Here is a 142,656-nt window from a genome sequence, read left to right on the forward strand (position 1 = left end):
ATGGATATTGGGACTCTGATCCAGGTCTCCATAGATCTGCAACCCTCCTCAGGACCAGTCAATATTCAAGGGGGTATATATCAGGCATTGGTGAATTAGGGTAATAACCAAACCACAATTCACCAGTGTCTGATTCGAGACAATGCATTGGGAAATGCAGAAAATATCTCGTGAGGTGTGTTCCTGGGGTTATACATATGTATCTGTTAGCACCTTTTACTATCAATTTCAGGGGCAAAAGACATAGCATTAAGGTGGAAGTTAATCTCGATTTTTGGAATCAATTGGTTTCTTTCTATGGGATTCATTAAGCAAGTGTTTGGGAATGGGCTGCTCTTGAGCAGAAGGTACAGCTGGGTATGTCCAGGACTGAGCCAGGACAGGGAGAACCAGGGGGGGATGCTGGACCCAAAGGGTAATGCCAAAAGGCAAGAAAAGACTCTTTCCAGCCAAATTTCCAGATGTGTTTTTGCTCTTGCCCAGTAGCATGAACCTCATAGAACATCACATAGAGGCCCCTCCTGGGTGGTTGTGCACAGCTGCCCATTCCAACTGCAAAAAAAGGAATTCAGGAGGAATTATGGTCTATGCTTGAAATGGGACTGATAAAGGAGTCATACAGTGACTGAAGCAGCCCCATTGTTCTGGCATGCAAGCCCCATGGCTATGTTAAGATCTGTGTTCATTATAGAAAAGTCAGCACTATTTTTCAACTTAATGCTTATCTGATGCCTCAAATTGAGAAGTTGCTTTATCCATTATCCAATATGAGTTGCTTTATACAATGCATTCAAGGAAGGGTTACTAGTAGATCCTCTGGTTGTCTCTGTCATCTCTGGCTTTCTCCATTTTTTGAGATTGGATTTGGATTACATAAATGTGTGACACTTCCATTTGGTATCTTCAGGCCCTATCAATGCTCCAGCACTTTCCAAACTTTCCAATGCCTTACTACATTACTGATATGCCATTCTTGGCACTTTGTTTTGTTGTGCAGGCCCAATCTCTCTACCATTAAGGTGCTAAGCAGCAGCTCAACACACACAACCAAACCTCAGCCCAGAGTGAAATGGCACTGAGTGCACTACCACCATCCTTTAACCATAGATAGTCCATTTATGGCCATAATTCACTAAGTGACACTTGGCACAAGCCTGACCCATGCCTCATAGTCTACACACTGCCTTTTTATACATTCTGCACTCACCCACCCTTTGCACTCATCCACATCCTCACATCTGATGTTGGAATGCGCATGAATATTTGTATGTATAGCAGCCCTACTTGTAGCTTCTTCAGTATGAGACATTGCATGTGTAAGAATGTAGCCACAGTGGGTCCTGCAGCCCAGCACAGGCAAGCTCTGTTTGCCCCGTTGGCAAATGTGGTGCTGCAGCAATTAGCTAAATGAGCACAAACAGTGTAAGCTCTGCCTCACATGCTCCAGACAAAACTGTTTATCCAAAGTTTATGCCAGGGATTTCAGCAAGGAGTCATTACAGGAGTCCTATTCTCCCTCTCCCTCTCACCTCCTTCACCTCCCCCTCCCCCTGCTCTCTCTCTCTCCCCTCCTACACAGATTGAACATGGCATAGGTCAGATTTAATCTTATTATGTTTCAGAAGTGATTTCCTACTTCCCACTAATTAAAGGTGTTTGATCAGATGAGACATTTTATTAAAACTGGGCATTGATTAAGAGGCTCTATATTTTGTAGTAAACAGACCACAGTCTACCTGTGAATTATTGGAAGGCTTGCAATATTTGCAACATTTACATATATCCCTGCATTTGGCTGAGATAAGATGACAAAATTGACAAGAGCTGGCATATTTTTACAGCAGAACTGCTTTCTAGAGTGAACTCAATGTTATTTACATTATATTTACAAATCTCTGCCAGAAGCAACTGAAACTGTTATCTAAGGTCTTCTCTTCCTACTGGAAGTCTCCATAGTGGCTGAGCTCACACCTACATTCATCTCTTATGCAGCTACATCAGCCGTATCTGAATATGCATGTCCTTAATCAACACTTGGCAGGTGTCCATGTCAGTGCCTGTACACCGGCTCTTCACATGGCCTCTTGATGACGCTTGAGGCCCATGCTGTTTATTGACGGAGCACTCTACGTAATCCCCATCTGCCATTCTGACGCCAAGGAGTTTGTTTCTCTGGTGTGGAGTCTCCACTCCCATGTGCATGTTTCAACCACAGACCAAGTACTGGTTTATTTTGTACACTGGGGACCAGGGCCACTCAGCTCCACTTGAGCTGCCTCTCTAACTACATAATTGGATTGGCCAGAGTGTTTGATTGGATACAGTTAACCTATTTCCTCTTCCCATCCCCTACAAGAGGACAGGCAGTGTCTGGGAGTGTTGCCCTGCCACCACAGGCCAGGAAAAGCCACCCCTGGAGAAGCAGCTTTTCAGGCCTGTCCCTCAGCTGAAAAGGCAAATGTTAATGAGAATGACATTATTATGTTTGCTTGACCATCAACCTTAACCAAGGCACAGATGACTAATGCCAGGAGAATGACTATAATCACTGAGGCTCCTGACTGAGCCACACTTTACAGTGCCTAATCTACCGACCAGACCTTCATGTGTCAAGGAACACAAGGGCCTTGAATAAGAAGGTTTCCACAGCATCGCAGCCTTGGAATGATTCCTCCCACTATTGCAGAGGGGTTTCTCCATGAAGAAGAGAAAAAATCATTAAACCAGGTTTCTGACAAAAAACAGCTCTAACACTATATATGAAAGTGATTCTTATTTTAAAATATTCACAATTTGATGGCCAAAGCACATGATGGGAACTTTATCTAACATCGGCCTTCATTTTTTATTCAAAAATATACATTAACATTAGGATTTTATTGGGTTTTTAGATTTTTCTGATTGTCCCCTAAGTTGTACATACCGTATTTCTTATGAAAATATTAATAAAAAACATAACAAGGTTGAACTCAGCATGACAGGTTTAAAATGGGGTTGAAGGAACAATCAACATTTTAATATGGTATGGATTCACTTAATGTGAAATTAATTATACAACATTCCATAAAATGGAACTCGAATTTTAATAAATTTGACAAGGGCAACAATCAGATTTTTCAGCTGTCATGAAAAGAACATGAAACAAACAAAACATTTTCTGAAGTATTTGACATCCAGCATAAATTCAAAAATAAATGGAATGAATCTGTCCTTTGGGTCAGTAAAAAAAAAAAATCCTTATAAAATTTACAACATACGTTAGGGAAACCTATATTGTTGGAATCTCATTTTGATTAAAACTAGTATTCAGTACACAATTCTAAAAATGTGACTTCATACATCCATTATTCAGAAAGCTTGGCCCACACTTCTTTCTGAATTTCCATTATGTCATGATGTTACAAGCTTAGTGGGTGGGATGAGCTCGAACACATCCTCATGAGCATGCCAAAAAACCTGTTTGCTCCAATACAGTACATGCACTTAACTTGAATATGGGTTCCAGAGCAAGGATTATTCCTGGATACAAATCTTTGTCATATGTGAGCGCAAACAACTGCCCAAGAACCTCTGGATCTTCCCAGTGAATCTGTGTGTGCTTCTGTGACACAGCAGCTGCCACCTCCTTGACAAAGCCGAAATGCTGCGTGTTCCAACACTCACCGCTTCTGTGTTGATCATATACAGCTGACATCACGAGATATTATCTTTCCTGGAGCAAGAGTTACCACCTGTATCCTCATGGTTGCAGAACTGCTGGTAGGTTTGAAGGCATCTTCTCAAGTGTTTGCTCCACAGTTTCACCATCGACAATAAACAATCTGATAGATTTGTTCGTCTCCAAAAGGGCCTTGGCTTATTAGCATGTCAGCAGTCTTCTTCAAGGCTGCCCCACCACCATCTGGTGCTCCTTTACCATGACTGGCCTGAAAAAATTCAAACTCACTGCCTATATGCTTCCTTTTTCCAACTCAGTGCAAAAAGAAAACTGTGTCCTTCTGCTTGTACTGGGTACAAGGACCATCACCAAAAAAGTATCAGAGAAACCTCTGGGTATGTTGCCTGCACATAATTCAATACCGGGTTCAGATGCTTTCATAAAGCTGCTGGGCTTTTGTGATTTGATGGGGATATTGTAGTGAGGCAGGATGGTTCTTTGCTAACAACTTCATAAAAGAACACTTATATGTAGTATTGCCTGCTGGTGAGATGATCCAAAGTGCCCTGCTTGGATTTCAGAACTGTACTTGCTGGTAAAGTTCTCCAAAAAATCAATATGAATTAAGCATTCATCAGTGGTCATGCTCCTCCTCAGATCACAGTAGTAGGTATACTGCTAGTAGTAGGTATAATGCTTTTTGAACTTGGTCAGATGTACATGGCAAGTTGTTCCAGGGGGGCATCGACAATTTGTTTACCACATACCTTTCCTGATTATTAATTTTTGCCTTCTCTTCTGTCCCCCAAAGACACTTTTTGCACTGTCATGTGTACTGGGATGGGAACTGCTTTGTCTTTGCAGTTTTCACACAACCCATACATATAATACTTGCTAGTGGTATCACTGGACACAATTTGAGTAAGTCTCTCAAGATCTGAGGTCTCAATCAGCTTCAGCTAACTAAACCCTTGGACTAGAAAACTAAGATTCTTGTGCCATTTGCACATGTCTAAAGTTGTGGCCAAAAGTTTCGAGACTGACACAAATTTTGGTTTTCACAAAGTTTACGGCCTCAGTTTTTTTTTTTGGTCCTTTTGTCAGATGTTTATATGGCATAGTAAAGTACAATTATAAGCATTTAAAACTTCTGCAATTTGCCTTGGCATGCAGGATATCAGCTTCTGGGCAAAATCTTGGCTGATGGCAATCCAATCTTGCTGAATCAGTGCTTGGAGCTGATTAGAGTTTCTGTGTTTTTGTTTGTCCACCCTGTTTTTGAGGATTGACAACAGGTTCTCAATAGGATTGAGATCTGGGGAGTTTCCTGGCCATGGACCCCAAAGTTCAATGTTTTTTTCATTGAGCCACTTGGTTATCACTTTTGCCTTTTTACACGGTGCTCTGTCATGCTGGAAAAAGCATTGTTCATCACCAAATTGCTCCTGGATCATTGGGAGAAGTTGCTCTTGGAGCATGTTTTGATACCATTCCTTTATTCATGGAAGTGATCTTAGGCAAACTTTTGAGCAAACCCACTCCCTTGGATGAGAAACAACCCCACACATGAATGGTCTCAGAATGCCTCACTGTTGGTATGACACAGGACTCATGGTAGCGCTCACCTTTTCGTCTTCAGACAATCATTTGTCCAGATGTCCCCAACAGTCTGAAGGGAGCTTCATCAGAGAAAATAACTATACTTCCTGCAAACTATCAGTCTGTCCTTGATGTTGTTCTTGGAGAGAAGTGACTTCTTTGCTGCCCTTCTTTACACCAAGCCATCCTCCAAAAGCCGTCGCCTCACTTTCCGTACAGATGCACTCACACCTGCCATCTGTTATTCCTGAGTAAGCTTTCATCCAAGGTCGTGGGTTTGCTCAAAATTTTGCCTAAGAACTGAAGCAGTAAACTTTGTGAAAACCAAAATTTGTGTGTCTCAAAACTTTTGGCCATGACTGTACAAGGAACCTTTTCTACATCTTTACTTTGTTTTTTGTAAAGGTTTGTTTTCTTCTGCTGACATCATCTCTTCTAAAGAAGGTATTTGTGTTGTTCTCAGTAGATGTATCTGCATACCTGTTGACAGTCTTGCTGTTAAAATTGTTCAGGCTTTTACTCTTCAGTAGGCTCCTAGATTTCTTGGAAGACCCCAATGCCTGTCCAGACCATCTTTCAAGCCTACACGTTTTGGCAATCTGTCCCTCAGTAACATTATTGAAGACTTATCTCTTTCATTTCTGGTATTCTGGTATTTTGTCTTGATGTCAGCAATAAGAGCTTCATGGAGTAAAGTTTTTTTCTGATTCTTCTGTTCACAGGACAATTCTTTACCAATTCATTGACTTTGCATCTTGGAGAGTCATTATGTTTTGCTGATCACTGGAGCCTCTTTTTGCAAGTTTTGGAAACTTTTCTTTAAGTTTCCTCTCCTCTTTGAGTGCATGTTTGAGTTGCGCTATTTCTTTGTACAGTTTGTATCTTGCTTTTCCGTATTGTTTCTTGCCCTCCAAATATTGCCTAAAATGAAACTAGACAATAAATATTTACCAAACGGTAGCCAACATAAAAATCTCAAACGGACACATAGCTATATACACTTTCACATGCTGTATACACTCACCCAATCACTTATAAACACACACACACACACACACACACACACACACACACACACACACACACACACACACACACACAGACAGACACACACATAAAATAGCTTTTTACACTTCTCAACTTCATCTAATCTAAAATAACACCATACAATTGACTTCAGGGACCCAGATCTGGGTTATTCTGCATATTTGTTATTAGGACTTTGTGGAGGGGTGCAGATATTCCTTGATTCTTCTAAATTATTGTCTTTTTTAGCATCTCTCCTCATCTTGCTCTTATGACCTTGGGCTCTATCACTCAGATCACTTTTTTTCATATGATTACATTAGCAGTGAAACTGTAGTAGTACACTCAGTGTACGCTAAAACAACAGAGCAGCATTATTGAAGGCGGAGCGTACAATGAGTTGCCTAAGTCTAGCACAGTTGATAGGAGCAAGTCACCCTTTTTACGTCAATTAACTTTTGCATCTTTAGTATGTAAAACACTACAGAGTGTAATGTTTTACATACTAAAGATATGAGCCTGTCATGTGAGCCTGTATAAAGATATGAGCCTGTCATGTGAGCCTGTATTTCCACATCCCATGTTTGTGGTAATCTTCAGTCATGAAATGAGCGCATACGATAATGGAGTAAGCAGATGGTCCTTTCCAATGTGTCCTTTTAAAATTGACAAATTTTGTCCATTTTGTTCTTTGGGCCATTTGTGCATAAGAGTCCCACTGTACCTTGAATTATTACAGCTGAAGACAACACACCTTTTTGTCATTTTGCATCACCTACAGTTCATCTTGAGTTGTTGTCCACCATCTACGTCACACATATGATGTTTAAGACAGTGTGCAAGGAAAAACAATTGTTTAAGTCATATTCCTTGAGTTTGTAAAAGAAAAATAATAATAAATTTAAAAAAAAAGGTTTCTAACTACAGATAATCAGAAGTTTATGTATTTATGCTTTTGACACTTTCATATTAGCTGGTGCTTAGCCTTTAAGGAACCTATGTTTTGTTGCCTCTTGCAAAAATTTCAAACACTGAGTAGATAGTTGCCATATTAAGTATGACTGCATAGTAGCTATTTAATTATTTTTGACTGCTGAGCCATTTTAGCATCAAAAAAGATTGAAAAGCTTCTAGCATTTCCCACTTGCTCTTTCCATAATGCTCACTTGATAATACCACATCATTAACATTGTTAACAAACCACATCAGTTTTCTAACAGGTTTGCGGAAAGAAGATCTAGACTCCATTGTCTGAAGTCAAGTACAAAACCAGAGGTGCAGGCATGCCTAAAACTGGGGAAAAGGTACCTGCAAAAGTGATAGATCTCAGTTGGGGAAAAATAATTACAGAAAAAACCCTCTTTTACCACTTAATAGCAGATCACCCCAGCAGGTTTTCAGCCAAAGATGTGTAAGTGAGGCCTTGGCTTCACAAAATTTAGTAAGCACTGGTACACTGGCAGGAGATCAATTGTAGTGTCATTCAAGAACTCTACAGTGTTGAAATTTAGGAATGAGTGGTTCATGGTGCTGTTTTAAGATAAGCACTTTCAAGTTTTAGACAGAGTGGCTACATAGCACATTACACTGTCAGTTCAGGAATTTCAGTGCAGTGAAAACAGCAAGTCTTGCACGCACATTGTTAGCACTGAATTGAAGCTCACTTCCAAGTCCAGGGGTAACCTTGAGCTTCATCCAGAACTCTGGAAAGTATTATCAGCTTGGAAAGGATCAAGGTGGCTTTAATAGAATGTGACATTTTAACAAGTTAGTTAACCCAAACCTCTAAAACCCAGTTATTATACTGATGAAGAAATTCTCTCCAACCTTTTGATGGGACTGTGAAATATACAGATTAGGGTATTCATGTCAGTTTTACAAACAATATAACTTTATATGACAGAATCTTATTTGTCCTCCATGGCATTTAACTATTGTGGGAAATGTCACCTATTTATAAATATTTGGGCAATCTATCTTCCTAAATTAATGGCAAAACAATAAAGCACTAAACTGAATTTATCAAATTTTGGACCACTGATATATCTTTTTATTATTTAGGTATGTTTTAGAAAGACTTCTGGTTTAAAATTTGAACCAAATCTTGGTTGTCAGCCAGCAGTGTCACTTATTAAAAAAACTATGACTCTAAATGTTCTTATAAATAAGAGATAACAACAAGATGGTGATTATAAATCACCAATCTTCAAAGTGCCTCATGAAAAGCATTTTATGGCAGAGAGTGTGTCTGTGTGTGTATTTGTGCATCCATACAACATTGTATGGTCTTAATTTTGAATGAGATTGATAAACGTTAATCTTGTAACCAGAATTAGTTAGAAGCTATGGACCACTGATGATCATACACTTTTTGCATAAGTAACTTTAAAAGCACCTACAATGTACCTAAAATGACTGGTCCCTTTATTAGATATACCTGTCTTATAATCACATTTTATAAGTGGTTAGACTGTAGACCATCTGGTAAGATACACACTGTTTATTACTTTTCAATTTGTCACCACAGGTCCACAGCGGATATCATTTGGGTGGCGGACTATTGTGGACATGGCATTAATGCCGACATGGCGGTGGTTTTGTTATGGGTGTTTAGCTGGTACAAATTTATAAGACACAACAGTGTTGTGGGATGTTTTTTACACATGTCAATGTCACTGTTGGTTTGAAAGTGGCCTCTCACCTAAAAATATCCAGCCAGCAACTTCCCTGTGGTCAGAAACTGACCACTGATGAAGGGCTAGAGGGTGGCTAACACAAACTGTGGTTGGCAACAGATGAGCAATAGACTCAAACTTCTAACTGTACACCTACAAGATGTTTCTAATAAAGCATGTAATGACTACTTTTTGTTCAGTATATATGCTTTTGTAGGTGTTTCATATTGAAACTGAAACTAAAGCTTTGTACTCAGTGGGTTTTCCCCCCGATATAAAGTTTTCATCAAAAATTCTGATAGTGATATTATAAAATCAGTTGTAAAACATTTGTTTATTATCAAGACAAACCCAATAACATTAAAGAATAAAATGACAGTGAGGTTTAATTGCAATTTATGCTGTTTTATTGCATGGAGTCTTTGTCTTTGGGTTTTTTGTAGAGACAGAGACAGAGGCAGAGACAGAGATGGGAGATAATGAGTACAACTCCACAATATTGGTTAACACAGAAAAAAAGGCGCACACTTATGTTAATTAGGCTGCGTGCAGAAGCAGGGCTCTAGTAGACAGCAGTTTGATTTCCTCTGTTAAAGGCAAAGGAAACCCTTTACTGCCTCACACTCTCCCCATGAATATCACTGGCGTCGCAGGAGTAGTCATGTTGTCTGTCTTTTAAACAAGTTGATTAAGATGAAGAAACTACTACCCCCCCCCCCCCCCCAAAAAAAAAAAAAAACCTGTTTGGGTTCTACACTGTAAAATGTCAGACCACATTGACTGTGCTACATTAAATTTTTAAGAGACATTTTATATCGTTAGAAAGAACAAAGGTATGGAATGAAAGAGACAAAGTGCTCATACATGAAGTTCTAGGCCATACCAGTATAATGAAAAACACAATGAGACATAACATCCCATTTTCATGACAAAATATGTTATGGAAGTCATGTATATGAAACTGAAGTTGTCACGTGTTAGTCACACATGTGATTCAGATGTTATTGTGCAGAAAACTCCCTGTGAAATTTAAAGTACATGTGATTTGTACTGAACGATCCACATAGTACAGCATACGGCTGTGAGGCTCTTCACGTGTAATTACGATGTAGAGATGTGACAACAATTTTCGTATATAAAAGTGCCATATGGTACTTATGGCTATTTTGTTTGGGTAGCAGCCGCAACCCCCTCTGTTACTGGTCGTGTGTGTGCGTGCATGTGTGAGTACAGGCATGTGTCCACCCATGCATGCGTACATGCGTGTCTGGCCACATGATGAGTGCCGGCAGGTAGGGCTGAAGCTTGCCGACAGCTCCAACAAACTGCATGCGACGCACAGGGTGTGTTGCTTTAGAATCACTGGAGTGACCACAGCAACAGCGGGGGCAGCAGCCTCATGGAAATTAGCTCCTCAGTCAACATGGCGTCAGTGTCATGATCTGTTTTTGGGTGGAGTGGGGTGACTGTCTGTTTCACTATTCCATTATCCCTGTCCCTATTTTCTGGATCCAAGGCCCTTCCCCTCTCTGCTCCACTGGCCCCTGCTGCTGCCTGATGGGGAAAAAAGGGTGTAAATAATTTCAGCAATGGTTATACACACGTAGTATGTTTTGATGACAGCCGAAATAAGGTGAGCAGCCAGCAGAGATAGGATGCAAGGAGGGTGTGTGCACGTGTGTTTGGATGTCTCTATATATGTCTAGGCAGTATGTGGAGGGTAGGCGTCTCTGAGGAAAAGACTTGGTGATCCATCATAGTGCAGTCTCCCTTCTATAAGATTTGAGGGGGCGCTCTCTCTGGTTTCCCACCTCGCTCAGAACCGTAATTGAAGGCAGCTGCCTGAAAGCAGGAGCATCAGCTGCTGTGTGGGGGGGTCCCGTGATGACAGCCCCACTTGACACTTGCCGCCACTCAGAGCGCCACCACTCCTCCCACTGGGTACTTGTGCTGGCTGGGGAATTTAAACCCAGTCTGGATTTAGATAAAAAGACTAGAATTAAATCATTTTGGTCTGTTCAGACACATGCCCATGTGACATCACATGGATTCAAAGAGTCGGTCTTCTAATCTCATATAAACACGCACACATACAAATACAGAGTAATCACTGTAAGGATCACTATAAGGTAATGATGTTATTATCTTGAAGTGACTATTATCACATAATAACAGTAATGGTCACTAAAGAGCTCAAGCCTTAATTCTGAGACTGAAACCAGTAAAGAATCCATGAAGGAATGCACAAGAAGAATTAGAATTGCATCGTTCAAGCCAAGGTGAAGACCAGTGAATGTTCTGTCTGGTGACTGAGGCTCAAATACAAAGCCCCCTCTATGTTACGGTGGAATTTTTACTTACAGGCATCTCTTAATCAGCAAGCAGACAATATTACAGGTAAGTAACATGGATTGTATTGCATGTACTGCATATTGACATAATACACTTCTGAGGCCTGAATATATTGGACCTTAATCTACTGTTACCACCACTGTCAGCTAATACACTGCCACACCACTTCTGGGAGAGGAGTAGGGTGGTGCAGGAGTGGGGCAGCACCACTGAGTCAGATATGACTTTTTCCTTCTTTGGTCTAATAACAAATGAAAACCATTGGTTTCAGACCACCACCACAGACACCAAACCTGCACATAGGCTGGAGAATAAGATTACCCACTTCTGCTCAAAATAATTCACTCTGTCTCATTTTCTCTCTCTTATTCATATACATCCAGTGTTTCCACCACTGATAACCACTGAATTCTGCATTCATTAACACAATAATCTACTTCAGAGTGCTGAAGGACACCTCTACAAGTACAATGAGTGTGTGACAACACAAGCTGATGATTGGACAACTGTCTACCTTCTCCCTGTAAACCTTTGGAAATCTCGTCCTGGGTTGCTGGCCTGGCCGACTTGCTCCTATCTGCATGTGCAGCCAGACATCATCGCTGTCTTTGAAACACCAGGAACGTGTGTGATTTAGCTGCATGCAGAAACCTAGCCTTTGTTGCGTGGCAGGAGCCGAATTTACAGTGCCGTGTTGGGAGCAGTCTGTGAGTTATGCCCTGTGTGTGTTGGCACAGCGGGGGCCATTTGTGGTGATGGCTGAGGTTAAGGGCAATCAAGCTCTGGAGAGTCAGGGAGAGAGAGAGTGCAAGCAAACTGTGGTTGGGGCAGCAGACTGTTGACCCCAGCAATCACAAAGAGCGCACACTCCCTTAAGGTGTCACATCCCTGGTGCCACTTGCCTTCATGCCACTGTAGTGTATGCTAGAGCTGGGTATCACATATGTAGAACAGCACTAAACTAGCAAAAGTGAATATGGTGCAGTTGAACAGTACTGTTGGGGTCCAGCACAGCTATGATGCGTTGAACAGTGTTCAACAGAAATAGATGCCAGGTATGGGGAATTCCCAGGAACACATGAGGCTAAACTTAGCAAGAGATGGTGTAAGAGATGATGGTCCCCCATCCTAACATCCAATTCATCCATACAGACATGACTGAGAAGTTCTGAAGCCAGTTGAAAAGGGGATAATGTTCATCTCTGAGCATTATATCTCTATGCAGCTGCTGTACCACACAATCCACAGCCCTAGAAGGAGTGGAGGAAAACCATTCTTTAGAAAGGGATGAACATAGGTAGAGACAGAGATAAAAGCATGACCAGAAAGTTACATGGAGGAAAAGATTCCAGCAGAATGCTGATGAAGGTTGAAGTGAAAATATTCCCTCTGTGATGTAACTTCTGCTTCTTTTCAACACCGATGACCCTGGACCATTTATGAATATGTGGGGTTACTTTTACTGGTGCAAAGATGTGATTTCCAACAAAACCTAGAAGCCTCATTATGCTCACAAAAAGTATGGAATGCTATAGAGTACCAATATCACTCAGCAACAGCCTCATCAGTTTTATTGTGATGAAAAGCTAATGGAACATGTCAGTAAGAAAATGTATGAGTTTGTCATCATCTCTTGATGATGGCACTTCTGCCTCCCAGAGTCAGAGAGGTGCAGAAGATGATTCCAACCAGTCAGGCCTAAAAAGACTGTGTAGATGGATATGGCTGTGGGTGTGTGAGTATCTATGTTCCTGCTCAGACTGGGGAGGACAGAGATCTGGAGCCATGCTGGTAATTCATCTGAAACTGAGCTCGTCTCAGGGGCTCCAGGCAGCTCCTGCAGCCCAGATGTGATGGATACAAGTTATTGTGAGAAGACTTACCGATAGAGAGGAGTAGAGAGAGAGAGAAAGGAGGCTCAGAGAGAGATGGGTGGCTATGTGAGAGACAGGTGAGGGAGTCGCAATTAATTCCACTGACCAGGTTGCCCTCTTCCTGTGCTTGTCCATTACAACCTGTCTTTAGTGAATCCAAAATAACATTCACTGAACTTTCAACTATAACCTGACACCCTTCCCCAATCAAGTCAGGAGTGTGAGCTATTGAGCCTGTTCAGGCTTCAGTCTCTGTTCACTTTCCTTTCACTGACTGTTCTCTATCAAACAAACGGTGAGTAAGTTGCAGTGCTGTGCTCAGGAGTTAGCAGGTCTGGGTGGTGAAGTAATGGAGAGGACATGTATATCAGACCATCAGTACCAAAGGGGAGCAAGGAGACTGCGTGATTCAAGACAGTCTGTCCATCCTATCTATTTCCCATTCACGTGAACTCTGACTGCTGTTATGATTAACATTTCACCTCTGGCAAAAGAACCAATGACAAAACCATGAGTGCACGCTCAATTCAAAGAGTTCAAAAACATCACTGTATGGGAATAAATTTAAACTTATTTGTAGACTGATTTTAGAAATGAGTGGTTAAAATAGCACGTGACTCATTGTAGCCTGACCCTGGTGTACCAATGATATGAAGGGTTGCGTTCTGTTTCAGTGGGGTTGACATTTGCCATAGCACACTCACCCAGTGGTGGCTCAGGGCAGCAGTGCAGGAGAGTGCCAGAGTAGTGGGTCGGCTTGGCAGCCAGGCCGGGTCGCAGGGAAGAGGCCAGGCTGGGTGAGGGAGTGCGTGCGTCAGGGATGGGGTACGCTGCCCCACCGTGGAAATACACGCCAGTGAAAAACACAGAGAAATGTTCACAGCTGTGAAACATCAACCACAACACACTCACACATGCAAAATACACACAATCACGCACACAAATACACACACAGACACTCACACACAGATAGCGGCTGGTCTGGGCTATGCATTTGTGGTGTTCTTTTGGCCTCATGGAGAGTTTACTCTGTCATTATGGTATTATCCAATACAGCATGTCTAGTCCTCAGGGATTCCCCGCTTTTCACACACACACACACACCACATAAATCTCATCACACAGGCACCAAGAACTTACTCTCCACACACACACACACACACACACACACACACACATACACACACACACACACACACACACAGAAACTCCAACTAAAAACATCTAAGAGCCTCACACATACTACTTTCCAAACCCTTACCACTGTCTGCACGCCCCCATCTATACTGTCCACATAAACATCACCACCAGCCGCCCACATCACTCTGAGACACAGCTATCAATGCATATGAGGCAGGGAGCGTGGCAGTGTTATGTTGCATAGCAACATAACGTTGATAGTCTCAAATGATCATTTCCACATTTCTTGAATAGTGTGATTGTACTGATAGTATTTATTCAAGTTCAAGTTCAAGTATGGTTTGAGAGTGCTCTGTCCAAACTGAGGGAAAAAACAGGGGTACATAAGGAAATATCTATCTATCTATCTATCTATCTATCTATCTATCTATCTATCTATCTATCTATCTATCTATCTATCTATCTATACATACAATAAATATATGTATAATATGTATATATACACAATGTACAATGTATATATGGATATGTGGATATAAGTTCAAGTATTATACAAAGATCATATCAAACCTTTAATGATTTAACTTATGAGTAGTTAATTATTTATTACATCAAACCGTATTTTAGGACATTCACAGTTATGTACATTTATTTACATTTTGTGTACAAGTATAGACCTAAGTACAGCAGTTTTAGTAAACAAAAACTTATTAGAAAATAAATAACTTGTCAGTTTATGCATTCATTTGATGTTACTGTAGAAATGAATCATAATTATATTTTGTTCTCACTCTCACATACATACACATATACTCCCATGTTGTTTTCTGTTTAAAAGTGGAGAGCAAAGAGGCACTTATGACGGACACGAAAGCACCTCCACCCTGAGTCCCTCCACATATCCCTCCACACGTTCCTCCACACGTCCTGCCACCTTGAGTCCCTACACATGTCCCTCCACCCTGGGTACATTCACATGTCCCTCCACCCTGAGTCCCTCCACCGAGTCACTCCACCCTGAGTGCCTCCACACCGATTCCTTCCACTGAGTCCTTCTGCACATCCTCCCACCCTGGGTACCTCCACACATCCCTCTGCAATCAGGTGCGTGGGTTTGAAGCAGACCCAGGCATCTCCCTCTCCTATGTCCCATGCTCTGCATAAGCTCCTGTTTTTTTCTCACGTTGGTTTCCAGCAGTTTCCATGCATGGAGGTGTCCGGAGATTTTAGGCTCCTGCACCATTCCGTAATTCCAGCCCCTTTGTTCTAAGCAGGAGCAGGGCCACAGAGGAAGGCGCCAGGCAGTCACGGAGTTTTCCAGTCAGGAACTGGGACTAAAGAGGCTGCCGAGGACGCTCTCCTGCTGCCCGGTACTGAGAGCAAGCAGGGAGGGTGGCGCTGTGCAGAGTGTGAGCCAAGCAACGCACCCGCACTGAGGGAGAAAGCACTTCAACCGAACACACAAGCCTCGGCCATGAGATGGGAACAGCAGAGCAGACAGGCAGAAAAAGAGAAGGACCCTGGTAATTAAATAAGGATATTACTGATGTTGCCTTATTAATAAACATCATCTAACCTAGCTGTCATTGTTGTTTGTCATTTCAGAGATTGTTTATTTAAACATCATTTTGTTACTTTTGCTGTGCCAGTAAGACAGTTTTGATTTTTCAGAGAGAGCGAAAGAGAAAGACAGAACAAATCCAGTGAAATGTATAATTCTACACTCCTGGAACTGTGTGCCTGGCCCAACATGAAACGCTTCTCTTGGGTTCGTATTCCAAAGCTGAATTCTTGCCACACAAAGCAAATCAGACACATCATATGGCTATTAATAGTAGGGGTGAACACCTTAAATTAATTACAGATTCTCTTCTCTCAGTCTTTATCAATTTTTTTTTGTGTGTGTGTGTGAGAGAGAGAGAGAGAGAGAGAGACTATAGTGAGACCATTTTGTTATTTTTCATGCAAAGTAAAATCTAGAAGGAGAATTTGGCACTGAGGACACACACCAAAAGTTGTTTCCATATTCAGTTCAACACAAATTCAAATGTGCACTAAATATGGAGAAGACAGTCCACACCATGAATAAATTTACAAATTCTTCAAAAAGTGCTCTAAGACCTGACAGAGAGGATCAGCTGTAAGCTTTCTCTCAAACCCACTGACTCAGAAGATATATAGGATGCTGGGAATCAGCTGTAAACTATGAAAATAAAAAAAATGTGTGTGTGGGATTATTGCCCTGTTATAGCCATTAAATGTCAGACAGGAGCATGCAGAATTTCTGGCAAAACGTACCAAAGTACAGAAACCTACAATCATTAAAGAAAATCAACAGCTTTTTCTCATTAAAGGTTGTTTATTTAAGACACAATCAGCAATTGTAACAATTGGCAAGCAGTTTTTCTATTCTACTGCAGAAAGACTCCGTATTTACCATTCTCTATAACAACAGCTCAAAGCAATTCTGCAAATATGTACCAGCTTCTCAGTGATTAGAGCTTTACCTTTTAAGATTCCCCCCGAAAAGCTCTAATGAAACAATTAATGTATACATGATGCTTGTTATTCATTTGTATATACTTTATAATAACCAATCAACATAACAACCTGTACACAGTGCTTCTTTCAATGTGAAAAACTAGCTTTGTGTTGTTTAGCAGCTGATCTTATCAGGATACATTAATTAAATTAAATGTGCATTTTAATTGTTTTATTTGTTTGTTTGTTTTCCCAAAGAAAGGAATTGCAAGCAAAAATGTACTTCCATGATGATCTAAGACCACCATGGACGAGTCATCAAACATCTTGTTAGGTGTTAGACCATTTATTTTGAATTGTGAGGAAACATCTCTCTGCTCATTACATACATATAAATTAATTTTTATGTATTTATCAAAATAGGCATTTATATGAAATAATTATATGAATAATTATATGAATAAACCAAACTTTAAACTTGAAATAATTATATGAATAACTATTTAAGGATAGACCTTAAACAATATGAACACTGAACTAAATGAGGAATTAAGTGTTTAAGAGACACTGCGTGGTGTCACACACCTCTGTCTGAACCATCAACAAATATTCCATTTAAAGATGCATTTCCAGTAGTTTTTTTCTCCCCCCACTGTAATTTGTGTTTCACAAGGATTTAAACACATTTGCAGTGACAACTTCCTCTTTGAAGTGGGCATGAAATAATCATATCAGCACAAACTGGTGCTAATTCTGAGCTTCAAACAGTCTCCATAAACAGCCTTATTGTATATTCACTCAAATGCATTCCATATCTGTCCAGTTCATCTCTGTCTCCACAACAAACTATGCACACATGTGGAAGCAGTTTTGCAGTACAATTCTGCTCTTATGAACTCGTAATAAAGGCAGGGCCCTTTAAATAAAAAACAGATTTCATCTTCATTCAGCCGTTTGCACTACTTTGATGACTAATTCCTAATCTAACTAATGAGCTTCTCTTGTGCTTCATGTTCCTTGATACATTATCTTGTCGGCATGTATGTTTGGATGAGGGTGCTGAGCATCCTTCATCTCAGGTCCTTTCCTGTGTTTATTCCATTACTTTGAGCGGGGGTGCAATCAGACATCCGATGGATATTTCATTAAAATCCGGAGCATGAAAATAATTACTGGCCACTAATCTGTAACAAATCTCTGGTTCTTAGGGGGAAAAGCTTGATAGAGCCATTCATGGAAAGATATAGTCATATAAACACAACAAAATCACACTGACTCTACTGCAAGCTTGCACACTTAGCGTGTGGGAAGAGACTAGGAGTCTGGACACAATCCAGGTGAGATCCAATAGGTATTTTTGAACTTCTTTTCCAAACCTGAGCTGATATGTGTTATTATTGTCAATGTACGTTCTCCCTGTATCACACTCATAGATTGGCAGAAGGAGTGGACCCACCCAGTGCCTCAGCGAAGCTTGAACAAGAGAAGCTCAGTAACAGTGAGCCTCACATTAATCTGGAGAAAAGGAAACTGGAACGACACTCCACTCCTGGCTAGCACAGGGAAGACCACATCCAATCGGCCCGCACCAGGTGGTCTGAACGACCCCACCCTGCCATTTCAGACACACACCCACACCCACCCAGCCCCTACACAGACACACAGCCTTACAGTCCCTCCATCATTATACACTCATAGATCACAGCACTGTGCTACACTACCCTGTGTTTCTCTTTTGTTTTTAAAAATCTTGTCACTTGCAAACATCCAAGAGTGGCAAAAAATAAATAAATAAAATTAAAAAAAACTGAGCAATGCCTATGATCTTCACCAAATAACATTTGTTTAATCTGTTCTGTCATTAATTCAGTCTTAGAAAAGATTATGTAATCATGTAAAAATGAGCACAATCTGCTTTCTTTATGTCTAAAAGGGCCCCATGAACACACCAGCTCCAAGGCAGGGTCCTGTTCATCCCTATGGGAACAGCCCTCACACATTTGGCATGTTGCAAGTGACCGCAGTTAATTCATTCACACTACACAGCTCAAGAGGGTTTGGACAACAAGAGATAATCTGAAAGAAAATTTGAGCTGGGTTCCATATGTTGCCAGTCAAAGTGAAAAAAACTCCCTCATGCACTTTCCCTGGAAGTGCGTGCTTACTAGGAGCATGCCCCTAGTGTCCAGCGTTTCTGTTGGACACGGAGAAGGGGAGACTGTGAGGCCAGGCACTGAACTGACCTCATGCCATCCATCTTCTTTTTTCTCCATCTTCAAAGAGAAACACTGCATGTTTGAGGCAGGATGACTGGTATGAGTAGAAAAATACCTGCACACTGGTGAAACCACAGTCATTTACCTCCACGTAGGAAAAAATGGGTCAGGAATTCAAATGACCTCCAGGTCAAAATCATGCTCGTGTCTTCATCTAAAAAGCAAATAGAAGAGCAGAGAGCACTATATATATGTATTGGCTGCAAAGTCCATGCAGTCTGCCAGGCAAACTAATTTTCAGCAAAACAGCAGAATCCATGATGAAGGGCATCCGGGGGTGGGGGTGACGGGTTTGTAAAAGGCGTCAGAAAGTGAAAGATGTCGTCAAAGCTTCAGATCAAAGCAGGAAGTCTGAGAGATGGGCAACGCAGATGTGGGGGCTGATGGGTTAGTGGAGGCGGAGAACAGCTGGCACTTGCAGGAGGACCACACAACGACGAGTGGCAGCGGCATGCTCCAGCAGCACTCACACCAGGGCAGACACTGGCTCATGGGCACCAGAAACAAACCTGAGACATCTCCTTCACCAGATCTGTCTAATATCCATGCCAGCTTCTTCAAATAACATGCTTCCATAATGTGCCCTCTTGATGTAAAGGTAGCTTAATGAATGCACTTGACTGTAATGCTCCTTGTATTAAAACAAAACTCCTTAAACTCCTTAAACATGTTTTTCTGAATACAAAATCACAGGTTCTGGAAACAATTTTCAAATAATATGGCCATGACTTTCAATTAAACCAGTTTTACACTGGTTTGAGCTCACAAGTTCTACTGTATTAGTGATTGGTAGGCAATCACCAAGCTTCAAGCTCGAACCCTTCAAGTCCACTCAATGGCCTGGTTCAGGACTAGAGAGCACAGATGTCTGAATGGTTATCTATCTCTTAATGAGAGCAGGGCTCAATATAGAGCTTCAAAACAGCCTATTGACTAGGAGCTCATTTGCCTAAAGCACTGTGGTAACATCAGAACTGGAAGGAAGTGTCTAAGATGAAACTTACTCATCTGTCTTATAAGGAAGTTTGCAATGGTGATGTAATCACCCTAAGTCCAAGTCGAATCTTAGTCATCTTCCCTCATTTTCCTTCCAAGTCTGCTGCTATTCACACTAAGTGTAAGTTTAATTCAGGGTGGGCAACATAAACATGAATATTTTACACTAAGAAAAACACCTAAAATTATATTGTATAATTTGCAATGGCTATAGTAACATAGTAATTTTAATATTGACTAGTTATGCACAATTATTTACAGGACACAAAATGACTCCTCATCAGCAGTGATAATGTCAGAGAGGACCATTTAAGTCATCCACTCCTCTGTGTGTCTAACCAAAGTTCAGCATTACATCAAGCCATTTAATATGTTTTTATATTTTTATGGGACTTCCGAGTGTACAGCAAAAAATCTGCATTTAAGTCAGAGCCCACGAACAGCCTTTCAGGCAAGCGGTGGCTTAACCGCCTACAGACCCCCAGAACTGACATTCACTATGCTATTTTTAGCCTTCCATGTTTTCGTCAGCTCCCGGTGACCAACGGTTATTCTGAGCCACGCGCGCAAGTGGGACGACGAGGGTCGTGGCGGAGGACTGGGCTCTGTGCCGGGCTGAGGAGCGCGAACGCGAGCAAACTGAGAGCGCAGGCATACCCAGGCCATGGCTGCGCACAGGGCCCAAACCACCGGCACTGTCCGCAACTAAACTTAGAACGCAGCCCAGTGCCCAGACGGCACTGTTAGGAACCGAAGCGCGCCTCAGCTCTGCGGCTGACCGCTGCACTGGCTCTGGGGCACATACTCATATCTTACGGCCGCACACCGGGGAGGAAAACACCACTAACCCCCACGTGCTCGACTTTTAATTACCACCATTGCTGCACACCATTTCTCCTCTCAGAGAGACAAAACAGAAACAGGCTGGTCGGCACTGTCTCCCCATGATGTTTTCGTATTTGGCTTTTAAATGATAATATTAATGTGTCCCAGACACAGTTTATGTAGTATTTAAGCCTCTGTAATAACAGTCATTTGTCGTGTGGAATATCAGGTCTAGGCGGAGGGGCTGATACTAGGGCACCCCAGTGATGCAGTGGAACAGGCTTCAGGGAAAAAGACTATGTGTGCATGGGTGGTGTGAAACACATAAAACAACACACCAATGTGATTGTCTGTTTCAAAAAGGGAATAACACGCTACAGGTTCTTTTGGCATTCCATTACAAGCCACAGTGTAAGTGTATATTTCAGTGTTTACATATGTGTGTGTGTGTGTGGGGGGGGGGGGGGGGTTAGGGGGAGTGTGTGAGTAAGTGCATCCTTTAATTGTATATGCAGAATGTCTTGTATTACTGTGAGCCAGTGATGATGACTTTTTAGTGATGTCAGCAGTGGGGCTTAACCTCGTATATATATTTTGAAAATTCAGCTTGTTTTACAAGTAGGAACAGAAGTCCTCCGTGAGTCAGTACAGGCTTCAAACACGCTTACGGCTGTGGCAACATCTTCCTGGCTGTAAGTTAACAAAGGGACATGTCTGAAAGACTACTATGAAACCAGGACAATACTAGCAACCAACCAATTTAATTTTTCTTCAAAACTCAGAACCAGTCCTGGTGGATTGCTATAACGTTCTGGGAGGAAACCTCTGCTATTCAGTACAACAGTAAGTATAAATGGATTTTGCCATCCACCATATATTTGTGTGTGTGTGTGTGTGTGTTATTTTAATTTTATATTTTGATGTGACAGATGATCTGCATTTGTGAAATTCTATCTGCTTTGCCTTGCTACCAACAAGTACTTAAGTTAAACTGGTTATTTCTAAACACAGGGTCTTGATCGGTCACTTAGGAAAGGTAGCCTTTCTGCCAGTAACAATACTACCTTCACATCATCGCTATCTTCAGTTATCTTCAGCACTGCACCTTAGCAGTGGCCATTCTTCTTAACAGGCATATCATGCACACAATCTTCTTCAGTGAGAGAAAATCACTGTTTCTCTTGCACTTATGCCTGTTTTCTAGAACATGTTCTGTGTTTGAACATAATTGTGATAGCCATGGCACATTTTCACTCTATTGTCTGTCAGTGACATGGGCAAGCGGACCTTCAGCATGTCCCCTCACACACGGCAGGGTTTTCAGATTCCCACTGCTCACATGTCCGTGGGTAGCAAGATGCCATTCTTCACCTTCCCAGTTGAAGTAAACTCCCTTCTCTCTAGTGTGTAATGAAAGGCAACTGCAAGCTTCTCTGAGTATTGTGTAGAGGAATAGGCTGGATCCTTAGGTGTGGTGCTAGTCTATTGCTCAGCACACACCCAATAAGCATAACGACTCCCAGAGAAGCTCATCAAACACGAGACAGGAACTGCACATGGAGAGCTCCCCTACACTCTCCCTTTCCCTCTGTCTGTCTCTGTGACGGTCCATCTGGTTTTGGCTCCAAATGATTTGTGCTGTATAATAGGATGAAGCATGTGATAATATAATGATAGTCAGCAAATGTTAGCTTGACATGAATACCTAGTCTGTTTATGGTTATAGTTATGGTTTATGATCAGGCTGGCTGTTTTCAAATTACAACATTCTTTAGTAGTAAAGAGGACTGAATTGAACTGAGAGCAGAAGAGAAATGATGCGAAGTAATTTTTATGTGTACTGAATAAACATCTGACAAACGTGCACCCATGAAAAGACATAGCAAAAGACAATGTTAACAGAGAAAGTGCCAAATGTGGCCTTGGAGGAAGTGTATTTCCTCAGCTGTGACACAGAATAAATGTGGAATATTTTCTGTGTCTCAGAGCAGGCTCATGCAATACAGATGTGGAGATCCTTCTGTGTTCTTCTCTTCATTAGGGAAGAATAGAAGCAGTGCAGGAAGAAAGAGAGAAAGAGAGAGAGAGAGAGAGAGAGAGAGAGAGAGAGAGAGAGAGAGAGAGAGAGAGAGATGGATGAATGAGGAAAAAACTTGTTAGATTAAAAGTGGACATTTGTTTTGTGTATACTGCACCCTGCCAAAAGGCAGCAATTTTCGATGAAGCTAAAGCAGCTTTCCTGGCCTGGTCCCCACTGCCTGCTGCCTGCCAGGAAAGACTTTTTTCACCTGTTTATATGCAGGTAAAGTAGACTTTTTAGTGGCCTCGAATGAGGTCTCTTTTTCCTAGCACACGTGAAAAGCTTTATATAAGTGGGGCGAGGTTCACATGAGCCATGGACTACAACAGGTAGACAGAAGGGGACAGAGACGCAACTTTAATGTGGATCCTCTGAAGATAAAGTAGAGGGCTCTCTAAGCTATTGCATAGAGAAACAGAGACTGTAAACTGACAGGAACTGTACTAATTTGCGCTCTGCTCCTTTACTTAAGGGCAGACCTTTTATCATCAAACAGAGGCAGTGTAATAAATAGACAGCTGCTTCTGGGTGAGGAGAGCAGCCTGGTTGTTATTAGACACTAATGAGTGAGTGGGGGAGGAAGAGAACAGCAGCATTCAGGTTTATTAAGTCACAAATGCACAACACATGCTGACAGGCAGCCGGTGACCGGTGCCCTCCAAGATAGACTATAATTGACTTGTTTTGTAAATACTAGTATAAAGTCCTAAACACTGTTCTAAGGGGCCCAATGGATGTGAACCATTATCTCAAAAGCAGGAGATTGCAACACCTTTCAGCGCCTAAAGCACTTGAATCCCCTCAAGATAGTTTGTTAGCGAGTTGATGACCATATAGTTAGTACCTGTTCTCCAGATGCAGTAAACAAGAACAGCTAAGCAAACTGTAAGGTTAAGAAGAATTCATAAGACAGAAGGTTTATTTAAAACCTCTATACCTAACAATTCATATTTAAGAGTAACTGTGACTAAGGTCTCTAACGTTTGATTGATCGTGGCTGCTGTGAGTGCTGGCAACTTTGGCATGAAGAAATTCCCAGAATTCCCTTAATGTGTCTGTGTGTGGTATGCTGACATAAAAGACAGGCCTGAAAATCAATGTAATTAATTTAACTATCTGTAGAGCAAAACAAAGGTCTCATTTCTGGGAAAGCAGAAGAGAAATTAATAATAAGATTCTAAATGTGGGGAGATTAACATGGATACTCTTGTTTACATTAAGAGATTATCATTATAACCACAACAGTATTACAACTAAACTATAGTCACAATATTAAATGATGAAGAGTAATTAGCAAATTAGTCACATCAGTGGTATTTTTAATTTTATTATTACACTGAGCATCATCTGCAACAGTTTGAAATAGCACTAGAAGGAGCGCTGGTGCTGGCTAGCGGTCATGAATCCCCCCAGCAAATGTCTCTGCCCAGCAGGCGAGCGAGTTCTCCTGTTGGGAGAATGCTGCATGCCTGTAGAGTGCTAGAGGCCCTCCAGAGTAATAGCCAAACATTTGAAAAAAGGTGATGTTTTGTAATCCCAGAGCAGCAATGAGAACAACCGGATTATTAAGAAGCGTGGATTATTCAATTCTTTTGAACCTCAATGATTAAAGTAGGAGGAAATAAGGGGGGTTGGTTAACAGAGGCCTGAGGAGGGGATGCTCTCCCCTTAACTAACCTCTGAGCAGCCAATAACAGGAAGTGGGTGCAATGTCCACGCCTACACACTCTCTCCATCTGACAGCGACTGAAATATCCAAAAACTCATCCCAAATGCCTTGCTTTCTCACATACGGCTGGAAAGAGAAAACAAACTTTGAAAGGTCCCAGGAAAGAGAAAAAAGGCAGTCCTTGAAGGCATTATGCTGAGTTAGATGGTGAACTCAGGCCAAAGCCTCATCAGAGCACTTAGGTATCTCTCCAGCTGAGTTACAGGGAGAGAGAGGAATGTTTCCTATAACCAGCCTCCAAAGTCAAAGAGGAAAGGCTGCACCTCCCGGCTCCTTGAGGCACTTATGCGTGTGGAGTTCGCAGGGTGTAGTGGCTGTTGTGGGTCCAGCAGAATGCCCCAGTGATTATGGTGCAGTAAGACTAGGCCTCAGAACATGATGCAGCTTGGACTTTGGGAGTGTGGTCCTCCAGGTCGATGACACTGAACATCACAGACCCAGCGGCACCAGACTCAGAGAAAACACAGAGGCTCCCTTTATCTGAAGCCAGATTTGCTGAAACCAAGCTCTACTGAGGCATGTACAGCTCAATATCAGGTGACAGTGAAGCCAGGGGAAGCTTGGTGAGAGAGTAGTGTGCATCGTTTACAAGGAGCTGTGTGTTTAAAATCTGCCACAGAAAGGCCATCCATGGCCTTTAGTCACTAATCCATCACCACACACACAGCACCTGCAAAAGTCGTCAAACAAGACCATGTTGGGGAGTCACAGACAAAGCCAGCTTCCCTCAGAAAATGTCAGCAGACTTAGTTTCAAAGACAGATGCAGGATGGGGATTAATGCTTACAGAACTGACCATCCTAATCCTCAGAGCTCTGCTAATGCTTGCAGAGCAGCGCTGTTATTTTATCATCTAAAGACCTTATCCAATACACTGCTGCCTGCTGACAGAGGGAGACAGACAGACAGACAGATCAGATCAGATCAGATCAGTTAAGACTTTCTATTTTAAAGGTTGTATACTTATCTCCATTCTTAGGATGCTGAATGTTACCCCTATGATCTGAACTATGGCTGTATGTTTACAGTAGTTTGATGTAGTGCACAGTGTAGCAATTTCTCATCCATGCTCGTTATTCATACTTGTTATGAAACAAAACAGAAAAATGTCTCAAGCATGTGGAAAAGAAATAAGTGCACATAATTAATAGCTCTCTGGTCTCTCTTATAAGTCACTAGTGAATATAAAGAAATCCTGTGCCACAACCCCAGCGTGTTTGTTTCTAATGAGCTTTGCCATGTCTCTGAACCTGGTGCTCTGGCCTCCAAATGCAGTTTATCACACGCACTAAATTGGCTATTGTGGGTGTGAAGAATGTTGTGAACTTCCTTCAAGTGTGTTTTTAGGGATGTCTGCATCTATTGTGTGAACATGTGTGAGCAATGAATTAGTATTTTTCCTTTTTTTAGTTCTATTTTTACTTTTTTTTTCTTCACACACCACACTCGCATAAACACGCGCGCGCACACACCAATTCCCTTATCTCTACACACTCTGAAATGTTCCTTGTGCGCCACCTTCTTGCCACATCTGGCCTTTCTCAAAGCACACACACTCCTGCAGTACACAAGGGCTGAGTCTTTGTGAGGACTCCCCAAGCCCGAACCTCCCCCCTCCCACTCTTCCTCTTTCCTTTACCACCTCTCCTCCTGTCCTCCCTCCCACCCTCTCTCACCCCTCCCTCACCCACAACCTGCACAGACAGTTATGCTGAAACTTTCCCATCACCATGCCGGTCCCTCGGCCACCTCTATAACAGTCTGGACCTCAGCTTCAGCCAGCAGAGCAAGAGAGACTGCCTTGCTGAGACCACCTGGAGCACACGCATACAACACACACATACATATACTGACTCTCACTGGGCTAACTTCACATCACGTTGCCTCTGGATTCCTCCGTGGCTTCTGCCGTTCGGCTTGGTTTGGGTGATTCAACTTTAGAAGAGTTTCCTTGGAGATAAGGGAGAAGAAGAAAGGGACTGGTTGGGGTTTTTTTTAGAAAATGACTCCTGCTGGAGAGTGAGTCTGTGCCTAAGTTGGTGAGGTCGTCAGAGGACGTCAGCACCTGGATTCACCTGGAGCGAGCCTGCTTGTTGAGCTGCTTTTGGTTGCCGTTGTTTCCTCTGTTGGGTCCTTGCAGCCTGGACGTTCTGAGAGAGCTTGCTCTGTCTTACAGTACTGTAAGGCAGAAGTAAGTGGAGACTCTAAGAAACAGACATCACTGTGGGGAGAGTAAGTTCTCTTTCTCTTGTCTTTCTCTCTTTTCTCTTTCCCTCTGTCTCTGTGCGTGTGTTGGTCCTCGGAATTGTTGCATTTCCCCAGCTGAGTTGGGTTTTGTTATGTTTTGTTGTGGCTTAGAGGACTTGCTGGAATTCTTTTTTTTAAATTGTATTTATTTATCATTCCTCTTTCTCTGAAGTGGACTGGACTGGTTTGAGTTAAACATGCACTGCAGGCTAGAAGTCTGAACTCCCCGACTCGTATTTTCACAAAGCAGCAGGGGAAAAACAGGACAGTCATTTGTTTAGTGGTTTAAATGAATTGTTCCATTGTCTGTTTTCACTTATGCACCAAAAATAGCATGATGTACACAGGCAAAAGTCACATTTCTCTATACACTACCAGGTCTACCGACCCTCAGTTAGCTACTTTTAAAATCAGTCAGCTGCTATCCACCTTTCTGTGTCCTCTGGTATGTGGGCTGTGAACTTCATCTTACAGTGTGTGTGTTGTGTTGTTGTAGACTGAGCATAAGGATGTTGTATTCATGGAGGGTGCTGCAACATTGGTGCTTGGCCGTGTTCTTGCTGTGTTCTCCAGTGCCACATTATGGGAGGCCCATCGATGCCCTCAGCAACAGAATGTAAGTTTATGCATTTTTTATCATCTAATGCTTTTTTTCTTCTTTGTAAAACACTTCTTTCTTTAATTTCACTAATCAGTAGAAATACATGTATATTTACATAAAAACATAAAAGCAATAATATTAGCAGGGATTTAAATACTAATAATAATAATATTAACTATAATAGACTTTTTTAATTAATGTTATATATAAGAAAGACCATGATGATGATGATGATGATGATGACGACGATAATAATAATAGTTATTAATATATATTTATTATAGTAATATTTATTATAACTATTAACAACAACAATAATAATATATATTTTTTAATTATTATTATTTAGCTCACCCACTGTTCAGTAGGGGAGTGAGTTGGCTGGCTGTAATACGCTGGAAAATGTGCTTATTTGGAGAGTGTGCCAAGAGCTGTTTTGATAGCTAGTGCCCACCTGTTTGTTTACTCAGAGGGTGAGGGAATGCCTGAATAACCATAACCTGACCTGATGGAGCACTGATCCCCCCCACTCACACACCCGTCTCTCAGATCACCCTCAGTTCATCACAATGTGCAAGCTGTCCACTACCCTCCATTTCTACTGACTCCCTTTGGCTTTGTCAGTAGGGCTTCAGTATTAGGGAGCACACAGGAGTGAGGGAACGGCTGCGTTAAAGCGGGGAGTGCTGATCCTGGATTAGGCTGCAGCTCAAGACAAATGGGCTCCCCTGCTGGAGCCTATCCAAACAAGCTTCATGTGCTGCTTGCCAAAGGCAGGGCCCAGGATGCAGAACACCGCCACAGAGAGGTGCTTCCCTGCCTTGGAGAGCTAACCCCCCTGCAGTGTTGGGGAACCCTCGGCCCTGCCTTCCAGTCAGCTTGTATTGAAGTAACGAGGAGGGTGAGCAAGGGTGGGTGAGATGGGAGTAGGGACTCGCGTGTGTGAGAGACAGTGAGAGGAGGCATGATTGCATGTTTAATGACTCGTGTGTGTGTGTGTGTGTGTGTGTGCGTGTGTGTGTGTGTGTGTGAGAGAGAAAGGCAGTGAGAGTGAAAGGGCACCTGTGCACATGAGTGTGTGCCTACCTGTTCCAGAAATACTGGCAATCTGTAACTTTTCAGCATTTCACTTGTACCATCAGCAGTGTCAGCTCACTGTCATGGGTGAAACACAGAGCACAAGCAGGTCGACAGCCAAGACAGATATGGATGTGCCTGTGTAATCAGTGGGCGGATGAGGGTGGATGAGGGCAGCTGTATGGGTGAAGGAACAGGCACTGCCCCAGCCTCTCGCCCTGCTGCCTGGGCTCAGACCACGGTTGCACTCATAGCTTAAGAACTACAGGGGGCGGATCTGAAGGAGCTGCGGTGTTGTTGCAGGACTGATTCGTACGTCTGTGTTTGAATGAGTATGTGAGTGTGTGTGTGTGCGTCTGTGTCTGTGTGTGTGTGTGTGTGTGTGTGTGTGTGTGAGAGTGAGTGCTTGTGTGGTCCCAACTCCTATACAGCCGAGTTCCAAACATGTTTGTTGGGTTTGGAGTCTGATGACTGGTTTGTTGGGGGTGTTTGGATGAGACCATGGGTCTGAACATTCTTTTTGATGTTTAATAATCTGCTTTCCAAAGACTGTGATGCATCAATTGACCATTGGCCTCTGAACGTTAGTAAACATTGAGACTTTTTTTCATTACTATCACTCTTGCAGTGAGCAAACATTTTTGTGGGAATAAACAAACAACAGTGAGCAAACTTACACACCGAGCAAATGTTTTATGTGGTAATACAAGCGCTATAGATACAGTTGTAGGTATTAATCAGTAGAAACCAGAGCCAGGGCGTTGGCCTCAAAAAACAAGAATGAAAATACATAGAATGATTCTACTGTGTCTAAAATAATCTAAAGAGCTGAATGTTTTGTCCTTTTGTCCTGATAATATCTCTAATTTACTCAATTCTTGCTTGCACAGAGGATATTAAAGGATCATATAGAGTCATCTGGGTCCAAACAACACAGGTTCACTCTCAGCAGAATTCACTCAAGATCTTTTATCTCCATACGGGCTCGCAAAAACATCCAGAAGGGCGTTCACCATTTACAACAAGCTAACGCCGACAAGTCCACAGAGTTTGACAATCTGCCACTGGGCACAATATCTCCTATCCAAGTTTAACCTGGCCTGGTGCCAGGTTCGCCTGGAAAGCTCAAACACACATGAGCCACAGAAATCCCTGTAGCCATTCTGAAACCAGCACAGATAAACGATCTTTACACTCTCAGGTATACCAAGCAGCACCAGATGGACAAGTGCCAAATTCTCACCTAGTTATCTGCTCTTCTAACTCTTGGTGTCTCTCATTCTGCCTCTGCCTCATTGTCTCATTTGATCTTGGCTTATTTGAGGTAAAAACAAAGCAAAATTATTTTCATAAGGCACCTTAAGGATATATCTGTAGTGACAATTATAGTTTAGCTTATTAACTGCTATATGCACCATTATTTGAAATAGAATTAAAAAGCCATTATTAATCATTATGTAACTTCACCAACTGCAGCATTAGAAAATAATGAAAGTTTTGAGCAATTCCTTTTTGTGAGCATTCAATGTACACTTTCAGTGTGGTGTCAGAACAGGTTCTTTTTAATAAGCCTATATCTCATGACTACACTCCTGACAAACGCAAGTTTCAATTTCAGAAAAATGTTTATCCCCTTTCTCATGCTACAAATTTGCAAATTCTTCACCTGTGCTGGCAAAAAAAAAATATAATTATATATATATATATATATATATATATATATATATATATATATATATATATATATATAGACACACACACACACACACATATTCAGTGGTGTGAAAACTACAAATTAATTTTGGATTTTTTTATGCAAGGGACTTTCTACTTTTTCTCCTTACAAGTTTGTACACCCCATGTGCCCCAAAATTAACTCCAAATAACCAAAGGGGTACACTGATTAAGTCTGGTTTAGCACCTATCTGGCCACCTAATCCTAGCAGGGGACACTACACTGAGGCTGACTGATGTATTTGACTGGCAACAGTAACTAGAGGGTGGAGAGCAACCCAGTATGAAATCCAACACAGTGACAAAAATGATAATATAGTTCCGCTACTCCTCGCCCTCTCAGTGCTGACTCAGCACCTTTATGCTTTTACACTCTTTCTTTTTTACTCTCTCTCCCTCCTTCACTTCACTCATTATGTATGATGTCCTTCATGTCACTAGTTTCCAGTTTTTATCTTCCTTCAACAAGACCTGTGTTATGTTTAAATTCCACTGAAATATTCAGCAGTACTGTGTTGGACAGTGCACAGAGCCTTAAATCTGGTTTTGTTCTTTGTCCTCTTAAGCACCTGGTGTTGAAATAACGAAGAACCATCTCTCATTCATGTCTCTCTTTACTATACCAAGCAAAATATTCAACAAATATCATATACCAATTCATATGAAAATATTCAACAAATATCACATTTAAATCCACAGCCTATAAAAAGACACACATAAAACTATAGGAACGCAATATAAGGATTATGTATTTTCAGTCTTCTATGTAATATAGTCTTTTGGTGTCCTGTGCCCATGTTGGGGATTATTATAATCTGATATTCAGAACAAGGTTTTTTTGTGTATACTGACAGGCTCCAATGTTCATCTTTTACCTTCATCTTGCAACTTTATTCATATCTGTTAACTGATCTGCGCACGCTGAGCAACAGGCTTTTCTTTCGTGTAAGCGATTTGCACTCCCATGACACTTCTGGCTCATAAATCTCTCAGAATACATGGCTAAAAAACGAGGAGTGACAGAACGGAGCGGCTCTTTTCCCCCGTAGCACACGTGCGCCCGGGCCGCAACGATGTTTAGGAGTCGCGGGAGGGGGATAAACGGGTTTTGCAAAGGAAAACGCATCTGAAACGGCGCGTCGGGAAATATTCACACGGATCAGTTTAACGGAACGGGGAAACTGGCAATATCTGCACCGTTACAAATTCCGTAGTTTGAGATTCTGATTTTTGGATTTGATGGCTCGGATCATACCTGACCAGTACAGACAAATACGACTACCGCGGACCTGTTAGGCTTTGACCAAACTGCGGTAAGTTCAGCGTAAGTTGCTGAAATAAAGTTTCACATAATCAAGCTAGGACTTTATTTTTGGACCGCATATGACCTCATACAGAGACAACAGAATACATCTGGTGTTCACAGACGAAATTAAATGTCTTGAACATCAAAGAACATTATTGTGTATAGTTGGAGTGATGTTAAGCAGAAATACATCGGCTTTAAACGCGTGCTAAGACATGACTGAACATGTCTTGATGTGACCAACCCTTTCATTCATATACTTTACTGCCATCTGCTGGTCGCTGCGATACGTACATCCTAATTTCGACCCAGCAGCTGTAGAAAGTGGGTTTCAGACCCACCACCGCTCTCTCTCCAGAGTAAAACAGTGAATATTTTGAAATAGCACTGAATTATGCTTTACTTTGGCACATTCAAGGCACCAGCTCTGTGATATGTGTAATTGTTTCAAGACATTTGGACCATATGCCCAGTATCCAAAACTGCATACGATAGCAGAGGGCTGTTTGACTGCAGAAGCTGTCAGTTGTCAGAGGTACAGGCATTCAGACTTCTAAATTATTTAAAGTGAGACACAATGGCACTATTAATTAGAATAACTGCAAAAAGAGTTTAGGTTGCCTTTCAACATTTTAATAATCTTTTCCTACAATGAATGGTTCAGTGTGGTTACTGGCTTTTGTAATTGTACAGCAATGTACATCTTAGGACAGTTCTGACATAGTGTATTTAGAGCAGCATATCTCAAAACTGAAAATCTCCTGGACCCCCTGCTAAGTGGTATCATGGCCCAGCACCTTCTTTGAAGGTGCTTCACATCACCATGTTGTGATATGTTTTTGTGAAATGCTGTAATGTTCACAAAGGGGTCACTGCTTTGAAAGGAGGAGTGGACAATTTGCTGCGTGGTTGATCCATGTTGTGGATAAATTGTTAAAATGCACTGTTTTGCACTGTGGGTGTGAGTGGTGTCATTTGTTACAGTTTAGCGCTGTAATTTTGAGAAACCAGGCACACACACAGCCAGTTAGCAAAATATTTTAGTGGGGAAGATGCCATCTACTTAGGCTAAAGGGTCCTGACATGAACCTGGCAACCAGACAAATCAAGGGTTGTGGGCCATGGGTCACTATGAATGACCCCCACATACAGCTTGCATAAATCACTTTCTTTCTAGTCATGAACAAGTGTATATGTGGTCTTTTTGTTTCATATCTCTCTCTCTCTCTTTCTTTCTTTCTCTCTCTCTCTCTCTCTCTCTCTCTCTCTCTCTCTCTCTCTCTCAGTAAACGGTCAGTGACGCACGCCCAACTGATGCACGACAAAGGCCGCACGCTGCAGGAATTCAAGCGGCGCTTGTGGCTGCAGGAACTGCTGCATGAAGTGCACACTGCCGACATCCGTGAGGTGCAGCAAAGGGGCGGGGTCAGTGGTGGTGGGGGTGGCATGGTGGGCATACCTGTGGGCGTAGGCCTCAGCCTTGGTGACAGCATGGGCCCAGGCACCGCCCACCCGAAGCCTGCAGGTGGCACCAAGAACTTACCGCTCAGCTTCGGTCCGGAGGATGAGGAGGGCACAAACCTGCCTCAGGAGACCAACAAGTCACAGACATTCAGGGACAGCGCACTGAAGGCCGGAGGCAAGAAGAAGAAGAAAGGCCGTGCAGGCAAGCGCAGGGAGGGCGAGAAGAGGAAGAGACGAGCCCGTTCGCTGGGCTGGGTGCCAGCGGCGGGCGAGGTGGGCAGTGGCTTTCACCTGGAAGGACGAACGTGGCTGCACTAGGACACTGTCAGGCTCTGACAACGGTAAACAGCCTAGGCCTACTGCTCTTTAAATCTCAGAGTCTCGTCTTTTTTAATCACAGGCAACGCAGACTCAGTGAGGAAGTTTATAGGAAGTAAGTCAACTAATGAGTACGATGCTTTACTTACTGGTAATTTTGGTAGTTTCAGTTCTGCATTCATAGCACAAAAAAATGAACTCAATAAGGAAACAGTAAAGTAAAATGTATCTGTGTGGATTTGGAGTTTCATTGAGGCCACCGTCCCCCATATCCATGTCTGCACACTCACTGCACATGAATGTACACACGCAAAGTCACTTGAAGACACCCACCTACTTCGATAAACACATTTCACCTCTTGCCTTTTGGTGCTTCCGCACAGAGGAACTGTGGTCTGTTTGATGTTGAGTGGAGGGTGAGCAACATGCGGGGGTTCGGGGTAAAGGGGCATGTTTGCTCAGGGAAGGGTGTCTCCTTTGCATAACTGCAAACACATGTAAGAATCCCCCCATTTGCTCACTCTGCCACAGAAAAATAATGAGGCATCACATATCACATACACACACATACACACACACACGCACACACACACACACACACGAACAAAGAAACAAAACATGCAAACCAAAAAAATACTTTGTATTATTACATTTGCAAAAGACATTGTGACCTGTTTTTGTGATACAGCACATATGGTGTATTGTTTAGTATTTAGTGAATTAATTACAATGAAATAAATGGTAGCTTGTTTCTGCTAATTTAGCAGGACTGTGACTCTGGAGGTAATCTAAAGTTAATTTTCTCTTTTTTTTTGTCTTTCAGATCCATGAGGACATTTTAAATGGACATCTAAAATGTTACAGTACTCACTGTAATAGTGATTGTTTGGAAAGTTATAGGGACATATTTATTGTTTGTAAATAATCTCAATGCACCAGACTAGTGACAAACGAATAATAAAAGATGGTAATAAAACATTATTCAGTGCTCTGTGGGTCTACAGATTTTTGTGAATACTTTGCTTTCTTTCTTCTTTTTATTATATATATATATATATATATATATATATATATATATATATATATATATATATATATATAGTTTTGTTTTGTTTTTGTTAGGTCTATGCCAATTATCAATGTCAGATTTGCAGTAATTTATTTTGTTTGAATGGTGTATTTATTTTTTAAATGTATCAAGGTGCTGCTGACCTATATTTTTGTACCATAATGCACTTTAGATATATAAATATAAATCTATATACAAGTAATGTTGTTGATTTATTTTGTGGTTATTTGAAAGAAGAAAACAGCCCTACCCTTATGTTTCTTCCCACTTCTCTGTTTAGTTGTTTGTTTGTTTGCTTTGGCATCCATTTTGTTTATGTTTACTGTTTATATGTTTGTTTTCTGTTTCTTTGCTGCTGACCTGGATGTGCCCTGTGTCATCCACAAATTCAGTCCTAAAAACACTATGTAAATGGTTCTTTCCCAGACTGTCTACCGCCCAGGACAGGATACAGGGTGTTTGTGTCTTGCCTTGTTGGATCACAGCTCAAACTGTACATAAACAGCACATGCTATTGACTGAAATCTTGTCCTATGGCACTTGCACTGAGTGAATGATCCTGTATTGAACGGATTAAACATCTGAGTCACCCTGCATTCTCCTGTGTGTTGTGTTTGTTTGTTTGTTTGTGTGTGTGTGTGTGTAGTAATGAAATAGAGGGCAACATGCAAGAGTGCCTAGTTACTAAAAATATCACAAATTTTTCAATAATGTTGTCCATCACAGAAAATGGGCTCATGCACATGTTAAGTGGTTTAATTTATTTTTAAGTTCAAAGCCCAGCAGTAAAATGATTTTCTTCAGAGCCTACTTACACTCCACCAGAAAGACACATGCATACATGCACACACATTCAGGAGACACTTTACAGACACAACCTGGTTTAAAAAGCACAGATCGTCATATAGTCACGGACAACCCATTTACATGTCTCAAATGGAGCCGACTCCTGAGCAAATTGTGGTGTAATTAGGATTTTCTGCACTTCATCCACAATACCTTCAGGCTGCTTGTCTGACTCCTTCTACCAAGCCACATGAAAGTATGCATGAAAGCATGAGGGGAGCATGGGTGAGAGGCAAGATGGAGAGGAGAATTCAGATAGGATGAGAGGGAGGGATAAGTGGACGTGTTGAGAGTTTGGATAGGATGAGTGTTTGGATGGGATGAGTGGGAGGGATGAGTGGATGTGTTGAGAGTTTAGTGAAGATAATGGCAGCAGCCTAAGTACTGAGAAAAGGAGAAACTGAGTCGCTCACACGCATGGAGAAAGCATCATTATGCTCTCTATTATCTGGAGCCAATCGCTCTATTGCTCTCACACAAAGAATGACAGTGCTCAGCTTTTCCATACAACGTGAAGGCCTTGGCTTTCACGTATGGAACCTCATGCAGCAATTCCACTCAGTTTCTCTGACATTTAATGGACTGCCATGGACTTGTAATAGATGTCAAACAGGCAAACTACAACCATAAACGACGGCTTACATCACTCATGGCATGGCCACCCAGCCACACCTACAGAAGAAGGACAGCGAGGTATGTTTCATGCTTCTAGATCTCCGAAGCTTTTTCCACTTTCCACCTCCTTCAGCTTTTCTGCTCTCCATCACCACATTTGACCTGTAAAGGTCAGATATTTACTATTCAAAACGTAACTGTGTTCAGAAAATAAATTCTTTTACACTCAGTTACTAGCAGATATACCACTTCTCCATATTAACCACTTGTTAGTACATTGTACGTTGATCATGTTGTGGAAAGCAGACTGCTCTCTACTGATTAGGAAACTCAACTTCAGAAAGCACTACCCTGGAGCCTGTCTCTCATAGCTATTATTAAGCAATTTATTGACATCATTATTGACATTAGCCCAGGGATTTGCATATCAATGTATTTTTATAATAGATAACCAGAGCATGCACAACCAGATCTTCTACAACCAGATATATCTATAACCAGAGCAGCTACACAGTCTCTACTACCTCTAAAAGACTGATAAATACAGTGTTCGGTTGATGTTAGTGAAAGGCTAAATAATATAGCAGACCTGACTTCAAAAGAGCAAAGAGACGTGGGCTAACATAGCTAAACTCCCCTGACAATGCTGACAAAGAAACTTCTGTTCTGAAAGACACAATACAGAAAGCACACGAGCATCTCACACAGGCGTGACCTGAATTTCTAAACTGGCAGGATGGCCTCGTGATGCTCCCCTTGGATTATAATCTGAATGAAATACATTTCCACTAGTAAAACATTATTTACACATGAGGTAAGCACACAATAGTGCTTAGAAATAAAAAAAGGCCAAGCCATTGATGCATATGGCTATTTTTGTATATTTGAAGATTGGAAATCCATTTGTCCGACTATTTCCTTAAATGGCAAGAGGTGTTCAGATCTGACCTTGTCAGCACTTTTGGAAGATGAATAAAGAATATAAGTAGCCTATTAAGTGATTACATGTGATTATGAGCGTCTATGTCTTGCATGCAATTAGGCGTTGATGTAACTGAGGCAGTAAAAGGAAAAGGAGCATGGCACCAAGACCGGAGGCTTCCGTTTGCAGTGCCAGAAACTAACCTCATCAGTCAGGGCCCTGGCATCTTGACTGCAGTGGCGTCTTAGGGAGGAAGCAGCCATGACTCTGAATGTTCTAGGGATGTCTTGTGAAGCTGTCCGAAAGAACTGGATTGGACAATTGCCTTCCCCGGCAGGGAAATCGATCGTGCTGTGAGCGTGGGAAACATCTGTGCAATTTAGATGGGCGGCTACACTACGAGCCATGAAAATTACTAGGATTATTGGCTCAGAGGACATCCTGCCAAGACAGCGAGCGTGACGAGCTGTACCTGCCTGGTTCTTTGCCCCCTGATCACTTTAACACTCTGTGAAGTGAGACACGCCTGCTCTGTGGGAAGCACGGTGGTTCGGACAAAAATGAGGTAGTGTGAGCCGATTGCTTTTCAACAAGGACTGTGATGAAAAAGTCTTCCACTTAAATAAACACTAACAAGCTTGTGCCAACAGAGGCAGAAAAAAGGTGCAAGGTCCTGGCTCTCAGGAGCGTGTTTTCAAGCCCTGCTTTAAATCTTCTACAAACAAAGAGGGTCGACTGTGTTTTTCAACTCGGTTTAACATACTCCAATCAGGCAGACACACAGCTGGTTTAGATGATTGCTCTAATTAGATTAAGAAAACACTTTGAATTAAGTGCCTTACATATATATTTTGTGAACTGCTGAAACGTACTATTGTTGTTTCAGTAATTGTGAATCATGAGATAGTGACCTTGTGATGCTTGACTTTAAGATATGTAAGAATTTTAAAGAAGTCATTGTCTTCTTTCTGAAAGTCCCAATGCTAAAGAAGACAATCTTAACCCAGCCCTTTAAGAAAAACACACAGTATCCTGCCAAACATCATCACAAAGTATACCAATTGCAAGTGCTGTAAGTGATACATGCCTCACTGTGTATTCTTTCACATTAGGACCTACAGAACTAGAAGCCATTCTCAGTGCTGCTCCAGAACAAGTTCAGGAAGACCTTTTTTCATGTTGCATGTTTTTTGTTTCTGCCCCTATGCAAAATGTTTTTTACAAGTGTTCCCAGCCATTACCCATCTTGAAATGAATCTATAAAATTTAGCATTGTGTTTTAGTGATAAAGATGATCATTTTGGATGAACATTTTCCTTGTTTAAAGACAATAAACTATTCAAAAAGTGCTCAAAAAAAATTTAGCTAAGGATCACAATAAGGAACTATGCCTTAAACACAAGCATACATACATGAACATACACATAAATCTGTGCAAACACAGTTTACATATTCCTGAAGCTTGATGTTCTGGAGCTTGTAGATTTCTGTGAACTACTGCAGGGTATTAGTGTAGAGCACTTGGAATGTGGAGCTTGGTAGTATGGCTTTGCAGTACAAAATTAGTATGGCCTACTAGCGCATCATATGCAGACTGTTTCTTGCCATACTTTCTAGTGGTACCTACTGTGGAACCTGCAGAGCTATATGGGCCTTGGTCAACTCAGGCAGGGATTTTCACTTCCATAAATGGGTGAATGAGTATATCAGGGGTGTTGTCTATACAAAGTGCTATGATATTGCAAGGATTTCTAATATCTCATCTTTTGCATTCAGAAATTATTTTAATCGATGAATCATGTTGGTATTATAGCTGCATTGGCATTTTCTTTAAATCTTTGTCTCAGTGTTGATATTAAAATGTGTTATACTGATGTACTAAGGCCATGTTTTGGATGAACAAACACATTTCTATCACATTCAGTCTTTTTTAACACTTCATTAAAGTGAAGCTCTCTATACTTAAATTGGGGGCTTTTTCTCCAAGAGACTCATTTACAACATGAGTGTAAATAAGCAAACAAGCAAGCAAACAAATAAACGCAAAGAGGGTGCACAGAGAGTTTTAGTGGTGTAATGGTGCTCTCTTTTGTCTCTAACTCTCTTTTCTATTTTCCTACACAAGCATTCCATTATACATTCATAGGATGTCATACTGCATGATAGAACAGTATTTAAGTAAGAGATCTTTTTGTCAAATATGCCACCTCTTCTTTTTATGAAACAAATATATATGACTCCTTTATAGGGCATATAGTTAGAGTTATAATAATCATTGGTCTTCCACAGCCAATTACAGATAATTGTCATATTTCCACATAGATCACAGCCATAGCTAGAATGTTCTTAGGTAAAGTGGGACAGTTCTTCCAGTTCTTGTTCAGACCATTTGTTTGTCAAGACATGCGCAATTGTGTATTTCAAATTACCAAATTTTGTTTAAAAAATGACATTTTACAAAAACCACCACCTTTAAAATTGATTAAAGTTCATAATTACAAATGTCATAGTGTAGAATGTTTGTTGCTGATATGTTTTTATTTGTTGTGTTTTGTGTTCCCTCGCATATTTTGCTACATTTATTGTGAGTTTCAAGCTCAGGGTTTCAAATGGTTTTTTGCATAATAAATTCATCATAAATTGGACTAAATATGTTTCAGCGTTAGAACATGCTAAAAAAATCCCAAGATCTATGCTTCACGAACTGGTTATTTGCCAAATACATAACTAAAAACGAGTTTTACCTATCGGCCTCTACGCCATCCAACAGAGACCCCTTCTGGTAGCAGTCTCCTACATCACTTCTAACACTACACTTGTGTATCTGAGCCAGAGCATATGGATTAATGGGGCACTGTGATTATAATTAAAGAAATTAGAATTATGTTTGAAGAATGTGTTTACTGTAAATATTATAAAGCGATTTTCATATGACACACTGAATATGAGCAGGATAAATGTTACTCGGTCTAGTGTAAGTGTAGCATTTGGAATGTCAGATCTATGTTTGCAAAAAATGTTATGTAAAGTTTCAAGTAAAGCAGACATTTGTTACATTAATTAGAAACAATTACTTCTTGGTCTGTCAGACGTGACAGGGTCTTGCATCATGTTCCTACCGCTGCTGTCTGAAAATGATGACCGTGTGTCATTCTGACTTCTTCTTAAACCATATGAGGAACTAGCTAATGTAATAGTCAGATTTTCATGTATGCACCTCAGGTTCCAGTTTTGGTGTTATCTGTGGAAATATTTTTAAAAGATTGTGTGGCACAACCACTCGATCATTGTGATCAACTCATAATATGCTATGCTACAAATATAAATAAAAAATCGTAGCTGAAGACAATACCTAAAATGACTGCGTAAAGAAACCTAATACTGAATATATAAGTGAAATCTATCCTGAAAACTGTGAAAACATGTTTTCATAACCACCACCCCCCACCCCCCACCCCCCAGTTTTTAATGGCTCTGTAGTTTCTTGTAACAAAGACAAAATGTCACTTCCCACCGAGGGTGTCAGGATTAAGTAATATTTATTTGTAGGCATAAATAAACTAAACTGATTCGATATTATCAGAATCTATGTAAGTACCACTGAAAAAAAATCCGTTATTCTGGTGGATCACATGAACGGTTGTGAACTTCTTCCTGTTGCCGTGACCCAGATGAAATGTGACTGCCAACGTTTCCGTTCAGTCGACACGCGTAGTCGTACAACTAGCCGACATTGTACTAGTTTATTTGGCAATTCTTGATTACCGGGAATTCCAGACGACAGGCAATGGAGTCCTGAAGTCAACAGTAAGGTACAGGAATTTACTGTGGTCAGTGTATATTGCTGTACTTTAATTTTAGGAGGGAAGGCCGTGGGTAACTTTGCTGCACAGCTTTTGATACAGGCGTGATGATGCGAGGAAATGTGGCCACTGCCCATGTTAGCAGACTAAGCAGCGAACATAACATGGCCAGCCGGCTAAGTTGGGTTAATTCAAGACGCCGCGGATCTGATTATTTAGAATTAACTTGTTTACGTACTGTATTGTTATGAAGACCGTACCTGCAATTTCCCCATATGTTAGCGGACATGCAGCCACAGCCATGCCACGTTATTGAAAATCAAAGCCCATGCGACGTTGCTAGTCAGTAAGCTAGACTAGCTAGGTGAGAAATCATAGCTGTCTCACTGCGGTTATCATCTAGCTAGGCTAGCTAGTTAACTAACTTCGAGGAAGCATTCCTTTGGCTTTAGTTGTTTAGCTAGACATACCAGCAATGGTATTTTAACATGGTAGTGATCACTAAAAAAAAAGATTAGTTGTCATCTTGTCGAGTTTCATTCGTCGTTTCGTGTAGCCAGTAGCTAACCGGAGAGTAACATTGCTCAGTGTGGTCAAAATATAAAATTGTTTCGTCATGCCACAAAGAAACGTGGCCAGTTTAGGCAGACAAATTATCGCAATCTCGTCCGGTGTTTTTATATGCAATTGTCACCGGGAGTGAAAGTGGGGCCACACTGTGCTGTAGTGTTTGTGCTGAGGGAGTCCGTTGCTTAGGTATTCGTGTTTCGCGCCCGCTCTTAATAAGAAAGTGTTTATTAAATATATTTCCATTTCCTATCTCAGTAGACTTGTAATTATTAAAGGGTTTCTTAGTCCTTGTTGTTTTGGTTTCATATGGGTAAGTGGGTTAATTTTAATAAGCATCTGAACATGAAAGTTTTCAGTGACGTAAGTAAAGGCATAGACTTTTTAGAAAATATGTTGATTTTCTTAAATAATTCTCCTATTCTGGCAGAAATCAGGGAAAACCTAATGTACTTAATTCATTGTTTTTCTGTATTAGCTTGTTCATTAAGGTGTGACCTCTCAATCCCTCTCTGTCTTTGGCAGATGTGTGCACCTTGTATTTGTGTAGAAGATTGGAGTGATCCTGTAGTGGAAACAAGCTAACCCACACATGGCCTGCGAGTCTGCTTTACCCGCCATCATGGACGAGCAGGCCCTCTTGGGACTGAACCCCAATGCTGATGCCTGCTACCGTCAGAGAGTAAGAAACACACACAAGCACCAAGATACCTGGGGTAACTCGTTTGACTTTCCCAACACAGAATTGTCACTGTTTTTGTAGTTTAAGCTCTACTGATCCAGGTCCATTCATTGACTGACAACAGCTTAGCCTCAACAAAATGTGAGTTCCCTGTACTTCCTTTTATGTGTAGCTCTTTTTGGACACCTTGGTATTTCTAGCATCTTGCTCTGGCTGCTGTATGCTCTATCAAAGTATCTTAATAACATCCAAATAGTTTATATCCAAATAGAAAATAGTTTACATGTAATAATTGGTAAAACAGCTTAGTAAAAGTTGAAATAGACTAAGCCACCCATTCAAATCTGCAATTAATAATCATGGAATGGGGCGTTTGCAATGCTAGTGTGTGATCAAATGAAAATGTTTATCAGTAACAGGTTCCATTTAGAGTAGTAGCTTATCACACTGGGCTTTGGTGCAAGCGTTATATTAGCTAAAGGTAGTTGAAATCTAAAATTGAATTTATAAACAAACATAAAAATGTGGTACAATGTGAATAGTACCTTTTGAAGTAACAGCAATGATTTGTATAGTTTGAAAGAAAGACGGCAGCACCTGGTGTGTTAAAATGCAGTAACTGGTATTCATGCCCTAATTAAAAGGGAACTGTTCAGATTATTGGTCCGGATTCCAATTGATAAGAATTGGGTTGATGCCTCCACACCAACCCCTTATGGTATGTGGATTTAATATGCCTGTAAATATGAAGCAGTGTTCTCAAATCGTCCTGTTCCCTTCTGTTCACTGTAGTCCTGTCAGCTGAGCCACTTTTAAAACACAAAATGCAGCAGCACAATACCATGTCTTTAACTGTGTTTAGTGTTCAGAATGTCTGCATTTTATTGTCAGTAGAGTAGGACTAATAGGATCAAAGATAACTGTGGGCTGGAATCAGAAATGCACACTTTCCCATTTTTGCTGTTCCAGCGCCATCTTTGTTTAGTTTTCAGATCAGTAATGGCCCCCTTCTAAAAGCCCAATTAATTCCTGTATAATGAATGTGAAAGATGTCCTACCTACTTACAATGTGTATTGACATGCTTCCTGCCAAATTACGTGTAGTGCTAAGTGTTAAAAACATGGGGAACCTTCGCTGTGCTGTGACTCTTTTTGGGCTCCACACCTGATATGCTTTACCCTTTGGTCACCATTACTGCACCATGACAACTAGTTTGGCTTTGTTACTTGCGGAATTAATACTATTTGTTAATAAATGCCATATCTGTCTGGCATTTATCTCTGCATCTCTCTCTCTCTCTCTCTCTCTCTCTCTGTTTCAGGCTTTGGCATATTTTGAGCAGCTGAAGGAATCTCGGGACGGCTGGGAGGTGTGTGCTCAGGCCTTGGCTAAAGGGATTTATGGGTGAGTCCTTCAGTTGATAGCTGTTTAATGTTTATTATGCAACATTTTTGAGTTTTGTGTTGCAAAGAGGGTATAGTCAAAAAATTGGTACCAAATTCTTGGTAAGTTTTTGGTGCTTTGTAATACTGCAATTATTTGGTATTCAGAAAATCAGAGGTTCAAAGCACCGCACTAGTCAGGATGTGGTTGGACAAGCATTGATGTCTCATTTGAATATAAGTACAAAGTTTGGCATTTCACAAATGCTTTTTCAAAATGTCTGCTTATTGGGCCTCTGGTGTTCTGCACTTGTAATGATTTTCTATTGTGATTTTTAAAAAATGTTGTTGCTTTCTCCCCCCCCCCCCCCCCGCATCAGTGATGACCATGTCAAGTTCTTCTGCTTTCAAGTGCTAGAGCATCAGATCAAGTTCAGGTAAGTCGTAAAGGAGACGCTCTCCTCTATTACTGTTTGTGTTTAAGGTGCCATTACTTTGTTAACTGTAATTTGTTGATGGGGATCTAAAGCTAGGTGAGTTATCGGTTCTATTTTTACCCAAAACGGGTTGGGATGGAGTCTGTTAGACTCCTGTTTACAGTTAATGTAGTTAGCAAGTCATCTCAGTGTGTGTGTGTGGGTGTGTATGGGTATGCGTGCGTGTTGGTGGGGGGTGTGCACTGTGTATCTCACAGGCATGGGAGCCTCACTGGGGCCCAACAGCAGCTAATTCGAGAGACCCTAATGAAATGGCTTCAGTTGCAGGTGAGTTTCTTTCTTTCTTTCTTTCTTTCTCTCTCTCTCTCTCTCTCTCTCTCCTCCAACTCTACACCCATCAACTCTCACCTCCATCTCACTGGTGTGCGGGAATGTTTTTAGAGCAGAAGCATTTGCCGTGGGCGAGTTATCTGACTTGTTGTGTTTGTGTGTAGCTGATGGGTGGGCAGCCCGAGAAGCCTTTCATCAAGAACAAGGCAGCCCAGGTGCTTGCCCTCACCTTTGTCAGGGAGTACCTCACAATCTGGCCTAAGTTCTTCTTTGACCTCCTCTCACTGGTGGGCCTGAATCCACATGGCCTGGACATCTACTTGCGTACACTCATGGCCGTCGATGCCGAGGTGGTGGACAGGGACATTCTGCATTCTCCGGAGGTATAGTGGAGCCCCGCTGCTCCTCTCTATGAACAGTTTTTAAAGAAATGTTCTTCACCTAGCTGCTATCTTTGGCTATAACCAGGCACATTCTTTTATCGCAGAGATAAAATTAGCTGGCATCTTGCACTAATGTAATTTAGGTAGATAGGATGAAATGAGACTTATTGCTGTAGCTCCATTATCAAAAACAAATTTAGTTGATTAGAGACCCTCAGATGGTCATTTTTTAATCCTTACCCCCACATCACAAACACTGATGTCACCCACCATGGTTTTCACTGATTTATTTGGTGCTCCTCCATCACCCAGGAGACCCGCAGGAACACCCTGATTAAAGACCACATGCGGGAGAGCTGCATCCCAGCTCTGGTAGAGTCCTGGTACCAGATCCTCCAGACCTACCAGCGCAGCCACAGCGAGCTCACCTGCCAGTGCCTGGAGGTGGTTGGAGCCTATGTCTCCTGGATTGACCTCAACCTCATCGCCAACGACAGGTCAGGATGTGGGGGTGGAGTGGGGTTTAATGCAGAGGCACTGGGGCAGAAGCCTGAAGGGCTGCTTTATCAGAGGGGCTTTTTCCAAATCTTGTTCCGTTTCACCCAGTTTAGTTCCCTGGACAAGGAATTCATCCATTACCCTCTACAGAACAATGTCAATTGCAGAGTTTTAACCTGAAAGCAGTCCTTTTTCCTTTCATTTTAGTTGGGATTATACATTTAAATGCCTAAAAGGATTCAGTCTGAAGGGTATTGTTTCAGAGGTTCTGAAGTAACCACTTGGTACATCTGAGAGCTGAACCACATTTAAAACATATTTTGATAAATTGCTGTTGTTTTGAAGAGAAAGTACAACAAAGGATCATTAGAAGTTTTGCTATCATTAACCTGTGATCCTGTTGTGTTAGTTGTCATTTGGTCATTTCACATCTCAATGAATTATTCCAAGAAATGTTTTTGCCATGTTGCTCTTTTTTGGTCTCACGTAGTATGTGGCCAAGAGAACACACTGTTATGGATTTGGTCATCTCAAATAGTGTCAATATGTCTGATACTGTTAAGGATCTAACTTTATCAGTTAGGTGGGTCTCATTAGAACTCTTGACCAGATGCATTTGTTCTAAGAAGAGGTACAAAAATGTCAGCTCAACTACACTTCTCATGAGCAAAACTTGCACTTCACCATACAACTCAAACTGTTATAGATGTTTTATAGTGTTATTATAGATTATACGTTTTTATAGATGGGATTGCACCAGCTACAATTGTCATGCTTTGATCATGGAGAAATGCTACTGCAGTTCAAATTCAAAGGAGAGAATATAGGAAGGCGGAATTTTTAATGAATTTGCATCCTTTTTTAAGCACTGAAATTCAGTGTCTGACAGGCCAATAAGTCCATGCCCTCAGTCACCACAAAGATATCAATATTAATATTGAAATTGTGACACAGTGAGTTGCCTCAAATCATCCATATGCAGTCTTGACAGTTTACCAACCATCTTTTTTCACTCAGTGTCAGTATACATACTTCAGATAATAAGTATCTCGTTCATTTTGGATATTGTAACACATTAAAAACTCCACTTGTGAAAAATAGAAAAATCTGGAAGCAACTCTGAGTGATTACAGATCCATTGAAAATATTTTTTTAATTGGAAAGTTTGTTGAGAAAATCAGCCTCAAGCAACTTGCTGATTTTGTCCTTAAAAAGCTGTCAAGACAAATTTTAGTCACGATTTCAGCCTGCTCATACAGAGACTATTCTAGTTAAAGTAATAAATGACATTTGTTTAAATACACTGGGAAAATAAGTCACACTACTGTGCAATCTTAGTGCTGCCTTTGATACCATTGACCATATAGATAGACTTGTGCAGTGGATGCGACTCTAAGGAATGGTCCTAAAATGGTTCAGTTCATACCTGCAAAGCAGAAATTCTTGAAGAAATAGCAAATAATGTTTCTGAAAAAGTGCCACAGGTGTCTGTGTCCCACAGGGTTTGATTCTTGGGCTGCTTATTTTTAATTTATACATTATTCCTCTTGGCCAAATCATACAAAACTTTGGGCTGTTTTCTACCGCTTTGCAGATGACACTCTGATTTACTTGGCCCTCTCCCCAAACGACTGAATCCCTCAACTCACATTGCCAGTGCCTTGAGCACATCACTAACTGGATGGGCCAAAATGTTTAGCAGTTGATAAAACAGATATTATTTAATTTGGGAACAGCAATGGAGAGACTAACTGCGTATCTGGTCTTGAGAGCCCTAGCCTGTGACCTTGGTGTACTAATGGACTCTGATCTGTTTTAGCAGTCGTTTCAACGCAGTTGATAAATCAGCATTTTATAATATTAAGAACATCAACAAAATTAGACTAAACCAGACCTAGAGGGGCTTGATTATTGATTGTTGATTACTGTAATTGTCTCCCAACACGACTCCCAAAAAAAGACAAGCGGCTTCAATTGATTGAAAATGCAGCTCCCAGGAGCAAAAGGGAACACATCACTCCCAATCTTAAATCTGTACGCTAGCTACCAGTGTGTGGTGGAATTGGCTTTAATGTACTATTACTGGTCTATAAATTGCTCAGTGGTATAGGACCAGCATATTTATCTGATGTTCTGCATCAGTCTAAGCCAAGGGGAAAGTTGGTTATTTATAAAGCACTTTGAATGACCAGAATTTATAAAATGTGCTATATAAAAAAAAAAATACCTGCCTTTCCTTACCCTGCCTTTTTAGTGGACAAGTATGTAATGGGGAAGGCAACATGATCTGCTAATGGGATTTAAAAAAAAAAGCACAGAATGCAAGTCATGCTATTCTTGGAAAAAGAGGTATTCTAGAACTTGGTCTGGTATTTTGTGTTACAACAGATGATGTTTGCATTACAGATGAAACAGCTGGCAGCACATGTACTTCTCCGTCAATGACTAACTTTGGGGATAAAAGAATGATTGGCTAAATAATACCTCTTAAAACAAGCCTTCATTAGTTAATTGGGCTTCATTTATTGGATGAAATAAATGCAATAGGGAAATAGTTTGCAGTTTACTCTATCCAAATGACAGTGTACAATTTCTAGAACTTTTTTTTTTACTTGACCAGTGATGAAGTCATGGTTAGTCATGGACACCTTTACTATGTGATGTTTGCTCAGTTTGGAAATTGACAGTGTGTGTGATGTTTGTATGCAGGTTTGTCAATCTGCTGTTGAGTCATATGTCGGTGGAGGAGCTAAGAGAAGAGGCCTGTGACTGTCTGTTTGAGATCATAAATAAGGGCATGGACCCAGTGGACAAAACCAAACTGGTGGAGTCTCTCTCTCAAGTTCTGCAGTCAGCCGGGTTCTTTAATGTTGAGCAGGTGGGCACTGTCTTCCCTGCAAGCACATACCTACACCATGATTATGTATCTATAATATCTGTCTCTGAAAAGTGTGTGTGTGTGTGTGTGTGTGTTTGTGTTTCAGGAGGAGGATGTGGACTTCTTGGCAAAGTTCTCACGTCTTGTGAATGGGATGGGCCAGGCTCTTGTGCTAAGCTGGACTAAACTGACTAAGTCAGGAGATGTGAAGGTTGCCACAGAAACACTTCAAGCACTGGAGGCCAAGGTGCCCCTGTTGCTGCAGCTGCTCGTCCACGAGGATGACGACATTTCAGCCAACATTGTGGGCTTCTGTTATGACTACCTACATGTCCTCAAACAGGTAGGTGCGCACGCACACACACACACGCACACGCACAGTGCACTCCTGTTATGACTACCTACGTGTCCTCAAACAGGTACGTACGCACGCACACACACACGTGCACATGCACAGTGCACTCCTGTTATGACTACCTACGTGTCCTCAAACAGGTACGTACGCACGCACGCACACACACACGCACACACACACGTGCACACGCACAGTGCACTCCTGTTATGACTACCTACGTGTCCTCAAACAGGCGCACACACACGTGCGTGCTATCTTTATATATATATATATATATATATATATATATATATAAAAATATAAATATTAGTGGGCTTTCGTTACAACTATCTACATGTTCTCAAGAAGATACACACACACACACACACACACACACACACACACACACACACAACGTGTCAGTCTTCTGTTATGACATGCCACACATCTCTACTCACATACTCTGGGCTCAGACAGCCAGAGGGCTCACTACCTGTATGCATAGGCAGGGTGGAGTTGTTGGTGTGGTTCGAATGCTCAACAGTGTGGGATTTACAAAACTCACATGCAGTGTAGTCAGTACTATTGTTTTGCACAGCAGCTGGGCTACAGTGATGTTTGTAAAAGGTCAAAGCCCCAGACTTCAAAGGAACATGTCTTAGTTTTTTTTATTTGGCTAACAGTTGCCATGGAGAGGAACAGGTTTTTACCAATCAGGATGCATTTTTTTTCCATTTCTGCTCTAAAGCTACAGTCAGTTACCTGCACAAGTGATGGAAGTTTGGTTACATAAAAAACTCCACAATGTCTTCTGTTCAGTTCTGACATAGAAGTCAAAAGCAATGGAACTGCCGTAAATGGATGTTATGACCCTATGCCTATTAATGTTTTTTAAGATGTGGTAAGATTGGTTAATGATCATGCCTTAAATAATGACAAATTCTGAATTCTATAACTTCTTCTGGAAGTGTCTACTACTGTATTGCTCTCAGTTTTTGTTGTTGTTTAGGGTTTTTACAGTCTTTTTTACAGTTAATAGCAGGGGGTTTTTTGGTTTGTTTTGTTTTTGGTTTTTTTTACAGTTACTATTTCATTTTGGTTTTCCACGCCCAACTCATTTACATAGGACAAAACCTTTACAGACACTTTCAAACATACAAATATTAAAGCATGTGTGTATGTGTTTAATCCACAGCTCCCTCTGCTCACTGATCAGCAGAAGAATAATGCTGAGGTATGACATTCTCTCCCTCCCTCCCCCCTGCGCCAAGCACAACTTAACTCCACGTTCCTCTTGTTCATCTGCTCTGTTTGCGTTTCGACAGGCCATCATGCTGGCTGTTATGAAAAAGCTGACATATGATGATGAATACAACTTTGAAAATGAGGTAATCCTCAATGTCATGGACAAGTTTAAGTTGAAAACACAATATCATGAAGATTTATAATCAGTCCTGATTTTACTTTTTATTACCTTGCATTCTCTCGTGCTTTCTCTTGCTCTCTTTCTGCTGCTCTCGCTGTCTCTCTCTGTCGCTGTCTCTCAGGGTGAGGATGAGGCCATGTTTGTGGAGTACAGAAAGCAGTTGAAGATGTTGCTGGATCGCCTGGCTCAGGTGTCCCCAGAGTTGGTGCTGGAGTCGGTGCGCAGAGTGTTCACCAGCACCATGCAGTAAGGCCCGGACACACACACACGGACACACACGGGAGTGTGAACACACTGCAGAATCTGAACCGTGGGTGTATTGTGCTGTGGATGTGTGTGTGTAGGGGCTGGCAAACAGCACGGTTCATGGAGGTGGAAGTGGCCATCAGGTTGTTCTATATGCTGGGGGAGGCCCTGCCTGCATCACATGGTGCTCACTTCACAGGCGACGGCAGCAAAGCCAGTGCACTCCAGGACATGATGAGGACGGTAGGGGCACCCACTATGAGCTGCCGCAGCTGCAGAGACACAGCGCAGTTGCTGCGTAGAGACAAAACATTTTAAAACTGTGCGTATTTGCGTGTGTGTGTGTTTGTAGCTTATATCCAGTGGGGTAAGCGAGTACCGGCACACCTCAGTCACGTTGGAATTCTTTGAGACTGTCGTCCGCTATGACAAGTTTTTCATAGTGGAGCCGCAGCACATTCCGAGCATCCTGGTGAGTGTTTAGCACCAGGGGCCTGTGTAATGCATGCCAACATTGCACATGGACATTCCACAAAAAAGTGTTTTCAGGCACCACCAAAAAAAGTTTGATTTTGGATTGTGTGCGCTCAGATGGCATTTCTGGACCATCGCGGTCTGAGACACAGCAGTCCGAAAGTGCGAAGCAGAGTGGCTTACCTTTTCTCCAGGTTCATCAAAACGCTACAGTGAGTCAGTCTACCACACCCACAAACACTCACACACAGAGACAGATGTGGTGTTGATGTCGGTGTTGGTAGTCTTAGTGAAACTGGCATGTGTAAGAGCTGTATTTGAATTTAAAATCTGCTGTTTTGTTTTAGTTCTGATGTCCCTTTTCACTTTTTAAATAGTAAACACATGAATTCGTATATTGAAGACATCCTAAGCCGAATACAGGACTTGCTGGAACTGGCTCCACCTGTAAGAGAGAGACACACCCACCACACACCACACACCACACACCTCAACCTCACCCTCTAACGCTCGACTTGCCCCTTCCAGGAGAATGGCTTCCAGGCTCTGCTCAGCAGTGATGACCAGCTGTTCATGTTCGAGACAGCCGGCGTGCTCATTGTGAATGGCGAGAGTCCTGCAGACAGGAAGCAGGCACTCATGCGCAGCTTGCTCACACCTCTCCTGGAGGCCTTTCGCCTGCTACTCAACAAGCTGACACAAGAGGGCGATGAGGACAGGCAGACGGCCCTTGCCGACTGCCTCAGTCATGCCGTGGGCTTCGCCAGGTATGTGTAGGGTAATGAGGAGAAAAGAGAGATGATGAGAATGCTGCTTCTGTCCACAACAGGAATAATTATGCATATGTCAGAATAATCTGAGTCATTATATGTCCATTATGTAGATATATTTAGAAAGTGGTGAAGACAAATCCAGCTCTTAAATGAGACACAGCAGTGTAAATAACAGGACTGGGACTATTTGTTGCTTGGACTGTTATTGGATTTAAACTGACAGTGACTTGAGGATTAAAGGGCTTGATATCATCTTTCTTGAGTATTTATATTGGCTGAAATTTCAGCAGACCATAAATATTTGGATTAATCGTGACCATTTTCAACTCCTGATTTAAAATCCAGGAATTCAGAGTCCAGATTCAAAACTCTAGTAACCTTTTGCTAGCTTTGTTGTAGATGTGTAATTGCCAGGCTGAATTTCTCTGTTTAAACACTATTCCAAAACTCATCTAGCTTGGACTCCTATCACACCAGTGTCCTCAGGGGAACCTCCCAGCACCTCGCTTCTCTGAAATACTACCGCCTGTATGATTTATGAAATAAAAAAATGCTTTAACTCGTGCATGTTTGGCCAAAAAAATCAAATTGATTTTGATCAAATTGGGCCCCTGAGCAAGGCCCTTAACCCTCAATTGCTTACGTTTGTACTCAGTCATTAATTGTAAGTCGCTTTGGATAAAGGTGACATATAAATGCCAGACATGAAATGAAATGGAATGCAATGCCAAAACAAAAACAGCCAATGACCAGTCACTTACTCTCACTAAGAGTTACATTGTGTTCATGTCTCTCCCCAGCCGCACCAGTAAGGCGTTCAGTAACAAGCAGACGGTGAAGCTGTGTGGCTGCTCCGAGGTCTACCTGGACTGCCTGCAGACTTTCCTGCCCGCGCTGAGTTGCCCTGTACAGCGGGGGGCACTGCGCAGTGCCGTGCGCTCCTTCCTCCACCGCATGATCATCTGCCTGGAGGAGGAGGTGCTGCCCTTCATCCCGGCCGCGTCCGAGCACATGCTGAAGGACTGTGAGCCCAAAGACCTACAGGAGTTCATCCCTCTCATCAGCCAGATTACGGCCAAGTTTAAGGTGGCTTTCATTGACGGGAGGGTTTTGGGGAAAGAAGTTACATAGAAGTAAATATTGCTGGGTGTTTTTTTGTTTTTGTTTTTGTTTTTTTTTTGGGTTTTACTTTTTTTTTAATGTACACTGAGTATATTACTGAATGTGTTTGACAGTATGTTTTCAATTATAAGTATGTCCTGGGGTGGGGGGGTGGAGTGTCAGGGCAGGGCGACATGGTCAAGTTAACGGCCACAATGGCAGCATCAGGCAAACGGGGACCTTAGACTCTGGTAGGTGTAGGTTTAGGTGCGAAGCCCAGCACCCGAGCCCCGCGCTGCCTACTGGATCAGCTGTCGTCTGCTGACACCTCTCGTCATGTATCTGCACATCTGTCCCACAGAGCCAGGTATCTCCATTCCTGCAGCAGATCTTCATGCCACTGGTACTTGCCATCTTTGAGGTGCTGTCCCAGCCAGCGGAGGACAATGACCAGACGGCTGCCCTCGAGAAGCAGATGCTGAGGAGAAGCTACTTCAGCTTCATCCAGACCATCGCCAGCAGTGGCATGAACGAGGTCATGGCCAACCAGGGTAAGGCCCTCAGCCACCCAACCCCCAACATGTACTGTAGGCCCTGCCTGAAAAGGCTTCCAGTTTTTCTGAAGTTGAATCATGTCTTTTGTCTTCTCTTTTGCTGTCTTTTTTTTTTTTTTTGCTTTTGGGGTTGGGCAACGGTCTCTTTGGTTATCAGGTGCTGAAAATATTGAACGTGTGCTGTTCACCATCATCCAGGGAGCAGTGGACTTCCCTGACCCTATTGCCCAGAAGACCTGTTTCATCATCTTGTCAAGACTAGTGGAGCTCTGGGGTATGGGAGGGTGTTAAAGCTTTAAAAGATCATAACCCTGTCAACCTGGTGTGTTACCGGTGACTTTACCCTCTCTCATTTATTCACTCAGGGGGTAAAGATGGTTTGGTTGGATTTCCAGACTTCATCTACAAACACATCGTCCCAGCATGTTTCCTGGCTCCTCTCAAAACGACCTTTGACCTCTCAGATGCTCAGACTGTCCTGGTGAGTCCCTTAACCTCTCATAAAATCGGATGAGGCTTGAATGTAGAAAAGCAGTCGGTGTGTAATCTATATCACAAACTCTTGATTTATAGGCCTTGTCCGAGTGTACGCTGACCCTGAAAATGATTCATCTCCGGAGGGTGAGTAATGGGCCTATTGGACTTTACCTTTCACCTCAAAAGCACAGTAAGGCCAGTAATGTTTGGTTCTCCATTTAAAAAAGTGCCATATGGTTGGCCGTCATTAGACACAGAAGCCTTTTCGCCATTTACCTTTCCTCAGTTTTAAAAACATTATATATTGCTGTTTCACTGTGAAAGTGTTGTACCTGTAGGTGTGTACATGGGCAGTGGTAGCTCAGGTACTTGTATTCAGAAGGTTGCCGGTTCAAGTCCCACCACTACCTAGTTGACACTGTTGGGGCCATGAGCGAGACCCTTAACACCCAATTGCTCAAATTGTACTTAGTCACAACAGTAAGTCGCTTTGGAGAAAAGCATCAGTTAAATGCCGTAAATGTACTTTAATCAAATATCCTATTCAGCATTGAACTAGAGTGTATTCACAGTGTGTTGTAAAATGTATTCCAATTTTAATGCCACATTTCCAAGCGGGTATCCGCAAACTTGGACAAGAAATTCACGGCTGTAAAATTGAACTCCCATCAGTTAGCATCTTGGTACATCCTTGGACTAACGTATGAAAAAGGGTCTTCACAAAATGCAGTACATGTAATGTCATGGTCATGAAAAATATCAATGAAAACACAGTGCACTGGTACCATCCCAAATGCAGTGAACAGGGGCTTTTTGGTTGTTGGTGTGTTTACACTGATAGATTAGGCTGGTCAGCCTCAGGCTCTCATTTTTCGAGGGGCATTTGCAGAAATGGTATGGTTTTTAGTAATTTCCATTGTGTATGGCTGGGGGGGTGTGAGTGAGATACCAACACCTTCCAAGCCTAAGCTATTACTTAAAAGTTTTTGTGTGTATTCCCAGGGGCTGGAGTTTATTCAGTTCCTTCAACAGGAGTACCTGCCTTCTCTGCATGTGTCACCTGAGATCACACAGGTAGCTCATCAAAGCTGTTTACAACCCCAAAATTCCTTCTCCTTTTTTATTTCTGTGTTACTAGAGATGCTAATAAAAGGAAGCTGTTTATGGTTTATTTAACACACTATCTTTAGATGCAATCATGGCCTTTCTGGTTTTACCTGCACTCTGGTCTCAGGTCTATCTGTTCTCTTCAGGAACTCTGTCAAGTGCTTCAACAGCCTGACACCAAGGTTGTTAAAAACTACATGAAGGTATTTCAGACCAATAAAACATTGTTGAATCTTCACACTCATTACATTTTTTTGTTGTTGTTGTTCCCATTGCTAATTGTGTCTCGGTTTGCTTGTCTCTGTCTTTCAGGCATTCTTTCAACAAGCTAAACTGTAATAACTGGAAGGACTCTGGCTGATGGGGACAGCAGACAGTGTCACCTACAGGATAAAGACAGAGCATAGCTTAGAAGCTGCTTTTTGCACTTAGAGAGAAGCTTAACCATCCCCATCCCCAAGGGGTCTATGGGAAATGGTGCTGAAACAGGACTCCCATGAGGATGAGCTATCAGTCAGCAGTGACCTCAGCCTTCCAGTGACCTAGGCCCAATCAGAGTTGTGCTCTCCATGTGGGTTTGACCTCCTGCTTTGGGGAACAACATTCATCATTGGCCAATTTGACAAGGTGGAAAGCTCATGGTCAGCAGTGGTAGAAGCTTCAATTGGAGAGAAATTTCTTTCCTAAGTTACCCGTACCTACCTAAACGAGGAGGGAAAAGTTTGGCGCTTAAAAATATGAAATGATCTGAGTAATATTTTGTATTTTTTGACAGTGCTTTTTCAGTTTAGTAATCCATAGGGATTGTTTGGTTTTTTTTTAATATGTAGAGCATTTAAAAATGTGATTTTTGTTTGAACTGTGGAAACAAGGTTTCTCTAATGCATTGGAACTAAAGAAGGGCTGGTTTAAGAATTTTATTTAATGATGGGGATTTTTTTTGTCATGGGATGGAAGCATTTTTATTTTGAAGTGATGTAGGAGGGATATGAAAGTGTTTTTGATCCTGACCACCTGGGTCTAAACTTTTTCTCCCATGAAGTTATGTGACCAGGACCTACTTCCCTTTCTGATTTGTAAAATAAACCTTTGTTCATGGTATGTTAAATGAGGTGTAACCCATTGTTCTGTGCAGTACCTCATCACCATGTCTTAAAGTTAGTCATCTTTCCTTAACCATGAAACACTAAACCAATAGCTGACCTTACAGCCAGGGTAATATCATGTGATATTTCCATATAATTCAGTTAATTTTAAAGTCCTCATTCCTATGAGCTGTGCCATCATCACTGCCAGGCTGAGATTTCATCTGGCGTCCACATGGCCAGGTTGTTCTGTGTGCTGGCCCAGCTGTTGGAGCTGTGTGCTGTTTCAGCATTTGCCACAAAGGCAGTTTAGTGTTTTAGAGGAATAGTTTGAAAGTTTGACTATTTCCCCCTTCTGCAAAGTTAATAAACAAACTTTGTTTTTGAATTCATATTTGGTTTATGTATCTTATTTTGCATGATGCACAGTGCAATATGTCCAGTGGTCCAAAAGGATTTAGTGAAGCAATGCTCTTCAGATAATACTGGCATTAGTTGTCCTGTGTTTAAAAAAAAAAAATAATAATAATAATAATAATTCCTGTACTCAATTGGAAAATACTGAGCACAACTTAGTTTTGCAGCATGCTAATTAAGGACTATTGGGGTTAAGTCAAAAGATCTCTGCTCCATTCAGTCTTTGTTATCCAGTCAATTCATGTATTCAGGGAATAAATACAAATTGGGTCTTGGGCCCAGAAGTGTGGAACAAGCTTTCTTCAATGAAAGCCACTCATCACATCATAATGGGACATCAGTGCACCATCTTGCAAAACAAACTGTTCCAATTCCTAAAAGAAATGTCAACTTTAATGCGGTCTGTACCCAAGATGCCAAAGTTGCACCAAACTTTCAAAAAGACGGTGTACACTTTTTTGCACCAAGATATCTTAGCTGATATAAAAAATAATCACATATGCATCAATCTTTTGTCACTACTACTAAAGCATTTCTAATGTTACTTTACTGTTTAATGGATATTTTTTGTGGCATTACTGTCAGATTGCAGTGTGAAGCCACTATGTAGTAAACTAGAAGAACAAGGATTTAACATTGCTGCTTTTATTTTTCACAAACTCCTTTTTAATCTGACAAAGAAGATACTATTTTCACTCACTCAGACTTTATAAGAATAAAGCTAAGTAAAAAAAAAAAAAAAAAAAACAACTTAATCAGCTCTTCCCAGTCTGGTGGGTGTGTTTGTTTTTTATTTATTTCCTCTGTGCAATATGACCTAGATGTAGGGAAAGGCCTATCCCTGTAAACAGCGTGCAGAGGTCTTACAGCAGGAGCAGGAACCTCTCCCTTCTGTTCTTCCTCCACGCAGCAGGTTCTGCTGGTGGCATTTGGAAGTGTTCTCTGGGTTTAACCCTGCGGTGATGGTAGTCAGGCCTCTGCATTTAACCCTTAATGACAGCGATGGGTCTGAGTTTGATGGCCTTTTTGCTGATGCCGGCCTCGTGGCACGTGTTCACCACATCCGTCACGTTTTTGTAAGATTCAGGAGCCTGAAGGGGACACAAGCAACCAGTATAGGCTTTTAACAGTGAGAATCAAAACTTAACACAGTTACAGCAAAGTTTCTTACTATTTGTTTCTTTTAGGTAGACATTACAAAACTTCAATCTTTCCATTAAGCATAAACTTCAAATGCTGTTGAATACACTGGAAGCAAACAAAATCAGGCCTGGTTTTCCTGTTTGTGCAGCAGCTGATTTTAACCCATCCCTTCAAACTTCAGGGTCCCAATAGCCAGAGCTCACCCTGCTATGGATCAAATGTGTTCAATCTTTGAATGTCCTTCTGAGGACAAGAGTCTTTCTGTAAATATCCACTTGTCATCTAAGGCTTTCATTAAATAAAAATCACACTAACCTTGGCCCACTTGGTCATGCTGTAGTGAACCCAAACACTTTAATGTATCCTGGCTAATGTGGTAGAGTAAAGCACATCTGTGTGAGATCAATTCTTTAGTCTGTTGCTCACCTCCTCCATGACCAGTTTGGGTGAAGCCACTCTGATGGCAATGCCCATGTCCGCCAATTTATCCAAAACATCTTGGAAATCCAGATTCCTACGGGACTTGGCTCGGGACAGTGCTCGGCCCTTAAGTTGAAAACGCAAACACATCATGTGCCTTTATGAATTAGGATAATCTGAAGCATTAGCTTTTGTGTACGCCTTATTCAAAATCCCTGTGGCCTGTCCCACTCACAGCACCATGGCAGGTTGTGCCAAACGTCTCGGTCATGCCCTGCTCGGTGCCCGTCAGCACATAGCTGCAGGTGCCCATCGTGCCTCCAATCAGCACAGGTTGACCAGTGAGCTGGGAAGCAGGACAGAAGACAGAGTGAGAGAGAGAGAGAGAGAGAGAGAGAAATACAAACAGGAATCAGGGTAACAACAACATTTAAAAAAAAAAAAGTTTAAGTTATTGATCGCAGCAAAGGATCACAGATTCTGTATCCTTACAAAATGATCTATGTACAGAACAGGGGCCTCTGTAGAGACAGCCTCATAGTTCCAGTGTCTAATAAAGGAAATATCAGACACCCACATGGGGTGATAAACATAATTTTTTAAATACTTCTAAATTTTTTTGTGTGTTTTTTTTTTTACTTTACTCTTGGCCAAACCATTTCTTAATGCCTGCATAACTGAGTGGTGTGGAGTTGTTACCTGGTAGTCTACAGCTATGAGAGGGTGGTGAGGGGGGAAGGCTCTCGTGGAGCCTTTGCGGTGCACCAGCAGTGTTTTCTGTTTCCCATCCACCATGTGCTCCTCCACCTTTGCTATGTTGTGGGACACGTCGTATATCACGTGCATGTCCAGGTCATCCGGTGTGGTGTTGAACACTTTAGAGAAGGCCTGTGGTGGGGAAGGATACCAGCCATTGGGACAAGGATCAAACATTAAACATTTCACTCTAGCTGGGCTAAGCAGAATGAATGGGAGCAGCTCGCATTGGGTATGGAACGCACAAGGGGCAGGGCATGCCTGCAAGTGAAAGGTGTAGGAGTGGAGCTCACCTGGCGTGTAAGGAAAGTCATGGATGATCGGTTGACCCACGCGTAGTTGCCTGCCGCAGCCATGCCCTTCAGGTAGTCCTGGCCTTCAGGAGAGGTGATGTGAGCACAGGCAAGCTGCCGGTCGTTTACTATTATGTTATCTCGCTTCATCGCCTTCTCCATGGCAACCAAAGAATCTACACAAGATACCAGTCCAAAATAAGCTTAGTGGATGCCATCCCACCACTCAGACAAACATGTGGTTATGATTGCAGCTACACTGAAAACTCTTGCCGGCCTTCATATGTAGGCAAATGGAAATGAGAAAACTGGTTGTGCTGTTAGATGGATCCATGGAGGTCAAAAATCTAAATAGTCAGCAAAACTTGTAGGACTCTTTGGACTGGGCAGACTTTAGAGAGGTGGTATTTTTCTTCACTGTATACAGGCCAAAGAAATGTACTCATGGTTTATTTACCGAGTTTGATTTCTTTGACCTGCAATTTACTGTAAATTCACTTTCACACTATAGGATTCCTATGTAACGTGGGCTATTTTTAACCAAGACAATTCAGTCTTGCTCGTAGTACTATGAGAGTAGTAACAAAAACATAAAATGGGATATCTTCAAAAGGAAATTGGTGCCATTGTTCAGCCAGAGCAGCAGCAAAGACAAGCGGTCCTTCTTGCTCCAAGAGCTTTTTAAGAGGGCACGCACCTGTAGCTACCTGGTGTCCCAGGCCACGACTCCCACTGTGGATCATCACACACACCTGGCCCCTGTGGTCGATGCCCATCTTCTTGGCCGCATAGTCATTATATATCTCGTCTACCACCTGGATCTCAGCATAGTGATTCCCTGCTCCCAGTGTCCCTAACTGTTATGAAACATCCAACCAGTTATACACATGGTCATAAAGAGCCCAAACTTGACCGGTTATAATGGCTTTGTGGGTTCCCATTCATCTTCCCTTACCCACAACAGCTAGCCAAGGCAAAGGTTTTTAGGGCAGCCCAGCCAGTGATTGAGGATGGAACAGTGGGTTAAAGTGGGGGGGGGGGGGGGGGGTGCGCGCATGCTTGTGTTTACCTGTGGCAGGCCTCTCTTTTTAGCCTTGGAGGAGACCTTGTTGGGGTCAGCCTGCAGCATGCGGCCGTACTCCTCACAGTGTTCCTTATCCTCCGCCCAGGCGTAGCCCTCCCGCAGGGACCAGTCTACACCCATCTCCAGAGCCTCTTCCAGATCCCTACACACACAAACACACACTGCAGTGCAGAACAGACCCCTTACTGCCTTTCATGTATGGCACACCTGGGGAATCATTTGTCATTTTGTAGTGTCAGCAAGTATAAAGAGTAAAATGTATTTCATAAAAATGCCTTGTTACTCTAATTCTGATCTGAAATGTGCATAGACCAGTTCATGATATGAGTCATGATGAATCAATTTCATGTAGGGCACACTTTCATGATTGGCAGTAATCATATTACATTTTGTTTGAGATGGAAATTTGGTGAAACAGGTTAGATGCTAAGAGATGCACTTTTATAGTAACTCAGATCACAATTTTAATTTTTTTCCCATTTTCAAAATTTTCCCAGACATGTTAACCTGAAAGTTATCAAGCTAACTCTTTAAAAACAGGAGAGACAACAGGGCCTTCGCATGCCACCCATTATTAACTGATAACTTCCACTGGATTCACTACCTTGACCAATAAGCAATAAAACTAGTGCTGCTAGTGTTTACTTGGCATTCATGGGAATGACTCCTTTGGATCCCACTCCTACAGGGATGTGGTCAAACAGCGCCTGTGCCAGCTGCTCCTTCACCGGCTGCACATCTCCCTCATCCAGGTTGGTCCTCAGCAGACGCACACCACAGTTAATGTCAAACCCAACACCACCTACACAAGCAAAGTACAGCATTGTGTTCCATCATATTCTGCTGCTTGTGTAATGATAAAAAGCATTAGAACTCACATTATATAATATAGCCTCACACCCATATTTACTGCTAAATACAAACTGTCTGACTCTACAAATAATGTCCTCCGTTCTTTGCCATATACCTGGAGAGACAACTGCAGAGGGGTCACTCATGTCAAAAGCGGCCATGTTTCCTATGGCAAAGCCATATCCAGAGTGGACATCAGGTAGGCCTATAGATCTCTAGGAAACATATGGTCAAACAAATAACATTGCATGAACAGTTCTGCACACTTAGTCTCAGCCCTAAATAGTACAAACACCTCAATACATCTATTACAAGAGTTGCACTCACGTGCACAATTCCTGGCAGAGCTGCCACATTTCCGATTTGCTTCATAGCAGGCAGAAATCCCCCTATGCCTGTGGGAACAGAAGTTGAGTTGCATATTATCTAAGATCAACTGTCTGATAAAATCCATCTGTTAAATCAAATCTAATGTTATGTATGTAACTGGTGATACCTCCTCCACGGCAGGCATTTCGCAACTCCTCAAACATCAATTTCTCCAGAGCATCATTGACATAGAACACACCCTCAACCTTTGGAATTCAGGACATGTCATTTATAAATCAGAAGCACAATGATAACTTCAGGAACTATCTGGCAGTATAACGAGCAATTCTGTCAGACAGCTCATTTAGATAGCTTCTATCTAACGCTGTTAGGTAGGCTGTACAAAGACAACTGAGCTCCTAATTTAACTCACAAACTAACACAAGCAAACTGACCATAATGTTATATTGTCAATTCTATAAACAGCAACAAAAACTATTCGAGTTTCATAAGTTGATTGCATACAGTTCATTACCGACTTGAATGGACTTTGAGTTTGGCGTAATACGACAGCATCTTATTACACAGCTAACCCTCGTTAGCTAGCTAAATTAGGTGGTTTTTGACGCAAAAACACGCATTTTCTATCCTCGTAATGCATACCTGACTCTTACCTGGACGTGATGGCCAAGACAGCACTAAAGCTGCTCTTGTTAATTAGCTAGTTAGCTGATTTACATTGCGTATGTCTGTCTGATTAATCCATGTCAGACCCACGTCAGTAACTAGTTTGCTAGAAGGCTATGACACGTTTCTGCTGCTAACATTTAGCTAGGCTAATTTACCTTCATGTTTGGGACGAAGCCCTTCTTGATTCGCCAGCAATTCTTGTCGATTTTATCCAAAAACTGCAACTCATCATTGTAAGACCGACTCATTGTGATTTTTAGCGTTTCAAACCAATTAGATAATAAACGATTTCTCCAGTTTGTATAACATAAAGAAGCCACTTCTTCTCTTGTTCAGTGAATAAAACTCTGGGCTTTATACTGCCCCCACGGCCTCTTCGGCCTTTCGCAATGGACTGGCATAGATGTATTATAAATAATTAGCACTTTAGAGTATAGGTAATTTGAATTGGTATATTACATATTATTAAATGTCTTTTAAATTTGTAAATTTTTAATTTAGATAAATCAGTTTAACTTAGCTAATAAATACAACAATAATACATCAATACATTTACATAATTTGACAGATGTTTTGTCAGGAGCAGTGGTAACTCAGTGGTTAAGGTACTTGACTTGTAATCAGAAGATTGACACTTCAGGCCCCACCACTGCTAAATTGCCACTGGTGGGTTCCTGAGCAAGGCCTTAACCCTCAATTGTTCAAGTTGTATTCAGTCATAATTGTCACTTTGGATAAAAGCATCAGGTAAATGTACTTATTCAGCAACAATTTACATGTTTATTTGTTTTAAAGTATGTGGGCTATTTGGGAATTAAACCAATAACCCAAGTGTTAGTTAGCATTGTGCACTATCAGCACAACTAGAGCTACAGGAATATCAGAAAAGATATATCATTAATCGCATCGATGTCTTCACAAGTTTCATGCCACTGGAATCCATGTAGTTTTATTGACATGACCAACTTGCCAGTTTTCTTCGAAGTAGTATATTGTTATCAGAATGACCTACAAAAAACATAAGGCTTTCATTCCCTCAGCCTGCATATCCAGCACAGATGGTGCATGTAGTGTTTGATGTATGCCACATGCTTAAACTGTTGAGGAATTGTGTATCTGAGGGTGATGTTTTTCAGACAAGAGTTGGCAAGAAGATCAAGTGGCAGTGCATTGAGGAACTGAGCAAATTGAAGGTTACTGATGTAGCAAGGCTTGAAAATAAATTATAAGCAGATAAACAGATAAAATTAACAGAAAATCTTGCATCTCATGTTTTCAGCAATGATGTGGCTGATGCTCTTTGATTTCTGCAAAATGGAATTTCATCTGCCCCAATTTGGAGGCTGTAAGGCTGTCGTAGATATTCTAAAACCAAGCAACTCTGTGTTTTATTTTCTCAATAGAAGTCTGCTAGACCATGCTGAAAATGGTCTCTTACAACCCAGAGATGCTGGGAGACAGTTTGTGCACACATGGCCAAAGAAAATTATATGATACAATGCAAAACATTATCATAAACATGAGCCTTTATTGTCAGATTTCCACAACAGCTCCATTACATAAATTTACACACTCCACAAAACACCTTTACGCACACTTACAAACAGCAGCACACTCATACAATTTCCCTATTACCCTTTTCCTACATTGCTACTGTAGTAACATCCTGATCTGGGAGTAGTAACATGACGATGATTATCTTGAGGCAGAGCTTTGATTTCCTCTTAAACAGCGTTTGAGCTTCCCCATGACAACTCTAACTCTCTCTCTCTCTCTCTCTCTCTCTCTCTCTCTCTCTCTCGCTCTTTCTCTCTCGCTCTCTGGCAACCTACTGTACAAGAAGTGTAACAAATTTTAATTACTCATTAATTCAATCCAGCTATCTTTCCCCTCTGCAGATGATGCTCGGCCATCCCACCTCACCCTACAGTAACATGTTAGAAATATAAGTGTATATACACACAGCTAACTAACTTACGTCTCTCATAAAATAAAAAATAATAATTAATGTATAAAATTTAATTTATGTAGAACATTGTATTCACTTTGTAGCACAAGTGATGAAGCAGATGAAACACTAGTGTTTCTATGCTTTTCCTGGGTGCAGTTATAAAATTACTGTCTAGAGACTGACTCACAATCTTGGAACAAATTGACAATAATCTGAACATTCTGAACATTCTCCTTAATTACACCAAAAGACAACTATGACATGTTGTATCACAGTACTTCATGGCACTGTGTATTACAGAAGTGTAAAAGAGAAATAAAAACTGGTAATTTTCCCTGAAAAATCTCAGCCTATGAAGAATGTGAATATGTTTCTGTCAGAAATTGTTTTGAAATGGGATTTGTCAAATTGTCAGATTGTATGAGAAATCTGCTAAACCAATGAAAATGAATGAAACACCATTAGAAGTATAAGAAATTATGAGAATTCTAAGATTCGTTTAAGTAGATGTTCATACCAATTACTGATTGAATATTACTTATAGGCTATCCCTGTTCCTCTGTAAGATCAGTTTTTGCCTGTCTGCTAATACTGTAATTATGTAATGTTCAGAACAGGTAAGATGCTCATGGATAAAGGGAAGAAGTTTATTTATGCAGAGAACATAGCCGGAGCGAGAATCCACAACACCAGTGAAACAGCCTGTCCAAAAATCCAATATCCAGAGAGAGAAATACAACCAGGCAAACAAATCTGAAGGAAGAGACCTGAGGCAGAAATCCAAAACGCACGCGCGCACGCAAACATCCATAATATTAATTTCACTCCACTTTGTTATATCTCAAAATACAATTCTGTGCTTATTTATTCCTGTGAATCCCAAGCAGAAAGACAAGATATTAATTCGGGGCAACGCTGTTTATTCTTCATAATAGTATAGGTCTTCATAAACATCAAACAGATGTGTCATGTGTTTATGTTGTGTAGCTAGTCGTGATGATGAGATCAACAAAGGGTGGAAACCACAAGGATGCCTTGCTAGGTTTCCTTGGTAACTCCCATAACAAATAAAAAATATGCAAATCAGCAGGATGGTGATTCCTGGTGATATCTCACCACACAGAGATCTAAGCATCTCTTTAAAGAAAGCTCTGATTATGCCATCTTAAAATTCAAGAAACCTGGGCATGGTCCTGGACAACCTGCTATCATTTTTTGCCTGTTACTAACATGATTTGGATATTCAGGTTTCTCATATATAACACCTGGAGGTTTCGGCCATTTCTCTTCAGAGAAGCCACTCATTTGCTTGTCCAGTGCCTCATCATCTCAGACTACTAAAGCTCATTCTTGGCAGGCTTCCCGTTCACATGACTGGACTTTTGTAACTGATCTTGAATGCAGCTTCATGACTCAGACTTCCCTACCACTCCACCGCTGCATTCCTTTCACTGGCTTTGTGTAGGCACCTGCATCAGAATGAACGCCCTGACACTTGGCCTACAAAGCCAAAAATGGACCTGCCTCCTCTACCTAATTTCCTGTACATTGAAGCCCATCTCTTCCAGAAGCATTTGAATGCTTGCTAGCTGCTTCAGGGCACTTTATTTAATCACCAATCCTACACTACATTTATATACATAAAACAAATCCCTGCATGTATTGCTTTTGAGTAATGTATTATCTCTGACAGTGTTATTTGTTGGTTTGTAATTTTCTCTGGACAAGAGCATATGCTAAATGCTGTTATTATAAATGTAAATGTAATTCAATGCTATATGTCTGTTTGACTTCACATATACTGACAGTACAGCTATCGTAGAACATGTAAGACTAAATTATTCACTGTCAGTAAATGGGTAAAGTACATATGCAGATAGATCTGACCAGTGGCTCCAACTGCTGTGGCATTCAACTCAAGAGCAAGGTAGACAGCTGTCTTAACAGAAAAAAGCCACTGCAGCACTAATAAAATCACACTAAAAAGTTTATATGACTTTGTATCTCATACCTTATCAGTAGATTTTTTGCAACCTGCTTTATCTCGGTCTCAAAACTGTTGATGTTACTCCAGTTCTTAAAAAGCCAGGTCTGTATCTTTATGATTACAAGCCTCAGGCTACATCTCCAATCTTCTGCTTTTAGATGAACTGCTGTGAATAACTGTTTCACAACTGAGGTTTCACCTGGAAGCAAATAATAAATTAGTTATTTAAACCAGGTTTCCTGGTTATAGTACTGTGTCTGCTCTTTTCAATGTTATCAATGATCTTTGACTTTTCACAGACTGGGGGGCTCTTAGTTTACTGTTGTGTCTAAGGGAGCTTGATGTTATGTTTTTACAGTCCTCAATTATTGGCACCCCTTGCAAAAATGAGAAAATAGATTTTGAGAAAATCCCTCTTTGGTGAATTATCTTAATGTCACACTAAAAAATAAGAAAAAGAAAATTCAACAAGAAATCAATTTATTCTGAGAAACACTAACCTATAAACAGTCTACAATAATTCCTTTGGTACTGACTTAGTATACTACAAATAACCCTTTGGTGCTGACATATTAATAAAAAAACAGTGGCTAATATGATACTTAAAGAGTGCAGAATCCTCCAGGTTGATGCAGAAACCACATCCCTTTTTAAAATTGTAGTGAAGTACTAAAGTAATAAAACAACTGTAGGTTTGGACACTGAATAAGAAACCCTAAGGTAAAGCCTAAGAATTATGGCATAGAATAGATGCCTGTGTGGACCTCTGGGAACAGGTTCAGGTGTCCTCAAGGCCTCTGTAAAGCAGATCATTCTAGATTATTCCCAAAACAGATGAGGTAATGAAAAGAGTGATTAAATGAGAAATATTGCTAACATAACATATAAACATTTAATGAGAAATATTGCTAACATAAAATTTAAAAGATTTAAAAGATTCTGTATAAAATTATCTGTGTGCAGAGCAGCCTTTACAAAGGACTCTGAGTAAGCCTGTGCAGACCTCGGTAAGGCCAGGTACAAGATGGTGCAGAAAAACAACCTTATCTTGCAAATGTAAAATGAATGTTAGTATGTTCGTGTACAGATGTTCATATTAACTTCCAATAGAGATGACTTCTTAATTTTCTTTACTTATCTTAAACAGCTCTAATCTTTTGTTAATATCCTTATCTGCAACAATATCTTTCTTGATTATTCGCTGTTATATCTACCGCCTCTTTCCTAGTACTCTCGGTGGGTCAATCAATAGCAATAAAGCAAGCCAGCAGCAGAGCCTCTGTAAGCCACACTGCTCAAATACGATCATGGTTTTAAGATTTCTTTTAATAACATTCTATCGCTGGTTTGTAACAATACCAAAACTGCTCAGAGGCGGCAGTATTATACATATACAGTTGGGTTTTCTTAATATTTCGTAAATAAAAAATAAGTCGACTGCACTATGTCTGATTGAGGTAACGTTAAATTTAAGTTTATAAGATAATAACTAAACCGTAATTGCTAACTTCACTGGAGAATGTTCTTGCCCTTAGGTTAGCATGGCTAACGCCAGCTACCTTTATTTTATAAGCTAAACTAAATCCTTAACGTTTCTGTCTTCACACTGCGATAATTTGTGACGTTTCTGTCAACAAACTTCAGGTAACAAGCAATGCTAGCTAGATTTGCCCCATTTTTAAATGTCAGTCAAAGCCTTTGCTATATTTAAATCGACTATTTTTGTATTCTTGCGCACTTTTTTAGTATTGTATTGCGTACAATACTAATCAAAATGTTGCTGTAAAACGTTGACATGTTTACGCAATCAAACTGAGTTAGCTAGCTAGCATAGCCAATATTAGTTAGCTAACCTACCAACCTTCCGTTATCGCATGTTAGCGTGCAACCATCATATTTAGGTAGCTAGTTATCTAGCTATCTAGCTAGCCAACATGGGTAACATTGGTGAGTGTTGGTGATGAGATATTGGGAAAAATTCAGATTGTATAAAACAGACGACACTGGGAAGGGAGATCCTGCTGTTAAAGGTAAGCAAAACTATTTTCTGGAGGTACACCGTATACTCCTCTCCCTTTGACATTTTTGCTTGTGTAGTATGAAGTTACGGGTGAGGGTCAACAAGCAAACTAGCCGCGTGGAGCTGGAGGGAGCGGATCCAACCCTGACGGAACTTAGCGTCTGGGTGTCGGAGGTTGTGTTGCCATCGACTGGTCTAAGGTTAGTTTCTCTTTGTAAAAAATAAGGCTTTTGCTGAATCCCTAAACAATTTGAAATGAGAATGAAAGCACCTTTGGTGTGTGTGTGTGTGTGTGTGTGTGTGTGTGTGTGTGTGTGTGTGTGTGTGTGTGTGTGTGTGTGTGTTTCCTGCAGTGCTGACACAGAATTCAGTCTGTCCCTGAATGGGAAGGAGCCCCTGGTGGACACAGGCCAGACCCTTTCCTCGTGTGGGGTGGTGTCTGGGGACATGATCTGCGTGATTCTGCCTCAGAGCTCTCACACCTCTCCCAACACTCAGAGCACCCAGCAGAGTCACACACCATCAGCCAAGCACAGCTCCAGTGGTGAGGTGAGGAGAAAAGATGAAGGCCACAATTGAGTGTATACTGTAGGTGTAATGCGTTGGTCTTTATAAAAATGAAATCGTTTCACAGCTGTGTATAATGTTTGTTTTTATATTTTGGTCAGTTATGTGGTTTTTGGAATGTTATTACAGATTGCAATAGGCACATGTGGATGTGTGGAACTTGTAAACTGTGTGATATAAAATATAGCAAATGTGCTACATCATCAAAATGTCTGCTCTCATTTCTCAGACAAGAATGTGAAAGTGTTTGCTAGTGAAATGAAAGTGAAATTACAGCAATAGTTTTGCTTGATGCTGGCACAAGCAGGCAATTTGTTGTAGCTGCGACACTGTGTGTGTGCGTGCGTGCATGTGTGTGTTGGAGGTGGGGTATGCTAAATCCCACAGAAGCTCCTTTTCTGTTCAGTTTTGATGACATTAATGAAGTACTAACTTCATTGTTTTTTTTCAGGCAGGCCCTAGCAGCAGCAGCAGCAGCAGCAGCAGCAAGTACACAGGTGATCCTGAACCAGAGGACGGGATGGCGACAGTGGAGGATGAGGAGGGGCCAGCGGCTCCCTTCATCCCTGAGCCCATGCTGTGCTGTGAGGCAGAGGAAGGGAAGGTTCCTCACTCTCTGGCCATGCTCTTTCAGGCCGCACAGTGCCACTGTGCCTCTGACTGCCTGCTGGTGGCAGGACATTTGCTGCTCCTGGAGACTGGCTTCCTACCACAGGTCAGATGTCATTCAGGATACACTCTGTACTCTGGCTTCTGCTGCATGCTGTCATTTAAGCATCAGAATGTGTTTTAGTGGCATTGTGTAATCTTTGAGAAGTAATCCTGTATGGGTTGATTGATGGTTAACATAGTACTAGCAGAAGTATCTCCACAGTGAATTAAAATTGTGTGTTGGATTGGGCTGTATCAAGCGTTGTAGCTATTTATTATTAGGTACGAACACTGGAAATTTTTTGCCAGAGTACATGTGGCCCTCCAGCTAAACTGCAACTTTGAAGTGCATTCTGGCCATCATTTTAACGGATAGAAAAGACGACATAGAGCAATGGACAGCTGGAAGCACTGCTCTATCTTGTATACATTTTGTAAGATATATTTGTTTAAAGTATATAAAGCCACAGTAGGGCTTTGTTTTCTAAAAATAATAAACATTTAGTGAGGTCTGATTCTAGGACAACGCAATATGAGGGAATGGAAGAAAAATGTTGCAATATGTTAGTTCTGTCCTGAGTTTGAACTCTGATTATGCATGGCTCTTTGTGCAGGATTGTGATGTCAGGGCTGGAAAGATGCCCACTGGGTGGCGTGCAGCTGGAGGCGTGTACAGACTGCAGTACACCCACCCACTCTGTGAGAACAGCGTGGCATTGGTGGTTGCCGTGCCAATGGGCCAAACGGTCGTCCTTAATGGTACATTGATTAACCAAAAGTGCTGCCATTGGCTGTGTTTCTATTGTATTTGTAGCCAATGGGCTTCTTTGTGAATCTTCACTTTACAGCCACTCTGAAGATGAGCAGCACAGTGGAGAGTGCACGGAAGCTGGTGCTGAAACCGGCTGCCTATGTCACTGACGAGTGGCCAGGTGCAGAATGTGGAACATCAGTTTTCTTTCATTTGCTTCCAATTTCGGAGATGCTGTGTTTCCAGGGCACTGTGACTGAACGTGTTCTTTGTTCTTGGTGCAGGTGGGAATGGGGAAGCCGTATACAGAGACTTGCAGAAGCTCTCTCGTGTTTTTAAGGACCAGTTGGCTTATCCACTTATTGCAACAGCTAGAGAAGGTAGGCTGTTGTGTATTAGTGATGCTGACAGATCAGAGCAAGTTCATCCTTCTCCACCTTTATCTCTGATATTGCAGTTCTTGGCTACCTGTTTTATACTTTTACTTTTATAGAATGATGGACAGATGTACATGAAATGATCATATTACAGTATTCTAATTATCAGATCCATTTTGTCAAACTCTAACTCCTCTGAGTAAATGTAGTAGAATAGAAAAGACCAGAGAAAATTCCAAAAGCAGTACCGTTGGTTATGTGTGATTGGTGTAATGTGGAGCATGTTGCATGTGTCTCCCCCTGCTGGTGCAGCGCTGGGACTGCCTGCACTGTTTGGTCTGGCTGCATTGCCTCCTGAGTTGCTGCTGAGAATCTTGCGGCTACTGGATGTGTGTTCACTCCTCTCACTGTCTGCAGTCTGCACACACTTGCACTCTGCCACACATGACCCCTCGCTCTGGAGGCACATCCTGCACCGTGATTTCAGAGGTGGACACACATTCTCTTTCTCTCTCTCTCAAATGCACACATACACAGAGTCTTGAATTGGCTCATCATTACCCCCAGTAAGTGTAGTGACTAAACAGACCCCTTTAGCTAAGTGCCATTAAACTTGTGTTGTACCACTGTGAAGTTCAAGGCACTACTCAGCTGTTCATTGGAGGCATTTTGGGACGTGACTGTGTCTTATGTATTTATGGAATTGACTTCTTTTTCTGCAGTGTGTATTCGAGCCGACACCGAGCACAAAGACACAGACTGGAAAGAGGTGAGGGAATAAATGAGTTCTGCTTGCTGACTTCCCCCTTCATATCAGTCCTTTCAGTCCTAGAAACGATGGGTTTTGTGACATTAAAGGCAAAACATTAAAGGAAATATTTTTTACCTTTTTCTGTAAAGTTACCATTGTGGTGATGCAATGTATTCTGTATTCTCACTCTCATTGTATGGTAATTTATTTATGTAAATAATTTACTCATTTTCTTCTCTTGCTTTGGTTTTAATGCATACACTTGTCTGAGTGTAATGGTGATTTTGAGAAAAGAATGCAGTCTGTTTCTGAATTATTACTGTTTTCCCACAGCTTTACAAAAAAAGATATAGGCACAGGAAGGAAGTGAGCAGATCCAGGGTCCGATGTTACCCCTACACCTTGGGCCCAGTTTACCCTTTCAGTCCCATCCCCATGGCCCCTGCTCCCCTATACCCCCCTGGCATCATCGGTGGCGAGTACGATGAGAGACTTATCCCACAAGGCATTCTGCCCCGCCCACGCTATGACCCAATTGGCCCACTACCAGGTCATGAGCCAAGTGTTGGGATCCCCATTGGACGGCGTTCACTGAGGCCAGGTGGGAGCAGACCAGCAGACATCAGGAGAGGTTTCATCTGAATGTCCCAGGATTCTATTTCATGTCTTACAGACACTAATAAGATTTAAAGCAAGTAAATTCACACTGCTACTTAACAGTCTGTACGTTACATTCAGCAAGTACATTCTTCCTGTTCTGGAGATGAGCCAGATATTCAGTTTATTATTCCCCTGCCTTACTGGTGCAAGATACCAAAATAAGCATTTGAAATTGTATGGTATTTAATAAATCAGCAATTATGCAAAGGATGTAATTTAATTGGCAGGATGTGTGTTCACACCAGTTTAGATGCAAAAAAATATATACATTTTTATTTATATATATATATATATATATATATATATATATATATATATATATATATATATATATATATATATATATAATTAAATTTTTTTAGAGATGGACACATGCATCAAGTTTTACCAATGACTTTTATTGGGTTTAAACATCTCCATCTGGTAATAACAGATGTGTTATATTTAAACATACATCTAGCCCACAAATTCTCAAATTTTAATAGTGACTTAAAATTGCATCATGTTCAGTCACAGCCACTGAATACTGGACAGTGAGTAGCCAACTGATGGATGTTTTGTTTTTTGAAAACAACGAATCTGCCTATATTTAAGTACTTCACGCATCCGTTTGATTCAAAATAAAAGTATAAGTTAATTTAAGCACTACAGATTGGGGGAGCTCTAGGGTTTTTAAGTGCCTGTGTTCTGACTGAGCCCCTAACAGGAAGCTGTCATGGAAATCTTGTTATCCCACCCTTGCTGTCACACCACAGAAATCAGTACACTGTTCTGTAATAAGCCATTATGCCATCTCAGTGTTAGAGTTTATGCCCCCTCTATTTCAAACCCAGTTGTTTAGCTGTACAGTTGTCTGTAGGAGTCATTTGTAGGCTTTCTCGGTGCTGTTAGTCCACATAGGCCTGCGTTTCTCTAGGAAGGCTCTGATGCCCTCCTGTCCGTCACGCAGTGCCAGGTTGTCCACCATGACAGCCACAGCAGTGGCATACGCAGCATCGCGGCCTTGCGCCATCTGCCTTTGGAATGCTGCTTTCCCCAGAGCCAGCACTGGGCGGCTGGACTCACACACCCGCCGCGCGATACCCAGTGCCTCCTCCTCCAGACGCTCCTCGCTCACGACCTTACTCACCAGCCCGTGGAGCAGAGCTTCCTGCGCTGTGATCGGGCGGCCCGTGAACAACATCTCCATTGCAACCTGTGAAAACAAGACTACAGGACTGCAGCTCCATGTTCACATGATGTTCACATGATTTTTCTGGGGTTCTCCTGAAGGGCTTACCTTTCTGGGCACAGCCCTCCCGAGTGCCACTCCTGGAGTGGAGCAGAACAGGCCAACGTTCACACCAGGGGTTGCAAAAGTTGACTTGTCTGTTGCCACAGCAATGTCACAACTGGCAACTAACTGGCAGCCTGCTGCTGTAGCAATGCCATTCACCATGGCGATCACAGGTACTGGTATATCCTGAATCAGGGTCATCACCTTCAACAACAGTAATGTGAACAAAGGGCTTGATTGCAGTAACTTAATGGCCAGCCTATTTTATTGTGAGTACTGAAGTTTACATACTTGCTAATAGTCTTTTAAATATGTATATTAGTGTTTTGAAGCAGATTAAGTGATAAAAGGTGATGATTGTCTAACCTCTGAACACACACTGAACACACTAGTGTGATAGTCCCTGCCTTGTGCTGAGGTCAACTCCTTAAGGTCATGACCTGAGGAGAACACAGGACCCCGTGCTACATAGGCAGAGGGAAAGAGGGAGATACTGTGCGTAGAGATTCCTTGGTGTTTCCCAAAGAAAGTCAGTGTCTTAAATTAATTGTTGATTAATGAGCTTTGGCAAATATGACATGCCTGATATTATAATGACTCTGAGGTCCTCATCATCAATATCAGTCAGGATGTCTTCCCGCAGAGAGGTCATCATGGCAAGGGATAAGGCATTCCTCTTCTTTGGATTATTCAAAATGATCCTCCTAAAATTAGAGCAAGTCCTTGTAATCTACAAGAGTTGAGTCCCACAAGGTTATCCAAAGAACAGAGCTTCTATTTAGGTTAATTACATTCATAAGTAAACTATTAACCTCTTAAAAGCCAGAGCACCAAGTGTACCTTTCTAGTAGCTACCGCCAGTAATAGGAATTTTGGTCACATTACGACACGTTAAGATAAAACCTTGCAGAGGCCTCAATACTTATTAACGTAACTAGGACAACATTCTTATCTCCAGAATGTTGTCAGTTAAACTGTAACTAACGTAACCTAATTCAAACTTTTCAAAGCTAGGTGTCCACTTAGAAATCGTGTAAAACCCTTTGACAAATCACAGGAACTTGCATGCAGTTAACCTGCAGTTTTGCACTGCATTAGCTAGGTATTAAGGTCTTTTCTTGAAGTATGCGTAATGCAAGACTTGTGCTCTGAATAGGTTTTAAGGGTCTTATGAATGCGTAGATCAGACTGATATGAGGGTGCCAATGAAAACTTCACCGAGCGAGGGCTCTTCGAACCTGATTCCATCCTCTTGCTCGCGTATGGTCAGAGGGGGACTCGTTTCAGTGCTGAGTGTCCGTTGGGAAGACCTCAAAAAATGCCTTCTTATACAGGCGAGGCTGGCTAACCTTCGAAACACCATTTCAGACATAGTGAAATATACTGACCATCAAGCGATGCAACCAAAGTACCCTTATGTCAAAATAAAAGTCCCACGCTCTATGCATTTCAGACGCAGAATGAAAGCAGTCAAAATATGTGTTTCCCTTTCCTTGCGACTTTTTATAACTCACGAAAGTAATTATTAAAAGACAAATTATGTTTGTTCTAAAATGTCTGCACTGCCTCACAGGCTGTGGGGTGACTAGACCCTGATCTGAGAAATACACCGATACGACTCACTTCACCCTCAACATATGCATCATATTTACGAATCGATCAAGGCCAATTAACCATGCGCTGTGAATTCTACATTTATTTATTTCAACGTTTGTACATCTTTAGAAAAACATTAAATGGAAAAGAAATGCCAGTTAATGCTCTTTTACCTATAAAACCATGCCATTTCAATGGAAACATCCAAGTTGTACAACACGTTAAGAATCTATTTTACTATTTGAACATAGCTATGGTCCTGAATGTAATACCTAAAGTATATGTGAATTCTTAACAGTAGCGCAAGGTGTGGGCAGTTCTCTGTGCCCTACACCTAATCACCAGAAGAGGGAGTCAGGCACCATAATACTCTTAAATATCGTAATGCTGTTTTAAATGCTCTCCTTTGGATTTTATGATATAAATATGTTACGCTCATTTAAAGTACATAACTGACCATATTGTATATCCAGTGAGGTCAAGCAAAGGTTTAAATTCATATGGTTGTCGTTTTTCTTCAAGGATATTTAACAAGAAGGTAAATATAATTATTTCCAATTGGTTTTTACTGAGCTATTTGTTTTTCTATTTATTTATTCATTCACTTATTTTTTGTATTAGTTAGAGACCAATTCAAATATTCAATTATTTTATATTTTTTAGTATAGTAAAACTGCCTGTATATTTTGTCTGACGATTCACAGTACGCTCTCTGAGGCTCCTTGTCTATTCCGGCTGATCCAGGTAACAACTAATCCAGGTAATTTGCATTTACATCTTTTTTTATTATTTAAATTCCAATTATAACTTTCATATCAAAGTTCCATTAACTGACAGAGATACCTTTAGTATTAGGTTAGTGTTCGTGAACTGTAGCTAGGGAGAGGTCATGTTTGGCAGATATTGGCCCAAATCAACCAACAAACAAATAGCGAATCACTTGTTGCATAAGTCTTAGTCTTCTGATGAGTCACCGATACAGCCACACTCCGTTGATATAGTGACGGCGTACCTACCAGAAAAGATATGCAAACATATGCCAGCCGTGCAGTATCCTCTAAGGGAGGAGCTCTTACGGTGACGCGTGTTTGGAGAACAAGACACGCCACTTACGCACAGGGAGTTCGCCAAGAAAACCTACGGTGCCCACAGATTATTCTTAGGTACCATTTAAAAGTTCTACTCGAGTATAACAGGCTACTTGTTTTATTGGCTACATGAAGTGGATACGACAGTCAATTCGTCGGCCGACAAACGGAATTTAGATTGTCGTAAGAGTCAGAGGTGCGTTTTTAATTAAATTCTTTTATGGCTAATTCTTGTAAAACACTAACTTCTGGATTTTTTGTTATGTTTGGTTTTTGTGAAGTCAGAACATAATGCTGCCGATTACAGTTAATTTTGCTCAAAGTTATTGGGCAGAAAATTGCGCTCATTTGACTCATTTGAGAGGGAGAGAGAGAGAGAGAGAGAGAGAGAGAGAGATAGATAGATAGATAGATGGATAGATAGATAGAGATGGCACGTTACCATACTTTGGGAAAACCTACCTCTATTTTCCCTGAACCAGTTAGGGTCAGAAGAAAATCGATGTTAAATAAAATTTTTCTTAGAGAAATAAATAGGTGTGTTTAGATACATTTTAGATAAGATCGAAAAGGACGAGGAAAAAACTTTATGCTTTGCTTTTGATAGTGATTAGTAACCTACTTATTCCAATTTCTTCTCATCATTAGAAGCTAAAGCTTGTCATGAATTTGCTGGGTAAAGGCTTTGAACAGGGCGTCCGCGAGTGCCACACACAACTAGTTCATTCATGCTATGGGAACTGAGCTACCTCAGCTTTTAGAACCTTTTATTGTTTCACTCTATTAGCTCACATTAGTGAGAATTAACTCACAATATGGACATGACATCACTGAGGCTTGCTTACTCTTAGAGATGGCTTATGATGCACTTTTCAGTGAAATGATGCGCCTTTCAGGTGTGTGTACGCATGTGGGTCAGTTGGGGCCTTCACCAGCAGTGGAGATGTTTGGACTGTTGACCTTGACAACCTGACTGCACCTAAAGAGACCTGGTAAACATGGATTTGCACACTCACAGCAATGCACGCCTTCACTATGGACTCAATGGCTCAATGACTCCCCACTCTGTGAGTATAAAGGGGTCTTACTCTCAGAAATACATACACATTCCAGAACATGGAGCAGCATGAGGACAGACAAATATACACTTTATCTCACCTCTCTCTCTCTCCCTCTCTCACTCACTCACTCACACACACACCTGAATTGTACACATACAAGTAAAGGGATGAGGCTGAGAGAAACCAGTTCTGCTGCAGTTTTTGACTGCAGAGTTTGACAGAAAATCACATTGTGGTCTTCATACTTTCTGAAAGGTGTGGCCCGCTATCACATGCGCGCGCGTGTGTGTGTGTGTGCACCATTATAGGAGCAGTATAATTATCTCCTAAAGAGCTGAAAAAGCAGAAGAAAGACTGTTGAAGTTACAGGGCCATCACACAAAAGACATTGAGAATAGACGTTTTGTAATGTGTGTAATGTCATTAACCTACAATACCAGTGTTCTGATGGAGGCAGTAATGCAATAGGGGCTCGTAAGATAACACTCTCCGCACTCACTTTTGCTCGCTTTGTCTTTTTCCCTTTCTCTGTTACATGCACACATATAAACATACACGTGCATTTAGTGGCTATTTCTCCTCACTGTATTTGAGTTGTTTTGTTTTTTTTTACCCTGAGCTACTGCAATATGTACATTTCCACCTGGGAGTAATACATCTATGTATCTTTCTATCTATTGCTGGTAATGTTCTTTGATATTAGAAATAGAGCCATTCCAGCTTCATTGCCACAGAGCCTAATACTTTGTTTTCATCACAAAGTCAGAGTAATGTGAGAACTCAGTGATATCTTCAGTGTCTAGTTGCTATCTACATTCTACACAAGTAGAAAAGCTGGTTCTGCTCCTTTCTTCTTGCCCCCCCCCCAAAAAAAAAATCTAACAGTGACGCTATCCTAAGTTTGCCTGAGTTCTTAAATTGTGTGTGTGTGTGTAAAAGTGTGTAATTTGAATATACGGTATAGTGTATGTTTGGAGACTGACTTAATGTCGTATTTCTGAATCATGGCTCGTCCACTTGTATAGACCACTCCACCCTCTGGCCTGTGGAGCCACAGGTGGAGGGATCTTCCTTTTCACCTCAGAGCTGGATCAATCAGTGGTGGGGGCTTGGGGCTGAAGAAACAAGTAGCTCACTGTTCACTCCTACACACAGACACGCACTTTCCCACACACTTGCCAACACCCACACAGGAGTGGACTGCTGGCAGTTGGCACACTATGTTGCGTGTGTAAGGGAAGAGGTAGAGTTAGGAGGCGATCGAGTAAGACAGAGACGCAGGCAGGTCAAAAATAGTTTGTCTTCAGCACCTCCTCCCATGTTTCTGCTTTAAATCGCAGGGTGTGATCTCATCTGTAAAATAGAATGCAAACAAAATAGGTTCTCCTGCTTTTAATATTTTTTTTCTATCACATACCAGAATGTCCTCCCTCTCTCCGTTTACTTATTTGAGTGCATGTCTTCACTCTGTCTGGGGTGTGTATCTATTCTTTTCTATGGTTATGTAATACTATTAAGAGAACACTACAGACATTTCCATCTTACTCATGTGTCTTCTTCAGTTCCATCTATTATGAGGTGGATGGCGCACATTCCAGGCTTTGCAATATGATCATATTGGTAGTTCTTTTCTCTTTAGCTTGTTATATGTAATAGTCACTAAATCTACAGAAATATAGAATGGAGTTGTGTTTTCAGTTTTTTGCAAAAAAATAATTGTTCCAAACAAGCCAAATGCCAAACTCATGGATAACAGATTTGTTCCTATATACATACTGCCTTAACGCTGCAGTAATATTTATGTACATTCAGCCTTAAAGCTCCAGTAATATTTATACACATATAGCCTTACAGCTGCAGTAATATTTATATACATACAGACTTAAACCTGCTGTAATATCTATATACATACAGCCTTAAAGCTGCAGTATTTATGTACATTCAGCCTTAAAGCTGCAGAAATATTTATATACATACAGACTTAAACCTGCTGTAATATTTACATACATACAGCCTTAAAGCTGCAGTAATATTTTTGTATTTTGCATTATCCCATTGCCTTTAATTTTCAAGACATTTTAGATAAAATTTTGAAATCAGAATTTTAACAGTTTCTCTATTTCTCTTTATAGAAGGAAGATGGCCTGCAGTTTCTCAGTCTGGAGGAGAAGGAGTGCATTATTTTCTTCGAGGAGACTATTGACTCGCTGCAGGAGGGTTTAGAGGAGGACTGTACATCAGGGAGAGCCACAGCCAAGGAGAACCTGCGGACTTCAGCTAGTTCAGCCCCACACCGGGCACCCAACACTGCTATTTCCCCCAGCCTAATGGAGCATGACATCATCGACCTGGTCCACTCCCCACATCACTTGAACATGCCAGGTATGTGTTGCCATGGCTTACTGGAGCTGCAGTGGCTCGGAGTGATGTCACATGATAAATATTATAATACCACTAACTCAGAGTAATTTCATACAATAAATATTCTAATTGCTACAGAGTAAAAACTGTGGTTTGGCAGGTTTAATATTGACCTGGTTCTATGCACGCTGACCTTTGGCTGCGTTGTTTCAAGCATGCAAATATTTCAAAGGTGTTGCAACCCATAGACCCTCTGAGGGAACATTATAATCTGGTACTACTGCAAGTTTGCCCAGTTTAACAAAGCCTGTGTGAGTGTTAGCAACTGGATTGCTAACCATTTAATAATGCCTCTCTTCTCAGTGACAGATTTTCAGAGTCAGGCCCATTTTGAGCAGAAGCCAGTGAGGGATACCGTGGACTACCCAAGCTCTGCCATCTCTGCCTCCTCCACAGCCCCTGTTGCGTCTGATGAGAACAACCACCAGCCTCCGCCAGGCTCCATCCCCACCCCTGTGCTCATCGCCAGCAGGCTCGCTGAGCACAAGGGTGCTGGCAGTCCATCCACACATCCCAACATACTAATCCAGCGCACACGTAGCCTGGAGGCCCAGCACAGCTCATCCCCCAAATGTGCCCCACCAACACATGCTAAGCCAGCCCGCCTGCCTGACAACATCAGCATGCGCAGCAGTTGCAACCCCAGCCCACAGTCCATTGCTGCAGCAGCTGTCAGTTTGCAGGAACGACGTTCACAGATGCTGGCCAATCTCCCCTCCAATGCCCACCCTCTGGAGGGGGGGGAGCCGACTTGCATTCGCAACATGCCCACTCGGAGTGTGTCATTCACAGATCCGATGCTGAACACATCCAGGATAGAGGCACTGTCAAAGCTGGGCCTGGCGGGCGTGGCACCAGCTGCCACAGGACTGGCAGTGGGCAGCAGTGGCAGTAGCTTCTCTAGTGGCATTAACAAATTTGGTCGCTGTACTGATACAGCTAAGAGTAGTACTCATACCTCCATTACACATAATAGTCACAGTCCTGACACCAGTGTCAGTCTGAAGAACAGCAGCGTAACTTCCACTCACTCAGGCCCAAGCAGCAGCCGTGAGCAAAAACCTAAGAGTGATATTGGTGCTAGCAACTTTAACATCTATGGGGGAAAATCAGCGATAATCACAGCAGCTGACCCCCCTGCCAAAGGCAATCATGACACAAAGTCTAGTGCTCCAGTGCCGCCAGTGAGTGCGGAGGTGACACACCGTGACTTTAATAGCTACGGTGGCAAGACCATCATGCTAAATCCCAAGTCTGAGTCTATCTCTTCCTACAGCGCTGTAAGCAGTCCCCTAGCCAAGCAGGTGTCTGCAGAGATCCTGCTCAACAACTATGGTGGCAGATCCAAAGTCATAACCCCTTCCATTGCTCACACTGACCACTCACTGACCAGCACCATCATGGCTAGGCCCAACTGTGGGAACCTCGACAGCCTGACTGGCAGTAGATCCAGCATCTTCTCACCCATTAAAGATGAAGGGCAGTCACTCATGAACAGCCACGAGGCCAAACCCTCGCACCCTGACCAAGTTTCTCAGCCCATAGTCAGGGCCAAGCCTGCTACGGTGCCTTCCTCTCCAGCCCCTAGACCTCCAAGACTCACTCCATCCCCAAGTATTCAAAAGCCACCCATGCCTCCAGAGGTCCTCAGCATGGTTGGCCCCAAACCCTGTTTACGTGCACAGGGTGTCACGGTGCAGTTCTCTGGAAAAGGAACAACAGAAGAAGACAGACGAGATGCTTTGCGTAAACTGGGACTGCTTAGTAAAACGTCTTAATTGCTGAGTCCAGAATCTTTTAATGGATTATTCTACTCAAATAATATGTATTTTTTTGTAGGACCACATCCATTTGTTTCAGCTTAAAGGTAATAGTATTATTTTTTGATTATGTACTCCATATTTTTTCTTGTTCTTTACAGTTAATATAATGATTTTTTTAAATTAATATTACTTAGTTTATACTTTGCAGTGATGTTCTAGTATCAGGCAGTAAATACTCTTCCTATCATTACTAATTACATCAGCTGCCATACAGTCATCATGATTGCTCAGTCAAACATATTAATTTATACAGAAGACAGTGGCAGTTCTCTTGGAAATTTAAAGGTTCCAGATTAGATGGCCATTAGTCTCTGAAAACAATTTTAATAATTTATTCCCAATATTGCTGTCATTGATGAATTTTGAAACTTGGGAATTTCATGTCATTACTGAGTGGAATCGACATGGAGACATGGATGGGCCTGTGCTCGCGCTCTCTCTCTCTCTCTCTCTCTCTCTCTCTCTCTCTCTTCTCCCCTCTCTCTCGCTCCCCCTCTCCCTGCTTGGTTCAGCCCACAGGATATTTTTAAGTTTAGATGCATGTGCCTCCCCCACTAAGTCACAGTGATCCAAATCTGGAGTCAAGAGAGGAGGGCAGTCAGGAAAACATATTTAACTATTTTATTGTTCTCTTAGCACTTGGACTATCACTCAGTGGTTTATCTGTTTTTAAAAAAGTCCTTGCAATGAGTGGTGTAAAATACTGTGTGTGCACGTGTGCATATGTATATGTGTGAATGAGTGTCACTATGTGTGAGAGAGAGAAAGAAAATGTATACATGTATGTGTGTTGGCACAAGAGTAAGGGAATTCAGTGAAAGAGTACTGGCTGAAGGTTAAGTATCTATATTATGTGCCTATGTGTCTTCATGGATTTTTAAAATGTTTTTTTTTTTTTAGTTACAGACTCCGGTTTTTGTAGCAATTCTACAGTTATAATTGAAGGATTTGAAACACATGAATGTGTTTTTATATATGCACACACACCAAACACACCATTCTTTACTTTGCTCTTTTGCCTTCATAAATGATACCATTGCCATGAGGAACAAAATCAAAGGCACTTTTTTATGACAAACCTCATTCATGCTGTTTTTGCTTAGTTATATACATCACCACCTATTTCTGAATAAAATAGTCCTTCACCTTCAGAATGTGCTTACATTCACAGAATCTAGTAACATGGTTAGCTATTGTTGCTATATTATTTAGTTAGGCTACATTTACAGCATTAGCTGATGTTTTAGTCCAAATCAACTTAGAATCATGGCTGAGTACAATTTAAGCAATTGTCCAACACTAGCAACTAAGCAGTGGTGAGGCTTGAACTGACAACCTTCAGATTACAAGTCAATTAATTTAACCACAGAGCTATCACTGCCCCAGGCTACTCATTTATATTTATTTAATGTTAAATAGGAACCCAGATTATGGAAAATTACTTCATCATTCAATGGTTTATATATAAACAAACTCATTAAGAGTCTTTTGGTGTGAACTGCGCTAAATGCCGTAAATGTAACTGTGCCATTCCAGAGAATTCACAATTGTTGTACTAGGAACCAGAGTTAATGATATCTTTGCTACAAATATAGCCATTTTATCTGCTATCCAAAATGACCAGTGAACTTAAATGTCTTCTACGTTTTATATGTCACACTGATAATGGTAAAATTAGATAAATTTGAAAAAAATGTTTTCTTTGGATGTTGATTGAATGAATGTTAATTAAAACGTTTGTAGCCTTTACTTGTTATGTGTTTATTTGCCCCTCATAATATAATACTGCCTAATATATAGGCTAACATACTCTTTTATTTGGACATTTTATGTAGAATCAGTTCATTGGAATTGTTGCCTTCACCTTCCACAACTTTTCCAGCTCTTCTTTCAGCCCTTGGTATTTATCAAGCTTTTCATGTACCTTGTTCCTGATGTTGCCGTCACTTGTGATCGCCACGTCCATCACTACAGTCCTCTTCTGCTGTTTATCCACCACTACTATGTCCGATTGGTTTGCCATTACCATCTTGTCTGCCTGTATCTGGAAGTCCCACAGGATCTTAGCATGGTCATTTTTCACTGCCGTTGTGGGTGTATCCCACTTTGACCTTGGAGCTTCCAGCCCATACTCGGCCCAAATATTTCTATATATTATGCTACCCACTCCCTAAGCACTTTATCAATTGGAGCCATTCTGGTGTACTCCTGGATCTTTGTTATTTCATCCTAGATAGTGGCTCTGATGCTCACTAGTCCTCAACCCCCCTCCTTTCACTTACTGTACAGTCTCAGAGTGCTGGATTTGGAATTAAACCCTCTGTGCATTGTGAGGAGTTTCCTTGTCTTGATGTCAGTGGCTTCTGACACTGACTTATTAGGCCAACTTATTATGCCAGCGTATCTGATGACTGGCAGAGCATAGAGCATGTTGATAGCTTGAATCTTGTTCCTCTCATTTAGATGACTTCTCAGGACTTGCCTCACTCTTTGTAGGTATTTGGCTGTAGCTGCTTTCCTTGTGGCCTCTTCATAATTCCCATTTGCCTGTGGGATTCCAAGGTACTTGTAGCTGCCCTCAACATCTGTTAATTTACCTTCTGATAGTACGATCCTCTCTGTTCTAGCTACTGACCACACTTATCTAGTCCAGATGACATACTAATGTCATTGCTGTATATCTTGATGAGACAGATTAGTGAGTCAAAGTCTCATTCACTTCTGCCATACAGCTTCATGTCATCCAAGCAGAGGAGGTGGTTGCTCCATTCCTTAGCTGGTATCTGTAGCCACTCTTGGTTATGAGGGAGTCAAGGCCTATGCAGAACAGCTGCAGGGACAGGACATCAGCTTGGTGGTGACTCTTGCTATTGGCTTGAAGTTGGCCTCTAGGGAGATCTTCCATTGAGTTCCCCACTGAGTCCTTGATGAAGGCTCTTAAGAGTCCTACTGATATTATATAGTCTCAAGCTATATATTTGTGGGGCATTGAATCATAGGCTGACATGGAACTTGTGGACCTGGATGATGTCCAAGCTGGTGTGACCCTCTTTTTTTGAACTCTCATTGTTAGTGAGGTAGGCAGGTAGCATCAAGGAACTTGCCTAAGGGACCACACTGGAGACACCCTAGTCAGGATTCAAACACCCAACCTCCTATACGGTGGTGGTGTAACTCCTGATTACAGAACTTGATCTATCATGGAGCTCATGGAAATCCACAATGGCTGGATTAAATGTTATTTATTTGTATGTTATAGGGGAATACTGATTGAAGGAACTCTAAGTGAGAGGTGGGTTTGGATCAAAAAATTGTGTTCAAACAGTAAATGATTGGCAATCAGGAGAATAATGTTATTTTTTTTCTCTATTTGTTAAAATAAAAGTATGAAAATACTCTTACTACATAGTGAAATTTAAAAACTCTTTTACATGGGGTAAGGGTTGTCCTTCATTCTAACCAGTTTCACCAGATTAAAATGACAAGAAATATTAGCACTTCTCAAATGTGAGGCATGAGGAATTCAGAAGCTGAAGGGAAGTCATGTAAGAAAATCTAATCTGAATTCTTGTATACTAAGATGTCTTGTATGCTAAGAATGCAATACTTAATGTGGCTGGTTATCTTTAGACAGGGAAAGGAAAAAGGAGGGAAGCTGCCAGGTAAGCCATTAAGCTGCCATTGAGTCTGCTGCCATTTATGCCCCATCAGTAATTAAGTTAGTCTTAATTAAACTATATATATTTTGTTCCTTTTGTGCAAACCCCTGTTGTTATCCATCATCACAGGGAAGGCCAAATAACTTATGCCTGATAACCAGTCAAAGAGCGGTCATAACTACAAAAGAAAAATGGCTAAACAAAGCACTAACCACTGTTAACCTAACAACAACAACAACAATAACAACAACAATAACTTTCGGCTGAGGTACACCTACCCCTGTTGTCATGATGTTACTGAGCCTCGACCTGTCTCAACTGCCATGGCTACTCCCACTTCCAGTATCTTACATATGTTCTTCATCAGCTGTGCGGGCCTGAAGATAATTGGTTTTGGGTGCTAATGCTTATTCCCAATGAAAACTAATATACTTTCCTTACCATTTTTATTTGAAAGGGTTTCATAAAGAAGATACTCAAAACCAAACGTGGAGCTTGTGAAATGATAGCAGATCACTACTGCTTTAGGACTTTTTTGCCTGATAGATTAAAAATAACTGATATACTGAATCCCAGGTCATACTATACCATTTTAACTGAATGAAGGTTGGCAAAGTAGACAAAGAATGATCATAAATTGTGGTTTTTGTCACAAAAAAAGAAACAGAAAGAACACGTGCAAATATTTTCCAAGTCAATTTTTTTCTCCATTTACTGATCTTAAAAAATGATTAAGCATCTGGTTCTCCATTGTCATTTTGGGATATGTAGGTGTGGTGAGATTTGCCCTGGCTCAACCTGTTGTGATGGAAAACTGGAATATAAATCAGGGCTGTTTCTAGCATGAGTTTCAGTGACTAGCACAGGTGAGGTGCCTTGATGTGTTGATCTGTGCAGAATGCAATAGAACAGGCCTGACCGGGTTGCAAGTGCACTCTTACACATAAGATTTCTCTGACCTCATGCAGCTCACTCATATAGAAAGGTAATGCTGCCTGTCAGTTGCGCTTTCTTTTACAAATAGGCATAGAATTTGTTCAATAGCATTCAGAGAATGCCCATCCAAATCACAATTTGTATTTATTCAGGCGTTACCGTTGTGTCAAACATACATCATGTCAATCGATACAGCAGACTTAATAGTTAATATATAATGCACAGCTTTGTCGTACATCTCTAAATATAAATAATTTTTAAGTATTTAATTACAGACAGTCCAAACAAGATGTAATCAAATCTTGGATTAAAATTATACAAAAGGAGAAATCCATAGAAGAAACATTTTTGAGAAGTCTTGTTCCTTATTTAGAGAATAAAGTATGCCAGTGCTCTTAGTAATATTTTAACAGGCAGTAAATCATCCTTAATGTTGCCCGCCCCATTTTGGTATGGTAATAATAATAGATAATGGGTATAAGGAGATGGCCCTGTGTACATCACTCTTGTGACAAACACCATCACAACCAAAAAGATAAACATCAAATTACCCTGGCGATGTTTGTCAAAGTTCCTGACATTTGGCATAATGAAGGTCCTCGATTTATCAGCTGATCTCTGAAAGAGCTTTTATTGCTTGCATAAAAGTATTTGATAAACACAGTTAAATAAGATACAATAACATTTGTTTCTCTTTCTGAGCCTGTAAGAATTACAAGTGTCAACTAAAGAGGCCACATCTAAATTACTGTTCACCCACATCCAAACCCATTAATGTTTATTCTGCACCAATTTTTGTGCTGTCACCTATGGACAAAGGTCTGTACTTTCAAATTAAATATTTGTTACCTCACTTGAAAACACACATTCACACACGTTTCTAGGCAAAGTCCAGATGATCAGTAGAAGGTACACTTTTTGCTTCAATAGACAATTACTTTTTCAACAATAACTTAAGTAAATAAGACACTAGGAGTCAAGTTCAGCAATTAAATCACTTTACTGCAATATAATCAATCATTCACTGACATACAGCTTGTGTTGTGGCCAAGGCCGACTGTAAGCACATGGTCATACTGAGATAATATAAGATATTGAGCTGAGAGAAAACAATCACAAAGAAACCTGTTAGTCATTAATCTCATGTTTCAGAGAAAGCACTTGTTCATTTGTCAAATGCTGATATACAGCATAAAGAGAAAAGAAATAGACAGCTCAGGGAGTGCAAAAGTTTGATTCAGATGAAAAATAAATGTATCCCTCCATTTAACACCTCCTCTGCTGAGGAAGAGGGCACATTCCACAGTACTCTCCCTCATCATCTCTCAAGCTGCCTTTATGAACTAAGTTTGTTCCTTCATTTTTTGCACAAATGGCCCAGTTTCCTGGCTTCTCATGCTTCACCTGTGAAGATGGTTCCAAGCCGAGAAAACGTTCCTCCTCGTCACTGCGACATGTGGAGGATGGCTTGTGCTGTGTCGTATGTAACAGTGCTAGAAGGAAAGAGCTCCTTATCCAGCATCAATTTTGAGAAGAAACCACTAAACTCTTTTCACACTGACCCTCCATGAACAGTCTCACACAGTCTGCACTCTGGAGCCCATCTGTCCATTTCATGGTTTGAATGTGTGTCTGTTCATATCTGTGTGTGCACTTGTTCCTCTGTATGAGCTGTACTGGTCATGAATTCTCCAGCTCTAGAGCTGATGGTGCCCGCCTTCCTCCTTTTGCTCTCCTCTCTGGTGGCTGTAGTGAGGTTGGAGTCTGTAGGTCTGTCTGTTGCTGGTACGCCTCCCCGTCTCTGCAGGGAAGGCCATTGCACCATGCTCTCACGTTCCGTTTCTCTCTCTCCTTCTCGTGATCTCTCGCACACTCACTCAGCGTCTCCTGCAAAGCAGAGCAGCATGTGTCTGTGTGTGACCAACAGGAACAATCAGAGTTACACCAAGAACTCAATACATACATGCGAACACAATCCTGCAAGAATGCAAAAAAGCCCTTAGCAAACAATCTTATGTGCATCAATCAATCAATCAATCGATTAATCTCCACATCCCTTGGAACACTGATTAACACTCAAAGTACACCAAGCTGGAACAGCCAATCTCTGATTTTTTCCCCTCACATTGCACATGCAAAATTTTATTAAAATAATGACAAATGGAATTTTTCTTTAGGATAATAAACAGAAGGAAAATCAAAACACAGTAAAGCATGGTGAAAACATTCATCTTGTAAACATGCTATATTTACAGTTGCTTCTTCAGGGCAAAAAAAAATCCAGCTTTCAGTAAACATAAAAGGAAAAGGGACAGAATCACATTTTGTACAATTTATTCACTCTTTGGAATCTGAGGCCTATAAAGAACAGCTTTAGAGGAGGCTACAGTGATCCCCCAGTTTCTACTAGAATAACCAGAGTGGACTGGTGAGAGTGAAAAGCTGTAAGGGAACAGTCCCAGTCCAGGGTGCCCTCAGCAGATAACTGTTGCTGGATCACTTCCTGTCATGCCTTAGCCTTCCGAGCTGCGCTGGCTTCTCTCTTAGCATGGCTGCCTTATTGCTGCACTTGCTTCTTTCTTTCACCATTTTAGTTAAACGTGACTATGCTGCCAAGTGGCCCTATTCTTTCTGCTTAGAGGCACAGCAACTAGCAATTACTCATACCATACAATCTGTCTGATCATTTTGAACAAACATGGAATATCAGAAAAGCATGCAAAAAATGGTATAGCAGATAGCAGGTAGACACCGTCATTGATTTTACATGCCTTACCTCCCTCCAGTCTTGAATATAAGGTCTGCATTGGGAGCCCCTTTAGGGTGCTGATACCGTGGCCGACGCTCTCGGTTTGTGTTAGCAGGTGCAGGTCTCTGAGCCAGTGACTGCATCATCTCTGCATGTATGCAAAGTCCACAGACAGAAAAATGAAAAACATATGATTCACAGTCTTTCTGATTATTCAAGAGAACCGTCCTGACTGGCGCTCTCTCACCCTGGTAGTCCTCCTGTTCCTGTCGCTCGTTGATGTCTAGGGTGAGTTTCTTCATTCGCATGCGCTCCTCTTGCTCTGCCTGCTGCTGGTTGAAGTGGTTGGCGGCCAGGTGAGAGGACAGCGGTACGTTGAGGATCTTAAACTAAAAAGAACAAGGTTCAGTCCACACACAAACATACAAGCAACAAACTGGATTTGAGTAAAATGTAAGGAACCAGAACTCTGGCCAGCAGGAGTAAGCAGGAAGTATAGAGAAATGCAGAGCAGAGTACAGTACAGTAGTGTAAAGGGCTGTGGGCATGTGTGCACGCGTATGTATGTGTGGTTTTTCAACAGTGCACATCTGTGTGCTGTAGTTTACTATCCCAAAGCAACTTCCTGTACACACCCTACTGCTTTAGCCCAAAACCACACAGACACACACACACAGACACACAGACCTGCTGCTTGTTGCCTTTCCTGGTCAGCATGACAAACTGCATGGTGTCACTGATGTCTGTGTCTGCATCTGCTGTGCAGGAAGGGGCAGGGCCTTTCTTTAGCTGGCTCTTCAGCTGCAATGGAATAGCAACATCGAGCTGGTGCACCTTCACTGCCTCCCCGCTGCGTTGCTGCTCATGCATGCACACACGCACGCACACACACACACACAAAAAAAAACGTCAAGCAGGACTAAACTCCTACTTTGTCATGGACTGAATCAGTGAAACAATATATTTCATCTAGAATATTACAATATTATTACTACAGCATTACCACCTCCTTCTCAGTGTTTGTGTTAAGTACCTGAAGGTTCTCCAACATCATCTTGTCCAGAGCCTGAATAAAGTCATCATCCTCGGCACAGGCCACGTGCTTTAGCCCTCCACCCCGAATCAGCACCTCCTACACAGCGACAAAGGCAAAAGGCTCAAGTCACACTCTACACCACGTCTTCATTAAGTACTCAAATAATAAGAGCTCACATTGTTCTCCTCGTCTGTCTCATTCTCTTTGTTGGAGTCAGTCAAGTAGTCTGTGTTCTCTTCCTCTTCTTCCTGTTCCTCATCCTCATTCTCCGAGCCTTCCTGTATGTGTACATACCAAGTTCAGTCAACATCTCGAGTCCCACAAAGACGAGCCTCTCACAAAAGCTCCTTAACAAAGTTTACATAACCGTTTCCGCGTTTCCTTTTTGCTCTATTGGTTTGTTAGTTTTGTGACACAAACCAGTACAGACATTTCTCCCAGTTACCTGGCAACCATCCAGGTGAAACAACAAAATATGGATCCTATTTCAACAATAACCCAATAAGAGCATGAAGTCAGTTCAGCACAATACCTGTTATACATATAAAAGAAATGATAGTGGCAGGACAACTAGCTGGCTCTGAAAGAGACCACACAAACCAGGCCCATGCATCATCGTTAGAAGCCAAGGTCACTTCCCCTCACTGATATCTACATTTCCAGCATGTGTGAGCAGCAAGGGTTACTTCCACTCCCTCACTGCTGACCACTACATGTTGAAAAGGAACTGGCAAATGTACACGAGGTGAAATACTTTGTGACATATTTAGAAATTAATTAACTGATAGTTAGGATTTTGGAGGAATTTCATATATTATTCCACATTATGTCCCAGTTTACAGACCTACAGTGCATCCGGAAAGTATTCACAGCGCTTCACTTTTTCCACATTTTACATTACAGCCTTATTCCAAAATGGATTAAATTAATTTTCCCCCTCAAAATTCTATACACAATACCCCATAATGACAAAGTCGAAAAAGTTTGTTTGGAATTGTTGCAAATTTATAAAAAAACCCAAACCAAAAAAAAAAAAAAAAACCTGAACAAAAATCACATGTACACATGTACATTACAGCCTTTGCTCAATACTTTGTTGAAGCATCTTTGGCAGCAATTACAGCCTCAAGTCTTTTTGAGTATTATGCTACAAGCTTGGCACACCTATTTTTGGGCAGTTTCTCCCATGCTTCTTTGCAGAACCTCCTAAGCTCCATCAGACTGGATGGGGAGCATTGGGGCCCAGCCATTTTCAGATCTCTCCAGAGATGTTCAATTGGGTTCAAGTCTAGGCCACTCAAGAGCATTCACAGAGTTGTCCCAAAGCCACTCCTTTGTTATCTTAGCTGTGTGCTTAGGGTCGCTGTCCTGTTGGAAGATGAACCTTCGCCCAAGTCTGAGGTCCAGAGCGCTCTGGAGCAGGTTTTCTTCAAGGATGTCTCTGTACATTGCTGCATTCATCTTTCCCTCAACCCTGACTAGTCTCCCAGTTCCTGCTGCTGAAAAACAACCCCACAGCATGATGCTGTCACCACCATGCTTCACTGTAGGTGGTATTGGTCAGGTGATGAGCGGTGCCTGGTTTCCTCCAGACATAACGCTTGGCATTCAGGCCAAAGAGTTCAATCTTTGTTTCATCAGACCAGAGAATTTTGTTTTTCATGGACCGAGAGTCCTTCAGGTGCCTTTTGGCAAACTCCAAGCAGGCTGTCTTGTGCCTTTTACTGAGGAGTGTCTTCCGTCTGGCCACTCTACCATACAGGCCTGATTGGTGGAGTGCTGCAGAAATGGTTGTCCTTCTGGAAGGTTCTCCTCTCTCCACAGAGCAACACTGAAGCTCTGTTAGAGTGACCCTTGGATTCTTGGTCACCTCCCTGACTAAGGCCCTTTTACCCCGATCACTCAGATTGGCTGGGTGGCCAGCTATAGGAAGTCCTGGTGGTTCCAAACTTCTTGCATTTACGGATGATGGAGGCCACTGTGCTCATTGGGACCTTCAATACTGCAGGTTTTTCTGTACCTTTCCCCCGATCTTTGCCTCGATACAATCCTGTCTCGGAGTTCTATAGACAATTCCTTGGTCTTCATGGTTTGGTTTGTGCTCTGACATGTACTGTCAACTATGGGACCTTATATAGACAGATGTGTACCTTTCCAAATCATGTCCAATCAACTGGACTTACCACAGGTGGACTCCAATCAAGTTGTCGAAATAACTGAAGGATGATCAGTGGAAACAGGATGCACCTAAGCTCAATTTTGAGTGTCATGGCAAAGGCTGTGAATACTTATGTACATGTGATTTTTGTGTTTTTTTATTTTTATTTTATAATGAATAAATTTGCAACAATTCCAAACAAACTTTTTCCACTTTGTCATTATGCGGTACTGTGTGTAGAATTTCGAACAAAAAAAAAAGAATCTAATCCATTTTGGAATAAGGCTGTAACATAACAAAACGTGGAAAAAGTGAAGTGTATACTTTCCGGATGCACTGTATTATGTGATGCAAGGTCTATAATTCATAATTTTCTTCCCAAGAAATAAGATTTATGTACAAACAGGAGGTCGTCCCTTTATAGTGCCCTTAATAGCCAGTCTAATACAGGAGGCATAACTTGGGCTCCCCTGATATATTATGAGCTTTAAGGACAGAGTATAGACTGAAATGGAAGAAAACAATGTATTCTGTGGAATATTTTACTTGATTAGTTTGTGAAATGCCAAACTAAACTCTTCCCTAATGTTTTAATACCCTTTAATGCCCATGAAGCACAAATAAAAGGACATCTGGTTAGCAGATTAAAATTTTTTCCAAACAGGAGCATGCCTGTTTGGATATGTGTGTGTATATATATATATGTCTGTGAGTGTGTGTGTGTGTGTATGTATGTATGTATGTGTTTTCCTCAGTGCATCTGTGTCATCATGGACTGACCTCTTCCTCTGGTTCATTCATTTCGCTTTCGTTTCCAGACTGCTCCTCTGTCTCTGCTCCCCCTTCATCATCATCATCCTCGTCTTCCTCATCCAGAGCCTCCCCCTCTCCCATGGCACTGGAGCAACGACCATCCTTCTGTGTAGCTAAACCTGGACACACACCCACCATGGTGTTTGTCACACTGATTGTGAGAACAATAGAAGGTAGCTGTATCTAAAGACCCAGCCCGCATTGATGCTGGAGCTTTTGTCACTGTTCTGCTCTTTAACCCAAACACATCCTGCTTCACTTTCACAGGCTTATCTTGCTGATTCATATTTCCCTTTTTATTCAGTTGCTACCAACAGTGTGACAAATCATTACATAAAACAAGATAAAAGGGACACGTCCACACCATCCCACCCACCTGCCAAAGATTACCCTGCTAAATATGAGTGGAATGTGCACCAACACATACTAACCTAAACCATACAAAGTCTCTATTACAAAGTAGAATATAAAATTGTCAGTAAAACAAATGAGAGAATGAGACAAAAACAAAATTTGCATAAGCTCACTGGGGGCTTGGATTTGGACATTTATAACAAGCTATATAACTAAATTTAGATTTGATTCTCTAAAAATCAAATAGGTTTGTTAAAATATTCTTTAAAGAAAACAGAAAATCTTGTTTACCAATTTATTTTATCTCTTGCTAAAAGATACACTAGTCCCTTTGTGTAATACAATGTATGTACAGGTACAAGTTTCACCCAGGAACCCTCTCCTATGACACCTGTTCCAACTTTAAGCAAAAATTACACAAACACACACAGGCATGACAGGATTCCTTTGCAACACTACACACAAGTCACCTCTTCCAAAAATGTGATACCATTACACATGTCAAAAGAATGCTACATTCTCTGCCTCTCCTTCAGGAATGTAGAAGTTAAGAAAGTATGAATGAAGAGGAATAATGAACAGGTCAGAGTGAGGTAGTCACTAGCCTCCCACATGCATACTGGAATGCTGCTTAGCAGGCATAACAAACCAGCCTAACTAGTACAAGCTCTCTCTGTTTCACTTACACACATACAAACACACACGCATGCGTATATGCGTGCACACAAGCACACAATTACCAAGTTTGACGAGGACTTCTCTCTCTAGTTCAGTGACCTGACGGCAGGCCTCTTCCAATGAGCTGCAGAGGTGCATTTTGGGCCTCAGTAGCTCCAGCATGTCACTTATCATGTAGTCAATATCAATAGGAAAAGGATGATCTTTAGTCCACACCTCCAAACTCTTCTTCCACCAAATGTACCTCTATACACGTGTGCATGCACAAAAACATACAAGCAAACAAAGAAATAATACAACAACATTGTTACTGACTAGTACAGATCACTTTTAGCATTCCAAAATTCTTTTTCTGAGTTCAGTGAAAATAAAAGTGGGTATACTTCTGACCATATTTGCACTCATCATGTCTAAAGTCACAACAGTATTTTTGAATTATATGAACGATAACTGTTCAAGTTCAAGAGTGAGCACCAAAATCTTTACTTGGTCTGAAATCTCAGTCATGTGTCCAGTATTACATTAACAATCATTTAAACATATCATCTACACAGTCCATCAGTCTGTTGTAAATGTGTGCTTCTGTCCAAACTAATGTTGCACTGATATTGCTACATCCTAAAGGTCATAAACAGTTTAGTGATTCACCACCATCTGATGAAGAGAGAAAGACTGACCTGAAAGTAGATGAGGAAGCAGTCAAGCTTCCGCTTGCTGGAGCCACGGTCGAAGTACTGGCCACAGGTGTCCAGCAGGGTGCAGACCAGGCGAATGCGGAACAGGTGCTCAGGAGGGTCCAGTGGACTTGGGGAGCCGTCAGGATTCACGCCAAACGAGATGAAGGAGAAAAGAGTGCGGAAGATGACGGCAGACTCAACCATGCGGTAGTTGTACAGCTCTCCCAGGAACTTGGCACTGCTGATACGCCGCTGGTTAAACTTTGGCTGATTCACCTGAGAATGTAAGAGCAAAGCGAATTATTTCTACTATTTTATAACTGACATGAGATACACGTGATATCTATGACATAGAAATAAGTTGTAGAGAGTGATGAGGGAGCCCTAGCCTTGTCTGCAAATGCACAATCACTCCCACACTGACGCACCTCCATGCCAAGGCGGATGTCCTCCAGGACCCCATCCACTACATGTATACCCACATCCTCCTGGTATGCGACTAGACCAGCCAGCAAGTTAGCCACACAATGAATGCTGTTGTACTTCACATTCCAAATGTTCACCATGCAACAGATCAGATAACTCTTCATTTCAGGATCCTGCCAGGGCAACTTGCGCATTTGCCTCAAAACCTACACACACACACACACACACACACACACACACTTTTAGACACACAATTGAGTAAACAGGAAAATTCAGCTAAAAGCTTACTTGTTGGGTCAGCTATTGTGGAGAAGGGCTAAGGTGGAACTGTGTGGGCGCATTTGAGTGAAGAGTAGAAGCAGATTTCCACAACAGAACAGTACACACCTTTTCAGTAGTAACCTTAGACAGATCTTTGTAGAGCAGTTTGCGGATATACTCCTGTAGTGGAGGCCTCTTCTTCCGGACAGTCTTCTCCATTGGTGGTGGGTTGCAGTAGTAATATGCATTCTCCACCATGGTCACATATCGAGCATCCAAATGCTGTGCCTGCTTTTTGCGCATCATTTGCTCCTAAGACACACACAGAGCTCTGTTATGCTTAGAGACAAGAGACAGAAAGCGAGAGAGAAGTGGTGTGTGTTACTGACCAGTAGCACGCTGGTACGCAGATGAGATTCAGGAGATCTGAAGAGGAAGCGTCCGCATGTCTCCAACAAAGTGCATGCCATTTCAATATGATGATGAGAGAAATCAGACAAGAGCATCTACAGATCATAGACATGCACGTGTGCACACACACACACACACACACACACACACACACACACACACACACACACATTAATGTCTACAAAGAAAAGAGCATCAATAAACTGTAGTTTGTACACAGTTTGTAACTATTTCTGTGCTTTAAGAATTCTCACTTTCAGGCAATGCAGAGTGTCTGTTTTTGAAAACATTTTAAACTTGGCAAGCTCCCCAATAAACCTCACTGTCTTATTCTTGGTCTCAATGTTGATTTGGTCCTTCTTTCGAACCTAGGAGGGAAAAGGAAAATTCCTTAATTAAGTGTAAACAGACAAATATTCCATATAAGGGCATGAGACAATCTGTATAATTGGCTGTAGGTTTGTGAATGTAAAAAGCATGGGGGCAGAATCACACATGAAATCTGAAGTCTCCTTTGAGCATGGAGCAGAGGTCCTCTGCAACATCAGACATGCAGGGGTGCAGAGTGGCCACCAGCCGCGAGTAGAATGGCAACAGATCCAGCCTGGTGAGGAGAAACAAACGTACAAAATTCAAAACTATAATAAACAGGCAAATGGACTAGTTCAATTAAAAAAAAAAGAAAGAACTTGAACTCTATGAGCTGACTGGAGCAATAGCTCCATCTAGTGTTAATGATGTTCAAATACATGCACAGTGATGAGTGGAAGAGGTGAGCTGATGCACCTTTGCCTGGGAACAGTGAAGAGAGCACGGACCAGCTTCCTCCGGTTGGACTTGGTGTTCATATTCATACAGAAGTCCATCGCAGCCTAGAAATAGCCATGTTTCACCATATTTCATTTTTCATACCATTTGTGAAAAGGGATGCTGAATAGGCCCAGTACATCATTAAATACACAGAAGGCTTTAACTGCCATGCTCTATAAAGTTACCATTGATAGCGTCTTGACCAGGAGCATCATTGTCTGGTATAGGAACAGACAACACCACTGGGGCTGTATTCAGGACATGCATCACAAAGACCATCAGTGGTTCCCACTGCTTCCACACATGCTTGACTACCTTGCTTTTTCCCAGAAAATACTGCCAGTTCCTGGGCAGGTTTCTTCCCTCAAGATGTTCGTCAAAAATTTGCTTCCCCCAACCGACCGGCCTCCTACTTATTAAACAAGGCTTACGCTTACCCTACTCACACTAGTCACTTTACTGAATCACAATCTCTCTTTCAACTGTCCACAATTAACACTCTAGTGATTGTTCATGATGTCTTTACAGAGTTAATTACTGTGCTACTACTCATTATGGTCTCCATTACTGGCATTCCAGTTATTAAACCTCATGTCTACTGGCATTTCAATCAGTAAACCTCATGCGTACATACTTTATATATTTACACAGTATGTCAGTCTGACATAAAATTCTAAATCTAGAGGTGTTTGATGATAGAGCTGAATGTTCAACTATGTAAGATGTCTCTCAGTGTATACCTTGTCAATCAGGTCTCTGTTGACACAGTTGGGAAGCTGCTGAATGAAGGCATCAACTATGAGTTTAAGATGAGAACCAGTGCTGGCTTCCTCATCTTCTTGTTCTTTAAAACACACAAAACACACAGTCACTCAATTTTTTGTGTAACAGCCCTTAATCAGAGACTATTTGAAACAGATGACAAAGGGAGCTTTTAACCATTTTCTTTCTTGTAAGTGCCAAGTTGTACAGTACTACTTAACATTAATCACCTTCTACTTACAGGTACCATGTGCCAAGTTATAACTACCATATTATTTACAATGCCATACTTTTCCACATTCATGCCAAGTAAATGCAAAATATGTTAATGCAATACTTTTGTATGCAAATGTGATTACCACCAACCCATGCAGTGCAAAAGACTGAGGCATTTAGTTGGAAAGACTGGGCTCAGTAACACATCAAACTGAAATGAGTGTACTAAAGGTGTACTAAAGCCCGATCTTTAAGCCATCAAACTGAAATGAATTTGATCTACTGAAGCCTGCTCTTTAAGACATCCTGAAAATGTTGATCATGTTTTTTCCTGTTTTTCCTGCTCTTCCTATGTGTATTCAGTCAGTCAGCATGGCAAAACATTGTTGTGCACATATAGACCCTTATATAAGAACACTATAAATACCGTTCTGAAGCAGTCAATGCTAGGCTGCCTATTCACAAAGCCTACATTTTTGTTTTCCTTCTGAGAGAACACACGATAACCTACCATTGAGTCATGTTTGTTTAATTTATTCATGTTACTTATTCTCAGGATACAAAGAAAATCTATTTATTTGAAAGAAAAAAAAAAATCTATGAAGTTACATAATTCCACTTTGTTAAGGTAATTCTATTTTTGGTCCTTCATCCCCAGTCATATATACTACATCTTTTCAGGGGTAAAAATATTCCAATACAAATCTTAAGTGGGGGAAGTTCCCCAATCCTTCAGCTGACCTCTCAATTTATATCTGGGGAACAAAACCCTGACACTTACCCTTCTCCCTGTTCCCCGACCTTTGCTTTGAACTCTGAGCACTCTTTGACCCTAATCTTATTCTTGAGAGACATATGACACTGGACATCACAGTAACAGAGTAGCCTTAGTGCACAGTAATGTATGTTCACAGACAAGCACCTTGCTCATCCAGCAGTTTCTTAGCCAGTTCTTCACTCTCTGCCTCATCAGCAGCTTCCAACTCCAGAGGATCATCGGCGATGTCCAGAGCCTCCAGCTCCAGCTCCAGCTCCTCAGTGCTGCTCGCCTCTTTCCCCTCACGTCCCTCCTTAGGCTCTGCAGTGGCAGGAAGGAATCAAAGTCGGTTCAATTCAACCACCCTTAATCTCCTCACACAGCTGAACTGCAACAGAATGGACGCTGTGTTTGAAGGTGACAGAGATCCGTCGCTCTCTGTCAAGGTGGTTCCAAACCTTTGTTCTCTTCCTTGTCTTTGCCCTGGCTGGCTTTCTCATTATCCTTAAACAGGATGGCAGGCACAAAGGCCTTCAGGTCCACCAAGTTTTCATAAAAGTTACGTGCATCCTCGTCCTCCCAGATTCCCCCATCAAGCTCATAGTCTCCTGGCTTCCCCGGTGTGAAGATATCAATGCCTGGGCCATGTTCTGTCACAAACACAGACAGAGACATATATACACTGTAAAAGCAGTATTCAAAAAAAGACATACTAAACCACTGCCAAGCTCTCCACTCTGCTTGGAAGTTTCTATTTTATATTACACTTCAACATAATATTATAAGCTGTACTATGAGTGGTGATATTTAAGTAGATAACCTGCTACACATGGCTCTTCGAATCTGGCAATAGGGACTGACGTTTTTGCGTGTGCAGCTGACAGGCCAAATCAGATTCATATATTTCATGAACGCGTTTTGCCCCACATAAGAGCAATGCAAAAGATGGTTTGCAGGAAATAATGTCTCTCATTATTCAATGTAATATAATCTGTGACAGCTACAGAAGACATTTCCATATGCACATTTTGTGTAAAGAATTCCAGATGTTTGAAAACTTGTTTGTTTTAATGTGTACGTTTTAATGTATTTCTGTGCATTTGTCTGTACCTTCCTGAACAGTCTTATCCTGAGGCAGCTCAGGCATGTTCTCATCCAGTAGATCAGCAAGAGACTGAGTATTAGCTAGCAGTTTCTGATAGCATGTTGCAAACTCCTCATACTGCTTGTGCCTGTCCTCACTCAATTCTCCTTTAGAGTGCAGGATACGCCTGAAAGAAAGGCACACTGAATTGTTATGGCCCTATACAGAGATCTTTAAGACTACAGTAGAAGGTGCCATTCGCTTACCTGTTTTGTCTTTCAATGTTTTGCAACTCTCTGTGATCTTTCTTCAGGTGTTTGGTGAGAGAAGTGAAATACTCTCTGAGCAAGTTCTGGAAGGGCTGCTGTTTCTCAGTGCTGATAATCTCACTGGGAGGGAACGCCAAAATGAACTTCTCAGCTGCACTTTTCACCCTGCGAGGCACCAACCCAGCAATGTCGTCGCCACAATGCTTACAGAAGCTGATCACCACTGAAACATGAGTGTGAGTCTCACGATCAGCACTGATGATGTTCTTCAGCTGCTCGTAGATGAGCGAGAGCCCCTCTTTATCAGTGAAGAGGCCCACTATGGTGAGCTCAGCAATGAAACGCAGGTCTGTACGCAGCTTGCTCACATTTGGGGCCTTCTCCTCCTTACGAGCCTCAAAGTGCCTCTTCCAGGTAGCTAACAGGAGTGGGGCGAAGTCTGCATAACGCTGGTGGAACAGGGAACAAAGGTGCACAGCACAGCCTACATCCGAGATCTTCAGCTTGGCCTCAACCAGAGAGCTGACAGCCTCACCAATGTACTTGCTGAGGTTGAGGGAGGCAAAGTCATGTGAGAGAGAGTCTCGCTGCTGTTCTGTTAGTGTGCGAAGCTTCTTGACAAAAGCTGTGTTCTTTTTGAGGCTGGAGTCCAGTCGACTAAAGAAAGCTTCCTCTGGGCGACTTTCATGTGCGTGCTGGTTCTTTCCTCGCAGCTCCTTTCTGGTCTGGTGCCTTTCCCATGCCTCCTGGTGCAACTGCTGAGCTTCCTCCTTTTCCCTAAGAACAAAGTCAATGTTTTATATGGTTTCTGTAATTTGGAATAAAACTTTGTGTTTGCTGATTTGAGTCATTTTTAAGATAGTGTCATATAGGCAGGGATCTATATCTTGTGTCTCCTCTATGCAAACCTGTATCGTGTTTTCACTGAATGGAGACATGTAACTACATAAACATTTCAAACCTCAGCACTTGCAACATGACAAGCATATTCCAGAGAGATTCTAACAGCCTGTTTACAATGATCAGAGAAAGGGCCATTTAAATTGCTGCAATTTCTCTGCCTATCCCAGCAGTTTTTCCTCATCACACTTCTTTGATGATAACTGATTTTAAACATGTTCCAATATCAGTGATGTAGATATATGTAGTGTTGAGAACCAGATCATGTCTAACATTTTTTTTGCCCCATACAAAGCTCAGAAATGGGCAGAGCCAATAGAGAACATTAACGTGAAATACATTATCAGTGGTCAAGCCTTATACATAAATATCCCCAGAACCTTACTTGAGCTGAGCAGCCTCCTCTTCCTTTTGGCGTTTAGCTTCCTCCTCTAGGAGTTTTTTTTCTTGTTCCTCCTGCTGTCTTCTCTCTTCTTCCATTTTCCTCTTCTGCTCTTCTTCAGCCCTTTGTTTTTCTTCTTCTTTCTTCTTGCGTTCCTTTTCTTCCTTCTTTCTCTTCTCCTCTTCGAGTCTTCGCTTCTTTTCATCAGCAGACTTGCTGCCATCTTTCTTGCCACTCACTTTGTTGTCATCCTTGCCCTTGCCCTCTCGGGAGGAACTGGGTCGTCTGTCTCCATCTCTGTCTTTCTCCCTCTCTTTGTTGCTGAAGGAACCCGTCTCTTTCTCATCCATGTTTACTGACTTTTTGCGTTCAGCAGGCATTCTGCTAAAACATCAGAGGTTATTTTTGTTTGCTAGGGGTTCTACAAACTTTATCACGGTTAATTAGCTAGTAGTCTCAGCTAAACACTTGCTAGCAGTCTTACTCAAATCTAGCTAACCTAGATACCAACACAACAAATCAACATTGGCTTCAAGATGACCTAATAAATGCTAGTTTCTTACTACACAACTCGTTCGTGTAAGCTAACGGAATAGTGAACATCTATAAAACATACATAAAACTTTTTTGACAAGTTTGAACTACTTTAGACAATTGGTCAGGTGTATCCATCTCTCACAGCAAACGTACACTACGATGGTGAGCTAGCCAAATAGCTAGAAAGGTGGCTTAGGTATTTTATTTAACCTAACCTAGGTTAGGCGGAAGTTGCTAGCTACGTCGTATTTCCGTTGGTATAAGTGGCTGGAAGGGCTCGTGAGCCTTATGTTACAGCCGTTATAAATTCAGTTTGTTAGCTAAAACTGGCACCTGTAGCGGTGACAGCTGTACAGCTCAACAACTAGGCTAGCTAGTTCGCTAAACTATATAAAATTGCACTGGTTACACGGTCCCATTTCGTAATCTTGCACCTTGTTCGCTTTAACTCAGACGACAATTCACTCAATATCGTCGTATCTTATTTACTAGTGAGTTGAATGCACTAGCTACAAATTTTCAGCATATGCAGAGGAGTTAGCTAACTCCAGCTAAACTACCTGGATGAGATAGTGAGCAATCATATCCTAGTTATTTTCCTCTACAAACTGAACAAGCTCCAACCTCTATCTATCAAGTTAGCAAATAAACCAAGCAAGAATATTTAGTTCGTTCTACCTAGCTGGCTATTAAAACCACAATTAACGTTAGCTATGCAATCTAATCCCCTAGCGATGATTTGTGAGTTAGCTAGCTAGCAAGCTAGATGCTATCTCTAGCTAGCCATCAATGAGTATTAGAAACTTTAGCTACGCAGCTTTCCCTTATTCTGAAAGAACATTAAACAACAAATACAAATGCTGATACACACAGACTGACTTATAAATTCAATAGATCTTCTTAGACGCCAAGTATACATTCCCTAAGGGCAAAATGGTAAAACGCGGTAACGTAGCGTTACCTAATTAGCTAGCTAGCTAATATGCTCAGTACTGTCAATGTTAGCCAGTTCGTTTCAATTTCAGGCCGTCCAATAGGATTGTGTAAACATGGGACAGCCACCAGCAACTTCGTTATTATTGACAACAATACCAACAGAAAAGCAAAATAATTTTTCAGCATTGTCTTTAATTAACATCATTATCTTACCTTCAAATTATGCAAAAATAACATAAGGTAGTTTCGGATGGACGGTTGACTTTTTCTTGCTGGTATCTTTAGTAGTTAGGACCCCAAAACTGGATCATTTTGTGCGCCTGAGCAAAATGTAAAACACTGAAACCAGGGATGAACTAGTGATATCGATGTTAGCACGTAATACGAATAATAGTATTTTCCTGATATATCTTTACAACTATTTTATATAGTATATATGTGTGTGAAGATTCACTGGTGTAACCGCGGTGTATTGCAGATAAAGATGAAGAGGAAGTAAACATTGCAATGAAGTTCACAAGGATTCCAAAGAAACAGGACGTTTTGGACAGAGATCCTTCATCAGCTGCCTACTTCTGAAGTTTTTCAGATTATTTTGGACTCACAGTTGTTGAATTTGCCATATGACAAATATGGGAAAGTCAAGGCATAAATATTACTAATGATAACAGAGCAATATGGATACTCAAATGTGTAACTCCAGTTATTATTTTTTTAAATTTCTTTTGGTCTTGAGAACATTTGGTCCCATTTGCTTACATTTATCTGATACTTTTATCCAAAGCAACTTACAGTTATGAGTGATTACAACTTGAGCAACAGAGGGTTAAGGGCCTTGCTCAGGGGCACTACAGTGACAACTTGGTAGTGGTGTGGCTTGAACCAGCAACTTTCTGATTACTAGGGAAGTACCTTAACCACTGAGATGAATAACAAAGTATAGCTGAATAGTGGACAGAATGATATATATATATATAAATAAATGTAAATGTAAAATTGTGCTTTGTTTCCCAAAATAGTGCTTTTATAACATATGCACATTTGATAACCAGACACAATATGTGGTACATGACATATTGTAATGAATATTACATATGAAAGGATGCAAGCATGAGACATTTAGTATTTTATATTTATAAAAATACAAACATGGCATTGTTCTGTTGTGTATTATTGTTGACACAAGGTGTTAGAAATTTTCTGTTCAACACTTCTCAAGGTCAAAGAATTGATTGGGATTAAGAACAATATTAATATTGCAATATTTGACCAACACTGTTGGGGGAAAAATACATGTATTTTTTCTGTCTTTCTGTTTTTTCTTTTTTCCACAGTGAAATTCACTTTCTTAATAAAGTATGACGTAGCATCCCACAGATTATAATGGATTTGGTCTGGCATTAAACTTTCCAGTTTTATTTAGCGTAGACATATGTCTCACGACTTTCTAAACGATTCATAAGAAAAATTAATATTACAGGCACTAATGCTCGCCCTTTCTTAACCTTACAAATGAAAGTTAAATGAAAATGAAAATGAATAATCTACCAATAAACTATGGGTAAAACAATCTTTAATGAAAGATTAAAGAAAAACACAGTAAATATCCTTACTCTGCTCTCAAATCTCCTTTTATGGCTTTATAGAGCTGAAGCAATGCATCAGCCCACAACTCCCTCTGGTGGCCTGGAGTGGTCTGTGCAAGTCGCTGCGACGTGTACACCATTGTGAGTAGTGTGCGCTCAAAGTCTTCCCTGTTTAAGTGACCATGGCGTTGTTCCAGGTGGTAGCAGAGACGACGGATGTCTGACAGGGTCCTTGGAAGAATATCGTCACACACAACCTCCAGGGACTGCAGCCTCCGTAGAGATGCCAGCTCTTTGTCAGTCACACGAAGCACACCTTTCTCTGCTTCCACAGACAGGCCTGACCACAACACCTGATGGACACGTAGTAAAAAAAAGTTCCACACTCACCCAGTAAAAACTTTGACTCCCCATTTTTGTTCTTTGTTGAACAAGTAAAATGCAGCCTACTGGTAAATCCAAAACCTATCTTTATTGATAAAACAACCATATGTTCTGTCCACCAGCAAGGTGCAGTCTGCACACCATGGTGAAGTTTGTAAAATTCACACACCCAGGATGAACAGAACTGAATGTGCCTGAGCTTCTCTGATTCTCTCTACTTGTAAAATTTCTGTCTACTGCTGTCCTGAAGTCATAAATGTATGATGAGATTTCATTCTTGTCATGGTGCAGTCAACAGTTTACCCAATGCTTCTCAAAACCAATATGTAGGTAAAGAATGAGCCAGAGACCTCTATTTAATGGTGAGTCATTGGCAAGGTGTCCAGGAGCTAACTAAATTCTGTTTCATAGCAAGAGAATTGAGAGTCTGTGCGAGCAGGAAACTGGTGGATGCTTGACTGCATGGTGATGTTTATGTTGCACATACCCCAGTATTTTTGTTCAACTAAGCTCTGCTTACACTGTTTACCCCTCAGTGAGGAACAGCTGATTAATATGTATTAGGAAAAAAAAAGCTTTTCTATTTTTCATCTTGGGTCACCAGTGAAGCAGACTGAATATAAAGGGTTCAATTATGTGCATTATCTATTGTTATATTATCTTTCTAATTTAACCATTTGTATTATTTAACACATTAACTGATTGCTTTTAATTAAAACAGTACTGAATAAGCCTACTTCGTAGAGCAGGTTGGCATCCTCCACTGATGTTTGAATTGAGGGGTTAAGTAAAGCCGGAGTTCCTCTCTTCACCCTGAAGGCAGATGGGTACAGTGCTGAAGAAGAGAGTGTTATAAGTCATCACACACTGAGGGGTCACATATTCTTTGTTCTATTCTAGCCATGATATGCCTTAAAGCAGAACATTTAAAACATCTGCTGCAAGAGGTTTGACTGGCTCCCCGGAGGGCTCGACTGCTAGTGATTGCCAAGGTCCAGGCTTTAGAGGGGCCTCATCTGCTCACAGGTCACAGCCTGTCTCAGAAGCTTACAATGCAGAGATGTCAAAGTGAGCAGGCATCTGTGTGGCAGTTGCACCAAGCAGGGTCTAGCCTGATGCATCTCTCAGCTCTACATAATAATATGCTCCAGCTGCACTGCATACATATCTTACCATAGAAATTAACAGTAATCAGCCAGTCTCATAACAATAAGGTGCATGCTATATCTAGCCTTACCTAGTTTGCATTGCAAATATTGCTGCGCTTTAGTGATTTGGCACCAGGAAGAGAGACAGAGCAGTAATACTGGGACAGCCTTCCGAAATGTATCAGCTATTTATGCTTGCTTTACTCACTCTCAGGGTTATCACCTCAAAACAGAATCTTTTTGCTCAATTTTATATATATATATATATATATATATATATATATATATATATATATATATATATATATATATATATATATGCTTTGTGAGCTCAAGCAATTTCTTACAAATGTACAATTAGAATATCACTGGGAAAGTGTCTGAGGTCTGAGTAGGAATTGCTCTCAGTTGAGGTTTACTATGATGAATGCCATGGCACACCTTTCCTTATTAAATAAAACTAATATCCTAAAATTATGCTCTCAGGTTACAAACTATTGTTTTGTTTATTCTTACTGTGCATGAGATGTCATTTTGTGCCAAAATTCCACCAAGTTTAATGCCTTACAAGGAAACGGGTGACTGACCGTGGCTCTGTGCCAACTATAACGTCTGAAATATCTGATATGGATGAAGATAGTAACACTAGAGAATGACAGTTCTACAGAAAGCTTCATATAAAACACTCTCTCAGCTCCCCAATGAGGGACAGTAATTATGGCTCCAACCATTGGTACTCAGGAAACAGTTTGGCTGCAGATTAGGGTGCAGCCAAATGAAATCCATCAACCATGAGGGATGAATCAAAAAACCAAAGTCGTTTGTTTCAAATTAGAAAAAAAGAAAATAAAAAAGGGGAATTTCCAGACAACCAGACTCAGCTTCTGCTCAGTCTGCTCCTGTGTGTCTGTTTCTTCAAATGTAAGGAAAGGACATAGCATTGAAGCTCCAAGGATTTCCAAAGCATCCATCGAAACTGTATGCAATAATGTTGTCATCTTTATTTCTCATAAAGAGATTTTTGCTGATAACTTTTCATGATAGTTAAGTAGGGTTGAATGTGACCACTAACCCATCCTATGTTCTATTAACAAACAGGAATGGAAGGTCAGTTTAGCTCAGATTCTGTTCTTGGGACATTCAGTACTTCTCTGGTAATGGTGTTTAGATTCTAAAGAAACAGCAAGATATGTAGCTTTTGGACCCAGTCATAGCAAAACAGCTGAAGAGCCTTTCTCATGGGCACACATCTTTTTTTATCTATGAATATTCTGAATCTCATTCTGAATCTTTTTAATCTCCATTTAGTGACTGAATAGTTTCAGAATTTATCAGTCCCAAAGCATTCACATGCCTGCTAAAGGTGAATGGTACTCATGTTAAATCATTTTTGTCAAATTATGGTCAGGTTTTTTGTGCTAAACTCAGAGTCCAGACTTCTCATTTCTATTTTAACTTGTCTTGTTGTAATTCCATCTTACCTTTCCTCCAGTGCAGTGCAGCAGATATGGTGATATTGCAGAGAATCAAAGACAAAATCATGAGGGTTGCAGTGGTTTCCATACTCTCTTTTGTCTCTCGGGGTTCTGTGCACCTCTCTAAGTTAGCATGTACCACTGAGCGCAGGCATTCAAAACATTAAAGGCAGTTCCTGCACATACACACACACACACACACACACACGCACAGACACGCACGCACGCACGCACGCACCCTGGCCCACATTCCCGACTTCCATCCTTCTTCTCCTCCTCGTCCTCCTCCTCCTCCTCCTCCTCCTCGCCCTGGCCCTTCTCTCCTCCTCTTCCTCGCCCTGGCCCTTTTCTCCTCCTCTTCCTCTCATGCACCCATTCCCTCCCTCTTTTTCTATTTCTGACTGAGAAAGTAATGTTGTCGGGAAGAAGACTGAAGGTGACGTCCATCTGGAAGTCATCACAACCTTGAGACAGTCTGCTTGTTTCTCTGTCTTCCTGTTGCCTACCATTTTGACTGGTTATCAAGTCCCACCTGGCTGCTACTGACAGACCCATCACCTCACTTAATTGCAGCCATTCCTTTCACTCTAGTCTTCCAATCATTATTACAATAAAAAGCAGTGAGGCCTTCTCAGAAATGAGACCAGGCATGTCAGCTAGATCAATGCTATTTCACACAAATCTAATGAACAAACAAAAGTTACATAAACGTTCGCCACTGTGTGTTTGCGGTGCACTAGCAGAGCTGAGCCTCTAGGGCATGCAGTTTGCTATGAACAAATTCTGCTACAGGAATTTAGAAGAGTTTCCATTGGCTTAGTCACTAATGTTTTGAGAAGGAGTTCAGTAGTGACAAAAGAAAAAAAAACATGAAATCAGCTGCAGTAACAGCTGCAAGGAGAGAAAAATAATTTTTGGTATAGAAAAACATCATCACCCTGTTCATCTTGGTCAAAACTGAACATGTTTACAACCACTTCTTTATACTGCCATAGCCTAATGTATCCTTTTGGTAAAGTCAAAAATATTGTACATGTTTAGCAATATTGACAAATACTGGGAAATGTTATACATATGGCAGTTGGAACATAATAATAAGTTGGAACAGGAACATAATTGGCCTCCAGTACCAAATACTTCATTAGATGACTTCAAACATCCATCCATTCAGTCTCTCGGCTCAACCATTCTGCCATTGGTTTTCAGTTTCACCAGATGTTGTGGAAAAGCTCTCTAGGAAGCCATATGGGCTGTGAGTGGCATTGCCCTTATAGCTCTCCACATAACTATGGACTAGAGCAACTCAGTGGCTGATGCACACTGGGTCTGAGAGTGCTTCTCTCCATGATCACAGGCCTTAGCACATGCATCCAGAGTTTATGAAAGTACGAGTGTAGAAGAGTACCTGTGAAGGCATGTTGCCCATTGGGTGAGACTGCGCAACACGGTTGGCAGTTAAACATGTGACTGACTCACTTTATACCATCTGCCTCCACATTCTGTTGAGTGCCTGTTAGCAAGGCACGCCTAGGTTGAATTGTGTTCAGGCAGAGGTATGGCACGTACCACCATGCAGTGAAACCTGTGCTGAATGGCACAGGAACTTGCCTCTCTTCCTTCCTATGACCTGCAGATTTAGTTATTTTAGTTCTGCCAACAGGTGGCACTGTACTGCCACAGTTCTCTTCCATGAACCCCTTGCCATAACAGCTCTGTTTGCACTGGATTCATTTTGAGCTTTCTAACAAATACAGAAAAACTCAGTCTCTCTAATGAAACTATGCAAAGCACTTTTCATGTTGTCTGGATTTAAACCCAGGTGGGCACCCTTGTAAAGCCCCTCCATGTAATTGCCTGTGTAAACCTCAGATATGTAAATTGTCTTAGATTGCTGGCTTTGTGTGTCTGAATAGCCCTAATTGCTACATCGTGAGGCCGCATATCAAAGCAATGCTTCATCTGCTTTTAAAGGAAATGAAAGACAGAGGCACAGGGAACAGCTCCTAGCCTTCTAACTCTACCTGCACAGGGGCTTCTGTCTTTGACCCTGAAGTCATAAATAGCCTGTATCTCATTTCTTTTGCCGATTCCCAAAGCTGTACCCGAGGTGGCACAAAGCGAGAAGTCCCTTTGCTGTGGTTTCAGTCTCAGCTCAGGCAGGGCGGAGAAGATTTCTCTTACTGCTTGCAACACACACACACACACACACACACACACACACACACACACACACACACACACACACACACACACATACAGAGACACATACGCACACACACATACACACATACAGAGGCATCGCTGAGAAAGCAGAATGTTTAGCTTCAAGCTGTCGCAGCAGAGTCATTTAATTTGTATCGCCGACCACTAGGTACACTCTTTGTCAGGAAACACATGCTGTACCTGCATCTTTTACATCATTCTATGTGAGTAATTAAAGAGGAAACTATTAAAGACATCCCAAAAATGAAGACAGCCATCTCCCAAAAGTTCATCTTTTTGGAAACCACAGGTAAAAATCTGATTTTCACCTGCTTCACAATCAAATTAATTCAAACAAATATACACCACTCCTCCTCTGATACTAGAATGATAGGATTCTTGGTACTTGAAGCCAAGCTATCTCAGTAACATGATTCAGTAAAATCATGTAGAATTTGATGAAAATAATCACAAATGCTATGTGCAGAGATTACCTTTTCAAAAGCTTGGAAATATACATTTCATAAATTATCATGGAAGGGCAGGCATTAGCCTGTTTTCAGATAGGAATATTTTTTACCATTCAATCTAATGGGTTTTGGAGGAGCAGAAAGGTGGAGTTTGCTGATATGTACAGTTGTGTGTGTGTGTGTGTGTGTGTGTGTGTGTGTGTGTGAGAGAGAGACATGGAAAGAGTCATCTGGAAGGTGACCAGGAGTTTGATCAGTCTAGGGAGGATATGCAATTTAATTATTGATCCCAACACATGAGAATTAATGAAAAAGCTGTGGCCTACCACAGGAAATACTCTCTTCTCTCATAATCACTGATTCACAATTACCATCACCCAAATGTGTAACCTACTGTAGGTGAGTTTAGTCAGCTCTTGTGGCCTGTACATAAAACCGTTCTACCAGAACCATTTGCTTTAAAATTCATAAATGCAATAACAATTGCATTACTTTTCTCACACTTATATGCCAAAGAACTCTCAATGATGAAGGTCTTTTATCTATTAGAGTCTAAGAGGGTAAAAACAGACCAGCCTGGGTGATGTTTTGAATTGTTTTAGGTTATTAATCATGCTCCCAGAACAGTAACATGTTTGATTCCATCATACCACAAAGGAGATTACTGCTCCTGCCCTACCACTGAAAACAAAACCTAGTAAGCTCTTGAGGATTTTAGGTCACAGAATGTCAGATCTAGCAATAGACAATAGTGCTTGAGATATAAATCAGTATATGTCTGTCCACAAACATTGGTAAAATGTAAGAATACCCCTTGTGGAAAACAACCTTCATCATCCCTTTTACTTGCCATTCAGCATTTATCTGATGCTTTTATCTAAAAGCAGCTCACAATTATGACTGAGTACAACTTGAGTGTTAAGGAACTTGCTCAGGGGCCCAACAGTAGCAAGGCTTGAACCAGTAATATTCCAATTACAAGTCAAGCACATTAACCACTGAGCTACCACTGCCCCTGCAAACATATTTAACTATCTAACTAAGTTTTAGTATTTAAGTATCTTTGCAGTGTCTTGTCTCCAACAAGGACCTTGAAGTTCAAAGCATAAAAAAGAAGCGTTTGCCTTCAGCAAACAGACACACAAACCTGTTGTCTGCTTTATATCCTTGTAACCTGTCTGCATGTCATCACTTCACTATGCAGTCCAGGCAATTCATACCTGTGGTATCAAGGCTCTTGAAAAGTTCCGTACAGGATGCTAATTGTAAAAGTATTGAGGCCATAATAAAAAAAAACAAAAAAACTACATCAGCTACAATGGGCTCAGCATGTTATTAGAATATTATAGGGCCACCTTGCTAGGTAAAACTTTTACTGTCTGCTTCACCACAGCCAGGACCACTTGAAAACTGTTTTAATGAGATGCACTATTAGACCAGAAGGCTTAAAGAATGTGGCGCTTGAAAACAGCTCAGATGTGATCTTATGAAAAAAGACCAGAGAAGTGGAACAGAAGCAGGTCATGAGGAACAAATTTTTTAACCATAATGATCTAACCATCACAAAGTAGTCTGTATGTACTAAATTATGTACTAAAATTTAGTGTTGGCCTCATAAGTGGATTTTACCACCAGCAACCTCATAAGTTCATGACTTTGTGTTTGTCCATGAGTATGTGAATTGCTAGAGTGCTTTTGTAGTGAATGAGGATCCTGATGTGAGATGCTGTTCGATCCGCCCAGTAATGAAAGCTCTAATGGAGCTAATGAATGAAAAACAGCCTGATGGATCATGAGCTAGCACATCTAAGGTAAACAAATTTCTCAGACATTGGGAGAGAGAGACAGAAAGATATCCCAACAGGGACAGGCATTACTGTGATCACAAATGACTTTAGCAAATGTCTGACTCAATGTTACATTGACTGGAATGAGTATGTAATTAATTGAAAGCTATAGTTTATGTGTGGGTTTCTGTGACCTATGTTTTATGGAAAAATGTGTGTATCAGCTTTCCTCCACTGGTATAGGTTTTAACCACAAGATCTAGGTCATCTGCACTGAAGACCACTAGAACTCAATAATCAGTATACTCAGTATACTATATATTAAGCAGCCAATCATCAGTATCATCAATCATCAGTATACTCAGTAAACTATACGTTAAGCAGCCAAGTAGTAGAGAGCCTGGTGATTACTTGATGTTAGTGATGACAGATTCTCTAGTACTTTCATTTAAGTCCTTGTGTTTAAGATGTGCCTCCTGTTTTAGAAACACAGTAAGTACATTGCCTACTTAGCTGATTTGTTAATTCTAAGGCTGTTAATAGCTAATAATGTCTCTAAATTGACTGGTTGTGGTCAAACATGTGATCTTTCACATCTAGAATTCTTCTAGAATAGTATGAGCTAATAGGTCATTCTGGTTGATGATGGCTTAAAAGTGTTTAGTCAGTTTTGAAAGTATCAAACTTTGGCCTTTCAGGAGGGCGTGACCATAACTGACTTCAAAGATGCAATGGTGCAGAGCTGTAAATGTTATCACATTGATCCATGCAGGACTGAATTTCCCCCCATTGATCAGTGTAGGACTGAATTTCCCCCTTTATTCTGCAGCATGTGCTGTTTTGCTAGTCTTGCCCTAGAATGATATATGGCCCATTTCTACAAACATTGTATTTTCTTAGCTTAGGAATGGCTCGTTTTGCTTGCTACTCGCCACAGCACCAACACTTGAATATCCTTTAGGCACTGTGGAGGTCGTAGTCCTATTTGAAGCTTTGATAAAATCAAACAATTAGCACTTCTAATATAGCCAATGCCTGAGCACTATCTGATGGCTGATAAAGCTCTGCTCCTGTGACAAGGAGGGTGAATGTTTGGACATGGCCTCACTCTGAACCTCTCTGAGGTGGTGGAGTGATTTGATGGATTGCTGTCATAAAGTGGGTCACTTATCGGTACACCTGAGGCCTTACCACTCATGTTATCTCATCAGGGAGAGCTGTGACCGTGGGAACAATATGCTGGTAGCTCACTACTGAAATAGAGAGAAAGAGAGAGAGAGAGAGAGAGAGAGAGAGAGAGAGAGAGAGAGAGAGAGAGAGAGAGAAAGGTATACAGTGCAAGTGTGAAAGAGAGATAGAAAGAGAGAGACAGAGATAGAGACAGATATATGGTGCTTGCTTTGTTTCATCTCTACTTGGACTAATGCAACAATAGACAGGGCAAGTGTATTTAGGTCTAGCTACTTGTATTCCTGCTGTTCTAAGGATTAAGGATGTCATGACAGCTCCATGACCTTTGGTTCTTCTTTTCAGATGATAATATTGGTGCATAATAACTGACAAGAGTGCATGTTGGTCAGAAGAATATGGTTATGATTACGAGTCACTCATGCTCAGAAACACTCTTTCTTCCCATTTAGTGTCTCTTCTTCTGAAAGTCTCGCTTGTCTCTCTCTGGGCAGCTATATGAATACTAATCTTCATTAGGGTTAGCATGATTCATGGTCTGTGTTCCTAAAAGTTATACTCCATATTTCCAGATTATTGGAAATTATTTTCTTGTTTCTACCACTAGAGAAATGTCCAGATAGATACAGTATCCTGTCCAGCACTGCAATGAAAACGCTTAATTGTAATGAATCGTCAGGACACAGATAAGTGTGGATCCAAATGCAAGAGTTTATTTTGACAACAGGTAGGAGGGAGTGGATAGGTGAATTGGAAAGATAGTCGTCAACGGAAGGAATCTGGCAAAGAGGAGGGTCGAGGTCATAGTCCGAGGTCCAAACCAAAGGGCTAAGCAGAAGGCGTAGTCTGGGGAAAAAATAGAGGTCGATATCCAGGAGAGACAACAGGAACAAGGTACGCTCAATATGCATGGGAATACAATACTTCGCGAGTATTCTATGGGAATGTGGAGGCTATAAAAGAAACTGAAATAAGAGACATGTGAAATCAATTAGTATTCAGGCAAAGGTGATCTGTGTCTGGGCAGGGAAAGGCTAGAGGGCAGGACTGATGCTGTTACATTAATTGGGTTTTCCCAGCACAAGGTGAGCAGGACAATACCTATATAGTGCTGCTCAGTCATACAGGAGACTGATAAAAGCAGATGCCACTGTGTTCCAAATGCCAACGATGATTTCCCTGTGCCACTGATGTATAAGGCCTTGACTAATACTGGATCCCATCACCAGATGCTCCAACAATGTCTGACTTTACTCTGCTAAAAGATGTTGTTCACCAAGGGCAGAGTAAAAAACCTGTCAGGAAATGATTAATCTATCACTGGTGGTGTGTACCTCCCAGAAGCGCAGCTTCACGTTAGAGTCAAGTCTGAATGGAAATGATAAGAATTGGGACGTCCTGTACCATTTTTCAGCAGTAGGAGACTGCAGTGAAATTCCTTGTGTGTTGGGGTCTGTGTGATGTGTGTCACTAATACATTGATACACTAATCACTAATACATCTGGCAGGATGTACTGTTCTAGCACTCTTTACTTGCAGACACCAATAAAGCAGTGAGGCAATGAGTGATGACTTGCATGGCAGATCTATATAAGTTTGCTATGTGGATGTGTCTACACTTATTTCTGAGGACCATTGCTGCTCTAAGATCCCCTGTTGTGAGTTGCAAGTCATCTAGCTATGGTCACTATTTGGAGTAGAAATGAAATGGTAAAAATTTAATATCACAATTATAGTGACCATAATTATCAGTTATCAGTATTATAATTGTATTATTCAAATCTGCTGTAAATACTGAAAAGTGCTGTTATAGTGTTATTATCATTATTATTAGGCCTGTTTTTGTTTCTAAATACCCACATCAAAAGAAGGGGAATAGCCTACATCTATTCAGTCCATTGACATCAATAGCACATAGTAAGTCTACTAGGTCTTTTATAGGTGACATTACTTTTTCAAGCTACACTCTAAAATGAAGTACAAATGTATGTTTTTAAATGCAAAACTAAGCTGCCAGGTCCACCATTCCAATGCATGTCTCTGGCTGCTTAAATTAGTTTGAAAGGAAAACTTAAATTTGAAAGTTTGTACATTAAGGATGCGTTATTCATTGCAAATAAATCGCAAAAGGAACATGCTTGTTTTCTTGGATAATTTAGGTAGTTTCAGAACATAATGATAATGCTGAAGAATGCAAGTTAAAAAGCAGTTTTTCTTCCAATGTTCAGTTCCCATTGGCAGCAAAGTAGCTGACTCGTACTTTGTAAGAGGTCAGCTGCTTATTTAACTTAAGACAAATACAAATAATACTCACATCGTAGTTATGCTGGAAAATCCATATAAATGAATGAAACATATTGTTCTAAACGGTGGTCAAGAATACGCAAATATGGAGTACAAGGAATTCTTTCTTAATGAGCATTCAGTTAGCTCTGGGGCTGAGGCCAAAAAGAAAGTTCTCCACTACAGACACTGTATTGTTTTTATAAAAGTAGGCAACACTGAAAGCTTCATATTATAATTCTGACAAGCTATTAGCAAGTCATACAGACAAACCATTAGGTTTTCCCCTGTTCTGAAGTCTTACATTTACACTTATAGCATTGAGCTGACACTTCTATCCAAAGCAACTTATAATTATAACTGAGTACAACTTGAGCAATTGAGGGTTAAGGGCCTTGCTCAGGGACCTAACAGTGGCAACTTGACAGTGGTAGGGCTTGAACCCATAAGTTCTAATTAGAAGTCAAGTAGCTTAACCACTGAGCTACCACTGCCTACTGCTATGCTTTCACTTGACACAAAAGAAAACCATGTTGCTTGCTGCGCCCGTATCTGGTAGACTGTTGCTAATTTTTGTTGATGCTGGACAGTGTTTAACGTGAGTTTTTCAAATTGCAGTAATCAACCTCGGTTTTACTGATAATTAAAATGTGAAACGGTATTACTAACTGTTGGGACTTTACTGTGGTTTACCACGAAATTGGTGTCAGAACAGGAGTTTTGGTGATTAAGAGCGTATGTATCTATGAGAAAAGGCTATAGAAAGAACAATTTTTCTTTACCACAAGTGCTAGCCAGATGCAGAGTCCCTGTAAGGAAAAATGATTGAACTAGCAGATGGACTTTAGTTCATATTTTATCCCTAGCTAGTGGTCAATTGTCACCTGGTATCAGATACAGATGACAATACAGTGTAGCCTTGAACTAAAGATCTAACCAGGAATTGTTGAAACAGCCCCACAGATTAATACTGAGTTCACACAGCATTATCCGCACAGGTGAAAGTCTCTGATAGTGCACTACTAAAAACTGATGTGTAATAAAGGTTCGGTCTATCTGAAGACTGATAAATCTCTGCCCCAGTGACAAGGAGGGTGAATGTTTGGACATAGCCACACTCTAGCTCTCTCTGAGGTGTTGGAGTGATTTGATTGCTGTCATAGAGTGGGTCACTTATCTGTACAGCTGGGGCATTAGCAATCGTTATTTCATCAGGGAGAGCTGTGACCTTAGGAACAATATGCTGGTACCGCACTACTAAAACACAGAGAGAGAGAGAGAGAGAGAGAGAGAGAGAGAGAGAGAGAGAGAGAGAGAGAGAGAGAGAGAGAGAGAGAGAGATAGTGGGAGAGTGTGTTAGAGAAAGACAGATGGGACACTTGTGATGATGTGATGATGGACAGCGAGACTTTATCTGGGTAGTGCCTCTTGCTAATTGCATTCCTGATGTTCAGTTTGTGTTGTACAAGGAGAATGGGAGGCCTCCAGTTGCAACTTACCTTTTACAGCCCCACTCCCCCCTTCCTTCCCTGCTCCCTCTCTCTTACACACAGCTGGTTGGTTAGACATGTAGAGTGAGCAAATGTGAAAACAGATAGAAAAAGGCTGCCAGTGATCTTTATAGATTTTACCTCTTCTTCTGTGACTCTGTATGAAAGAAGTCAGCACAGAATTGATTAGCATTCAAGGTGCACAAATATAAGCATAGTCTCTCACATGCATACACATGCACGCACGCACGCACACACACACACACACACACACACACACACACACACACACACACACACACAGCCTTAGGGAGGGCTAGGAGAAGTGTTTGACTCATGTACTCAGGTTACACAACACTTTCAAAAGCACTGGGGCAATCTCTTATGATTATAGGCTACTGTTCACTGGCTCCATTCTAACATTTAAAATCCACATTCCAAATCATTGCACTGTCAGATTCAATAGGGCCCGTTTTTAGCTACTCCACTCTGGCAGCCGTGAGGAAAGCAAAGCTTCCCCAGCTCCCTCACTCCCTTATCACCAGTACAGGATGAAGGATGTTCAGCCCCAGGCTTGAACTAATCTGACGTCCTGCAGCATGGCTGGTTCTTATGCTCCCTGCCCCTTAGAGGCTACTGGAAATGTCAGAACAGAGCTCCACAAGCCTTGGATGGATTCAAGGCCACTGCTCTCCATCAGAACTAAAGTGGTGGACAGGCCATGAACCTGCAGCCTTGTGAGTCATGCCCAGAGGGCGGGTGTATGCAGTGCAGGAGGCTGTGTTGACGGCTGAGGTGGAGTTCATTAAAGTCTATTAAAGGTGTTCATTAAAGGTGTTTTTGGCCTGTGGAGCCACTAAGCAGTGGAACCTTGAATATGAGCATCTCAACACTCTCCCTGACTTCTTCACATCTGTGCTCATGCTCTACATCCAGACACCATGATTTGCAGTGTTATAGTGTTAGCTCAAGTACCTCTGGGTTTTATTTTGTCCTCAAACATTCTAATTGAACATTTATGCATCCTGAAACTACTACTTCTCAGCAGACACAACATGGCATATGTGAGAAAAAGAGAATCCTGATATAAAACTACATTAAATTCAAAAGCGAATATTGTGGTTTTACTCAGATATTACATTCTAGACATGTAAACTATGAAAATGTCAATAGAATCACCCATTAAGACATCTAGCCTGACAATATATAGCATTCAGATGTAGAACTAAGGAGATCTGACTTGAAACCACTAGAGACACTAAGACACTAACCATGTGGTTTCCATCCATGCCCCAAATCCCAGGTTGTCTGTTTCTATTGACCAAGTAAAAAGAGAAGTTGGTAAACTCTGTACAGGGCCTGGTGGAATCAGCCTCAGAGCTTTAAAGACATGCACCAGTGGGCTTTGTGGGGTTTTACTGTATCTGTTTTCCCTTTCCCTGAGACTGCAGATAGAATCCCAACTGGGGAATCAATCTTCCTGTAGTCTCAGGGGGAGCAGCACTGCTCTTAGACCATTTATTCTCACTTCACATATCATGTATACATTTGAGACACTGGTCTTCAAATATCTTCGATTGATGGCTTCTGACCATACTGACCATCTGGACCCAGTCCACCTAACAGTCACAAATAGGTGTAAAGGAAGCTCTGATCTACATTCTCAATAGAGCCTATTCACACCTTGATAAAGCCAGTGCAACTGTCAGGGTTATGTTTTTTTATCTTTCTAGTGCCTTCAAAACCACACCACCATCCTATGTCCCAACTGGGGAACAACTTCAAGGTGGGCAGTGGTAGCTCAGTGGTTAAGGTACTTGCCTTCTAATCAGAAGGTTACTGGTTCAAGCCCCCCTGCTGCCAAGTTGCCACTAATTGAGGCCCTTAACCCTTAATTACTCAAGTTGTACTCAGTCATAAATGTAAGTGGCATTGGATAAAAGTGTCAGATAAATGCACAGCACTGTTCTCTCCCAACGATCTCATGTAAAAAGCTACAGAAATTGGTTAGGGAACTGTCTTATCACTATTCCTCTTTACTTTCTGAACTTCAGACTTTAAGCACAACACATGCTCATGTCACCTGAAGAGGTTTTCCAATAAATCCAGTTTAGGATATATCACACTGAGCCAGTCAGAGTACAGGAGGCTGGTGGAGAATGTTTGGTACAGAGAAAACAATTTGCAGTTTAATATCAGAAAGTAAGGAACCGGTGGGTGAATTTGCAGCCATGTCAGGTAGCCCTGAAACTAGTCACCACTGCCATCACGCTCCAAATGAGTCACCAGCCTAACCTTTACTTCAGTGTCTCAAAATGTTTAATGTTTGTTATGAGACAGAATCCGTGTATGGAGCACACACAAAGGTCGTCCCACTTCATTGTTTCTAGAAACATATGTAGGTGCGTTCTCTTCTGCATTATGTGATGGTGTGACTTGTAACGCACACATATTCTAATTAGTGGTGCATATATGCACTTTAGGTTCAACGCTGGCTTTAATTTTGCAAATGAATTTCCCTTCAGGGTTCAATAACAGAAAAGAACAAAAGAACAAAAGGAAAAGATAAAGACATAAAGAATGTTACTCTGTCTGCCTCCCTGTCTGATGATCTATGGTCTACAGAGTTAGTTTCTGTACTGCTTTAAGTTGCAGTCTCCACTCAGTGAGAAATATCAGAAATTAAATTTGCCAGATAGGAGGGATGGGGGCTTCTCTGTGTCTCTGACCACCACAAGACCGGACCTTTACATGCTGTTAGCCCTTGTATACATTTTCACACATATTTGCACTTAAATGCCTTAGACTATGAGGTGACTTACCCCAGGGTTGGGAAGGGCAGAGGTGACCAGGTGACAGCAAGAGCTCAAAGCCCATTACATTATATGTGAACATTAGTGGAGAAGGAAGTGAAGAAGAGGCTGGAAGTCATTAGTTTTCAATGAGTGGTGACTATGTCAAAGAGTACAGAAGTGTGGCAAGAAGCAACGTGACCACTGGTGAGGCAAAATATGTTTTGCTTGAGTCTTTGCAAATGAGGTGTGACACATGATAACCAATCAGAAATTCTGTTCTCATATACCCAGAAACATGCTACACTGACCTTTGTACCATGTACATTAATATGGAGGAAAAGCTCATTGTTTGTTTCTGGGTTTTTCAGAGTTATTTGACGTGTATTTATTTATATAGAGTACTGCTGACTTGTTAAAAAACATGAACAGATTAAGACATACATCTCATACAGTTAAAACTGTGTTTGTGCGTGTGTCAACAGTAAATTTGTTGATGGGGGAAAAAAGAACGTCATTTTAATTGACAATTTTAGTCCTAATTTCTGTGATTAACATAATGAACAAAACATTGAAATTGTAGCCTTAATGATATCTTGACATAATAAATATGTGAAGTATAACTGTAAGCTAATTACTTTGATCAGTACATTGATATGTAAATGTGGGGATATAACTTCCTGATGTACATAACATGTGATCTGTTTAGATTGGAATGTGAATGAATGAATCCTAGATAATTTATACTAAACGCTAGTTTATATTGGTTTGTTGCCTGGTGTTGCTTGCTTGTAATCACCCACAAGTTATCAGTCACTTGCCTGGCAAGCGACTTTGAGCGATTTGATCACCGCAGGTATGCATGTACAAGTAAACAGCAACTGAATAGAACTGACTACCAGAGCAGACTACCAATGCATGATTGGCCTGAGGATCTGATGAAAGAGTTGCAAATGTAATGCAACATTCCTTAAAGCCAAGGGCAGATATGTACTGGTGATGTGTACTGCACTCTGACAGAGTTACTTCCAGCCACCTAATACAAAGACATCATAATTTCTGTCTTCTAACTGCGTGTGCTTTTACAGTTAAAGGACGACCAAGAAATCTCACAGCATATCCCAGCTGCAGGATGTGACGAGTAGGACACTGGCGTGTCTCAGAGGATACAGATGACTTTTGCGTGGGGTTCAATCGTTCAGCGTCAGTGCTAATTCAGTTTTAAGCGCACACGCTTTCTTATAACCCCCTGGAGGGCTGCCAGGGGTTGTAGCGATGTGCCAGGGCTCCTGCTATTCACGCTTAATCAACCGCAGATTTCTGTAGGACAGCCAAAGATCTAATTGCTCCTGACTAATGACTGGAGTCCTGGTGTCCTACTGGCTAGCAGCCTCACACGTCACTCTCGGGTTTGCACTCTGCCTGATGTCAATCACTGTCTATAAGTGCACTGCAGGAGCTCTGAACAGGACCACCCAAGGGAAAATGAAATGTAATATATACTCTAACATGACTATATGTACAAAAACCTAGATATGATATTTTGAAATATTTTTATATATGCATTTTCATTCTTGTGAAATAATTTACTGACCTTTTTTCAGAGCTAACCTGTTCCACCTATAGCTCATGTCAGATAAATCCGCTTTAATTGACAAAAAAGATAATATAAAAATTATGCGATAAAAATTTGATTAAATAGCAAGATTGTTTTTAAACTTTAGCCATAATAGGACCTTCTCTACTCCTAAATATTACTGGTGATTGCAAGAGTTTGAAAACAAACTGCAATTTGCTGAGATCGGCAGTGAAAGCTACTGTGCTAGTCTGAGTTATTATCTGTGAAAATGTCAGTGCCAAAGCCCTGGAAGATGAAAATCTGATACACAGAGCTTTGGTAAGGCCCTCTGTAATGGAATTTGACATACATGGTTGTGCAATAGTAAGATATGCTAAAATGAGAACACTAAAATCCTACCTCCTGTTTAGCAACTGAAAATTAACACTTGTGAGCTGCTACCCTCTCCCCATCACCTAAAAAACCCTCATCTGAAACTTTGGAATTAAGTTAGACATCTTGTGTCCTGCATGGACACTATTCCAATATTCAGGTCCATATGAACTGTGCAATAACTCAAAGGATCAGCACAGGATTTATGGTGCTGTCTATTTCCCACACTTAGTATTATTTCCTTACAGACTAAAATACAATCTAAAGTGAGTAATGTGTCTATGAGTGCATAGAGCGTTTGTTCATTTAGCTGTGATCCAATAAGGATGTTGATTTTTATCAATAGCTCAGAGGCCTTACAAGTAATACAACAAATAAATACCCATTCAGGCAGTAAAAAGGTAAAATGCCCCATATCATGATGAACACTACAGAGAGTGACTGCTCTGAAAAAACACACAAGCTAGAATTAAATACAGCTCTGCAAAGCATCTGGTGCAGCTTGCTAAGACTTTGATCTTTATATATGTCTTCTCTTCTGTCCCTCAAATTGCTGGTTGGATAGTCTTGGATTTGTTATTAAGCAGACCTTGGAGCATTGCAGTGAGAATTCCATTGTGTCTGCTAATTTGGGAGCAAGCAGAAACTCAGCACTCCAAGAGCTCAATGTCTCTAGAGATCCTTATTAGCCTCCTGCAACATTAAAGCATTCCGCAACGAGTTCTTCATGTTGCAGTTAAGAAAAAAAAAGAAAAAAAAAGAGAAAGTCCATGAGACAAATATCAGTGAGATTTATATATATAAGGGTGAGAGTTTAAAGACAAAACTCAAAATATTAATCCAGGGATTTGGTCATACTCCTCCATTTCTGCAAAAGCATACCAAAAAAACCCATCTCAAAGTATTTGATACGTAATTCATTCAGCCTTCATTTACTCACATAGGGCAAAGTATGTCTCCTTCAGAAGTAATATGTCTTTATTGCTGGGCTGAGCTGAAGGCCTTGGTTGTCCTAGTGGCTGCTGGGGCCCTGACCTGCAGGTCTCAGCCTTTATCACCTCATTGCCCTGCAATACACACCACTGCGCACCCACCCATCCAAATCCTGCTTAACATTCTGAATCCATTTGGCCCTTGGACACATTAATTCACTGGCCTTTTCTTTAATAAGGGATGATTAGCTTCCCAATGACTTTATAATCTCTAGTGTGGTTCTGGCAGGCTCTGCTAATAGAGCCCCTGGCCTGACTCCTATTCACAAGTTACGCACTACGCCATCAAACACGTCTCAAGGCCAAGCAAACGCTATGCCCTCTTTGTACCTATTTGTGCAGTGTCGTCAGCCCATGCCACGTTCTGATGATGTGCATTAGTCCGTAGGGATAACATGGGAATGATGAAAGAAATAATGAAATTAAAATGAGGAAACTGTGATGTCATTTCAGCTTCTTCCTAAAGGTACAACACAGCACAGACTGACAGAGTGGAAAAAACAAAACATTACAAAACATGAAGGACAAGAAGGATAGAAGGAAAGGAAGGGGACAGGGAGAAAAAGGATGAGAGTCAAAGGAAGAGGGACATAAAGAGATTCATTTTGTGTGTCAGAACTGAATGGGATTTTACTGCTCTCACCATACTAAGCTGTAGATTCTTAAATACACATAAAATGCAAATAAATGTTTTATTTAGTCTATCGTGAATATTTTATGCCACCATTCTGTCTGTTCCTGTCCCTCACTGACTAACATAGAGACAGTAGAGCTCTATTTAAATACCTGGAATGAAAGCCTTTAACAAAAAAGGCCAATATGTATCCTACATACTGACTTACTGATTTGATCACTATACTAACTTAATATCTTAAAAAAAAAAAAAACTTTTCTGATTAATTTGGTCCGTCCTGATTTCTCGTTCTATTTTATGATAAACAGATACAAAAAAGGAGAAGAGATACACAGACTAAGGAATGAACATTTATCTAATTCATCACCCCCTCACGCTCTCATCATCACCATCTTCATCACCATCATCATCATCAGTGGTCTTCAGTGTAGTCAGCTGGCCCACTCAGCCTGAAATATCAACAAAAGTGCTTCCACACAAGAGGAGCCACTGAAAAGATACAAGTGAATAAAGCAGCTGAGAAATGCAGAGAAGAATCTGAGAACTGTAGATCTCATGCTAATCCCTGATAAGGTCACCCATCACAAGAGAGTGAATGCTCTGCATTTTACACCATTCTCATTTCAATTGGTTATGGAACCAATAAGGTGTTGCAGACACTTTTGATCTAGATCAGTGTTCTTTACTCCCGGTCCTGAAGAGGGTGTCGCACAGCACAATTTAGTGTTTACCCTAGGGTTAGGAATAGAAAACAGTGACCTAAATCATCTCCTTGGCCTAGACTGCTGTTTCATGGTTAAGATTAGAAAATTTGTACAATTCACATAATGCAGTAAGATGTGTTTAATTTCTAATGACCAAGTGTAAAAGCTGAAATTGTTCTTGCTCTGTACAATTCTCGCTCTACCCCTACAACAAACAGTGGTTATCGTGGTCAGAAAATTAAAATCTGATTCTATAAGAAGACCTGTGGCTTAGACAGCTCTTCATAAAATTGTTTTGCATTGGAGGATGCTTTTGCATATGTTTACTTTTGACTGGGCAGTGGCAGGCAGACTGAGCTTAAGCAATACATTTGGTCAAAATGAAACTCTGAGTAGGGGTCAGAGATAAAGAGCATATTCCCTGCTGAGGAAGAGTACTGGACATTAAAAAGAGGTCTCAAGAGATCTTCACGAGGCCTACTGTTCTCTCTCATATATCCTCCATTCTGTGTCTCTATTCTTTGTATAGCTTCTCTACATATAACAGTAATATGTAACTAATTTGCTTACATACAGATGATAAACAGTGTCTCTATTCTTTGTATAGCCTCTCTACATATAATAGTAATATGTAGGTTATTTGCGATTATCCCTTTAATCAATATGAAGTTCAGCTTTCTTCACATTTCTTCAAATAATAAAGCTAAGAAACTAAATACCAATTAAAGAGAGTATTAGGAGTAGCATTACTTTGATCTTTGTGCTATTATTCCTCTGAATAAACAGCTTCCTGTCTCTTAGTAATCTATAATATATTTTGAGAACATGTTATATTTTTTATTACAACTTAGAGACTTTTATGTATCGTAAATAGGCTTTGGCTGTTTATAGTCTTTCCTCCATAATGCTACAAACTCATTAAGAACACCTCTATTTAGTCTTCAGCCAGTTTGGCATAGGAGATATGCTGGCCCTCTGGAGCCTTTTTAAAAAGATTGTGCTTCATCTGAAGTTTTTTCAGAGCATATCTCCAAGTTTCACCAATTATTTACAAGACTGGACAGAGGACTTTAAATAGACAAGTAGCTAGAGTTATGAACTACTCAAAGGCCTCTCATGATTATTTGCAAACTTTTCACGGCGGCATTGTACTCACATTCAAGCAATTGACACATTAATTAAAGTATGAGTCATTGGTGTTCCAGTCCAAGTCCAAGGCACTGAATAATGAGTCTCTGTGCAGATACACAGATATAAGGTACCACATGCAGAATTGAAGTTCCATTAGTATAAGATGATCATACAGTAAATTGCACACCTACAGTGTGGAATTGAGAACCATGCATATGATGCATGAATGAAGAAAACATGTAACACCACCTTATCATGTCTTTGCAGTTATTTCTTTCACTAAACAAAAATTACCGTCTTATATTCGAAACACAACTATCTCCTTCTCCACATATTAAAGCTAATTCTGTTGCTTTGGATCTACATGTGATATTGTCACTGGAACATCAATGTAAACGTTTAAAATGTCTTGGCCAAAAGCAATATCTGCCATTGATTAAAAACAATCAACTTCTCCAATATGTGGCTTGAAGCCCATGGCCCCTGGCTACACTACATTTATAATGCCTTACACCCACTAAGCAGACCTAAAGCCAGTAGAGTCAAGAGATGAGGGCAGGGACCATTTCAAGTCAGGCATGGTACAAAGAATGCTGCTTTGTGGCTCTTTATTCAAATCCCAGCTCAGGATTAATCTGGGATTTAAGTTACTGCAGTGACAGAGCAGTGACTGACCTCAAATAACCCTCAAAACAATACAAGAGAAAGTCCTAGAGAAAGACAAAATCAAAGTTTTGCACCGGAAACTAACAGAGCAGTAAACTCATAAATCATTCAGTAAAAAATGACCTCAAAGCTTAGTTTAATTATCCTGTTTTTATAAATATCAGAAATCTTATTGGGGGGGGGGGGGGGGGGGGTGTATGTTTGTCTAATGCACAACACACAGGCAGGAGATTAGATTAATTGGCAGCACTCCCATGAGAGACTGTGTTCCCATGCAGATTTTTCCCAGCTTCTGTAAACAAAAGCTTTTTGTAAACAAAAGCTTTTGACTGTTAAAAATGTGTCAGGCAGAAGAGCACATCCTATGCATTGTGTATTCTTATCCTTTTATTTCTGATTGGGGATTAGTAGAGGCCTGCTTCTCTCCATCCTTGCAAGAGTCTAGTGACATGTAAATGTGTTGAAATAAAAATCTGACCCCTTTTCTGCAAGCAGAAGAAATGTATAATGCTGATAATTCACAGAATGCATGTGTGTGAGAATATATTTGATGAAGAATTCAAGTACCTTTTGGCAGACAATATGCTATGCTAGCACTCAGAACAAATTCTATTATGTTTGGTCTAGGTTATTATTGTCCTTTTCTTGGTCAGAGCCAGAGTGGAGTGAGAACAGGGCTAGCTTTCCCATCCTGACTGCTCCAGTTCTCAATGTGCAGCAGATGTTGGGCCACCGACTCTGTTTTCTCTTCACTTCTCTGGAAGGCCATGAATATCTTTCCCACTTTCATTTACAAAAGCTCTGAAAATATGAGCTTGATCACCGTCCTTTTTATTTAAGTGGAATGTGAGCAGTGAGACTGAGTCTTTTGCAACACTTGAGAATTATTAAGGTTCAGTGAAATAGAAGTCCAAATTTTTTCCATGTTACCTGGAAAAAATAAAATATACACTACTCTCTAAAGTAACTCCCCCAGTTTCTTATTTACCAGCAGTTTGTCACTTTTTACAAAGTGCCACACATCAGCTTTCAGCAAGTACCATTCACTATCATATTGTTGAAAAAGTGCTACTCTACCCATAATTCAAGTTGGCTAAAACATCCCCTTGCTGGGAATGCAGTCACCCTTGGTTATTTGAAAAGCAAAGCTAAATAAAGCAGCAGCACATGTTTCCAATTACACTCCTCATTAGGACCTCACGAAAGTGAGGCTGAGACAGCAGGCAGGGACTACGTATGAACAAGGCCCTTAATGTGTGTGGGTACTGACAGTGTCTAATGCAGCAGTTTAATAAGAAAATCAAACCACATCTGGCACTGTTCTGTATTTAATGATGCCAACAGGGACATACTAAAGAGTTTACAAGTTTTGCATAGCTATACTAAATCAAAGGCCAGACATTATACCTTGGTGGGTGGAGAATGGTGGCCATTAAAGATGCCTGGCTTTATGAATAGGATACACACGTTTCTGAAAAGCACATAATAGAGTGACCAATGCAGTGATATACATCCTTGTCCCCATGCTTAGGGCTTGGCCTGTGTGAATGTACAACAAATCAATGATCACATATCACGCAGATCTTGTAGGGAGCCACATGGGAGATAACAGCTGGGCACCTCTCTCCTCCACTGGGAATTTATTCATTAATCATCATTTCTATAAACATCTATTGTGTGAGCCTCTTAAAGCCTTTATTGATCTTCACTGAGCAGGCAACTCAAAGTGGCCTGATGTGCTTACCACACAGACTAATAAACCTTCGAACAAAGACCATTCCGGGATTTCGGCAGGTCCCAGAACCTTGTCCATGTGCTTTATGTACAGTGATTTGGAGTGGTGTTACATTTACTGTTTCTGTTTTCAATTGCACTCAAATTTCAGAATGTTCCACAAAAAGTTAGGTTTGCAGTTGATGATTAAACATTATACCTGAGGGACTGTTTGTAGCAGCATCTGTGTGGAGAGAGAGAGAGTACAGTGTAATGCCTGGCAGCAGAGACACTAGAGAGAGAGATACTGTACCAGCAGACGAACAGTCAGCTGACAATGATCTGTCAGTCCATCATGAAGGCATCATAAGCGCCATCACAAAGCAGGTGTCCTTAATATCATTTACAAAGAGCTGATGTGGGTCCAAACTGCTGTTAAAGGCCATCAGTCACAGCACTGATCTAACTAAAGTCATCTATGAAAACTAAAATGACATTTAAAGGATATGACATTTATTACATAACCAATTAGGTATATTATTTGGAAGGGACAAAAGCTTGGATTACACCAAGCTTTTTGTATATAAGACTAAGGACCACTTAAATAGGGCACGTCGATCTAAAAGCCATTTTCTCCTTCTATCGCTTTCTTTGTGAAAGGCTTATAAGCTGCCCACAGAAAGTAAAAAGGTCAATAGGTAGAGAAGAGAAAATCACAGATTTGACACTTCATTAAACACAATTTCGAGGTAGTTGATCATAAGCCTTGCACAACATGGCATCACCGTGGCAACAGCAGGAAACAAGAAGTGGAGTGTGTGTGTGTGTATACTAATTAGCACAGCTGGCAATTATGTCTGTAATACAGACACTTAGCAGACAATCTGCTTGCGCTCAATAGTCCATCTCAGGTGGTTGTAAATTCAACACTTACAAATAAAACTTTATTTACTTTTTTTTTCTCCTTAACATTCCTAAAAGAAAATAGCTACATGCTAAAACTTCAACAAACGCAACACAATTCAAGCAGGCAGGACAGGTCTACAGTTATGTGGCTACTTTCAGTTATAGCTGCTTTCATCTCAAACAGCAGGGGGCACTATATATAAAGGTTTGTCTTATAGATGTAGACTCCACTCAAAAAGAGTACTAACAAATAGCCAGAAAATAGTGGCACTATAGTCATATGGAATGCCTAACCATAATAGTATCAAACTGTAATAGCAAAAAAGCTAGAAGCCAGTGCGTGAGTCTACAATGCTGATTTGGAGCTGCCTCACCTGACGACAGTGCTGAGTCTCTTTCACTCATAGCACTGCTAAATCTCTTCAGTTCAGATGGGGAATAATGTTTAGCATTAGCTGGAATCACAGGTTTCCCCCAACCCCATTAGCTGCATTTAGTTGCTCGGCAAAAACATCAATAGAACTGGCTTATTCAAAGAAGAGTAATACAACTTTAGCTGCCAACCGGCTCTTTACAAAATGTAATTATGTGGGCTGTAGAGGGAGAGAAAAGGACATTTAGAAAACCTAAACTACTGGCCCTGCCACTGCTGCCTAAAAGGTGAGTGGTGAACTATTTGTCATGCAGCAGTGACCATGACATGATAGAATGTGTTAAGACAGCCTGGACAGAGCAGCTGGAGTTTTTAAATGTGTCTATGTCACTGCTAGACTGAGAGCTGTGTGCCACCCAAAAATATCTCTCTAATAGCAGTCCCGTAATCAGATATTAACTACCAATGATGAATCGAAAGAGTGCCAACACAGACAGTGCTTAGTAACAGACAGGTGATAGTACTACTCAACTGGATAACAATGTGTTTGATAAATAAAAATTTCCTATAAAATGAGTGGTATGTATATATCCTTTAGTGTCATGGCCCCAAAACTATGGAACATTTTACCTCAATCTCTCCATCGCTGCTCCTCACTTTCCTCCTTCAAATCTCAACTTAAAACATAGCTGTTTTCCCAACACTTTTCTTCTTATGGGTATTTGTTATTGTGTTTGTGTCAATTGTTTTTTATCTCCTCCATCTCTTTCATTGTAAAGCAACCTTGTCTGTGAAAGGCACTATATAAATTGAATAATAATAAAAATATTATTATTATTATTATATATTCAATGCGATAAAGAATTCTTGAGGAAAATCCTTGCTGTTAGCAGCAACATTTGTTCGCAAAGTCTCAGCCTACATTATTTTGTGCAGAAATGAGTTGTAGTCAGGTTTTCCCATGTAGAAGCTAAGTAGTGTCACTGGAGAAATGGCCCATTCAGTTTCACTGCATACAGATCACATGTCAAGAGATCACAGTGCAGGCTTATGTAACATACTAGGATCCATGCAAACTCATGCTTTTAGGATTCATTCATTTAAATGGGTATGCAAAGTCAGATTTTATATTCTTTCTATCTTAACTACCATATACAGTAGAGTCAAAAAAACAGCTCCACTGCCAAGAGCTTTCATTTCATCAATATTACTTATGTTTGTGTTGATAATAATAATTATATACTATTAATAATTAAGTCATAACTATACTATAAATTGATTATGGCCCTCTAAGTGCTATTTACTACTTCTAGTGCTTTCATTTTGAAGTGCTGTGAAATTAAAGGAGCTTAGTAAAGCAGTCTGAAGTCTGTCTGAAGAACAACACAACTTCCTGTGGAGTGCTAAGCGCTATCCCAGTATCTAATTCATCAGTTCTTGTGAGTGGACTCAGACTTTTGGGAGTAGCATATTATAATAAATGTGCTGATCATAGTTATGACTTTGTTTTACTGTTCTTTGTTTTACTTATCTTTGTAATTTATTTAGAAGGCTTGCCAGAAGAAAGGTTCTGCTTCCCTCAAACTACAGATATAAACATCTGGATCATTGTAACTTTGTTTGGAAGTAGAATATATGGACAGAATTTGTTTTTAATTGATAACTTTTATTTTATGCATAATACTTCTGGACAAATGGCTTAACCTTGAAGCATTTTTGAGCCATTAAAAATGTTGCCAATTGTTCTCATACACACATTTTTGTAGGAACACTTTTCACAGGTCATTTACCACAACGGCTAATTTATGAGTGCTTAATCTGATGTGGCACCGTTATATGTACTGAGTTCACAACAGAAATGAGAAATTTCATAATATCTTTGCATGAAACCCATTGTTAGGATGTAAGACATTATGGACCAACACATTCCAGGAAATCTTAAAGAGTAAAACTTCTCAAACTTTTGTCAGGAGGCTAAAGCCGACTGTTGAAGATCTGCCATCAGAACCAACTTCTAAAGCATTTCCCAAGATTAACACAAAAGTGGCTTGTGTGTCATGAAAACAAGATTTGGACATAACTACAGGACCTAAATCCACCTGAAGACCTGTGGGGTTAAGAGCAGATTTTTGAGCATTTCTAGGAGATCTAGATATAAGCTGTTGTGGAATAATTTAAATCCTTCAAGTGTGCTTTTCCACTTGAAAAGGACTACAAAGTGCAAAACCCTAGAGTGGTACACAGCTTCCCAAATTTATAAAAGGCATTTCAATTTATGAATTTCCTCAAGGTGCAGCATTTATACACCTAGCTCATAAAGAAATGAATTTCATCCTGGATTCAGGAGGGCACTCTAAGCTATGTAAATTCCACATTAATTTCATTAAAAGAATACAAAGTTAGTATATGGCCAATGGTCATTTTATTATATTTTTTGCTACTTAGTGACTTGCCAATGAGAAGAACTACGACTAATTCAAGACCCTTCTTAAAGCCCCTTTACTACTCCCATCTAGATAAAGCACCAGGGTGTACTCTCGATCAATTGTTTTTACTGAATTTTTTAGTTTTGTTCTCTGTACAATCTTTTCTTTTTCATTTGTTTTGCTTGAGATGGAAACTAGCTTTGTGTGTAACATAAATCTTGTCTCCAGCTCCAGACATTGTCTCTGGCCTTTTAACCTATAATTCATGTGCATGACAATACAAATGTGGGATGTAATTTATTTATAGTGGCCTCATAATACATGTGCTTGATCATTCTCCCATTCCCTACTGTTTGGTAATCCCCTAAATTTTGCATCCACCTGACCCCATGACCACTCGTTTATGGGTCATAAGAGTGGCTGCCTGCTGGAGGACCACTGAAGGTTTAAATGATGTAATCATGGATACAGAATGATATCCAGACAGAGATAACCAGTAGGCACAATGCTGAATCTTCAGCCCTTACAAGCAGATTTTATACAAAACAAACAAAGCAAATATCAGTTGGCTCAACTTCAGTTTTTTTTTATTTTTTATTTTTTGTTCTCACAATGATGCCAGATATAAAGCTTTAAAATGTTGTCTTTTGTTTGTTTAATGGTGACATCTGCTACTTCAAAGCAAAACAAGAGAGCAAGAAAGAAGCACAGCGTTTGCAGAGTGTAGGAGCGGAGGCATTAGCATGCAGTGGGGTGAGTAGTAGAGTCCATCAGGATCAGTCACATGAGAGCTGCAAAGGGACACATACTGCTCCTCTCATTCTACTCCAACTCCTGCTAGAAAATTCAGAGCAATTACTCATTTTTTCTTCATTTTGGCCCCACTCCCCTCAAGTGTACAAACACAACTGAGCAGAAAAGCAGAACAGCAGCCCGGCATGACATGATTTCTACACCACTTTCAATTCACCGTTTGTAATTTACTGTTAGAAGGAAATAAAGGCTGTTGTGTGGGAATGACACGAAGCATTATGGATATTTGCAGAAGTCATTGGGGCCTTTCACTGGGAGACCGTAAGTATTAGTAATATTCAAACTTTCCACCCCAGCAATTCCATATTCCATGTCTAGCCTCAGACAGAGCACTGGAACTAGAGTAAAAGATCCTGTCAATGTTAATGTTAAATGTCAAACTGCTTTCTCAATACAGATACTAAACTAAAATAATCAGCTCATTTGAGTTTTACAGTACAAAACACATTTACTCTATTATTTTCCACACATTCCTCGACAGGGGATTGTTTACAGCATGTGAAACGTTTGTATTGTACATAAGCGCTGTAGTTTTTCTCTATTTGCATGAATTCTAAGAGTCTGTATTTAGTCATGACACAAACAGAGACTGAGGGCTTCCCCACAGCCAGTGGTCCTTAAGGGAGTATTGAGTGAATGAGCAGTCCGTTCAATCAATGGACATTTCAAATAAGATAGTAATCACACACCCATTTCCCAAAATAATAATAATAATAATAATAAAAAAACAACAAACAAAAATAAAAAGTAAATGTGAAACAAAAAAAGAAAACCTAGAAGACAAGACAGCCACTGGACAGAGGAAGAGAGGCGTGAGAGTGTGAGCTCTGTCTTGTTGCTATCAAATGTCTGTTTGCACCTAGGAGCTGCAGGCCAGGCTCAGCCTCACTTGAGCAAGGCTTTAATGGCTTCACTCTCTGCCGCCTCAAACGCACTCAGCCCATCTGGTCCTTTCCTCTCCTTATCAGCCCCCTGTAGACACAGCAAATGCAACACACACAATCACTGTTGTCACCTGCTGCATATGAGTAAAACAACAACAAAAAAAGCTCAGTTCTGAGTGGTTTTTACAAGGCCAAGAAAAATGTGGAAGTGACAACCCTCCTGCAATTCTTTATTTCTTGATCAGAATTACTGTTTTGCTGAACCTGACCTACAGTGGTTCCAACCAACATATCAGGGGAGAGAGAGAAAATATATTTTGTATGTGCCTGTTTAGGACACACACACACGCACGCACGCATGCCCCCTCAGAATAGTCTGTCCATTAAGTCTTCATTATGGTGTTACCGACTGAGGGACAGAGACTCTATACATAATGTATGAGCAGCTTATGCCCCAAGGAGCATTTCTAAGCACTACTACCAAGCCACTCTATTGACCTACTGTTGCTATAGACAGGAATATTCTACACTGCTTTTTCAGGCATCTCCTTTACAGATCAATATGGCATATTCCCAAATACATTTAAAACAGAAAGCAGACACATACACCCATTCACGCACACGAGCATGTACAGTATCAATCATACATTTGGACACACCTGACAATATTACATTTACAAAGTCCTAAAGGCATGATAATTAATAGTTTATGCCTAAATGTATTTTTAAAACATATGTTACATATGAATTCAGTAAAAAAAATAATAATAATAATAAAATAAAATTTTATATATATAAAAAACTCACAAAATAAAATAATTAAAAATTTATTCATTTTAAATGCCCCCTCAATGAATAGTTTTCATTTAGAACTTTAGTGCTTCATCCTATATCTATCTATGCATATAGATCACCAAAGAGCATGCAAAGTTGTCAGCAGAGTAAAGGATGGCTACTTTGTTTAAACAATACAAATATTTGTTTAAAAGCACAATCGCATTATTTCATTGTTTTTATACCGTTATTCTTTTGTAAAATGAAGAAAATAGTAAAAATAAAAAATAGGTGTGTCCAAACCTTTGACTGGCACTGTAGGTGCCAGTGAGGGGGGGGGGGGGGGGGGTGTTGAATTCAATGTTAAAACTCCTACATTCCCTACAGCTTAATGTTAGGGTCTTTTTTTACAAGTGACCGCCACACAACTGAAGTGTTCATGAACAAAAAACCCATAAGGGTTCACACTCACCTTTTAACATCCATTATTGTTACCTTGCAATTAAGCAGGCCTCTAGGAACTGAAGCATTTTTTTCTTAGCTATCTTTAAAGATTTTCATGCATCTCAGAAGCCAAATAGTTTTCAAAGGCATTAAAAATGCTGCCCAGTAGATGGCAATATGACAATTTGTTTTGCCTAGTTGTTGTTACTTTCAAATGGCTGACCTATGCTGGGAAAAAAAATCTTAAGAGTGATGAGTACACTTAAGTTGCTACTCATAATTACTTCCTGTATAAAAAAAGAGAACAGCCCAAACACAAAACTGGCAAAGAGCTGCATAATTGCTGCTGCTCACAAAACCTACATAGCTGATCTTTTTTCTTCTTGGTGGATTTTGTTCTTTACGCTACCCTGCGCACTGCTTCCTACAGCTGAAGTGAAACTCCCCTGGGACATTCCAGAATGAAAGTTATTTAAAAATATGTAAATCCATTTAAAATTGAGATTAAATCTCTGAAAGTCTAGAGACAGGCAGGGCATTTATTTTCAGAGACCATCCCTGTCGCAAGGCAATTCACTGTTCAGGTTGTTTACTAATCCTGTCCATGAGCTAAAATGGCAGGCAATGCCATTTATAATACTTTCAAATATAGGCTTCTAATATTCATCAGTATAACAACTTCATAGACAAGTGAAGGAGACAAAGCTTTGTTTATGAATAGAAATAAATTATATGTTATTCACAGAATAACAAATGTATCTTGAAATTGGGCTCTGTTACAGCACAAACAGCACTTTGAAATGAATGTGGTGCTTAATGTCATGCATCATGCTGTACACTTCAGGGTTGGTAGGTGCGAACTGATGGAGAGATTAGCTGGTTGGTGGTGAGAAATAAACTAGGAGAAAAACTACAACATCCACTAAACATTAAAAGTTGGCGCTAAAGTACCAAAATCAAACACATTTAATTTTTCCTCCCACAATTGTCTCCAGTGCCATCCTTTCTGGTACAAACATTCTACAAAATACTGAGGACCCAACCATCTTTTATAGAGTTCTTCTGAAGAGCCAGTTAAGTGCGGTTCTGTACCTTCTCTAGCAGAATCTTCACACAGTTGACGTGACCCTCATAAGTTGCCGAAAGCAAGGGAGTAATACCATGTTTATCTGGAGCCTGAGAGAGTGAGAAAGTGAGAGGGTTATATGCACACTATTAGTGCTTAGCCTTTTGCAAAACTTACAAAAATGGTAGAAAGCTTCTAGGCTACAGCCTTTATATGCTGACCCATAGAATATCTAGTATAAATATTTTCCCCTAGACAGCACCATCATCTTAAAAAAGTTAGTAAAAAAATATAAATTTTTGGTAACACATTCAGTATTTCACTTAGAAACTTAAATAGCGTATGAATACCTATATCTTTCATTTACATATACTTTATCTAAAACCAATTGAAGAGGCCATAAATCAATTGTTTAGTGAATATATTACCTACTACAGTAAATGATTTTCATGAGTGTCTGAAGGACTATAACTTTTCTATATCATATGAATGTGGTAGTCATTCAGATGGTGTTGGTGAAAAGCAAACATTTAAAATTTAAAACATTTAAAAAGGTATATGTAATAAATAATGAATAATATTCTACTGCTGCTAAAGTGTTAAAGTACTGCTAATTATCCTGTATAGTTCCAATCATAAGTTTAAAATGTGGAAGTTGTCATTGTCATTAAGGTCATTATTAAAACAAGTAAAAAATAGTCATGTTTCCCTTCCAAAACATCAGTTTGACCAAAAGTGTATTTCATCTTTCTTAAAATAGTAACACAATGATTATGAACATTCTAAATTTCCAATTTTTCTGCATCAGTAATGATTATATTAACAATTGACTACATGTTTGCTCAAGGTTTGCCTGTATTTATTCAGTAGGGCAATTTATTATGCCATTATGCATGTTCTGTTTTAATAGACTCCAGGCAGCCTAAATAGGAAATGAAGGGAAAGCATTTTTAAGTGAGGTACAAATTGATGCTTTATTTTTACCCCAAAGACAAAAACTATGGCAATAATATTTTGTCTCATACTCAATAGTTCTGAGAAATGTAAGCAGAATACCATTAGGACTGAACTTTTGCTGTGTGTCAGTACTTTATGTATGCTTACATTAACATCAGCTCCTTTAGACAACAGGAACTCCAGCATCTCAGTCTGGCCACAGTCCGCTGCATAGTGCAGTGGCTTCCTGCCGCCCTCCAGCGTTCGATTCACATCATCATCCTGTAACAACCCACCCACCAGCCCCCATCATGAGGTTGGTAGACGGCATCATGCTTACCTGTAGCCTAGAAAGCTATACCACTTAAAACAGACACCATCAACAATAATAGAGACAGAAGTGATGCACACTAGAAGCTGATCAAGCTGTCTAAAAGTGACCTCACTGAGGAAACACATCTCTACCACAAACACCACAAGATCTTAAATTAGTACATGCACAAAAACAGGTATTTCTTTCACATAAGACAGAAAGTGCAGAGACCAAGGATATTCTAATGACTCTTAAAAGAACCCTGGTTAGTGTGTCTTTGTTCTGGTCCTGCTCCATACCTCAGGCAAAGATCATTTTCAGGCAATATCTGACTATTGACTATTTTTACTGATCCACTGCCTTTGCTGCTGACACCTTTGCATGCTTGGAATAAAAGAAAGATGAAGAAACATTGCATTTAAGAAGAGACCAAACAACATTTAAAAATCTTTTAAAAAACCCAAACCAAATATTTGAGCTAACATTTCTGATAGAAGGATTCTCTCTAAGACGAATTATGATGGCCTGCTGTCCACCAGACCTTAAAATACTAACGCACCTTTGTGTATGTGTCGGGGGAAGCAGGTGATCTGAATATTTAGGAGGATAGTTTAGTGGGGTTGAAAAAAAAATAGGAAAAACCCAGTAGATTTAGAAAACTAAAACAAATGAACAATGGACATTAAGTTAATGGACATTCTTTTTTTTTTTAAATGTTGACAGTAGGACAGGTAGACCTGTCAATGAAAGCTAGAGGGTAAACATGACTCACGAGCTGATGCTAACAATAATTAATGTTTAATTCAAAATTATATTAAGCCTGGCGAAGTGAAACTTTATACTAAAGTTAATATAGCAAGAAATGTTACTGACATAATGGCAGAGCTGCCTTGATCGCTGTCAGCCATTGCAATGATGGCATCATTAACACAGGACTGCAGGCATCCTCAAGTCTGATTTAATAATTTTAAATACTTTTTAAAAATGCCATTTCAATGTAATTTAACACCAAATTTGCCATGAGGACATACAAAAGAATAATTTGAATAAATCAAGTAAATATTATATTGTAAACATGGTCATTTTGGAACAGATACATTCAGGCTAATGTTGAATAAATGAACACTAATGAACATTGAATAAACCAAGTAGACAAAGAAACTGAAAATATGACAGAAAAAAAAAAACTATAGATAGATACATTAATTAAATAAAAAAAGGAAATATGCAGACTTTGTGCAAAAACAATACATCATAGCAATGAATACAGTTATGAGCAAAAATAAGTCACCTAACGCTAGCTATTAATGTGGACAGTGTACCCGATCCTTTCTTATACTAGCTTGCTAAAGACATAGCTAGTTAGTTACCAAGATATGTTCCTGCATTGTAATATTCAAATGTAGCTATCTAAAGCTAGAGCTAATGAGCTGATTTGAGAGAGGATTTCAAGCCAAATTCACAAAATATGTAGCTAGCAATAAAATTATAACATAAGTGAAACATGAAATAGCATCAGATGAAATAACCTGACCAGAATGTCCACACAGATTTTCCCTCATCTAAATGGACATAATTAGTGATGGAAGTTATTCATAAAAGTAGCTAAGCTAGAGTGTGACGGACTAAACGAGTCAGCCTTGAGAAAATGATGTTGACAATATATCCAAATTTCTAACAAAAATGTCAGGTTTCCCCAGGTATGATTTTAATAAGTCATGGTAATAAATGGCTAACTCTGAGTGAATTTCTCCTCCGATTACATAAAAGTTTGACAAATGATCACTGTTTCCTAACTGTGTTCTCCAGATGCAGTGAAGCGACTGAATTCCCAAAATGTATCTTATGTTTCCCAAAACGTTATTGTCTATAGCTATAGCACGCTGGTAAGAAATTCCAACTCAGGCTAGCTAGGGTAATGTCAAACAACAGTGAAAAAAGCCCCATTTTCTCCAACAACTTATCCAACTAGTGATTACCCGAAGATGTCAATAAAGTTGTCAATTCCTCACTTAAATCTTTATTGTCCGTGGATGGATCAACCTGTTCGGCAATAGCTGCAGTCATTAGTGTTAGTAGCAGCTGTTGCGAGGAACTGGGTTTTCAGGCCATTAAATACAGAACACTCCAGCATTTAGATACATTTTGTGGTTAACCAGATGTTTCCTTAGGTTAGTTGTTCATCATTACAATGATGGCCAGCTTTGCATTTAGCATATTTCAGAGATGTTTGTCTGCATCACTGTAGTACATATGTAATTTGGTCAGCCCCCTTTAAAAGTACCAACTTCAGTACCAAACCCTGGACATGAGGCTTCAAAACTAAACTCTGATGCAGGCTTGCCTTCAGGGCCTTTTTGCATAACTTTTTGTATAACGTTTTGTGGTAGACAAATTTTGAAGCATGGAGCCATTGTTAAAATAGCTTGGTAGCAATTTTAATATGTCCTTGAAGTGTGAAGGTTTATTTAGATCACGCTGTTCCTGTTGACATCACATGTAAGCATGTCTCAATTCTGAGAGGGTTTTACACCATCCTTTGCTCACTTACGAGTGTCACTTGAGATGAGGTAAAGGGGACAAGGTTAGATGTATAGATTTGGGCTAAAGATTAGCACAGAAGAAGGTGCATAAATCAACAGAGCTGATGAATAATCAACAGAAGCTTTGAAGCACCTCTCTCCAGTAACGTGGCGTGGGGTGCCTGACAGCATATGCTGAACTGAATAAAAAAAAATTAACCTCTATAATCTATAACATGGTGGGTTAAAATAAAAACATTTATTGAGAATGTAAAATGACAGCAAACCTTTAATGAGGTTATCACAAAACCTTAATTTTAAGTTGTTTTTTTGTGTTGAATTACTAATGCATCTCTGTGTAGACCACCACACATGTTTAAGCAAGTCTGAGCTAGCTTGTCAAATATTTTCCCTTTGGGTCCAAATGACAAACCTTAGACATGGCTATACTGTACCTAGCTGACAAATATTTTATTTTATTTTCATTTTCTGTAAAAGTGGTAGGTGAACATCCTGTAAAAAACTGATATTCACAGAACATAATTTGGCCTAATTCAGAACTGCAGGTGAGATAATCCAGCAATCTTAATTTATAGGTTAGACAACTGTTTTGAAATACCATACAACTATTGCAAGAATGATGAGAGCAGAAAAAGAGTAAAACAAATAAACACACCAACAAGAACAATCAGATGACATATATGGAGACAGGTCTGTGCATCTAAATTTAGTTTTTTCAGAAATGGGAGCTCTGTTGGGCAGCCTAAGAAAGCCTCGTGCCTGCATGGAAAAGAGTGTGGTTCAACAGAATACCTTGTGTACATGTTCAAGCACAGCATTAGTCTAACATTACATGACTCTGTGGTGTATTATTGTGACACAAGATCTCCTGTTGATAGATAGGGTTCAGTTATGTGTGTTGTATGTTGCTACTGGTCATTTGGAGATTGAGTGCACAAAGAGAAATCTAACCAATTGAGGTCTCCAACTGCTCATTTTGAAAAGACACAGAAATACACCATTCATGCCAAACTGCAGCAAACCAGAGTGCAGCCTACTAGCTTTAAATGTCAGTATCTATTTAACTACAATAGAAAGTCAAAAGAAGAAGATAAGCAGGAACTTTAAGACACATGTAGTCCTCCATGTCATAACTTCTGCTTCTGTGACACGATAAGACTGAAATGGGAAAATCTAAATGCTGGTATTTAAATAGCTAAAGTGGCAACAGTCAGTGAAAAGTTCATGTCAGCTTTAAGAGGTTTTGGGTTTAAGTTAATCTACTAAAATAATACTGCCTAGTTTTCTTTGCTGCCACAACATAATGGCTGAAAAGTAAAAAAAAAACAACAAAAAAACATATACTACAATGACTGAAATGGACATTGAACTTGTTAACTTAATATAACATTAGGTAAGACTAGATAAAGCATTTATTTTTTGTGGGTGGTTACCTGAATAGGAGCTGGACAATGAGCAAGTCATATCTAAAAAAATGTTCCTTCACACCTTAGAAGGAAATATTGCTGGAATACACTTTATTACGTCCTCCTTTTGTGCACCACACTTGCAGAAGGCACTTAAGACCAAACAGTTGTAGGTTCTGCCACCCCTAATGCACTTACTTAACTGGTAAGTTTCCCTTCTTGTGTAGTGGTGATATTGCCATAAAATAGAATTTTGCAGTAAAACACTTCTTGATTTTTTCTGTTTTGAATTACCCTTTACCACGATCTTGTTATGAAGTCTTACACTTCAAAGTGCAAGGATTATAATATTAACCCTAAAAACAAAGCCAAAATCACCCGTACATGCATGAAGTCGAAAAAACAAAACCTGAAGACTTAGTTGCCTGAACTAATCTTTAATTATGGAGGAATTAATAAGGGCATGATCCATCCACAATAACTAGCAGATATTGACCAAAGCACAGTTGGCAACGCAAAGGTATTGGTATTGATTGGTAAATATTCCAAGGGGTCTTTTATCACTACGTGAACGTAATATAACTGACTGGGACGATTGAAAGAGCAACTGTCATGGTGGACCTAACTGCCACTGGGTCTGTGTAAAGTATCTGATATCTGTAATCGTTGATTTATAATGGAGACGACATATTCTGTGAGGATACTAGCGTTTAATCTTGACCCCGATTTGTGGCCTGCCACATTCAAATATTCTCTCGGCAAGGTTTCCCTGGTCATGGTACACCATCTTTTATTAAGCACAACGATACACCCCACGCCCACTCCTTAGACAATCCTCGCATAATACTGAGAGCTAATTATGTTCTTCAAAACATGCTACTACCTTGCAGCTTCAAAGCATGCTGTCTAACTACAAACATCTCCTGTATTGTATAATCAACTTAATTCTGACAGGAAATATGTAGCTACCTAGCTAGGTTAGCCAACCTTTCATCCAAATTCCTGTCCATCGACACCGGTGATAGCAAGCCACTGACATTAGCTGACGCAGCTAGCTTAGATAATGTACAGCATTACACATGCTGGACGTACATTGACGTTTTGAAAGCGGATGAGTTGACAGCTATCTAAATAAAACATGTTGGTCAGCAAGTGTTAATGACATCTAAGTTAGATGGATGCCGACCTCGCTTTAGCTTGCTGTAGACAACAAACGGTTAGAATTAGTAGCAACAGCTGCTTGGGGCCTAAACTGAGCAAGACAGCTAGCGTTAGCTAGCTAGCCATACTACCACGAATTTTACACATTATTTAAACAAAAAACATTTTATTTGTAGCGTTACTTTGCAATATCACACAATGTATGGCCAGCTAGCTAGCGTATGGTAAGTATTTCAGCTACCACCCAATTGTTAAGATATCCTATCTAACTTGTTAGGTAAGATAGGTTAACGTCACTAGAATAGAAACGTTAGCTAGCTAGCTAGATTTATATTGATAAGTAAACGCTAGCGATTAGCTGTCAGATATTATTCGCCAGGTACGAACATCAGCTGCAGGTTAGCTGTTAGCTAACTGTTACATTATGACTAATAGACGACCAGCTGCCTGGACAATGTTAAAATAATTCAGTGTTATTTTGCAGATTCAATCTTGTTATATAGGGCTATCTAGGTAGCTAAGGTATAGCTAGTTAGCTAGCTAACTAACATTAGTTACTGTAATTTTTGAGAAGTGCACAATAAGTTGCCTGGAACTCCTTTCTCGATAATGTAAAACACAATGTCTTACCTTTTTCAATAAAGCCTTCACCTCGTCCAAATCACCATTTTTCAAGGCCCACATCAGCTCCTTGTCCCCCATGTTCTTTATTCTGTCAGGCTGAAACGGTTTCACTATCAGAGAACCTAAAATTAAGAAGTCGAGCCTGTTGTTAGCTAGCGGCTAACTAGCTAGTTCGCTCACTTCAGATAATTCAAAACCTTGTGGGCTTTTACCGTAAACGTCTGCAAATACTGTCTTTAAGGGTCGTTACATCAGTGATCTTGAACACTTAGCTAGGCACCAATGTAACAGATAAAGGGGTCACTTACTGTGTTAAAAGGTATTTAGATATGTGATTCGAAACAAAGTTTCAAAGACGTGAATGCAAGGGATCCGCCTAGCACAGAGAAACGAGCGGCGATTGAAACTTCCTGATGAAATTCATTGTTTTCAAATTAAAAGTCAGTACCAATTCAGTACCTTTTTGCAATAGAGAAAGACAGTTTCAAATAAAAAAAGATTCTAGAGAAAAAAAACTCTCAAATAAAAAGATTCTAAATGCAGCTATTATCTTATGTACTGAGTTTCATCATGCAATATACATACGGTGATAGAGTATAGGGGTCCCAGGCACGTTCTTGGGATATTCTTGGGATATTCTTCGCTTGGAACCCTACATCATTTCATAGCATGTATATTTAAAACAATGGCATTTAACAAATGGCATCCTTTTAAAAGAAAACCTTTTTTAAAACAAACAAAAAAATGTGCAGTGCAATTACTATACTGCAGTGCTGTACCAATGTGAAAACCAATGAGAACAAGGGTGATGTGTGTAGTATGGTACAGAGTGAGGGCATAAGTTTTAAAGTTTTACTCTCTTGTGCCATGATGGCCACATTTGTGAGACACACACACACACACACACACACACACACACACACACACACACACACACACACACACACACACACACACACACACACACACACACACTCTCTCTCTCTCTCTCTCTCTCTCTCTCTCTCTCTCTCTCTCTGCTCCCTCCTCTTTTTCTCTTACTAAACCCCCTCCTCACCTCTCCCATTACCATTTTCATTATCTTCTACTTGTTTCTGGCTGAGACCCCATAATGGAAAACAAATCTTAAAATGCACAGGTTCTTAAAGCCTCAGTTGTGTGCATGTGAGTGAATAGGTTTGTGTGTGTGTGTTTGTGTGAGAGAGAGCAAAGATGGGGGGAGGAGTGGAAGGAACTGGTGATGACCTCGACAGATTAAAGTTGATGCATAAAATGTGCCAATCAATACAGCGAAGGGCAGAGCATGCAGTTCCCAACCCACTAATCGGCTGCAGAAACCTCCAGAACTCTCCCCCACACTGCTCCATCCCTCCACTCCCTTCTTGCAGTAAAAACACGTATTTGCCTTCTCCCTTTTGCTGAAAAAATATTAGTGATTATAAAGCTGCATGTAGAAATGTTATTACATAAAATAAGTACATTTTGAGGAGAAAGAAATGGCCACTGGACTACACCATTAGTGAAAATTCAATACAATTGCGTGAACAGAATATAGATGGAGGTAATGAGACCCCTTTTTCCAGTGGCAGGTAGAGAGACACTTTCTGGTGCTTTACACTGCCATGATGTATCTAGTGCTCAGCACAGCCTTGTGAGCAATAGACAGCCTTCCAGTTCAGGGTTCCTCATGTTGTAAATCTTAATATTATTCTTAATATAAGTCTTATCTATCATGAGTCCATGTGTTCTCTGTAATAATCTGTTATGGATTATTTTAAAGCCAGAAGAACATGGGCATGTTGCTATAAAAGGCTCTGGGTGGCTGAATGACTCTAGTTAAACTTGTTAATAGTTACAGATGATAATTTCATGATCTAAAGGAACATGTATGTTTTTTTGAAACAAAGAAAATACTGATAAGGACACCAGAGAATAATGCACATTAAAATAATATATTACATTAACTCTCTGAGGAAATAAAATCAAGTTATCAAACTTTAACAGAATATTTTGGCAAAAAATCAGATTTACATTAAGTCTATTTACCCAAAATATAGTTGATTAGTCAAGACATGTTTGATGGTTGATATTTCCATTATTAGAAACTGAAACTATAATATGAATGTAGCTCATAAATCCTGGAAGACATTGTACCCCAATTCTTTTTTATAAATACCTGCCCAATTT

The 142,656-nt window shown here is 40.7% G+C and overlaps 9 protein-coding genes across 25 annotated transcripts; 4 read left to right on the top strand and 5 right to left on the bottom strand.

The window, feature by feature from the left end:
- Positions 1–21,549: 21,549 nt before the first annotated feature.
- Positions 21,550–35,121, top strand: pthlha (parathyroid hormone-like hormone a). 2 transcript variants are annotated; one of them, XM_081713862.1, is made up of 4 exons: positions 21,550–21,745; positions 27,455–27,574; positions 32,963–33,481; positions 34,282–35,121. In XM_081713862.1, exons 2-3 carry the CDS (start codon positions 27,468–27,470, stop codon positions 33,456–33,458), a joined length of 603 nt encoding a protein of 200 aa, XP_081569988.1. In that variant the 5' UTR covers positions 21,550–21,745; positions 27,455–27,467; the 3' UTR covers positions 33,459–33,481; positions 34,282–35,121. The 2 variants fall into 2 exon arrangements, with proteins under 2 accessions (XP_081569988.1, XP_026859871.1); XM_027004070.3 differs by lacking the exon at positions 21,550–21,745 and adding an exon at positions 26,435–26,943.
- A 5,442-nt stretch (positions 35,122–40,563) lies between these two features.
- Positions 40,564–55,840, top strand: xpot (exportin, tRNA (nuclear export receptor for tRNAs)). Of its 5 annotated transcripts, none has more exons than XM_027004056.3 (25): positions 40,564–40,722; positions 41,806–41,962; positions 43,285–43,367; positions 43,726–43,782; positions 44,040–44,109; positions 44,277–44,495; positions 44,808–44,992; positions 47,703–47,871; positions 47,978–48,214; positions 49,401–49,439; positions 49,531–49,593; positions 49,753–49,877; positions 49,976–50,120; positions 50,230–50,349; positions 50,469–50,563; positions 50,729–50,798; positions 50,880–51,118; positions 51,925–52,210; positions 52,587–52,776; positions 52,937–53,053; positions 53,145–53,260; positions 53,353–53,400; positions 54,259–54,330; positions 54,491–54,566; positions 54,676–55,840. In XM_027004056.3, the coding sequence occupies exons 2-24, from the start codon at positions 41,873–41,875 to the stop codon at positions 54,536–54,538; spliced, it is 2,883 nt and encodes a 960-aa protein (XP_026859857.2). In that variant the 5' UTR covers positions 40,564–40,722; positions 41,806–41,872; the 3' UTR covers positions 54,539–54,566; positions 54,676–55,840. The 5 variants fall into 5 exon arrangements, with proteins under 5 accessions (XP_026859857.2, XP_026859855.2, XP_026859856.2 ...); XM_027004054.3 differs by having other exon boundaries at positions 54,510–54,566; XM_027004055.3 differs by having other exon boundaries at positions 40,576–40,740; positions 54,510–54,566.
- Positions 55,841–56,494: 654 nt separating this feature from the next.
- Positions 56,495–61,768, bottom strand: rtcb (RNA 2',3'-cyclic phosphate and 5'-OH ligase). Of its 3 annotated transcripts, none has more exons than XM_027004083.3 (12): positions 61,568–61,768; positions 60,910–60,988; positions 60,741–60,808; positions 60,529–60,628; positions 60,207–60,363; positions 59,547–59,703; positions 59,175–59,334; positions 58,478–58,653; positions 58,128–58,316; positions 57,664–57,774; positions 57,435–57,554; positions 56,495–56,956 (listed from the first exon to the last, which is right to left on the bottom strand). In XM_027004083.3, exons 1-12 carry the CDS (start codon positions 61,658–61,660, stop codon positions 56,849–56,851), a joined length of 1,518 nt encoding a protein of 505 aa, XP_026859884.2. In that variant the 5' UTR covers positions 61,661–61,768; the 3' UTR covers positions 56,495–56,848. The 3 variants fall into 3 exon arrangements, with proteins under 3 accessions (XP_026859884.2, XP_026859885.2, XP_081568575.1); XM_027004084.3 differs by lacking the exon at positions 61,568–61,768 and adding an exon at positions 61,397–61,554; XM_081712449.1 differs by lacking the exon at positions 60,910–60,988 and having other exon boundaries at positions 61,568–61,721.
- A 5,075-nt stretch (positions 61,769–66,843) lies between these two features.
- On the top strand, positions 66,844–71,334 carry fbxo7 (F-box protein 7). Of its 2 annotated transcripts, none has more exons than XM_027004027.3 (10): positions 66,844–66,994; positions 67,448–67,570; positions 67,724–67,919; positions 68,389–68,652; positions 69,203–69,347; positions 69,437–69,520; positions 69,624–69,719; positions 70,029–70,205; positions 70,439–70,485; positions 70,801–71,334. In XM_027004027.3, the coding sequence occupies exons 2-10, from the start codon at positions 67,449–67,451 to the stop codon at positions 71,107–71,109; spliced, it is 1,440 nt and encodes a 479-aa protein (XP_026859828.2). In that variant the 5' UTR covers positions 66,844–66,994; position 67,448; the 3' UTR covers positions 71,110–71,334. The 2 variants fall into 2 exon arrangements, with proteins under 2 accessions (XP_026859828.2, XP_026859827.2); XM_027004026.3 differs by lacking the exon at positions 66,844–66,994 and adding an exon at positions 67,001–67,380.
- Positions 71,335–71,504: 170 nt separating this feature from the next.
- On the bottom strand, positions 71,505–73,848 carry echdc3 (enoyl CoA hydratase domain containing 3). Its single transcript, XM_027004030.3, has 5 exons — positions 73,642–73,848; positions 72,986–73,107; positions 72,770–72,867; positions 72,407–72,607; positions 71,505–72,322 (listed from the first exon to the last, which is right to left on the bottom strand). Exons 1-5 carry the CDS (start codon positions 73,773–73,775, stop codon positions 71,990–71,992), a joined length of 888 nt encoding a protein of 295 aa, XP_026859831.1. The 5' UTR covers positions 73,776–73,848; the 3' UTR covers positions 71,505–71,989.
- A 144-nt stretch (positions 73,849–73,992) lies between these two features.
- proser2 (proline and serine rich 2) lies at positions 73,993–82,135 on the top strand. Of its 5 annotated transcripts, none has more exons than XM_081712450.1 (4): positions 73,993–75,283; positions 75,964–76,154; positions 78,281–78,530; positions 78,873–82,135. In XM_081712450.1, exons 2-4 carry the CDS (start codon positions 76,086–76,088, stop codon positions 80,345–80,347), a joined length of 1,794 nt encoding a protein of 597 aa, XP_081568576.1. In that variant the 5' UTR covers positions 73,993–75,283; positions 75,964–76,085; the 3' UTR covers positions 80,348–82,135. The 5 variants fall into 5 exon arrangements, with proteins under 5 accessions (XP_081568576.1, XP_081568578.1, XP_026859866.2 ...); XM_081712452.1 differs by having other exon boundaries at positions 75,964–76,079; XM_027004065.3 differs by having other exon boundaries at positions 75,984–76,154.
- Positions 82,136–85,968: 3,833 nt separating this feature from the next.
- Positions 85,969–101,559, bottom strand: upf2 (UPF2 regulator of nonsense mediated mRNA decay). Of its 2 annotated transcripts, none has more exons than XM_027004043.3 (22): positions 101,417–101,559; positions 99,734–100,111; positions 98,446–99,225; positions 98,206–98,366; positions 97,554–97,745; positions 97,261–97,416; positions 96,101–96,204; positions 95,337–95,422; positions 95,046–95,154; positions 94,805–94,918; positions 94,529–94,645; positions 94,266–94,451; positions 93,881–94,084; positions 93,453–93,728; positions 92,838–93,021; positions 91,711–91,862; positions 88,949–89,050; positions 88,770–88,868; positions 88,424–88,594; positions 87,984–88,125; positions 87,764–87,884; positions 85,969–86,874 (listed from the first exon to the last, which is right to left on the bottom strand). In XM_027004043.3, the coding sequence occupies exons 2-22, from the start codon at positions 100,108–100,110 to the stop codon at positions 86,865–86,867; spliced, it is 3,843 nt and encodes a 1,280-aa protein (XP_026859844.1). In that variant the 5' UTR covers position 100,111; positions 101,417–101,559; the 3' UTR covers positions 85,969–86,864. The 2 variants fall into 2 exon arrangements, with proteins under 2 accessions (XP_026859844.1, XP_026859845.1); XM_027004044.3 differs by having other exon boundaries at positions 99,734–100,114; positions 101,417–101,550.
- Positions 101,560–102,317: 758 nt separating this feature from the next.
- Positions 102,318–106,070, bottom strand: fam180a (family with sequence similarity 180 member A). The gene is made up of 3 exons (XM_027004067.3): positions 105,803–106,070; positions 103,911–104,008; positions 102,318–103,142 (listed from the first exon to the last, which is right to left on the bottom strand). Exons 1-3 carry the CDS (start codon positions 105,882–105,884, stop codon positions 102,813–102,815), a joined length of 510 nt encoding a protein of 169 aa, XP_026859868.1. The 5' UTR covers positions 105,885–106,070; the 3' UTR covers positions 102,318–102,812.
- Positions 106,071–130,066: 23,996 nt separating this feature from the next.
- mtpn (myotrophin) lies at positions 130,067–140,879 on the bottom strand. 4 transcript variants are annotated; one of them, XM_027004045.3, is made up of 5 exons: positions 140,778–140,879; positions 140,476–140,591; positions 134,591–134,704; positions 133,513–133,596; positions 130,067–131,290 (listed from the first exon to the last, which is right to left on the bottom strand). In XM_027004045.3, the coding sequence occupies exons 2-5, from the start codon at positions 140,545–140,547 to the stop codon at positions 131,204–131,206; spliced, it is 357 nt and encodes a 118-aa protein (XP_026859846.1). In that variant the 5' UTR covers positions 140,548–140,591; positions 140,778–140,879; the 3' UTR covers positions 130,067–131,203. The 4 variants fall into 4 exon arrangements, with proteins under 4 accessions (XP_026859846.1, XP_026859848.1, XP_081568580.1 ...); XM_027004047.3 differs by having other exon boundaries at positions 140,476–140,565; positions 140,778–140,872; XM_081712454.1 differs by having other exon boundaries at positions 140,682–140,858.
- Between the last annotated feature and the right edge of the window lie 1,777 nt (positions 140,880–142,656).

Source organism: Electrophorus electricus, chromosome 4 (genome assembly GCF_041902795.1).
Source record: "Electrophorus electricus isolate QZ-2024a chromosome 4, ASM4190279v1, whole genome shotgun sequence".
Lineage (NCBI taxonomy): Eukaryota > Metazoa > Chordata > Actinopteri > Gymnotiformes > Gymnotidae > Electrophorus > Electrophorus electricus.

Bases quoted from the DNA above. Each gene is read 5' to 3' on its own strand.
- pthlha (XM_081713862.1), top strand. From the start codon at position 27,468: ATGTTGTATTCATGGAGGGTGCTGCAACATTGGTGCTTGGCCGTGTTC. The intron at 27,575-32,962 runs GTAAGTTTATGC...TCTCTCTCTCAG, and splicing joins GATGCCCTCAGCAACAGAAT to TAAACGGTCAGTGACGCACG.
- xpot (XM_027004054.3), top strand. From the start codon at position 41,873: ATGGCCTGCGAGTCTGCTTTACCCGCCATCATGGACGAGCAGGCCCTC. The intron at 44,110-44,276 runs GTGAGTTTCTTT...GTTTGTGTGTAG, and splicing joins TGAAATGGCTTCAGTTGCAG to CTGATGGGTGGGCAGCCCGA. The intron at 52,777-52,936 runs GTAAGGCCCTCA...TTTGGTTATCAG, and splicing joins CGAGGTCATGGCCAACCAGG to GTGCTGAAAATATTGAACGT.
- rtcb (XM_027004083.3), bottom strand. From the start codon at position 61,660: ATGAGTCGGTCTTACAATGATGAGTTGCAGTTTTTGGATAAAATCGAC. The intron at 60,989-61,567 runs GTAAATTAGCCT...TGAATTCCAAAG, and splicing joins GCTTCGTCCCAAACATGAAG to GTTGAGGGTGTGTTCTATGT. The intron at 60,629-60,740 runs GTGAGTGCAACT...TATGTTTCCTAG, and splicing joins CTCTGCCAGGAATTGTGCAC to AGATCTATAGGCCTACCTGA.
- fbxo7 (XM_027004027.3), top strand. From the start codon at position 67,449: ATGAAGTTACGGGTGAGGGTCAACAAGCAAACTAGCCGCGTGGAGCTG. The intron at 67,920-68,388 runs GTGAGGAGAAAA...GTTTTTTTTCAG, and splicing joins AGCACAGCTCCAGTGGTGAG to GCAGGCCCTAGCAGCAGCAG. The intron at 68,653-69,202 runs GTCAGATGTCAT...CTCTTTGTGCAG, and splicing joins AGACTGGCTTCCTACCACAG to GATTGTGATGTCAGGGCTGG.
- echdc3 (XM_027004030.3), bottom strand. From the start codon at position 73,775: ATGTCTGAAATGGTGTTTCGAAGGTTAGCCAGCCTCGCCTGTATAAGA. The intron at 73,108-73,641 runs GTTCGAAGAGCC...CTCTAATTTTAG, and splicing joins GAGCAAGAGGATGGAATCAG to GAGGATCATTTTGAATAATC. The intron at 72,608-72,769 runs GTTAGACAATCA...CTGTTGTTGAAG, and splicing joins TGTTCAGTGTGTGTTCAGAG to GTGATGACCCTGATTCAGGA.
- proser2 (XM_081712450.1), top strand. From the start codon at position 76,086: ATGGATTTGCACACTCACAGCAATGCACGCCTTCACTATGGACTCAAT. The intron at 76,155-78,280 runs GTGAGTATAAAG...TTCTCTTTATAG, and splicing joins GCTCAATGACTCCCCACTCT to AAGGAAGATGGCCTGCAGTT. The intron at 78,531-78,872 runs GTATGTGTTGCC...CTCTCTTCTCAG, and splicing joins ACATCACTTGAACATGCCAG to TGACAGATTTTCAGAGTCAG.
- upf2 (XM_027004043.3), bottom strand. From the start codon at position 100,110: ATGCCTGCTGAACGCAAAAAGTCAGTAAACATGGATGAGAAAGAGACG. The intron at 94,085-94,265 runs GTGTGTACTGTT...GTGTGTGTGTAG, and splicing joins CTAAGGTTACTACTGAAAAG to GTTTTGAGGCAAATGCGCAA. The intron at 89,051-91,710 runs GTCAGTCCATGA...GTACACATACAG, and splicing joins TGAATGAACCAGAGGAAGAG to GAAGGCTCGGAGAATGAGGA.
- fam180a (XM_027004067.3), bottom strand. From the start codon at position 105,884: ATGGAAACCACTGCAACCCTCATGATTTTGTCTTTGATTCTCTGCAAT. The intron at 104,009-105,802 runs GTAAGATGGAAT...TCTCTTCTTCAG, and splicing joins TGCACTGCACTGGAGGAAAG to CACTGTACCCATCTGCCTTC. The intron at 103,143-103,910 runs GTAGGCTTATTC...CGTGTCCATCAG, and splicing joins ATGCCAACCTGCTCTACGAA to GTGTTGTGGTCAGGCCTGTC.
- mtpn (XM_027004045.3), bottom strand. From the start codon at position 140,547: ATGGGGGACAAGGAGCTGATGTGGGCCTTGAAAAATGGTGATTTGGAC. The intron at 133,597-134,590 runs GTAAGCATACAT...TCACTCTCTCAG, and splicing joins CTAAAGGAGCTGATGTTAAT to GCTCCAGATAAACATGGTAT. The intron at 131,291-133,512 runs GTACAGAACCGC...CTGTGTCTACAG, and splicing joins TGAAGATTCTGCTAGAGAAG to GGGGCTGATAAGGAGAGGAA.